The 144,179-nt window shown below is 35.0% G+C and overlaps 2 protein-coding genes and 2 long non-coding RNA genes across 6 annotated transcripts; 2 read left to right on the plus strand and 2 right to left on the minus strand.

The window, feature by feature from the left end:
* Positions 1-29,314: 29,314 nt before the first annotated feature.
* Positions 29,315-60,510, plus strand: LOC126822277 (son of sevenless homolog 1). The gene is made up of 24 exons (XM_050551063.2): positions 29,315-29,759; positions 30,763-31,035; positions 31,946-32,029; positions 32,404-32,484; positions 32,789-32,986; positions 34,143-34,283; positions 36,467-36,577; positions 37,170-37,268; positions 38,015-38,142; positions 38,626-38,756; positions 39,147-39,332; positions 41,097-41,214; positions 42,371-42,454; positions 42,795-43,007; positions 43,652-43,780; positions 44,205-44,361; positions 44,546-44,647; positions 46,415-46,570; positions 47,760-47,942; positions 48,117-48,234; positions 48,858-49,030; positions 52,087-52,203; positions 52,862-53,171; positions 54,063-60,510. Exons 1-24 carry the CDS (start codon positions 29,640-29,642, stop codon positions 54,485-54,487), a joined length of 3,837 nt encoding a protein of 1,278 aa, XP_050407020.1. The 5' UTR covers positions 29,315-29,639; the 3' UTR covers positions 54,488-60,510.
* Positions 60,511-68,490: 7,980 nt separating this feature from the next.
* Positions 68,491-86,031, minus strand: LOC126821517 (tRNA pseudouridine synthase Pus10). Its single transcript, XM_056100787.1, has 19 exons — positions 85,804-86,031; positions 84,674-84,814; positions 84,176-84,280; positions 83,749-83,835; positions 83,593-83,627; positions 82,967-83,078; positions 80,903-80,964; positions 80,695-80,734; positions 80,144-80,217; positions 77,227-77,309; positions 76,840-76,962; positions 75,668-75,724; positions 75,386-75,459; positions 74,809-74,864; positions 74,244-74,361; positions 70,459-70,502; positions 70,018-70,116; positions 69,385-69,484; positions 68,491-68,945 (listed from the first exon to the last, which is right to left on the minus strand). The coding sequence occupies exons 1-19, from the start codon at positions 85,831-85,833 to the stop codon at positions 68,892-68,894; spliced, it is 1,494 nt and encodes a 497-aa protein (XP_055956762.1). The 5' UTR covers positions 85,834-86,031; the 3' UTR covers positions 68,491-68,891.
* A 109-nt stretch (positions 86,032-86,140) lies between these two features.
* On the plus strand, positions 86,141-89,133 carry LOC130012825 (uncharacterized). Its single transcript, XR_008788059.1, has 2 exons — positions 86,141-88,612; positions 88,794-89,133. It is a non-coding gene; the product is annotated as an uncharacterized LOC130012825 (long non-coding RNA).
* Positions 89,134-90,018: 885 nt separating this feature from the next.
* On the minus strand, positions 90,019-97,022 carry LOC130012824 (uncharacterized). Of its 3 annotated transcripts, none has more exons than XR_008788058.1 (5): positions 96,995-97,022; positions 95,655-95,842; positions 93,671-94,896; positions 92,747-92,876; positions 90,019-90,701 (listed from the first exon to the last, which is right to left on the minus strand). It is a non-coding gene; the product is annotated as an uncharacterized LOC130012824 (long non-coding RNA). The 3 variants fall into 3 exon arrangements; XR_008788057.1 differs by lacking the exon at positions 96,995-97,022 and adding an exon at positions 96,735-96,977; XR_008788056.1 differs by lacking the exon at positions 96,995-97,022 and having other exon boundaries at positions 95,655-96,528.
* Positions 97,023-144,179: the final 47,157 nt, after the last annotated feature.

Raw genomic sequence — 144,179 nt, forward strand, 5'->3', positions numbered from 1 at the left:
TTCTCTTTAAGCATTTTAAAGTTATCAGAAAATCAAGAACAGTCGATTTGTTTGTTTAGTTCTAGTAAAGATGTGAACATCGCGTCCATGGGTTCATTATTGTTTTAGATAAATAGTAAAATATCTACAGTTGAATGACTTTAATTATTGGTCTATATGAGTTATTTAAGGTTTGCCCAAAGTCCAAGTGGTAACCTTCATCTTTGTATCTATTTAGTTAATTATTTATCTATGTGATTTATTTACAGTCTGCCCAAAGCCCATGTTCGGGTGGCAGCCTTCATCTGTGTATCTAGATGAATGAATTTAATTATTTACCTATGTGATTTATTTAAGGTTTGCCCAAAACCCACATTCGGGTGGTAACCTTCATCTACTTTGTATCTACTTTAAAACAATTTTATCTGAAGTATATCAGATCTATTTCAACTATCAATTTAACTTAATAGAATATCTTTATTAATGTATTGTTATTTTAATTCATAGCTAACAATAGTTATTCAGACCGAGCCGCGTAGCCAAATTACGCCATTTTTTTTATAAATTGAATATGTGTTCAGAGTTTTCTGCGATAATGATAATATCTTGTGTCAATCCCTATTTTTGGCGAACAAACACAAACAATTATTTATTGAATAGGTTTAACAAAAGTAACCAAGAAAAGACGCCTAACAGCATGCTAGGATAGCTGTTAGAATTTAGTAGGCGACGTATGCCGTACGCTTTTGACCCTTTCAATATTTTTATGCTGTTTTCCCATATTTTTGTTACATAACCCCAGGCTGATTATCTGAACTATGTTTATTCGTTCTACTAAAATTACTTAATCTTATCAATAGCCTCAATCAGAAAGCAAACATTATGAAATGACCTACGTCCTACAGTTCTGCTCCGACTAGGCTAATGAAGATATTATGGCATACACTATGAGGGAAATTTTGCCCGGACAGCGGCGCTACGGCGTACTCTTATATCGAATTCCAACTGCGAAGGGTTCTTTAAGGTGCACGTTGTCCATTGTCAAGCCCTCAGTCCAACACCACTGACAAGGGGGGACCACGCCGGAAAATTCCGATAAATTTTCTCGGGCAACAACAAGATCGAACACGCTACGGCTGGCTAGCGAGCCAACGTCTTACTCAATGAGCCACCGTGACTAGACAACATTTTTTTGGGATTCAAACTGATAGCAGTAAGCAAAATTTGTTTAAATCTAGTCTTTCATAAATAAAATGCAAGCTATATATAGCATTATCCTTACGAAGACAACACCCTTTAAAACGTGTAATTCGAGACGTCACCTCAGATTACTTTACAGTTACTAATATGTAATTTAAGGTCATTGCTTAAAGAAAATTCCCGTTTTCACTTCTATGGTATGCTATATGGTCTGTTGATCGGTTATAAATACGTTTCTTCTCGCATGTTCAATATAACGTGACTCACGTTCCCCTGCAGGTAGGGGCGTATACATATCGATTGCGTTTGGTGGGATGTTTAGCAAAAATGGGACCGATGCAGAAGCCCCTAATACGAGTGACACAGCCATGAGCTGAGCTCCGCAGCGGGGGACTGATGGCATACTCCCCGGAGAAATGTTTGAATGCCATTTCCTGGACTTCGGGGGAAGATTTTGCAGAATTCTGAAACTTATAACATGAGTAAAATTGATTACTACGCATGAGAATTCATGTTATTTATTAAAGACTTTTGGCGAGCGGAATGTGTATCGTCTGATACGTTGCGTCAATGTAGTTTTAGAGTTTTGGCTTTGGCGGATTATCACGCCGCGTACGTGTAGCTGAGCTGAGCTTAGTTCTATTACAGCATGATGGCAGTTATCTATCAAGATCACCATCAGTACTAGTCAAGTGCTTAGCCTGCAAATTCCTGGAGGGAGTAAAGTCCCACTTTCCCAAGCATGTACGTATGTAGATCAACCAACATGCAGACAGACAGGGAAAATATGGAAATTCCGAGAAAATCTTATAAAAAAATTATGATTAAATTCCAGTCTTTATCATGGTTAAAATCACATCAAATATACTACTTCGTGTTCTAAGGTACACACAGATTCATAAAAGCGCCATGGCATAACATTTCGGCGTCTAAAAGTAGCACAAAAGACGTACGGTAAAAGGACTACAATATACGGACTAGTATCATAGAACTGTTGTCGTGAATGTGTGCCGTATCACGTATAAGAAATACACACGCATTGATGACGTCATACGTATGAGTAATACAAACGCGTTGATGACCTAACACGCAAAATCGACAAATAATGGCGTATAAAAATAGATAATGAAAAGGAAATATGTCGATAATGTCAGTCAAATTACTTCACTATAAGCCTAGTTATCGGCGAATCAATTACAGTCTAGCCTCGGTTGTCATTTTTATCGTTATCACGATAATAAACAAAGTCTCGATTATCAATTTTACGGTAACCGCATCAACCGCATAACGTATTTAAATCTACTTAATATCGCAGCCATTCCATGGCATCGAGAGTTGATTATGGTCTTGGTAAGTTAATGTCTAATTAATAATTTATATAACATTTGGGGGGTTGGATGGCCGAATGGTTAGCGCGTGCGGGTTGAATCAAAAGGTCTGTCATTGAGTCAACTGGCGTGGTTTTGATTCCCCAGTTATACGTGACAAGGAGTAGGGTCGCCTGTCCAACCTCGTGGGTTTTCTGTGGGTCCTCCAGTTTCCTCCCACTTGTAAAGACCCCTACGCGCCAGCGAATTATTGAAATAAAATTGAACCATATGTCAGTCCCGAAATTACCTAGTTTGTGTCGAGTGGACGTTAAACCCCATCTCTCTCTCTCTCTCTCTTAATTTTGAGGGGATCACGTGGCTAAGTGGGTAAGACACTGACTCGCTAGCCTGGAGGTTGGGTGTTCGATCCCTGCATTGGCCGAGAAAGTTCATCCAGGTTTTCCGGATGAGACGAAAAACCGAGGTCCCGTGTATACATTGGAATGCACGTAAAAGATCCCTTGGCAGTTGGAATTCGATATAAGAGTAGGCGATAGTGCCGCTGCCCGGGCAAAATTTTCCTCATAGCACACTGTATGGCGTATGCCCGTATTCATTAGCCCAGTTTAGGAGCAGAACAGTAGGGCGTTAAACCCCCATTTCATTTCATTTTCTCTTAATTTTTGTGGATATGGCTGTCCATATTTTGGTGGATATGATTATTCATATTTTGGTGCATACGTTTACCAATATGTTGGTGGATGCGACTCTACACACAACAAAAGCTAAACCAGGCACTTTCTTCTACTTATGTAAAGGAGATGTTCACAGTACATTTTCAATACCATATAGGGGAATGTGACATATTATGCAAATATTATGCCTTTGTCAAACGACTCAATATTTTGAACTGAAAATTCCAGGTGAGTATTAAAAAACTCGATCTTCACATTAATTTGTAGTTGGTATGTAAAAGACAAAAGACAACAACGCATCCAGACTATTGGATGTAAAAGACAAAAGACAACAACGCATCCAGACTAATATTCGTAAGTGCAGCGACTGTACTGCCCCCCCCCCCCCCCCATACATACACATTTACGTGTCTGCTCGCAGGCTTTATAAAGGCAACATTCACCAAACGTTGAAGTGTTTGACTATATCTATAGACTATCTAGCTAAACAAAAATGAATAACAAATACCTGTCTCATAGCGTGAATGACTTTTCTGCAGCTAATGAAGACGGGCGTACTCCTTGCCGTGCAAACCTCGGTCCCATCCGAACGACTAGATGTTGTTCCGTAACAGTACCCCGGCCCTGTACCACTGACAAGGGGAACCCCCAATGAAAAATACCGGGAACTTTCTCGGACAACACCGGGATCACTGAGTCACCTGACTTCTATTTATTTCTCTGGTATTCGATCTATCAGATTATTTTACTTTCTATGACTAAATGATAACGCGAACCTATATTATACATCATTAAAGCCTTTCAAAAATATATCTCAGCCTAGGCCAATTTTTAAGGCCAAAGTACCCCCCTATAGTGAAGCTAAAATCTATAAAGTGTGGGTGCATGATTGGTAGGTCATTTTGAGGGTCAAAATTTCAAAATTTTCGCGGGGGAGAATCTACTGACCCCCAGCAAACCCAGGGGTGGAGACCTCCACCCTCTTATCTTGCCCCCGCAGTTGCAAAGCCTTAACAAAAATGGCCTGTCTCAGCCAAACGAACTGGATAATGATGGCGATCTCGCGAGTTAAAAATTCCAAGGCTATACAGTGTATATTGGAAGCGTGGGTAATAAATTTTATACGTATAAATGTTTTCAATAAAATCAGAATTTACGAAAAACTTTGTTGCTTGGATGTTTTCACACTGCATAGTTTGCGAACTAAACCAGGGCCGTATAAAGATTGCATGGGGCCCCTGATTGAAAATATCACGGAACAGTGCATCAACAGTGAAAAGGGGGCATATTCTGGTCATTGTACGCCACATTCCCATAAATGCAATTTGTATAGTATGGTAGATACAAAAATTTAGTTGGCACAATTATGCTTTATATAAAATCATTTTAGAACTATTTTGGTGGCCCCTTTAATATTGGGACCTCTGTCTGCAGTCGAGTCAGCCCCACTCCGGCCCCTTCACTAAAGATCAGGAAATCATTATCCCTCATATGATATACACTTACTTAAAGCCCAGCCGTCTGTTCTAGAGCAGCCACTGGTTCCTTCTTGGTTTCCACAAATTCTCCATATTCCATATCCCGCATATATATCAGCATTATTATTGGTGTAACGTTTACCCCATTCAGTTGTACAAAATGCGATCCAGTTAAAGAAGTTGGCCACCAGAAGCAGAATGAATGCTATTTTACCAAGCAGACTGATTCCTGTAAATTCCTCCTTAATCCCCATCTCGCTGTAAACTGTGCCGAAGACTGCGATTGTATTCGTCAACTTAATAATAGATGGTTGTCAAAATAATTCACTATGTTTACGGTTACTATGCTACAATTTAAAACACATCACATATCTGATTACACTTCTTGGGTGCGGTAGCTATATTAATACCACGTATTATTGGTTTATTAAAACCTTTAATTTATTGTTCCAGTTCAACAGCAGTGGTCTTTTACGTAATTAGTTAGAAAATAAGAAAGAAATAGCAATCCATAAACCCTGAAAGCGTTTTCGTGTTCACATGTAGCAATCGATCCTGTATGCTCCAGAAAGTTGTAATTCCCTGTTGATCCGAAAATTAATTCATCCATCACAATTGTTACATAATGGCGGGAAGGGGTAGTCTACAAAATAATATATAATAGTAATGATTCGTGTGTTTTATTGGCCATTTACAACTCCATAACATCAAGATTAAATATGAATTCAATCTTTAATAGGTTACTACCGTTGTGCACAAGGCGGATAAGCATGTACGGCATCAAAAGAGGGCCAGATTGCGACTTTTTACCAATAGCTATAAAGGACAGCCTACCTGTACTGTTTACTTATAATCACAGGTTAAAGATAAAGTAATTCTATCCTTCTCAATATACAGCTATAAGGATCACAATTACATAAACTCAGCCCCTAAATCTACACCGCGTACTCCCAAAATGTGTGGTTTGAAACATGGCATATCATCGAAAATAATGGTATAAATTAATAAAACAAGTACACTGTTATTTGGTCATAAAGTTGAAGAAAACCGGTGAATTTTCTGAATGTGGGTATCTAGTGTCGTGAGTAGGATTGGAATCTGATTCCTATGGCAGCCTATAACTACCGTTCATAATTTCTACTTTTCGCCCCTTCAAAACACGAAAGTCGAAAAGTAGAAGTTACGACAAAATGTGAGACGACAACACTCTATACAAGCCAAAATCGATTCGAAAATAGCAAATTAAAAAATAATACACTACGATAATAGCGTCCCTCTTTTTTTCTAATTTCTTATTTTCGTCTTGTCGAATTTCGACTTAATTATTGATGCCAGTAAGAAGGCACCAACACGCATACCGAGCCATAATGCAACTCGAAAAGTAGAAATTAGGAAATAAACACATCGCGCTATTAGCGACCTATCATTTTGGCTTGCTGTCGTACTGTCGATTTTTCAAGTTTCGCCTCGGAAGTTGGTGTAGTCTCTATACATTCCAGGTCACATTTGAATACATGCAATTCGCGTTAACAAAATAGTTTGTATGATAAAGTCTAGTATTGATGGCGATATTAATGACCTATGATTTTTGCTTGCTTTCGACTTTTCGCCTAGGAAGTTGATATAGTCTTTCCTTTCAAGGTCACATTTGAATACGCGTATTGGTAATTGAATTTCATTTACTGTGGCTTCATACGGCATATAAAATATACAGGTTTTCCCGATTGGATATTATTATTTTATTATCATCATGCAGTAGGAAACGTAAGAACGAGTCGAATAGCCACCAAAATGCTCTAAAGAGAACGACGAGTGTGATTGTAAGCATGTCTTACAAATAAATTCAAATTCTGGATCATTACGGTACCTGCAATTAAGAATAGGCATATTGTACATGTGATTCAATAACTATTTCAATAATTCGGTTGTGATTTAATAATGGCTGTACGTGACAAGGGATTATAGGGTCGCCTGTCCAACCTTGTGGGTTTTCTCCTGGTACCCCAGTTTCTTCCATGCGTACAAGAGAGAGGGGGAGAAATGGAGTTTAACACCCACTCGACACAAAATAGATCATTTCGGGAATAACATATGGTTCAATTTTATTTCAATAATTCGCTTGTTCGTAGGGGTCTTTAGCAGTGGGAGAAAACTGGACCCGGAGAAAACCCACGGGGAATCGAAACCACGCCACTTGAATCAATGACAGATCTTGTGATTTCACGCACACGCATTAACCCACTAGATGACCCAACCCCCATGTAAAACGGATATTATAAGTTGTATATTGTATATATACCGGTACGGGATAATTGTTTTATAATAGGCCTACATCATAAATGAAATTGTTGTAGGGGTTTTTTGTTGTGTTTTTTTTTGTTGTTTTTTTTTTCATCTTTTATTAGACATTTGTGGCAGATAAAATATTCCAGTTGGCGGAGAATAATTTATTTAAATAAAAAAAAGATTATTCATTTTGGCTGAAAAAAATTAAAGCCAGTGTGAGCCCTGATTGCATGTATTCAAATGCGACCTGGTAAACTGAGACTACAACAACTTCCGTGGCGAAACTCGAAAAGTCGCGAGTACGACAGCAAGCCAAAATGATATGTCGCCAATAGCGCGATGTGTTAATTTCCTAATTTCTACTTTATGGCTTGGCGCTTTGTTACTGCCATAAATAAATACAAAAATATGACTTATTCGACAAGAAGGTACACAAGAAGTTAGGAAAAAAAAACGAGGGGAGCTATTATCGCAGTGTATTATTTCTTAATTTCCTATTTTGGAGTCGATTTTGGCTTGTATCTAGCGTGCTGTCGCCTCACAACTTCTGCTTTTCGACTTTTCGACTTATGTGTTTTTAAGGGCGAAAAGTAGAAATTACGAATGGTGGTTATAGGCTTCTATAGATTCTGGCAGTCAACCTTTTTTTTTAGGAAAATCAGTGAATTAAATACTATAAGCCACCTGTCCGTGCCTTCGCGCCGCGGAACCCCGGCCCGTCCTCGTTCCCCGTGAGGCTCTCGTCACTGTTAGGGTACCCGGATCCTCTTCCGTTTGAATCCAATTTTGGGTATTGAAAAAAATAAACAAATAGTTTATATGATGAAAAAAAAACTTTCTGATATTTTGGCTCCCGATGGTCACGGGATTTGTTTTTCCATTTGTTTGCTTGCTTAAAAATGTCCTGTCAAAATCGTGTACATCTGATTATTATTACATCAGTTAAACTAAAACATTTGGTATGCCATAATGTTGTTGTGTTAAATCTCAGTTTCTGTTTTTTTAGCAAAGTGACCGCCAGTTACCCCAGATATACGCCAAAATGACGCTAGAGACCATGTACCTTTCAATAATTTTAGGGCCCCTAGCCGAGTTACTAGTCCCCGGGCCCTCCAGTTCCTATATCTCGGGCCGTGTTGATAATCATGCCGGGCAGTATATTCGTTTCCTATAGCAACGCTATGTCAACATTTAAAGATATTTTCTTCTGAAAGTATAAAATATGTAATGAACTGCAAAATCAAATTAAAGATTCAAATTACTGGTCGACAAAATCAAATTACAGTGTGTCAACCACTGCTGCGCCCGTAGCTATCTCAGAACGTTCATTAAACATAAATTATGCTTAAATCTGCCTATTGCAGGTCTTTCTTTAGGCCTGAAATGTTATCTAAATTATTAATTAGACATTAATTAACTTATCCAGACCATAATCAACCCTCGATGTCATCGCTAACCTATGATTTTACTGGATTTGAATCCTATCTGCTACTCAACGCTCATTGATGATTAAATCTAAAAGTGGATAATCGAGACTATGTTTTTATCGTATCAACTTCAGTAATGACGATCGAGGCCTAAAATTCAATCGCTAACATCCGATGTTCAGAGTGGATCAATTTGACTGACATTTTCAGCAAATTTCCTTTACATTATCTAGTTTTTAACTATTATAGTGAAAAATGTCAGCTCTTTATCTATTCTCCCATAGTTAGGGTGACCCGTGCACTTTACAGAAAGTTGGTCTCGACACGGCTAAATGTGCACGCTTCAGTTGCGTGTCTCGAACTGATTTCTGACTACCCCGCACTCGCTTTGAGTCGATAAATAGCCATGGCACGTGCAATTCTCTACAAATATATCAACTATTACAGCCGTAAAAAATCTATTGTTGACGTTTTTGAATAGCAGTAAAATTTAGCTTCTTGGTTATTACAGCAGCTTTAGTAATTACGTTTGTTTTATTTTTTAAATTGCTTTATCATTAACTGTACCGTTAAGAGCGGCATCTTTTGGTTTAGTACAAATACTATCTCTGAATCACTTTCTTTAGCAGGAACATGATACTAGCAGTAGTTTCATTTTACTTTTACAAGTTTCTTAAAACAATTGTTGAGTTGTCTAAAGTGCTTATTTCTAAATTCAATTTCTTGTTCTAGCTTTCTGTTATGTTTCGTAAAAAAGTAGTCTTGATTATCCCGACCTGTCAATCAGACGTAGAATGGTCGATAGACTGGTTAAGCGAGACTAATTTCAAAACAAGGGCACGTAACCTATCTTTTACTCAAAAGTGTCTGGATGTTATGGACGCAACTTGGAACCAGTTTTCAGTATATTATTTATAGATGATTAATGGTCATAGCTCATTAAGTACAACATGATCGTTTATTTAGTGACTATAATTGTGTGAAATTGATTTGAGGCTTGGCATATATATAAATATTGTGGCGTAATTGTCGAGATATTTGGAGATATTTATTTATGGTGGGTCACCCTACTGAGTACCCCTTTAATATTACCAACTAACTGTTCTTTACGGCAAAGATCGCTTACTGTGCCACATAATGTCTGCGTCCCTTGCAGTGTCACGAAAAGTGTGATACATTTAGAATCACGATTGCATCGTACTTTTGTATTTTAAGTTGGTAAGATTGTTTCTAGGGGTAAAAGGAATATACTTTTGAGACTGACGTAAGATAAGATATACTATGTTGGGGGTCAGGATTGAGAGAGATAACGTGTATGGGTGTTTTTGGAGGTGTGTGTGTGGAGGGTGTGGGGTGGGTGGGTAATTGCGTCCTGGGACATAAGGTAGAACCCTATTACAAGTAATCTTTTAATTTGTTAGGCCTATGCGGGCATGCAGAATTTTCAGATCGCAAATAGATATGATTATATTTTTTTAATAATGTACCTACAAATTTCTTTTTAAGCTGCTCTTAACAGAGTTAAGCAGGCATTCTTCAAAACGAATAATAAATTTTTGTTATTTAAATATTTGCAAGCTTTTACCGGTTCTAATGTACATAGGTCGTTCCATAGAAATGGTGCCAATACTGGCTGGCAGTCTGAATTAGATCTAAGATTAAAAATAACTTCGTCAGATCATATAAACAATATTTGAAACACTATACGTTACCCATCAGGCAACCGATGTAAACATTTTAATACTGGGGTAATATCTTCTCTGTCGTGGGTTTTGTATACTTCTAGGCCTGGCCCTAGACCTGTGTTTATTCCTTTCGAATCTTTTTCCCAAATCAACTCTTAAACTCTCGTCAAGCATATTAATTTGTGTTATTAAATTATTTCCTCCTATCAAAAAGTGCATGAATTAGAGATTTTGGGTCGAATTTGATAAATTATTTTCTTCTTCCATTTGTTTGAACACATGGTGTTCCTTATAGAACATATTCTGTTATGTATACAGAACACCGTATGCAAAATTAATAATCATCTGACCTTGGGGTTTAACTTCCTACTTTTCTGCACCAACCGGGTCATGGCAGACGGAACAGATAAGTAAGGTATAAAAGACGCAATCGATTGTCCACATCTATGATTCTCAATACATGTATATCTAAAGTATTAAGCCATTTTTCGGTAGAATATTTTACGTTCAAATGATGACCTTGGTGGTGTCAACAACCTTATCTAAACAGGACCTACAGATCCTTGGGTTACCTCTAAAAAGATACATATGTAACTATTGTTTAACGATCAATCGAACAATACTGTATCGGTCGATTGATATTTGTTAAATATTTGGATACAAATGAGTTAGGTGTGTGGTTGCTAGGTGTTGGTTGTATACACGCGTCCCTCTGTTGTTATTGTCAATAAATTAAACAGAACTGGGTGGTGTGGAGTACCGTAATAAATGGGGGCAGCATTTAAGTTATTGAAATTTTAACTGACACTAATTGAAATTGTATCCACTGTGCGTTCAGCTTGAGCATTATAAAGATAATTGCCTGTATTTGTTATATATTTGAGTATTAGACACCTGGTTTCGTATGGAAGGATAACGTTGCCAGTATTATTTCAATGTTCACGGTGCAAAATACATAATTATGTCAGCAATTCAAAATACGTATTTTAGTTTTACAATTTGCAATTTCCATTGCTCCACAATACCATTGTCACAGTGTTAAAATACAAAATACACTTTTCAATAATAAAAGTACAGTATAATAGTTATTTTGCACATTACCATGTGAAGATGGCACATTACACTTCCGCGTTCTGCATTTTGCATAATAGACAAATGCATAATAGAACTTAGCATAGTAGAACATATACCTCATATGTATGGAAGGGGATCGACGCCACATTAAAAGACATGTAAACACGAGTAGAAGTTACTATGTCAGCATATGAAAGTGTTGTTTTGATGATTTTTCCATGTTCGATTTTACAAAATAGAAAAGTATTGTCCACTAACGAAAAAACACATGTACAAATGCGCCTTGTAACGTTTGTATTTTCTACATCTGATCTTTCAACTGTTGTTATTTCTGCTAGTGCATAATCGACATATGTAACTTCGACATCGGTATTTTCTTCCAATGTAATTTCTCCACATGTCACATCCATCAAGGCGTGGTTCCGATTTTAGCCGATGCTTGCGTCATAAAAACAAAACCTCCCTTCAAGTAGTCTCGGTCATCCAGACAATATGGCTCCTCCGCGATTGCTCCCTCGACTAACGGGCTTGGATGACCGAGGCTATCTCTAACAAACAAATGGCAAAGAATAGCACCTAGTCGTTTGGATGGGACGAAAAACCGAGGTCCAGTGTGCTGCATCAGGACAGGGCGCATGCTAAAAATCCCAGACAGTTGGAAATTGTTAGAGATACTGATAGTACTAGTAGTAGTAGGCCTAGTGATTCATTTCATAGACATAGTCTAGCTAGGGCTAGGCGAGTTATTGATGGATGTCCTGACAAAATTTCCCTCATTGCACCCTGCATGGTATATGCCAGTCTTCATTAGCCAATACAAAAAATACATCAAAATAGGACGTTAAACCCCATTTCATTGACCATGTGGTATCTACGGCGTCTACGCGTGAAACTATAACGACTCAACGACTGAACGAGTGTAGAACTGTAGTGTAGATAGTGCTACCATCTGACAACCAAAAAAAGAAGAAAGACCTGTGTCACTTATGTAGTATATTTGTACGCTTATGTGCTCTAAGAACAAGTTTTTTGTGAAAGATATTCAAACATAAATATACCTGATTATTATTGTCCATGGCTACGATTGAACGATGTCACCAATGTGGAGCAGACGACAGCGCCGACAGGGGCGGTTCTTTATTCGAAACTATAAGTATGCATTCAAAATTATGTTAACGACATGAACACCAGAAATGGTGAATTCAAGACACATAAAAATAACAAAGAAAGCAAACTATTAAAAGTTGTATTAAAATTTAGCATAAAACAATATGTTAGTGTTAACTTCCGTTAAAAATTATTGATGCTCCCCATGCAACTTTCTGGTAGTCGGAATGACTTTCCTCGAAGGGTAGCCTCGGTCATCCAAGCCCGTTAGTCGAGGGAGCTATCGCGGAGGAGCCATATTGTCTGGATGACCGAGACTACTTGAAGGGAGGTTTTGTTTTTATGACGCAAGCTTCGGCTAAAATCGGAACCACGCCTTGATGGATGTGACATGTGGAGAAATTACATTGGAAGAAAATACCGATGTCGAAGTTACATATGTCGATTATGCACTAGTAAAAATAACAACAGTTGAAAGATCAGATGTAGAAAATACAAACGTTACAAGGCGCATTTGTACATGTGTTTTTTCGTTAGTGGACAATACTTTTCTATTTTGTAAAATCGAACATGGAAAAATCATCAAAACAACACTTTCATATGCTGACATAGTAACTTCTACTCGTGTTTACATGTCTTTTAATGTGGCGTCGATCCCCTTCCATACATATGGGATCTACGACGAAGACCATTTGCATACGGAAAAAATTCCGGACTAGGACGGAAATTAATAATTTACGCGATCAATCTACAAGGTCTAGGTTAGTAGAAGGGGCGGTACTTATATTTACAGACCTTCGGAAAACGATCAATGAAATAAAATGAAATGGGGTTTAACTTCCTACTGTTCTGCTCTGACTGGGCTAATGAAAACGGACATACGCCATGCAGTGTGCTAATAGGGGAAACTTTGCCCGGACAGCGGCGCTATATGGTTTACAGTACTCTTGTATCGAATTCCAACTGCATAGGGATCTTTTACGTGCACGCTAATGTCTACACTGGACCTTGTTTTTTTGTCCCCTCCGAATGATTAGACATTTGTCCTTGTCAGGCCCTTAGTCCTGCATCACTGACAAGGGGAAAGAAAAACGGCCAAAGGCAGGTGGTACGAAACTCTATTTAATGACTGGGGTGGGATATTTAAAGTAAACATATATGTACCTGTCTTAATAGTACGAATTCTAGCGGCGCTATATGGTCTACAGTACTCTTGTATCGAATTCCAACTGCATAGGGATCTTTTACGTGCACGCTAATGTCTACACTGGACCGTGTTTTTTTTTGTCCCCTCCGAATGATTAGACAGTTGTCCTTGTCAGGCCCTTCGTCCTGCATCACTGGGGGATCACGTGGCTAAGTGGGTAAGGCGCTGGCTCGCTAGTGTCATATTGTGGTATATTCTATATCATTGTGGTCTGAAACCTTATGTTTAAGCAGACACAAGTTGTCTCCCTTATGTTGTAGTTCTTCTGCCTTTTAGAGTAATAAAGATAGAGATTGGAATTCTAACATGGAGAATGGTTGATTTTTATTTTCACCCACATATAAATGTGTAACACCCCTGGATCCAAGGATCCGAATACAACATGGTGGAGATGCAAAACATCCTAAACTTATTGTGCTTCATATTTTGTATGTTTTTCACCAAACTATGGATTTAATCAGATTTTTGTGACAGTTTAAGAGTACCATGTGCTTTTCATATCTGTGCCATGTGCTTTCCATGTGCTTTCTTAGAATGGACTAAGCAATACTGCTTGACTTTACTGTATATCTTGAACTCTACTGATATTAGTCAACTGATGGAACTTTAATCAATCTAGTATCATTCTAATTTTGAGAATTTTCATTGTGCAGAGAATTACATTTACAATTTACTAAATGAATCACAGATGAGATCAGATTGAGATAGCCCTACATTGCCTACAATTATCCAAAGTCTGAAATTATTTTGGAGAGCCTAGTCTTGAAGACAGAATAATTTAAACCATGTTTATGTTCAACTTACATCATCATTACCTAATTTTCAATTCATACTATGATTTCGATCCAGTTTCCAGTTTTATGTGACTGTGAATGTAGTAATATTATTTAGTATTCTTGAGCAAGCAGTGTGGTGTAGATAATCCCAGAGAAGACCAATTATTGTAGATGTAGTATAGGCCTACCGACTTTTAATTCTAGCCTTAAGACAGTCCAGTGACAATTATAACATAACATGCCAGTCTTTAGCTTCATACTGAATAGTATTTAATAGTAATAGTAACATTTTGAAATCTACAGTCTACAGTGATTTGATGCATATGCAGTTGCAGTGACATTTGTGTGATATTTTCCTACATAAATCATTTGTTCAATTATCGACATTCATTGAATATTATTGACTTGTGTATTTTTTACCTGCTTGGTTATCGTTGTTAGGATATTGTATGATTGTATTGTATGATTGTGTTGGGTGAATGTGTTATTGTGTACAGTACTTGAATTTCCATTTTGTTAATTTGATATATTGTTTAGTAATTAGTTTTCTAACATTTTGTAAGCTTGATACATGTATATATATTGTTTCATAATTAATTTTGTGGCATTTCATAAGTTCATTTTGTACAACTTTGAAATGACTCAAGGTAAGCCCTTTAATGCTGATAAATTTGATGGGTCTATCCTAAGTAGGGATCTTGCTACAGCACATTATTTGACTTTCGTGGATTATTTAGAACATCATAATCATGATCAGAACCCTGTCAATGTTGCAGGAATTAATGTGATGGTTGGTCTCTTCAGGCAAACATTAAAAAGCAAAGCACGTCTATGGATAGAAGGTAAAGTGTTCCGAAGCTTGGCAGATCTCCGCACTCAGTTTATTGAGAGATTTTCTGATAATCGGACGCCCTTTGGTTTGCATAAGGATTACGCTTCATTTTGTTATGACGAAACTAAACCGCCCTCTGAAAATTTAGAGGAACTTCAGAGATTAGGAAGACAGTTGGACATAGCTGATGCACAACTGCGATACAAGTTTGTTTCCATTTTGCCATCATTATGTCAACAAGCTGTGGCAATGTCAATTAATGACAGGACTTCTATTTCTGACATAGCTCTCAAAGCTCAGTATTACTTTGACATTCACAAGAGTGACAGTAAAACTAAGGAAGTAACCTTTTTCACGGCAGAAAATGACAAGGATACTGAGATAGCACACTTAAAACAAGATTTAGCTGATCTTAAGCTAGAGCTGGAACGCCCATCACGACAATTTGCTTCAGGTTTTTCTTCTCCTCGGAGACGGTCATCTTCTCATCATTCTTCTTCCAATGATAATCGACGCATCGATCACTCAATCAGTCCTAAGGCACGCCATACCAATGAATTTCGACCTCATAGCCCTAGACAAAATCGAAATTCTCATTTCTCAAGACATAACAACAGATCATATTATAACAGTCGATTTTCTTCAAGTCGTCAAGATTTTTCTCCAAATCACCGAGAATTTTCTCCAAGACGTCAAGATTTTTTTCAAAGTCATAGGAATCGTCAAATTGTCTGTGACTACTGTGGAAAGCCTAACCATACTTGGCGCTCTTGTTTCGTCCGCCAAAGGCACATGGCTGACAAATATAATCAGGATTTTTAATACAGGGAATTTGTTCCATTGCTCCGAATAAATTCCCGATGTCATCATCACAGACCAAACCTTTAAACATACAATTGTCAAAACGTAATTATTGTAAAGGTAATTTCCCTGATGGACATTCTGCTTTACTTTTGTTTGATAGTGGTGCTACTCGATCACTAATCTCATCATTTACTATTGAGTCATCTTCATATCTCAGTAGTTTACCACTTCATAAATTAGAACAATCCCTAAAATTTAGAATGGCTAATGGTCAACTAATAGTTTGTTCTCATTCGCTACAACTTGAGATAGTTATTCAAGGTCATACTTTAGTTTTTGAAGTGTACATTGCTTCCAATCTTGTTGGAATTGATTTGATCGTTGGTCAAGAGACATTGGCAAAGTTGGATGCCAACCTTAGTTTTAATAACAATGTTTTGCAGTGTCGATCTACCAACATTTCATTCTCAACATCTAATTCAGTCTATGTCAAACCCAATCAGCAACGTTATGTTACTGTTCATGGTAAAATTCCAGGTATTTTTCGCAATCGCGAGGTTTTAATGACATGTAATAGTAAGATTAAAAGTGCTTGTCCTTCAACATTTCTTATCAAGCTAAAAAGAAATAGTGCTGTGATTCCAATATGTAATACAACTTCCAAGACATTACATATTCCATCATCTAGACCTATATCCCATGTTTCACTACATGACATTTTCGTTTGTGACTCTATTAATATATCTACAGAATATGAGTCTAATTACACCAGTCATTCATCAGACTCTGTATTTCGCTCTACAATTGACCTTACCAAAAGTCTTCTTACAGCCAACCAGAAAGACAATTTCTACCAGCTTTTGACTAAACATAAAGAAGCATTCAGCTTGAATGGCGAAATCGGATTATGTCCCAATATCCAAGTTGATATTGACGTCACTGATGACAAACCTTTTTATATTAGGCCTTACCCTAAAACCGAAAAAGAAAAACGTATAGTTGATCAAGAGTTACAGAAATTAGTGAAGTTAGGAATACTTGCAGTTGGTAGTCAAGCCTACACATCACCTGTCTTGATTCTTCCAAAGAAGGGAACCAATGAAAAGCGAGTCGTTGTAGATTTCAGATATTTAAATTCGCGGATTAAGCGCTTAAATCATCCGTTTCCACTGTTGACAGACACTCTGAAGAGAATTGGTAACGCTTCACCTGCTGTTCTTAGTTGTTTAGATCTTAAGTCGGCCTTCTTTTCCCTTCCTTTATCGCCTAAAGCTCAACAGTACACAGGCATATCTTCATACTCTGGTGGAAAACATTACTATTTTAAGAGACTAACACAAGGATTATGTATATCTCCAGCGGTTTTTCAATCAACAGTTGATAATGTTTTAGCAACTATTCCAAGTAGTTACGATTTCTGTATCGCACACCATGATGATATAATTGTTTTTAGTCATGATACTGATTCTCATACACGACATTTAAATCTTCTTTTTAAGGCCCTTATTCAACATGGTTTAAAAATTTGTCCTCGTAAATGTGCATTTTTTCGTCAGGAAGTTACATATATGGGTCATAAAATACAACTTGGTTCAGAAGGCCTAGTGACTATTCAGCCTTTGTCAGATAGGTGTAAAGCCATTCAGAATCTTCCCAGGCCTAGGTCAACCAGAGATGTACGACGTTTTGTGGGCGCTGTCAATTATTTGTCAAACTTCTTGCCCAGTTTGCAATCCATATTGCAACCTCTACATAAGATATCCAATAAACGTTCGGTTTTCAAATGGTCAGAAGCTCAAGAAACAGCCTTCACTAAAGTAAAATCTTTGTTAGTAAAGCCACCCGTTCTATATATGCCTTCTGGCACCGGACGCTTAACCCTTTACAGCGATACATCTCGCTTTGCAACAGGATCTTACCTTACTCAAGTCATTCAAGGTCAAGAACGACTGTTAGGATATTACTCAAAACGCTTACCAAAAGCTTGTGAAAGATATTCCGTTACTGAATTAGAGTTATTCGGATTACTCATAAATATTTCCAATTTCCAGTATTTATTACGTGGAGTAGAATTTGATGCATACGTAGATCATGCAGCCATCATTCATCTATTTGATTCAAAACGTGCACCTTGTACAAATCGACTTCAGAAACTTTTAGTAAAACTCTCCCGTTTTTCCTTCAAGGTCGGGTGTTCGATCCCTGCATTGGCCGAGAAAGTTCATCTCGATTTTCCGGCGTGGTTTCCCCTTGTCAGTGATGCAGAACAGAGGGAAATTCTGCCAAGGCTGCGGCGCTATGGCTTACTCCTATATCGAATTCCAACTGACAAGGGATCTTTTACGTGTACGACAATGTATAAACGAGACCTCGGTTTTTCGTCACATCCGAAAGACTGGACAGCTGTCCTTGTCAGACCCTCTTTCCTGCACTGCACTGACATGGTGACACTACCTCGGAAAATCCCGATATACTTTCACGGCCAATGTAGGGATCGAACACGCGACCTACAGGCTTGCCCACTTAGCCACCCTGGCTCCTTACTTTCACAGAAGTCATGGTCATCCAGCAATTCCTTATTGCATGCTAGCGTGATTCGCTCTTGTAGCATGTAAGCCGATTTATTGTATGATGACTTATTGTATGTCAACTTGATCTCTGCCCATTGACCCAATCTGTTTTAAAGAGGATTACAAAAGTCTTCTAATATCTCTGTTAAAGATGACGGTCATCAACACGTGACGTCACATCACGCGGCGTCACTCATTGGCTCAATGGCGCGTGCATTGTTTATATATGACGTTACTGATTCGGACAAAACGGTGCCTTATACTCATTTTAATACCCATTTACACTAAGTAGAAAATAATTTGTACCTAAAAATACTTCAAACGTCTTTATTTATTTTTCTAATACATAAAAAAAAAATGTTTTAAAAAATTAATATTTGAGGCTCTTTAAGTCGCATCGATGTCACCCCTATCAGTGATTGTAGCGGCCTATCGAATATTCACTGCTGATCAGTGTGCCATTGACCAATACTGCACGCAGCGATCCATCTACGTCATACTTCGAAAATACATCACTGCCCTAAATGCCGTCCATTTAAAACGTTCACGTGATCATTTTGGGGCAGGACTTATCGACTGGCCTACTGCTTTGTACACCAGAAGAACGTGGTTTATGTAAACAAATGTCAAGTTAGTAAAATGTCGACTTCTGCCACTCCGGTAAAAGCGATATATAATAGGCCTATGTGCTAGTGGGTATTGCAATACAGTCTTTACCATTGTAAACTGTTTTTACAGTTTCAAAACAAGGTTAGATACTCCTAAATTTGTCTTCGCAAACAAAACCGCTTCTGTGAAATTATCTGTCATGGGCGCCGCCATATTGAATAATTAATGGACTATTTCGTGATTCCGCTCTGATCAATTTGACATCTTTCATACACACAACGGCTAAATAATCATATTTATTTTCATTCAATATGAAAATAGAAGAGAAATAAATACTTTTAAAAATTTCTAAACGCATACTCAGTGTTTTTGACTAAAATCGTCGATGTAGGAATTAAAATGTCGGTTAATCAGGTTAGGGCCTGTTCTCAGGCGGAGCTAGCTGTGTATAGGCAGCCTAAGTTTGGGATGTCATTGACCTTGTAGATTGATCGCGTAAATTATTAATTTCCGTTCTAGTCCGGAATTTTTTTCCGTATGCAAATGAGCTTCGTCGTAGATCCCATATAAGGTATATGTTCTACTATGCTAAGTTCTATTATGCATTTGTCTATTATGCAAAATGCAGAACGGAGAAGTGTAATGTGCAAAATAACTATTATACTGTATTTTTATTATTGAAAAGTGTATTTTGTATTTTAACACTGACAATGGCATTGTGGAGCAATAGAAATTGCAATTTGTAAAACTAAAATACGTATTTTGAACTGCTGATATATACAGTTTGTACAGTGAACATTGAAATAATATTGTCAACGTTATCTTTCCTCCGTATGGAGAAGAACATTTAGGTTTTTAAAGCCAGGAGTCAGTACCCTGTTTGGCTTAGTTCGTTATGAAATACGTTGTAGAAAGCTTGTCAGCAACCCAACTGTTTGTTATTAGTCTAAATCTTTGTTTGATGTTACGCTTCTTATTTATTTACATATTTTCTTTTCTACTTAATATTATTACTGCGTACGTCGAATCTCACGTATAGCTACCATTTTACTTGCAGGGACCGTACACAGATTGTTGTCGTGGAATTGTATGATTTTTATGATGTTTTTATCAAATTTCATGATATTTTTATAATGTTTTTATCACATTTCATCAAAGCAGGCCCGGATCCAGGATTTTGTCGAGGGGGGGGGGGATACATTGGAACAAAGGGTAATCATCAGAGTGCCTCATGCATTAGTGGTTTGCTGTAGTCCCCAGAGTCTTCGTCGCGGCCTCATTCCGAAAGCAATTGTATACGTTGCAACCTTAGGAATTGCTTGGGCGGAGACAATGCGAAAATCATGTTTATATCATCTATTAAAGAGCAGATATGTGAACTACAACAGTAACAAAGCAAACGAAAAAGAAAATCCACTATGTCACATATCAATAGTTGATATTATTGTCAGTTATGTCATCATTCGAGTATGTATTTTTTTTGCATAGGAGCATACATGATCGTTGATCAACAAACAGTTGATATGGATTAGTCAGTGGGGGGGGGGGACGCCCTCCTGCCCCCCCCCCCCGCCCCCCTGGATCCGCGCCTGCATAGCACATTGACATTGTATGGCGTATGCCCGTCAGGCGTCTTCATTAGCCCAGTCGGAGCAGAACAGTAGGACGTAAAACCCAAATTTCATTTCGTATATATATACCACCATAACATTAAAGATACATTATGTAAGATTTTAATAAAGAGCTGACCATTCTTGCTATAATAGCTCAAAAATAGATATTGTAAAATGAAAATATTGAAAATTCCATTCAAATTACTTCATTCTGAGCTAAGTTATCGCTGTTTGTAATTTTTACAAGATGTGTGCATTGTGGTAACCAGGGCACTGGTATATTCGAGACTTAGACACGTTTCCTCTGGATCCGCGCCTGCATAGCACATTGTATGGAGTATGCCCGTCAGGCGTCTTCATTAGCCCAGTCGGAGCAGAACAGTAGGACGTAAAACCCAAATTTCATTTCGTATATATATACCACCATAACATTAAAGATACATTATGTAAGATTTTGATAAAGAGCTGACCAATCTTGTTATAATAGCTCAAAAATAGATATTGTAAAATGAAAGTATTGAAAATTCTATTCAAATTACTTCATTCTGAGCTAAGTTATCGCTGTTTGTAGTTTTTACAAGATGTGTGCATTGTGGTAACCAGGGCACTGGTATATTCAAGACTTAGACACGTTTTCCCATTTTTATATTAATTTTTTTAATGGCGAACCTTTCTAATCTAGTTAAAATCTCGAGTATCCGATGCCATCGAGAGTTGATTATGGTCTTGTTTTGTTAAATAGTTTATTTAATATTTCATGCCTAATGAAAGACTTACAATAGGCAGATTTAGCTCTTGCATAATGTATGTTTAATTGAACATAAATGAAAGAGAGCAACAAGATGGTGGTCATAAAATATGACAGGATTTCTTCGTATAGAAATTTATTTTGGGGGAGTAGCGATTTATGGTTAATTTTTCGTCTCATTTTATATTAGAAATGATGAAATTTTATATTTTTTATATTTTTCGATCTTATGATAATTACAAAATTTTATGAAAATATAAATGTACTTGCAAAACTGTCATGGTTTAGGTCGATAGGCAAATAATCTTTGACAATTCCATTAATAGATACAAAAGCGCAAAAGACGTTTGTTCACTGTGTGAAACCAAATAAGATGTGGTATGCATGGGAAAAGATTCAGTTAAAAACATCTACATTGTGACGTGTCTTCCATATCTTAAATACTTCGGCAGGGGGTCGCTATACGAGGCTGGGTGGAACAAATTATCAAGGCGTCGTAATATTCGTCGCCTCTTGCGCACAGACCGTCAATTTTATTGGTTGACATAATGTCCAAGTTTATTGTAACTACAGTAGAATCTGCATTAAGCAGCAACCCAAGGGAATTTTCACAACTGACCGCTTAACGGGAGTGGCCTCTTAATAAAATCTCATTGCTTTTTGTGCTGACATAAATATTAAATTAAATATTACGCTTGGAAGCGGTAAATTTGGCCGTCGCTGAATCTTGCGCCGAACGAAAATTCTTTACTCAAATCTCGGACATAACTTAACGGGAGTGGCCTTTTAATAAAATCTTGGTGCTTTTTGTGCTGACATAAATTAAATATTACGCTTGAATGCATTGGAAGCATAATCATAACTAGGAACAATTTGTACAACAAATCAGTTTTTTCCTTCGAATAAACTGATTGTAACTCGTTGGACACAACTTTAAGAAACGTCGAAGATTCAAAAGAATTAAGATCAGTACTTAATACGAAATACAAAAACTATCATTTGAAAATCACTTTGATTCACACTATAATATATAGACTTCATCATCGATGCAGTGGGTTAACTCAACATCTTTAATCTTTATAGTGTAAAATGTTAATGTGGCTGTGACGACTTTTATTTAAAAAATTAAGACTCGATTTTCTAACTATAGAAAGTATTAATGAGTATTGCAAAAGGTCGCGGACTTTGATAGACAAATCTCATCAAAACAAGGGCCAAAGCTTTTTTAGTCCTTCTCCCCTTTCTCTTTTCCCCCTTTTGCATGGCGATCTTTGTTGACTTTTTGGTGTAGAATTGAAGAAAAAGGTTTGAATATACATGTTCTGCTAGGTTTTGGTGAATATTCATGATTTTGGGGCGGAAGGATACAAGAGTTAAGAGGTTGGTAAGATTGAAATGTAGAGCGGAAAATTGCATGTTTGATGTCTCTTCTTCCAGCTTGCGTGGCTCAAGTTTTTCATGATGAACCTCATACATGCTTTTGGGCAAGAGGTTGTCACTAATCTTGTTGTTCCATCTGTGGTAGAAAGCGTTCTAGCCAACGAAAATTTGGGGAAAAGTTAGAGCCGGTCTAAGAGACGAGAATTAACATTAAAGTCAATGGGGGAATTATTGGTGATCTGTGGCCTGATAGAGAATCGGTTTCAGACGAGTTATTTGCCCCTGAATTTGATAATCTTGATTACGAACGACTATAGTCTCGGTCACCCAGACAGAGGGTCTCAATCTGATTAAAATCTATATTTCGTTTCGTTTTTTATACTTGTAAAGGAAGGTCACGTCAGGGGTCATACGAGCGGCTTTTGACCCTATGACGTCAGACATTGATTAATCTAGTGATTTACACACAGTTCCGTGCACAGCATTCCAGGAACTCGCCGTAATAGACCGTTTTATTGGCTAATTGCTCACATCAACCAGAAAGCCTGTTATATAACAACTCGTCTAGCTCTTAGTGTAGTTATGACAAGTAAAACGAAATTTTGAGCTATAAAGAACGAAATAGGATCTGTGTTTTAATCGTATTGGGAGGGTATGGGACCGTTGTCAATATTTGATGAAAAATTCCATTGCCCGTGCGTAACCGGGAGTTTGTTTTATGATGTGGTTGATTATCCATTATCTTAATAAAATTTACTACCTTTGTAATTTTGTTTGTACGTGTTCAATTTCTATCATTTTTATTATTCTGTTATCCCAAAACTTAGGATAAATGGCATTTCCATCGCCCGTATTTTATTTTAGTTGAGGCGGGGGTTCACTATTTTATTTATGTATGTTATTTGATATGAGTATGCCACTTACTTTTTTGGAGCTTGATGTAAATATGTAGAACTTACGTAATGTACCGTTCAATTGATCTGGTTTGACTATCCAATACGTCTTAGTCTTATCTATTGACTTAAAAGACTGATTCGTAGAAGATGTTATGGTTTAGATGTATTTTTATGTGGAATACTTGGTACGTGTTTATATCTGACGATGTTGTGATTAAAGTGAATTATTGTAGAAATTGTTATTTCCATGCATTCTTAGAGGGTCTCGTTCCGCATTAACCGAATTGCTGCTGGCTAATCTCCTACCAAATGAATATTTAATATTCACAATATAATTTCTTAAGAATGACGGTGTGCGGGTAACAATGCATTTCTGGTAAGATATGTAATGGTAAAAAAATGTAATGGTACATTTTCATTTTAGATTATGAAAATAAAAATATATTGCATTGTGTATAATATAGTTTTAAATGTTAAGAGCGCGTCCACGAGAGCACCATGCAGAAGATGCTAAGGCTTCAATCACAGATTTTACCAAATTTGATTTATAAGTTGGGATAGTCCCAGAAGACATAAATGTGCAATATCAGATAAATCTTTCAATTCCTGGTAGAGAAAATTGAAAAAAACATTTTTCATATAGTGACATTGCCAAAATCCGTCTTTTCTCAAATACCATCTTCCATTGGATTATCGACGGGCTCAATGAAACGATCTTAACAAAACATATCCGTTACTCTCAATGGACATTTAAATTAAATAACTCAAAGAAAAATGAAAAATTCACCTAAAAGTCAGAATCCTACCACCAACCGCATGATTGACGGTTAAATTGCCATACTTTCGCAGATGATAGTCTGGTGCTTTTGAGTATTCGAATTGAAATACACTAAAATTTCTGAACAAACCATTTGTTTAGATTAATATAATATATAATTTAATGTTATATTATACACGAGAGAACCAAAACAACAAGTAATATCCATAGCAATACAATCAATTTAAAACGCATTTATTTAATCAGGCTTTTAACTGACTCTGTATACAATCGTTAACATGTCCATAATCTTGTCGTTTATTTATGATTACATTGTTACTTTGTAAAGTGTCCCTAAACATGTTATATGAAAGAGCGCGCTATAAATATGCTGTAATAATAATAATAATAATAATAATGTAGCGATATGGCAACAACAACTAATCGCAGCTTTCAGAATATCAGTCTGCAAAAAGCTAAGAAAAAAATCTTAACGTATCGACTAATTTATAAGATATATTCATCAACATCTGAAATAATTCTAAGGCGTACAGTGCAGGATTCACCTATAGGATTGGCAGTCTAAAGCCTAGGATCTCAAGATATATGCATACTCCTCGCAGTGTTTCGTTTGATTAGAGCTAATCCCACTTAACACTGCTGTAATGGAAGCAAATTTCTGTTCCAAATTATGATTGGTCAATAGTCCGATTAACAATCAATAATCAATAGCCAACTGTGAAACAATATCATTATGCTTTAAACAGAGTACCAAATTGGACCAAATATGTTTACATAATGTTATATAATGACTCACGATTATATTATGCCCAATTAACCAGTGCATAGCAGAATATTGCAGAAAATCTAATTGCGTGACAAACGAGACTATCAACACGAATACAATGTAAACAATACGGTTTGGAGACGAACAATACATTCACGTTATTAATACCTTAAATCATTGTCCAAAGTTTTAGGGAAGACCCCAGATTAAACGAAGGGCTGTCATGTTGCTGTACTTGGGATAGATATGATTGAAGGGGAAGAATAGACACACTCCCTCTTAAGCTCAGGTATCAAAAACCAATCCAGCAATGGCCAGAGAGGGATTCTTGGGCCATTGCTTTAGGAATATGGATCTTGGGGGCCTCCCTCCGGCTAAGGTGTATAATATTTTTGACAATCATAATAAAGCCTCTATTACATGCACTCGTTCTTAAATGGTGTCATGATCCGCAACTTTGCTCAATTGTGCTTAAGGGAGGACAGCTGGAACACATGTCCAGGGGCCCAGGGCCTAGAGAGGTCCGGAGGTGTGTCGCGTAATGTTTTTAAAAAAATTGTTGGTCAAAATTAATAAAAATAAAACTGTTACTTGATCGTAAAGTAGAAGACAATCGGTGACTTTTCTGAATGTGGGTAGGATTAGAATGAGATTCTGTTAGTCAGGAGGGGGGGGGGGGTAAAAACTATAAGCCCGGGCCTTCGCTCCGTTGAGAGCCAGTCCTTTCTCGTTCTGCTTGAGGCTCTCATCGCTAGGGTACCAGTTCAACATGATTTTGGGTATTAAACACATAAACAAATAGTTTATGTGATGATATTTTGGCGTCGGATGGTCACTGTTTTCGATTTTCCATTTGATGCTTGCTTAAAATTTCCTGTCAAAATAGTATATATCGGATTATATTTACCTCAGTAAAACTAAAACGTATATCTAGTACATGTATTTGGTATGTCATATGTTGTGTTAAATATCAGTTTCTGTGTTTTAGCAAAATGTCCTCCAGTTACCCAGATATACGCCAAAATGACGCTAGTCGAGACCATGTATCTTCACAAATTTTTGAGCGCTGGGCGAGAGAACCCCCAACCCACCCTCTCGCTGAGTTGCCTGTCCCAGGGTCCCGAGGACCATGTCGCGGGCCCTGTTCATCTTCCTCTCGTCGTGAGGGTGGGGGGTTGCCTAGGTCCTCTCTTATTCTGAATCCTAACCTGAAGGTGTAGCAGACGGCGCCCGAGAGCCGTAGCCACCATGCTACTGTTCAACGTCGGCCACTTCGACACAAGACTGCGTTACAATTTAAGCTTCCACATTTCTGTACTATAGAAATAAGTGGATGTTTGTCAAAATGAATAGTGGAAATATGCTCTGAAATTGAGCATTTTATAGCCATTTTCGGTGACATGTTTGAAAATAAAACCTTAAAGGGACCATACAACAAATATGTTAAAGAGAGAGAGAGAGAGAGAGAGAGAGAGAGAGAGAGAGAGATGTGGTTTAACGTCCGCTCGACACAAACTAGGTCATTTCGGGACTAACATATGGATTAATTTTATTTCAATAATTCGCTTGCGCGTAGGGGTCTTTAGCAGTGGGAGGAAACCGGAGGACCTGGAGAAAACCCACGAGGTTGGACAGGCGACCCAACTCATATGTTAAAGGGACAATACGACAAATACCAAATATACAATAAATAGAAATATTCACAAATATATAATGGTACAAATGACAGCTATGGAAACGATGAAAACGTATCATAGCCAAAACAATTATTTTTATAATTCAATTTGAAAACAATATATCGGAAAGGCTTATTTTGAGAACTTGTCAATAAGCTGTATATTTTAAGTATGTTACATTCCGGTCATTTTTTTTTTACACCGATTGATACTATGTGCTTAGCACTTCAAGACCATCTCACGAAATTCTTTTTGCGACCATGAAAGTGTGTCTTTTTCTGTACTATGGGGAATATGGTGCGCTAAAACAAGTCCACAAAAAATATGTATGTTCTGATTTTTTTAAAAAAAAAAATAGTGCTTGGGTGGAAGTCGGCCACCCGTTTTATCAGACAGGGCCAAAACCAGCCGGATGCTATTGCACCATAAAATACAATCTGTGCTTAAAAGGGTGATAAAATATATGTACATACATGAAAACCAAAATTTTATCCATAAAATGACTATTTCCAGTACAGTCCTTTATAGCGACGTCAGGTTGGAAGCCCTTCGGCGTGTCACGTTTTGCCCCTAGGGGCTGTCATGCCGACCCCACCCCATCCCCATCTTAGCACTTTTTGCGTTTTTTGCCTGGTCTTCTCGCGGATTTTTTTTTATGTATTTTTGCACTATTACGAAAATCTTAGAATTGGTATTTTAACATTTTGTTTAAGTTGATTTAGATTATTTTAAAGAAGTGTTCTTGGGACAGAGTAGGCTGGACATATTAAAAAATAATGGTAATTAAAATTATTTTCGTATGGGCCCAGACTAGTAAAATCTCCCCATTGAAATCAATGTTAAATTCGTGACATGTCTTGGCCTATAACCTTATTTTAGAAATTCCGATGATCTTAATATTTATAACCACAAAGAGCACAATATGTCACAATCATCTGAAACAAATTATTGAAGGGTTGGCCACTTCGATTTTGGCTAGGCCTGGCCAAAAGAACCTCTGGGAAGTCCGTCATTTTAGTAGGCGATCATCCTATAATTGTCTGTTGACTTCCTGACCTTCCTCACCCAAATCATAAATAATCAGCAAAACCTGGCAGAAAATAAAAATTCAAAACCTCTTCTACGATTTTAGACAGAAAAGTCAACAAGAAATACCACGCCTATATAAGGTTGGTAAAGGGAGAAAGAGAGAATGGCTACATACATAGAGATCAACTGCATTCGTATTGACTAAAGCAACCATATACACCATTAGTTATTAGTGAATTACATATTTGTAATTTGCAATATTATAGGCCTATTTAGGCTACCATTTTCATAATTGCATAATATTTATTATTTGCATTCTTAGTATTTTCATAATTGCATAGGCTATTTTATTATTTCCATTATTATTAATTACTATTTTTATATTCATAAAGTATTAACTTACGTAAATATTGTATAGGCCTAAATCATTATTACCCCTTGAGACATTATAAAGACAGTGGGTGTGAACGGTATTGTAGGCTATAGGATAGGCCTATATATAGGCTAGCGATCATTCTCCAGGGAGCCTAGTATAGTATATTTATCAATATCTCAAAATTGATATTTTATTTACTTTCTGTAATGTTGAAAATTGTATTTATTTATTGTTGATTTGGTACAACTAAACCAAGTCAGCCAAAATCCTCAGAAACGGTTTATTATTTTCATGTTTGGGTTAGCCGCTTCTTGCTGTCGTCGCTGGACAACACGTTTAGCTTCAAGGATATGCTGTCAAATGTAATAGCCGCACGACGCTGCGCGTGCGTACGAAACTAATTACAGACACATACAAATTGTGTATTGTCAAATAAAACGAAATAAAAATACTTAAAGACGCAAAAAAAAATAATAAAAAAAATTGGAAAAAAAACAACAAATATTCAGCATTGTCTTGATCATCGTTCATGTCTTAAACATTCATTCCGTGTAAAGTTAGTAATATTATCAAATCGTCCGCTTATAGCCTGAATAATATTTATAAAATTGCAGCTGTTCGAACTTGTTTATCAATCATACGCACTTCCAGAATATATTATTCAATTGTTGGCATGTGTAGGTCTCAATAAATAATCAAATGTTTTGTTGTGCGCACAGGCATGGGCCTTATACTACATGGCACACACATTACAACCTTTACTAGCGATATACAGGTAACAATTCTATGGAATACAATTACTGCTTATTACTGAGCGATGTAAACATTTTAGGGATATTACCACGCGCTAGAAACTATTTCGTTTCAATTCCTTTTCGCCCGAAGCTTGATCTTTTAGGTTACCACTCAGATATATTTTGCAGGTAAAAATCGTCACCTTCCCAGACGAGGCTGCAGTAACTGGTTTCGTTTATATGACATGCGCACAGCATATTTTATTTAGTCGTTTCCGGTGGAAATGCGGAAATCTGTGACAGGAGAATTGTCAAATCTTCAATTTTACGTGTTCGTGTGTAAAGAAAATACGTTATGGCATGATTACTCATAACATTTGTCAAGGCCATGCCAATATACTGTATTACCAAATACTCTAATGTCATTACAATTAGGTTATATCAAGGAATGTTTTTTTGTGGCTGCTTGGGATTATCATGATTATGGCCCTTTGCCTTGCTCCCGTATTTGTAATAATAATAATAATATGTAATAATATGGCATTGCTAAAGAACAAACATTACATATAATAAAACCTGACAGTTTTGTTGAAAACCCCTCAAAATGTCTCAACGAAGTGGTATGTTTACAACCACAACAAGTCCTGACAGTGTCACATCAGTATTACTCTCTGATGAAAATGCAAAAAAGTGGAAAGGAATTTTCATTAAATTGCTGAAAATGGTAAGAAAAATTGTTTATGAAGAAAGACCCTAGGGAGTGTAAGAATAGTACTGCGGTTGATCAATACTTTTATGATTATCCACTCAATTACTATGGATGGACTATAGCTATAGACATGTATGATTCTAATTATATATGCCGAAATATTGCCTCTTCCTAGGCGACATAGCTACATTACGGCTACGAGTCTGATGTGTTTGTTTTTAGCTGTGATTGGAGCCCTTCAATTGTACCTTGAAAATTCATCTTGTTTATAAAAAAGTATTAGCTTAACCTCTCATATCAAAGATAAATTTAAACTATTATTATTAGTAATTTTTAACATACCCACCCTAATTTAGCGACAAAACAAAACATTTGCACAACTGAGCTTACCAGTTAGGTCAAATCAGTGTTTTTCACTATCACTTTACACTTTTGAAGTCAAGCATTTTGATTAGCTGTTGGTGTCTCCAGCAGGTTATTTATTCAACTGATCACTTGAAATAAAATAAACTGTTGACTACGATTCGACACAAAATTGGTTAGTTTTCAACATTGGCTCTCTCTGTCGACCTCAAGGTTTTAATGTATGGTAGACAGATACCCACTTTGTAAAAGAAAAATTAACTATCAAATTTGTTTAAATGAAGTTATGTTTTTTTTTTTTACTCAAATCAACTAGGTCATATCATTTCAAACCAAACCCTATATTTTAATAGCCTGTGATCCAGACTGACACTTGATTGAACACTAGCCATTTATTAGTGACTTCTTTTAGCAATCTCTATATATAAAGTGCTTCCAAACAGTTGGGACTAATGTGACCTCAACAGAACACTTTAAGATGTGTATGGTACTGTTGTAGTGAGATAGGATTTCATTAACGATGTGATTACTATATGCTTGAATTGACTGGTATTTATTAATATATTTTGAAATCAGTTATGTGGTCGGAATGTAGGATGTATCTATTTATGTAAATATGTTCATTATATTTCCATTAAATTATATTTTATTATAGGTTCAGCGTCAAGTTCACTCAGATCTGAGTGCTAAAGAAGATGCGTTAGATTATATTGAAGGACTACTGCTGCAATTACTCGTCTCTCTCTGTGCCTCTCAACCTCAAAAAGTACAAGATGTTGAGGACAGAATACAGAAAACTTTCCCGGACCCCATTGATAAATGGGCAATAAAAGATGCGAAAGAAGCCCTAGAACGGGCTCCTGGCGTTAAAGCGAAGAAAAATAGCAATCAAAATCTACCTGTTGATAAAGTTCATCCTTTATTAAAAGTGAGTTATGGCATTTGTTTTCACTGATATCTTCATTTGCAAAATTTGTTTGTAGCTGTATGTAGGTTGATAGAACATAATGGAGTGAATATGTGTGTTAATGGAGTGAATATATTATGAGTGAATATGTATGTTAATGGAGTGAATATGTATGTCGATTAGTAGAAGTTCTACTAGAGCATGATTGGCTAATTAGAGACTGATAAAACATAAAATGGGTGGCTAAGTAGTTTGGTGGAATATAAAGGTGTGGCTAAGTAGTTTGTTGGAGTGTAAAGGTGTGGCTAAGTAGTTTTGTGGAGTGTAAAGGTGTGGCTATATAGTAGCTTGTTGGAATATAAAGGTGTGGCTAAGTAGTTTGTTGGAGTGTAAGGTGTGGCTAAGTAGTTTTTTGGAGTGTAAAGGGTTGGCTAAGTAGTTTTGTGGATAGTAAAGGTGTGGCTAAGTTGCTTTTTGAAATATAAAGAGGTGACTAGGTAGTTGGGTGATGTGTAAAGGTGTGGCTAACGGAATATAAAGACAAAGGGGTGGCTAAGTAGTTTGGAATGTAAAGGTGTGGCTTACTAATTTGGTGGAATATAAGGAGTGACTATGTAGATTGGTAAAAATGTAAAAAATTGGTTGTGTAGATTGGTAGAAAAGAAGTGGTTTCTTGTTTGGTAGAATTTAAAGTAGTGGCTATGCAGATTGACTTCAGAATCTTATTGCCAATGCACACAATGAAAACATGGTGGTGAAAATGTTATGGAAACTGCTTATATATACTTGTAGTGCATATGACATGATAATTTACAATTTGTCTCCTCGGTTGGACTAAGTGTGTGTAGACTGCAAATCAGTGTTAACATAATAAAATTAAATTATCTTGTTTAAATTTGATCATACATAACGATGTTGAATGTATTTGTAGGAGTTGCTTGGTTATAGAGTAGATTATAGTGTAGCAGTATATATGGTAGCAGTATTGGAATATATCGCAGCAGATATACTCAAGGTATGTAATATTATGTTCTACTTAACCTTTTTTTTTAAGTTATATGATAGATAGATAAAAACTATCAGACACAGCTCTTGTCTAATAATAAAGAATTAAGATTCATGTATCAGATACTATACATCAATAGTCTGATTTCTGTCTTTGTTCTATGTCTTTGAGTATACTTTGAATGTTATTATAAGGGAAGATTATACTTTGTAGTAAGCAAATTTTCCATTCTTCGATAGTTATCAAATTTACAATAATCAAATTTCAAAAACATTCTTCATCCTTTTTTTATGTTTCCTTTTAAAATTAAGTTAGTCAGATGACCAATTAACAATCACTCACACAAGGTGTTTATCTCTAGTTTTCTTTTTTCTACATAACAGTTTACTGGAACATATGTGAAAAATATTCGACATGGTGAAATAACATGTCAAGACGTAAAAGTGGCAATATGTGCTGACCAGGTAAGTCTTACATGTATTTTAACATGGAAATTCTTGTTCCTTTGGTTCATTATAACCATATTAGTGGATTGATCTGATGTGCTATTTCAATTGATGATGGTGCAAGCTCTGTACTATTAAGTATTTGTTTTCCGTGGACGTAAAATTTTCAACGAATACAGATTTCATCTCATAAAACAAATTAGAAAATAAAATCCAATGCAATCAACGGTTGTTTTTGTACGCATATCAGAAAGCTTTACTAGTCATTTTAACATTAGAAGTTTATTTTGTTAACCAATTTTATTAATTATCTTTTCTTTAGGTATTAATTGACATGTTTTCACAAGAAGAAGAAATGTCCATGTCCATGGTAGAGAATGAACCAATACATCGTGATTCCCTGAAATATGAAGATATTGTTAAAGATTTTATTTTAGAAGAAACCCAGTATTTGAGAGATCTAAATCTAATCATTAAAGTATTTAGAGTTCCCTTTGCAAAGTTATTTCCACGAAGCAAGGTAATTATTGTATTTTTTTGATAATTTAATAGTATCAAAAAATTCTTTGTTACTATCAAACTGGCCTACTTAAAGTGTTGATAGCTCATTGAACCCAATTCAGATCTCTCCACTTCTGTATCCGTATATGTAAGAATTGTAAACCCCCTATCAATCATTGAATCTAAGGATGCAACGATACATACAAAAATAAACCTAGTGAATGTTATCCGTAAAACTGTCTGTTTATTATATATCACTTTCACTAAATGCCTTTCAAAGATAAAAATAATTGTGATTGATCATGATTATTGCAAAATGAATAATCACAATATCTTGGATTATCGTAATGAGATCATTTATCATGATAATTCAAATAATCGTGCTTGAACTGAAGGATTCATTATCGTAATTATTATTACAAGTTTTCTTGTTTGACAGTCTTGGTTTCTAACTGAAATAAAAGAAATATTATCCAGACACATAACTTGTACATATCATAGTTGTCAGGAATCGGACCAGTGGAGTTAGTTTCTATGACAACGGTGCAGTATTCAACACAATGAGCAGCGGCGTACTAGAAGCTTTTTACACAAGATATTTTATTATCCTACTGTTATTTTGACGAGAATTTGGCCAAAATGATACGAAATACTTTCCAAATTTTATAAATTTGATTCTCTGAAATCATAATTGCAATTATTTTTAAAATAATTGTGATATATCGTGATACAGCAATTATTGAGATAGGTGGCAATTAATCGCAATCACGGGGTATTACTGCATCCTTAATTGAATCCAAACTTCAAACGCTGTTGGATTTATACCAGCGAAATTTTGAATGACAACCTAGAAAATGTGAAAAACCACGTGATCCCAATTGAGTATTCACTGGCATCTACTGATAAGTTCATATCTGTGTTTTTCTTTATTTAGTTTGAGTCATTCTATGTGTCTATAACTAGTCTCTGTCTACGGTTGTATTCCGTCTGACTTGCCATGTTTTTATTTTGCAAAATTCAAATATTTTTCATATATATTTAGCCAGGTGTGCAGCGATTTTTTCATGTGTACCAAGGTGTGTCGTTGGGAAAAAATGGTTGAGAACCACTTATTTATACTATGGAATTCTGCTGAAAGATTTGATATTCATGGAAAAATAATTTATTCTTTGCAGGACTTAGATGTTATATTTAGTAATATATTGGATATATATGATCTTACAACTAAATTACTTAGTCTAGTAGAAGACCAAGTAGAAATTACAGATGAAAGGGAAACGCCTTTAGTTGGAACGTGTTTTGAAGATATTGCTGAGGTATGTATGTTTTGCTACTTTTGGAAATTTGATTATTCTTTGTGATAAAGAAACAAAAATATCCATAAATATTTATATATATTTTTAAAAAAAACAGGTTGGTAAGATTCTGTAGAGGATACTTGATTGTAGAGCTGGGCGATATTTCGGTTTTTTGATATAAAACCTTCACAGAAATAAAAACCGTCAAAAATACCGTCTTCAGAAAAATATAAAAAAAACTAACATACTGCGGTATATCGTGGTTTTGATTATGGATGATATTTAACATGAAAATTGAAAAAATGCCTTCTTTTTTTTATGTTATTTACGATATTTTATTGCTTAATTAAGAATAAATAGCAATAAATACTGTTATAAACTCCCAAGTGTTCATTCCACGAAGTTAGCTAATGCCGATAAAGAGCTTTGTTTACGTCACATGACTTCTCGCTCACTTTTCCACCCGACCAATACTTTTATAATTATTTCTGCTTCTATTCATTTTTTGGACGAATTGTTTATACAGATGTTTATACAGATCATTGATTTTCAGATTGAATTAAATTTTAATAAAGCTGAAATATAAATAATTCCAACTATATTGAGAGTTCCAGTAGACTGATCATCATTCAGCGTCAGACGTGTCATGGCGTTTCGTGATCCGGAAAAATGTAATTGACTAAATCAATGGACACTTTTTGACATTTACTTAAGTTTTATAGTATAATTTTTGCATTGCATAATGCATTTTCAAGAAGGTATGCGCTTGAATGAGAAAAAATGAGTTTGCTTGGGTAAATGAATAGAATCCAATCGTACCCGTAGTTATAAAAAACATTCACGGCCGACAGAATACAAACTTTTTTTAAATGTTTTTTTTTGTGCCTCATTCATGTAAATATTCTTAATTTAAGTAAAATATCATAATTAATTATACTGGAAATTAAAATTGTAATAAACAACATAGACCAATATATTTAGCAAGTCTTCATGGCTTAAGATAGATCTGTGTTTGAACCAGCTCATTAAGTTTTGTTTGTAAATTCAGTACTGTATTTATGCTAAAAACTTTTAATAATATTGACTAGAAAGTCTCAAATAATTACTCGGGGGTATTTCCAACTTTTTATGCATGTTTTTTTTTTTTTTTACATATAAAATATGATAAACTGAAATAATTGACATTTTATAAAATATCGCGATATAGTGAATATATCCTGATATCTGATTTCAGGGATATCGCCCAGTTCTACTCGATTTGGCGTTTTGGAATTGAATTTTCTCAATACTTCAAAATGTGTCAGTTTAGTAAACACAAGAATTTGCGGCAACAATCCATGTGCCTACTAACTATGATATTATCTCGACCAATTACTTGTTCAATTATGTCAGGCGTGTGCTCAAACCACATCTTTCTTTTAGGCATACTGCACACAGCGACCCATCTACGTCATACTTCCCAGAATGTTACACTGCACTGATTATCCGCCATTTAAAACGATCATGTGAATCGTGATCATTTTGGGGCGGGACTTATCGATTCGACACCGCTTTGTTTAGACAACAAAATAAAAATAACCCACGCACGTGTGTTTTATGTAAACACGGCATGTCGCTGACACTCGCGTAAAAGCGATATATAATATGTGCTATGGGTAATATTGCAATAAACTCTTTACCATTGTAAACTGTCTTTAGAGTTTCAATCTGTTTATCTTTCAAAACAAGGTTAGATACTCCTAAATTTGTTTTCGCAAACAAAACCGCCTCTGTGAAATTATGTTTCATGGGCGCCGCCATATTGAATAATTAGAGGACTATTTTGTGATTCTGCTTTGATTAGTTTGACATCTTTCATACACACAGCGGCTAAATAAACATATTTAATTTCATTCAATATGACAATAGAAGAGAAATAAATACTTTTAAAATTTTCTAAAACCATACTCAGTGTTTTCGACTAAAATCGTCGATGTAGGAATTTAAATGTCGGTTAATTAGCTTAGGGCCTATTCTCAGCCGGAGCTAGCTGTAGATAGGCAGCCTAAGTTTGGGACGTCTTTTAGGTTGACATAATCTTCATACCAGGAAGATAACTCTTACCTATTATCTCCCCTTAGACCACAAGTCCAATAATGGTCAATATTGTGAAATAATACATAATTTGCATAGTTTTACCCTTTATTTAATAAATTTAACAGGGTGAAGAATTTAATGTATATGAGAAATATGTAGATGATATGATGGCACCTAGAGGTAAAGAAAGACTATATACTTTATTACAAAGAGAAGATGTTAGTCAGTATATGCAGGTAAGTAGTCAGCTATAAATCTTGTAATTCTTTTTTTTTATTATTACACAAGATTACAATGCTTAAAGGTATATTGTCCTTTGAAATATAGGCTTGAAAATTAAATTATGTATTTTGTATAAAATTGATATCACTTTGATTTAAGATCATGCCAGTATGCTATTATATGCAAAAATCTTTCTAAGAGGATAGATAAATATATAAACTGTTTAAGGTGTTTGAAAGAGAACTTGTGAAAATAAGCCACATGAGCAATAATAGATTATTGAAAACAAAGAGTCGACTCCGTATGCAATTAAGTTTTCAGGCTGTATTTCTTGATTAGACAACATTTTAAGTAGAAATATGCTCATGAATCTAAAACACAATATACCTTCAAATTTATTAAATTATTTAGTAAATATCTATTATGCATAGGATTTCACCGAGAAAAAAATGAATAAGTTGTCATTTAAAAATGGAGGAAAGGATTGTGTCCTTTAAATGGTAAATTGTAGAAATTTGATTGTTTAACATTGTAGAGAATTTTTGTTATCCTGTTATTTTTATTAATGAAAGATGTACAATAAGTTTGTAATGTGTTCTATTTCAGTCTGCTGGTCATGGTTTTAAAGGAGCTGTCAAATATGTTTTACCTAAATTACTACTTGGACCTGTCTATCATTGTTTACATTATTTTGAAGTCATTGATGTAAGTATGTCTAAATAAGTTCATTTCTTTACCGAATAAAGAAAAAATTATTATTATGGTAATATGTTACAATACTTATCACATTTTACAATATTTATCACTACAAGGAAATCTAGGCAGAGAGAGAAATTAAGCCACTTGAGTGATATAGCAGCTTATATAAAATGAGGGAGATTTTCACTTCCACGTCAAAGCTATTGATGACATTATGTGAACTCAAAACTAGTTTGGTAGTAGTTCATTGACCTCAAACCACGTATGGAGCTTTTGTAGTTGAGCGGTCTTGGTTTCTGGACTTTACAATCTCAGATTTGACTCCAATTGTATACACATTGGCATGCCCATAAAAGAACCCTTAACAGTTGGAAATTGAAGAAAATTAGGCGGAAACACTGCTGTCCTGATAAAAATTCTTCTTTCTAGTTTTGCACACATAATCATATAGAAAAAAAAAATACATATGTTAGTCTCAATCACCAAACTGTCAAAGACACGTTAAACCCCCATCCCTGTGTTTGTCAATACAGAAATGGCTTGTATACGATAGTTCTATATCTACAGCCACACAAGGGCAACTTTGACTTCCCTCTAGGGTGTCTTAGGCCGAGAGTCATCAACATCAATGGTTGGCCAACTGTTTCACCCACTTTGCCCGCTAGGTTGAGTCCTGATCTCATTAATTTATTTCCAAGACCATAAGCTGTATCTTCTGTAAGGAAAAACAAAGGTGTTATTTGTATCTACAGATATTGATAGAAAGTAGTAAAAATGAAGAAGATCAAGAATGTTTAGAACAAGCTAACAGTTTACTTCAAGCTCTTAAAGCATCCATGGAAAGAAAGTTTGGTGGAGCTATTCCTAAACGTAAACCATGGTAAGTAAAAAACATTTTTATATTTTAAAAACTTCATTGATTATATTTACTATAGAATGTGATAAAAACTTGTCCAGTTTTGTTTCATGTTTTTTTATAGTTCAATTTAGTTTTAGTTGTCGTCAAAAGGGTAGGATCTTAAAGTTTTTTTTTATTTACATAAACCATGTTCTGTATAATGAAAGCGATTAGTCAGTGAAATGGTCTGTTTAGTCAGGTTTTACATGATATTCACATAGAATTCTTGGAGATACTGTTTGAATGGTTTCTAAGGCGAAGAGTTCACCTACATGAACGCTTTATATGTAGTGGAGGCCATGAAAAGCATTAAATAAAACGAAATTTGTTTTTAATCAAAATTAACGATTTGTTATCTGCATTGAATCCACTAAAAGTCGCCTACTTATTTTGAAAAATGAGTTGCGTTTAATTTATGGGTTTTTATGTATTATTAATTTATTCATTGATTTTTTTTTTTTATAGGGAAATATCTCTACGGTTACAAGGTAGATTTGGCAGACCAGAAATTCTGGAGAAAATGAATGAAATACAAAAAAGTATTGATGGTTGGGAGGGTAAAACAATAGGACAGAGTTGTAGTGAGTTTATAATGGGTAAGTAGATGGGTAAAGCTATGTTATATTTCTTACTTTGCCTTCAAGCCTGATATAATCAAATTTGATCTTATTAATAAAATGTAAATTCTACAGTAGAATCGCAATAAACAAAATTATAAATGGGATATATTCAGGCCTGGAACTTCACCAGTATCTGCAATCCAGTGCTGTTTTTATACCGAATACTGTACTCACAATTTCTAGATATTTAAAATTGATCATTTGAAATGGATCGGATATTTTAATAGGTCATGAGGTATGTGAGCATATTGACAAAAATCTGATTCTGAGATTTCTTAGTCTGATGTTTTATTTCTTCTTTTGTGTTTATTTTCTAACAGAAGCATTGTATTCAATTAATTTTATTCATTGCCTTTATTTTTGTAGATGGAGAGTTAATTAAGCATACAGGTCGACGTCCATCTGATAGACATGTATTTTTGTTTGATAATTTGATTGTATTATGTAAACACAATAGACGATCATCAGTGACTGGTTCTATATCCGAATATAAACTAAAAGAGAAATATTATGTACGTAAGGTTGAAATAAAAGACAGAGAAGATACAGACGGTAAGTTATGTAGTCAGTCTTACTAAATTATATCTATATTTCGTCTTCTGTAGGGCTAACAAAGAAAGTGTGCCTTCTTAATATACTATTCAAAAAAAGTAGGGGATATTTGATTTTTAAGTGTTATTAAAGTCACCTAATGAAACTGACGAAGAAACAAATGACAAAATGAAATGAAGTTCACATTCATCGATTTATTCCAAATGATCGTTAGACTAAGTAAGGCACAGACTGACCATTATAAGGGTAAAATGATACCCGGGGTCAAACAGCAAAGTTACCACAGCATCACAACCAAGTCAGTAACGGGTAAATCCTCCTCTGTTTGCCAAACAAGCATTGATCCGACGTGGCATACTCCTAATGAGACGTCTAAGGTCATTTTGGTCCAGATTGTCCCATTCCTGTTGCAACGCAGCAGCAAGTTCTTGGACATTGGCAGGACGTTGTTGACGTTGACGTAACCTCTGTCCAAGCATGTCCCAGACATGCTCGATGGGGGAGAGGTCGGGACTCAGTGGACGACGGGCGCGAAGGTGACCCCTATGCAGTCGATTCCGAATCGTCTGGCCACTCACTCTCACACCAGTGTCTGTTTGAAGACGAGCGCTGATCTGATTTGATGTGATGACACGATTTCTCATGGCCAAGGTACGGATAAATCGATCCTGGGCTTGAGTTGTCGCCCTTGGTCGACCTGAGCGTGGTCTGTCCTGTACAGATTGTGTATCACGGTATCTGGACCATAGCCTGCTTATGACAGACTGAGAAACATTTATCGTCCGCGCCACAACCGCCTGTGTTGTGCCGATCTGTAGCATGCCAAGGGCACGTAACCTTTCATTTTGGGTAAGCCGACGCATATCAAAATTTGTTTTCTGGTCACTAAAACAATTAAACTGATGTTTCCACCCTGGAATTCAATGCCACAATGACTGTAACATTCAAAGTCAGAGTCGTGCAAATCTTGGGTTGGACCCCCATGATGATCCCAAGCATCACCTGCATTCCATGCGGTAGCTATTGGTGCGTTTGGGCGTCACATGTGACTGGAAATGTTTCTTCTGTTAGGTTCTGTAGTGACTTTTTTCGTAGTCATTTGCATATTTTAGTATTATGCCCCCAAAATCAAATATCCCCTACTTTTTTTGAATAGTATATATATTATTGCACAATAAATATACAAAGGGATTGGTAAAAACTTCCAAAAAGTTACCAGTAACCTCTTGTTAGGAAAGGACAAAAATCAAGGTCCACCTATGTAAAAATTGGTGTGCACAGAAAAGACCTTGACAGTTGGTAATCTATGCAGAGAAGCCAGAAACATCACTCTCTGAATAAAATTCTCTTACTTGAACATATCATGGAACATGTGACCACAGAAAAAAATAACTTTTTTTAGTCTCAAAATGACCCTAATGTGTTCAACTCCATTCCATTTCTATTCTATTATTTCATTTTGTCTTTTTGTTTCTAATTTACACTTACAGATAAGATCTGCCATGTGTTCAGAATTAGTTAGCTATTTTATGTTCATTCTGGTATTAATTTTAAATGAACCGTCTTAAGTACCCACACCCTCATCATGCCCAATTGATAATATCTTAAGTGACAAGAGTGTATCGTTGCCATTGGTACACTGATATTTCAGAGAAATATTTAAGAATTCTCTCACTTTTTAAGAGGATAAATTTCAAACACCATTTTCTCAAAACGACCTAATCTTTCTTGTGTATACATTGAAAATAATGTTTATTTTTGTAGATTTAAAACATGTAATTGAGTTACATCCACGTGATCATCCTGGTGTAATATTGACAGCTAAAAATGCTGAAGATAAAGCTAACTGGATGGCAGCTTTAATATCATTACAGACCAGAAGGTATTCTGTCATAGCCACATTTTACTGTACTTTATTCCTTTGCTCTACTGTTGTTCAGATTTCAGTGTTTTAGTATCATTCAAAATTTATGCTATTGGTCTGTTAAACAATCTGATTAAAACACAGGCCCTATTTTGTTTTCATTTGTATGGTTAAAATTTTGTTTTATTAGTCTTTTTGACAGTAGGAAAACCTTTTTTTTTTAGATAAAGTGTTCGCTTTAATGTAAAAAATTAGCCAATAAAATGATCTAATTAGTCGAGCTTCAGGTTAGGTATACACAGAACTGTGAGAGACATCTATGAAGCAGCAGAGAGCAAAACAAAAGTTAAATATAACTAGAACTGCGATGCAGTAATAACAGGTTTCACTGATGCCACGTTACCCTTGAACTGACCTGACTTCCCATACCAATGGAAACGTTAAACAGATTTCCACTTGAGCATTGCACCTGTGTAATAAAATAGATGCAGAATTAGCCAATAAATCCAGTAATATCAGTTCCAGTTATGGAACGAAGACTTGACATAATGACATCACTTACGTTATCAAAAAAATATTTAAATTGGATTACAGAAATAACCACTTCGATTGTCCTTTGCATGACAGAAAATTGATTTAAATTTCAACAGTATTAACACTTTATGAAGCTTTTTAAATTGTGTAAGACTTTGAAATCAGGTAAAATGTCAATGACAAACGATAAATTGAGTCATTTGGTGCATATTCTGAAAGTTTTATCAAAATCAGTTTATAAACAAGGTTCTGTATATTGATTTTCAATGATTTTTAATAACTTGAACAGCTAAATCCATGATATTAAATGATTTGGATACTAAACGTTAGCATGGGCCAAACAAATTCTAATGATTTTCTGATAATTATTTAATGAGTTGTTACTCTTAATCAGATTTTATTTTATTATAAATGTTTCATTACTGACAAAAGTAAAAATATGCGACAACTCTTGTTGACTGCCCGAACAATTTAGCTGCTGTGGGCGTATGTTTCATTGCCTGGCAACCTATCTTTATATTTTAATATCTGATTTTAATTTAAATGGGATATATAATATATTGCATAAATGTTTATGTGGTGATGGTAGGAATTCTAAACAACTTTGTCCTAGATTTGTAATATTTTGATTATATTTCAGTATGTTAGAAAGAGCTCTAGATGGTAAATTGAGAGAAGAAGAAAAACAACATCCATTGTGTCTTCCTACACCACAACAATATAGGTTAGTTCAAATTAATGTTCAACAGAGGTAAATTGATAATGTAAAGCGCTGGTACCAGTGAAGCTGACCAGTGTATGCAAAGCTTTGTTGGTTTATATTACGTGTGAAAATATTCAGACATTTTAGCATTTAATGGAATTTTTCCATAAATAATATATTTATAACACAAACCAACAATAATGTATTTGATCAGTTTTTCTTAGCTACAGTTTTCTAATGATACATTATTGGTAGTTTATGATAAGCGTACATAACTACATATGACATTTAAATACAATAAGGTGATCAACAAACCTCAGGTTATGAAAAGTGGTCAGAATATGAATCTATATTTATACAGATTTGCTGAAGAGAACTCGGAAGAAAACATAGTATTTGAAGAGAACCAAGATCCATCAATAGAAAGTCCACTGATAAAAGGTGGACTACTAATTAAATTGATAGAACGTCTCACATATCATATGTATGCTGATCCTAAATTTGTGCGGACATTCCTTACTACTTATAGATCATTTTGTAGCCCACATGAACTACTTGATTTACTTATAGAACGGTAAGTCATCTATATTTTTTAACAATATTTACTCAATATCAAAATGTTATGGGATCTGAAAACATGCTAGAGTTTATGTAAATTCATCTATATTTATTATTGATTGTTTTATACAATGTAGTATATTTTCTAAATTTAGAACACTGACCCTCAGGTTGATAAACTGATTCATTTATTTATTCACTGTGACTGTCTCTTTAATAACAAGAAGTAACGAGATGTCCAGCTTTAAAATAAGATATTCCAACTACGACATTGAATATGCAAATTCACATTTGATTCAATCTCCTTTATTCCTGACATAGTTAAATCCACCATGTGTATAGGTTATGCCTCCCACATTCAAATACACCCTGTGCCACTTACTAATTTGTATTTATTTTATGATCACTATTTTACCTAAGTTTGAACTTGAAGAATATATTTGAATTGTAATCTAAATATTATTTGTGTATTATGTTAAAGAAAAATATTGATATCATTTTGATTTGATTATTATATTTTAATATTATAATATGTTTAGTAATTGCAATTTGAGTTAAACTTGAGATAAAAACAAAATAATATGGAGATGGGAGCTAGAAATGGTGAAATGTATTTATACTAAGAATATGATATATCTACTGTATATATTATTATTATAGGTTCGAGATACCAGATATAGTAGTACAGCAAGATGATATTGGTGTTGATCATCAGAAAGATCCAAGTCTAAAAACTAGAGATGACTTAAAACGATTTCGTAAAGAATATGTTAAACCCATTCAATTCAGGTTTGCATTTTTATTTGATCTTAATGAACTAATTTTCATTCCAGTTCAGATTGATTTGTGTTGAACTAGGCAGAGCATAAAAAGAAAAAACAATTCTGTAAACCAATTTGAATGCCAAAAGATTTCATGAAATTAACAATATATTTCCTTCACTGTTGTTATCCTAAATATATAAACACTGAATGAAATATATATCCAAGGTATAAAAAGATATATTTGATGTCAAAAACCTTAGACAACTACAAATATAATGAATGACATGTTACTCTGATTATAAGATAATGACTGGATAATGGATAAGGACTAGTGTTAGCATTGTCCCTATATTCATTATGCAACAGCATACACTGATATACAAATGGACACACGGTGGCAGTGTTTAACAATTAACTTAAAGATCATGAATATTATTTTATATTTGTAGAGTTGTGAATGTATTAAAACACTGGGTTGATCAACATTTCTATGATTTTGAGAGAGATGATGCACTTCTAACCAAGTTAGAGCGATTTCTCAGCACTATCAAGGGAAAGGCAATGAAGAAAATGGCAGAGTCGATCAACAAAGTTGTTAGTCGAAGGGTTAGTATAATATTTGTATTTTAGGAGAAGTAAATTGTCATTATCATTTTTATTAACAAATTTTCTTGAAGTTTTACAAATTTACTGTGCAGGTGGATTTTATGGAGTTTTGTTCATTTTGTATATCAATATTCAACCCCAAATTAAGGTTTGAAAATAAATATATATATATTTGGTATTACAGCAAGAAAGTTCTAATACAGAGAGAGAAATAACATATCAAACAGAATTACCAGCAATTGAATGGCATTTAACACAAAAACCTGAAGAATTTGACTTGATGAAGGTAAGAGATAATTCAATTCCATTAATACGTGATAACTTTGAATTCCAGAACTGCTCTCCCTGGACTTTAACTACATCAAATTCTATATATACAAAACCCATAGAAAAAGTGTTTTCTTTAAAAACTGAGCATTACAAATTGTGCAAACTCAGTCCTCAAAATCACAAGAGGTAATACTTTTGCACGAACTCAGAATTTTTGAAAATTGAAAAGAATTGAGAAAATTAAAGAATGAAAAACTATATTTTTGTAAGAACAAGCAAAGTAAAATGTATTCAAAACCATACTTGTATACACATTTGCTACATTGTTGTTCCTTGATATTCAATGATCTTTTTATTAGGACCCTCGAAAAACAAATCACATCCCATTCAGAGATATTTAGTGAGATACTTATATTTGGTCGTGTTCAGTGTTGCTATTTCAAAAAATTTCTTGTCAAACATATTTACCGAAAATAAAGACGCATAACCCTTATTGTTGTCAGACGGATTCTGACTACACTAAAAATTCACGTGTGAACAAAATAACATATATTAAAAATGGGTGCACCACACTGTTTTTCATATTTAATTCCCGTACAGTATTAAAATTTATGTCAGTAATATTCCTACAAAATTAGGTGTTTTCATATTTCGATAGAAAGAAAGCATGCCGACCTGTACCTGCTTCATATTCACGCCAAAACATTCCTCCAAAATTACGTGTCTTCATTTTTACGACAGAATATGAAGGCAATTGATCATGATGTCGAAACATCGTTTGTCTTTTTTACAAAATGATATTTTAAAATTTCATCCGGGTAGCATCAACACCCGTATTAATGCAGTCATGTTCACCATGTTATTGTTATTTGTCACATGACACATATTTTCCGCCAAAATGAAACATCCTAGTTAGGTTTGTAGAAAGCAATGCAAGCTCGCAGGAAGTGACATTTTAGTCGTGAAGTAGGTGGATAAACGGAGAAAAATTAAAATGGTGTGTATTATCTAATAACAAGTGCGCGCATCGGATGGATACATCTTTCATATGATAAGAGCCTACAGAATATTTTGTTGTCCAGTGAATCGAAAAGGATTAAAATATTGGGTGCCAGTTAGGAATGGGTGGTCAATTCCTACGAAGGGAAATGGTTACAGATAAAAATTGTATTGTGAATAATTATCGAGCTTACAGTATTTTCAAAATTACCGTTCTTACTAATTACAAAAATCGCGACCTGAATGACTGTTAAAGGTTAGCTTACAAGTTTATTGATTGATTTTTGACTACCTTAATCAAGGGGATTAAAATGTCCGACACAACACTATAAATGGGTTTATCAAGTAATTACCCAATCAATCCTGCCTATTGTCAACGATAATCAAGATGAGTAATAGTTAGTTACACATTCCGTACAGTCAATTAATTTTGGAATTTTGAATATTATTCACCATATCTTGATTTCCGATTCGGCATATTCCTAGTCGGCATACATGTACACGCAAAAGAGCATCAATGGTTGTATCTATTGATAAAGTCTTGCGCTAAAAGTGCTACAGATTTGTTGCCTGCATCAGAATACAAAAAGCAATCTGTATCATCTTATGCTTGATGGGAAGGTGATATAAATACAATATTTACAAACATAATTGTGTATTGTACTCCATGTGGTAGAGGCATGTTTTTGAGTTCTTGTGAATTTCAAGGGAACAAAAAAAGAAATCTAAAACTTTAATATTGTAAGATGACATTATAATGTGATTTGTAAATTATATTTTTCAGTTACATCCAATAGAAATAGCTCGCCAAGTAACGTTATTAGAGTTTGATCTATATAGAGCTGTACAACCTTCAGAATTAGTTGGTAGTGTATGGATCAAGAAAAATAAAGATAAAACCTCACCTAATCTACTAAAGATGATACATTTCTCTACTATGGTGTGTAATCTTCTTGACTACATTTCATGTCCAAATAATTAAAGGACATTATTGAAAAAGGACCAGTAATTTGCAAATGATTAGTGAAATAACTTTAATTTTAATTGTGGCTAATAGTTTTATACTGGATGAACTTTCTTAATGTGAAATGTCAGACCTAGTAGTCAATGATATATTATTTCTTGATAATCGTGATTCCAAATACTTAAACATTGATTGGAAAACACCCAAAATAACAGGGAAAATATATTTTTTTAACAAAAGCATATCTTTTGACATACTCAAAGAGATGTTTTTATACGCCCACATTTTCATGTGGACGTATATTGTTGCCGCCCCTGGACGTCAGTCTGTATGTCTGTCCATCCACAATATGTTTGTGGACACACTACAGGTCACAATTTTTATCCGATTTTGACAAAACTTGAAATAAAAGTCTATCTCCCAAAGATTTCGGTTCCCTTGGATATTGGCAAGTATCGGACCATAAATTCATGGATTATAGCCCCTGATTGTACGAAAAATTATGTTTTTAGATAGTGGACACTATAGAGGTCACAATTTTCATCTGATTTTGATGAAACTTGAAATGCATGTTTATAACCCAAAGATCTTGGTTCCTTTCGCTATTTTCGCATATCAGACCATAACTTCCTGGATTACGACGCCTGATTGTGGATTCTCTAGAGGTGACAATTTTTTATCCGATTTTTAAAAACGTTTAAATATATCACTATTCCACCATAATGATGGGGGAAATCAAAACGAACTGCCCAACAAAATGGCCGCTCTTTGTAAGCAAAGTGTGTAAAAGTATGTAATACAAAGGTTGTTGACCCTCTAGAGGTCATAATTTTTATCCGATTTTGGTGAAACTTAAAATATATCTTTATATCCGAAAGATCTCAGTCCCTTTCGATATTTGCGCATTTCAGACCATAACTTTCTAGATAATAACCCCTGATTGTACGAAAAATCGCTTTTGTTTTTAGCTAGTTCTCTATCCATCTCTTGCAAAATGTGGCGTATCTTGCCTGGCAACCGCTGGTTTAATATCAGCACCATGTATAGTACACTTTTAATATAAGAAAATGAAAAAACTAGCACTGGCGTTGCCAATCATTATGTGAGTCATTCTCAAAGATAGCAATGGCCGGCCCAAGTGATGATTTATTATAATTTATTACAGTTTACATTCTGGTTAGAGAAATGTATTATAGAAACAGATAATCTAGAGGAAAGGGTAGCTGTTATGTCCCGTATTCTAGAAATAATGTTGGTCTTTCAAGAACTCAACAATTTCAACGGTGTATTAGAGGTTGTTAGTGCTATGAACTCAGCACCAGTTTATAGACTTGAACACACATTTAAGGTAAGTAATGTCTTTATAAAATAATCAATTTTCAAAATATTCAGATTTGATCAGAATGTGTACATTACAAATGATGACAAATTTTATTCCTGAGGTTTCAGAAATTTCCATATAATTCACATATAAATATCATGTCAAGCAGATGATCTTTAATCGCATTCTTTTCTTTTACAGGAATTACCCCATAAACTCTACAAATCTTTTGATGAAGCCAAAGAATTAAATTCAGATCATTTCAAAAAATACACAGAAAAGCTCCGGTCAATAAACCCACCATGTGTTCCCTTTTTAGGTAAGTGTCACTCCCTTGGGTTTATGGAAATAGAATGTTAATTTAATATTTTATTTTATTGACCTGATTTACTTATTAAAGATTTTACAATTGAATAGTTTTTGTGTTTGACTATCCCTGTTCGAGGAGTTGGGATGTTAATGAGTCATCTTGTTTATATCTGTTTAACTTGGAATCTTTTGTGATGCTCTGCTTATTAAAGCCCCAACGTGCAGTATTAATATTAAAGATAGAGTTTAAGACCATACACAATTAAAAGTACTGTAAGGGAAAAACATTTTGGTACAAAGATTATTCAAAGCCATTGATTTATAGTCATTTTATGTTTACAAAAGTTTCTATTGATTTTAGAAAACCATCTTTATCCCTCATAGACAAATATAGTAATAATAAATTTATAGTTGTGAGATCTCTTTTTATACAAACCAGACCTTTCTACATCAAGTTACATAATAACAACAGTCTTCACATTAAATTGTACAATATTTGAAATATATTTGAATGATCTGGCTTTTTGTACCATATTTGATCTAAAAAGAAATATGGCTAGAAAAGAAGAGTAAATTTTTCTTATAAAAGAATATTTCAAACATCTTCCAATAATATTTACATTTTTTTAACAGGAATGTACCTGACCAATATTTTACTAACAGAGGAGGGCAATCCAGACTTTTTACCCAATCGACCAAAAGGTCTGATTAATTTTAGTAAAAGACGAAAAGTGGCAGAAATAACTGCAGAAATTCAGCAATATCAAAATCAGCCTTACTGTTTAAGTGTAGAGAATTCTATCAGAGTAAGTACATGTTATTACGTTACTTTTTAAATACATGTTTAATGTGAATGTATATTGTTTGTCTCCGTTGGCCATTCACAATTTCTTGTGTCCCGAATCCCTGTTTATGCTTCACCTGGTCATAAGGATGAACCCTGCCTCTCTATTACAGTTCAGACTTATGAAATGATGTATTCTGATACAGGATTCTTAGTAGAATTTTTTTTTTAGACTCTTGTGTGATTTTTAAATGCCCACATGGAAATGTGGTCGTATATTGCCGTCGCCCCCGTCCGTCAGTCCGTCCTTCCATCGTCCACAATTTCTTGTGAACACTCTACAGACTACATTTATCATCTGATTGTTTTGAAATTGATATATGTTGTTTGCATTAGGGAGATGAAGAATCCTATTTAATTTTAATAACTTCCGTTAATTTCTTCTGGAGTTATGGCCCTTGTTTCACTTTGTTGCACCTTTGTAATACTTTTAGTAGAATTTTTGCTCGAGAAATAACATATTCGCATAATATGTGATATGTACTTAAAATACTTAAGTCAACTTAGTCTGTAATTGACAGTTGACACATAAAAAAGAGCGATTTATCGAAAACATATGTCACTCATTTACCACCGAATTACACGTGAGTGGAATTATTCTAATTGCATCATTTAGCTTAAAGTAACCAATCATTTTGTTAATTACACAAGTTCAGGGCCATGATCACGCTTTATGGTGCATGATATTTATATACCTTTAAAAGAAACCGGGGAACCCTGTAAGTCAGACTTGCATTAGATTCCAGAGATCGAGGGTACATCTGAGTTCCTAGACAGCCGAGAGGCTGGATAGGGTGGAGAAGTGGTTTTAGCTATATAGTATTGTAATTTGTGCTATGCTTGTATACCTGTATTCAGCTATATATATATATATATATAAAATATGTAGAAGCAAACTGTCGCATTGTTATTCCTGGTAAGACAGACGTCTTAAGAAACTGTGAGAAGTAAATACACAACGTGAAGCAGAAGTAAAGACAGCTAGAGACAAATTCTAGACGATCACAAGGCTACAGAAATATGTAGTAAGAAAAGATGCATGGGTTCTACGTAGGATGTGGCGACCGGTTTCCCATAGACGCTCTCCACGTCAGACTGAAAGACTCATGGTGCTACATATTGTGAACGCTTTAACGACAAAAGTTATCAACCGATCTGTATGAAATTTACATGCATCATTTAAATTAGTAAAACAAAGAAGCCTATTGAATTTCAGCAATTTCCGTTAATTACATCTAGAGTTATGGCCCTTGTTTCACTTTGTTGTGAACGCTCTGTTTGAAATTGATATGCATCATTTAAATTAGTGAAACGAAGAAGCCTATTGAATTTCAGCAATTTACGTTAATTACGCTGTGAGTTATGGCCCTTGTTTGACTTTGTTGTACCTTGTAAATGCTCTAACGACAAAAGTTATTATCCGATCTGTATGAAATTTATATGTATCATTTAAATTAGTAAAACGACCAAGCCTATTGAGTTCCAGTTATCACCTAAATTAGCGAAATGAAGACTAACAAGCTTATTGAATGTCAGCAATTTCCGTCAATTATGTCTAGAGTTATGGCCCTTGATTTACTTTGTTGAACTTTGTGAACTTACGAACGACAAAAGTTATCATCCGATCTGTATGAAATTTATATGTATTATTTGAATTAGTAAAACGAAAAAGCTTGTCGAATTTGAACAATTTCTGTATATGGCTTCCTGAGTTACAGCCCTTGTTTTAGTTTTTAGAACCTTGTGAACCTTCAAACAACGAAAATTATAATGTCATCTGTATGAAATTGTCTATTAAATTCCCCACAAAAGAATAAATATGTGACAACCCTTGTCGACTGCTCGGACGATTTAGCTGCTGTGGGCGTATGTTTTGTTGCCTGGCAACCTATCTTTCATTAAGGATATAAATAAGGAAGAAATCTATCAATTTTCAAATTGCAATTTCAAGCGCATTTGCAGGGTTATTTTTCTGTGGTAAAGCTCTGGACAGAGTTCTTTTTAGTGGATTTTTGTCAAACTTTCTTTGCAAGATTTGTTTACAGTGATTTTAAAGCTCACATGGGCTAGAATGTTGCTTGTGGGCATTTGTAATGTTAGTTACCCCAATCCGAACGAAGTTAGTGAAGAATATTCCAGAGTGTGTCATAAAAAAACGTTCATTACAATCTTTCTGTACTTTGTACGCACATTAACCTGTTAGTTGTGCCTTTTTTTTTCCTAATTAGAAATTTCTCAGCCTTAATAGTTTATTTTTTATACACTCACATTTTCATGTGGACATATTATGCCGTCTGTCCATAATTTGTTTGTGGACACTCTACAGGTGTTCTTATTTGATTTTGACGAAACTTGAAATATAGGTTTATCTCCAAAAGACTTTGGATCCTTTTGATATTGGCATGTATCGGATCAAAACTTCATGGATTATGGCCCCTGACTGTACGCAAAAATCATTTTTTTAGCTTGTGAGCACTCAAGAGGTCACAATTTTCATCTGATTTTGATGAAACTTGAAATGCTTGTTTATAACCCAAAGATCTTGGTTCCTTTCGATATTAGTGCATATTGTCGGATCGTAACTTCCTGAATTATGGCCCTTGATTGTACAAAAAATCTTATTGGATTGATACATAGTCCGGCAAAGGAGAAACAATGACTTCCGTTTAGGATTGGATTGATGAATTGTCCGATAAAGGATTAAGTCAGCCAGTCAAAGCAGATTAACTAGTTAATCAAGGTAGGTGTATAGGCAGTATTAATTATGTAATTTTGAATATTATTCACTATATCTTGATGTCCGATTTGGCATATTCCTGGTCGGACAATTTAGAACATGTCCGGAATATACAGACGAAATCCCATGACTGTGTATGACTAATACAGATTGCTGTGGTTAGTTCATATCTGGAACACATTTCCCTCATTTTATTGTTCAGTCAGTATATTGATATTACGACTACCAGATTATAAAACTTTAAATTTAGTAGTAAACATGGATTATTTTGTATGTTTCAGGAATTTTTTGAAAAGTTGAATCCATTAGAAGATAGATGTGAAAAAGATTTCAATGATTATCTTTATGCAAAATCATTAGAAATAGAGCCACGGGGTTCAAAGCAGGCAGTAAAATATGTAAGTTTTTAATAGACAAAACAACAATAATTTCTATACACAACAGATGTCAATATTTAGAAAAAAAGGGTTAAATTATGCTTTAATATGAAATATTGCTTTAAATGTTTCATAAGCATTTAGTACTTGAACTGAAAATACACAAGACACAATTCTATGGAATATAATTACTGTTTGTTACTAAACAACATTTTGGCTAGAATTCTCTAGTTTTTATATTTCATAGAAACAGGTGGTTTTAATTTAACTCTTTTCCATACGTAATATATCCAAAAAATGACAAAAATTGTGTCAAATGAGAATCATATGTATGAGAAATAGGGTGCAAATAGCAATACACATTAAATTTATTGCGAGTTATTCTGTAAATTTAACAGATTTCTGGTATAAAAAAACTAAGATTTGACTGATACATTCGCATTACATGGCAACAGAATATTTAAATTCTGCTTACCTGCTTGCATTAGAATACATTACTCTAAGTTGTTGGGGTTTTCATTGTTAAAATTGTTGACCTGAATATGTATCCCAATTTGAATCATATCACAACACATGTATACATATAATAAAGTTATATCATTAATATTATATAAGTGACAGTTGTAAAGATTTTCTTGTATATAAACTGATCAATTGTAATGTTGTTTATATTTACCAGCCAAAGAAGTTCCTAGATTTCTCATTAAAATCACCAGGTGTGAAACCATTATCTGGTCATAGACAGAGTTCGGCCAGATCAAGCCAGCCAACCACTTTTCCTTTTAACGTACCAAAGAACTCAGAAGATGATGATTCCTCTTCACCATCTTGTGCCACCCCACCAACTCCGAGCACCCCCCTCACCCCTACACTTTTCAGTGGCAGTCATTTGGGTAGTATGAGTACTCTAGCTAGTAGTACTAGTACATTAATGGGCAGTACACATAGTGTTCTTACAAACTTTTCTAATGATACAAGTATCTTATCAGGTAAATTATTATCTTAAATATGATATCTTATAGAATACAGAACAGCAGTTGATAGTTTCTCAGTTACTGAATTTAATTGGTTTAAAGATGCATTATGTAAGATTTAGATAAAGAGCTAACCGTTCTTGCTATAATAGTTTAGAAATATATAATGAAAAATGAATACTTGAAAATTTCAATCAAATTAATTTATTCTGAGTGAAGTCATTAATTTATAAAATTTTGACATGACACAATGTAAATAGTCTTGATTGTCAGGTAAAATTGCTACAATAATAAATGTAGTTGCGATTTTCGATTTTATCGCCTAACAAAGATATTTGCAGACTTTTCTTAATCCACTGACCGGTAATATTGTGGCCATCTGATGGTGTAGAGAGTTAAGTATGGGCGATTCATGTGAATAAATGTCTAAATACTGTTTATAACATTTGAAACCAGAAAAAAGACCTGCAATAGGCAAATTTAGCTCTTACATAATGCATCTTTAACTATTTATATAATAAACATCAAAATGTGATAGTATAGCCTTTATACTTTGTCTAGTGAATTCATTCGGGAATTTGCTTAGCATGGTTATGTATTCATATAAGTTACTTAATTATGGTGACTATAACTTTGGCAAGTATTTCAAGTCATTTACACCCCATGGAGTTTGGGAACTTACGACTAACCCCATATGGACACTGAAAGTCTGTATTTCTTAAAATATTTCAGAGCTTCAGATAGTTGCACAGAACTGGAATAAAGGTTTAGAGGGTCTTTCACGCTGAATAAACAGTTTTATTCACTCAAATATATCTGGGACTACTGCTCCTTTAAATGTTAAAACATTGAATATTATTTTTTGGGGGTAGTTATTAAAGTTATATATTTTGAACTATATTTCAGAATTTGGATATGGTTTAGAGTTGGATAATGCTTTAGAGAAACATGTGTTAACACCACCACCACTTCCTCCCAGACGTAAACACAATGACTCTGAATGTTCTTTATCAGGATTATCCCTATCTGATAATCCACCCATTCCCCCTCCTCGTCACGATGAAGAAAGACCTCCACCTGTTCCCCCTAGGAGGGATTCTTTTAAGTCACGAGACTCTGTTTTTAGTACATTACCGAGATCACAAAGCATCTCTCATCAACCGCGACCTGTTATGCCACCGTCAACAAGCTCAACACTTCCACGTCACAATTCAGAACGAGGATATCCTTCTAATTTGATCTTTGATATCAATGGGGATGATCCCCCTGGACTTCCGGAAATTCCACCTCGAACTTACAAAATTGTTCATTCACGGAAACAGAGTAGCTAGAAGTGAGCCTTTTTTATAGTTGGCTTGGATGTGATATGTTAAGACAAATTGTGAATCAAATTATTTGTATGAAAAAGTAATGTACGAGAATTTCATTCCTTGTTTACAGTAATCACTACTGTATATATTGTATATGTAGAATGGAAGAGCGAGAAAGTGCCTAGGAGGAGAAGAAAAGAACAAGTTGTTTGTGTGAAGGTTTTTTTTTTCAATAAGTGGACGGAACATTATTGTGTATTGTTAATGATTACTAGTGAGTTTTTATGCTGTGTTTTTGTGTACATAGAGTATGTTATTTTTTGTGTAGTGTATGTTTGTATGTATGTGCTAAGTTTTTGTGTAGTGTATGTTTGTGTGAATGTGGCTTGTGAAATGTTGTAGAATTAAATAATGGACTATGTTATGTGTCTAGTCACTAATGTTGTGTGCTCTTAGTAAATATAATATATCAAGATGACATAGAAGACATTTTGGACACATCAGATGAAAGTATATGCATTGCAAATTTACTAACTTAATGTTTAATTATCAATTTTCCAGTAAACAATGATAAGGTCACCAAGACATCTGTTAGCAACATAATAATGTTGTGGAGCTTTCTACAATAAAATTTGGAAAATGCTATGTATGTCTGTAGCTTGGCTAAACTTGAGTGCCATTAAATAATTGACGTCCTGATGATAGAGAATATAGACTACAATTTTGTTGTTTAAATATGCATTGAAAGAGCTGTAGACCTTAAATACTGGCCCGTCACTCTAAACACTGATAATTTGGGTCCACTGATAATGCCCGGTGCCCTTTAACGGTAATAGATTGGGTCCACTGATTAAGACTAAATTAACAATACTGTTTAACCTATATATTAGACCAAAGGGCTTATTAATCCCCTACCATTGAATGATGGATTTTCTCTCCATTCCTCCTCCTGTCCTTTTTGTGTCCTGGAATTATTTTGATTTAGCTTGGTTGAAGCAAACCTACAGATCCAGTGGGAATCTTTTATATTTACTGAATTATGGTCCTTTAATGACTTAAAATTAACTTAAACATACCAGTATTTGATTAGGGTTACAGACCAATTCAGTGAAAATTTCGTTTTACTGATTTTATTCATCTATAGTATCTGGATTATATTTTCGCAGAAGTGTATTCATAATTTCAATCTCTTATAAATGCAGGAATTGTAAAATTTTTTGCAACTTGGTAGAGAAATGTGTTGCCTCAGCACTACTTTCAGAATGCTTGTTAACAGATGTCTTGGTTGCCTTCACAACATCCAAATAGTTTATTATAGCATTTATATTATGAAATTTGTTTGTGTAAGTGAAGAAGAATTCATGTAGCAATGTTCATGAGTCAAATACAGATCTCACAGTTTGTTTTTCATCCAAAGGCCACAAAATTGTATGAGTTTATGTTCAAGACAGATATAGTTATAGAGACAGATTTTTGTTCAAAATCTTTTAAACTTAATACATATTTATTTGATAAGCTTACTAATTTCGTATGTGTTAGCTCATACTGCTATATCAGAGCTTTATGTTGAAACTATCAAATGAATAACACCATAGTACGGTTTCATTTATGTTGCTTATTCTAGTAGGGTATGTTCTGAACACAAACAAATCCTTTGTAAAATTCTTTTTACCTGTTCCAACCTCGTAGGTTTTCTCCAGGTCCTCCGGTTTCCTCCCACTGCCAAAGACCCCTACGCGCAAGCGAATTATTGAAATAAAATTGAACCATGAGTTAGTCCTGAAATGACCTAGTTTGTGTCGAGTGGATGTTAAATATTGTGTAATTATTTGCAACTTAAGATCCTTGATTGCTTTGAGAAATCTTGTTATCTGATTGATTTGAAATTTATTTGTAATGATCAAGTTCATGAGATGTAGATGTCTGTTAATTTTCAATTTTCAACAATCTTTGATAATTACTTGCTTATTGCCTTTGAATGCCCAGAAAAATCTTGTTTACACTCTTGTATCCCATATTCTTGCATCTGAAAACCCCTCTATTAATAAAGAATTGAAATTCTGCACACTTTATGTGGACTGCTGGGACAACTTAGCTGCCGTGGGCATATGTTTGTTTCATTGCCTAGCAACCCATTCATATCTTCATAAATATTCACAGTATTACAGTATATTCTTTACAGTTATCGACTCAGGGGTGTAAAAATCCACTAGCCAGACACCTGGGCTACCAAAAATACCTTACGGGCTAGTGAACAATTTAGCTCCATTAGTCCTGGACTAGTGCCCTTTCACTCTAATTTTTTTTATAGTTTGTGAATTAAACTAGTTTTATAAAGAAATAGACTGTAAAATATCCCACATTTATTTTCTCCAATCCCAGCTAATACACACCAATTTAATTTTTTCTTCGTTTAACAAACAGCTTCGCGGCTAAAATGGCACTTGCATGCGAATTCTCGTTGCTTTCTACATCGTTAACTAGAATGGTTCTTTTTGGCGGGGAAAAACATGTCACGTGGGCAAAAAACAATAACATGGAGACCATACCTACATGTACCTGTATTGCTTACTTGTCTATGCCACGCCAAAGTAATTTTAAAATACCGTTCTATAAAGAAAACAAACAATGTTTCGACATCACGAACTATGCTTTCATTTTCTGCCGTATAAATGAAGACACGTAATTTTGGAGTAAAATTACTGACATGGATTTGAAGCTGGTACAGGTCGGTCAATTTCATTCTATGTGTTACAAAAACACATAATTTTGTAGAAATATTATTGATATACATTTGAATACCATACGGGAATTAAATGTGACAAATACCCAGGAGCACATACTTTTTTGTATTCAGAACATATGCTATATAATATAAAAATATTTGTAGTTGAAGTTGATTAGAGGGAATGGAAGCTTATTGACGTTATTTCCTGAAGCTGACAAATGACTTCTTGCGATCTAATTCTTGCCTCTATTAACCCCAACTAAAAATGCCTTGACGGGCAAAATTATAGCATCCCTGATGTTAATGTACTATGACTACTTGCATTGTGCAAGGAGGGAGAATTTTGTGCAGTCTTCAGCATTCCCACCTACTCTTCTTCAGTTATTCCATTTATCAAGTTTTATTTTACATGCAGACTAATATTAAAGCTTATAACTAGTACAACTACGGACTAGTTAAAAAATTTTAATGCCGGGCTAGTGTCCGACAGTAGACCTGGCAGCTTAGCTCTGAGACTGATGACCCATGTATTGTGAGATAAAAAGTATGAACCTGTAACACTACTGAATCAAGTATTAAAACTGTATTTATTACCAGTTATTGCAGGTTTCATATCCATCCGTTTAATCAGTTTTTATATGTTCAATAAGAAATTATCTGTAGGATGCAACTATAATGGCTACTCTTAAAATTATTCTATGGGTTATATTTTCCCTTCTTTAAAAAGATTTAATTGTAATGGCTTTAACACACTAAGAACATATTACATTAACCAGTTATAAATAAATTAAGATGTATATATTTATGTTTTTGCTGTATATTACAGCTTGTAGGTTAATCTATTTCCTTTGAATCTATAATTAGATACAAGAAACAAATGTACAATAATGCATTGGTTTCCTTTGAAAATTGGTGAAATGCAGGTAAAAGCCAGATTTAATAAAGCTTTACTTTTGCATATTGAATTGTATTTCCACTGTAATATCTTTTCCTGAAATGAATATATGTCAGTATAGTTTAAAGGATTGCAGATTTTGAGTTATTAGTTCCCTGTCAGAAGTCAAGTGTGTTTAAAAGTTTTCCACTATTCTTCCCTTTCAAATGTAAAATTTCATCTGTAGATGTAGTATTAGTAGCTAACATAAACATATCTTGTTTGAGTTCCATTACTCTTAACCTACCAGGATACTTTTAGGGCAATTGTGGTCCTTAGGCTTAGAGGCAATATTACACACTTTTCCCCTTATGGTTCAAGATCTGATGTGTACCTTGTACAGCATTTAGTTCAGTCCTTCACTTATTAATAGTACATCATTTTAAGATTGTTTGTAGACCAGAAGTTGAAATGTATTGCTTTGGCCTGTGCAGTTGACAAGAAAACTGTACCCAGTCATCCAGATGGTACGAGGAACTGAACACATAAACGTGCCCTTAAAGGAACCCTTGACAATTGGAATTAAAAGAAGACTTGACAACAACACATACTACCTTCCACTGCACACTCTATCTTTGTCTCAATTTGACCGAAGTAATTAAACCTTATTATTAAATAAACTGTAAAATGGGAATCTTTCTACTAATGTTTGCCCTTTTGTAATATAATTTAGAAACAAGAATTCTTAAAGAACAATATATATACATTCTAAACCAGGGTTTATAAGTATGACTGTTGTATGTCATTATTTATCATAAGTTAAAATAAACAAATGCAATGGCTATTCCATTAATGTATATCTGTTTTAGTTATGTAAGTACTGGTAATCATGGAAAGAGTTTTTTTTTTAGGTAATACATTGGATGAGTGTGTTTAGTTAGAATATATTGCTATTCCATCTAAGGTGTAAACTGAAATTTGTTATTTTAAAGATATTTTAGCTGCATCTAAAATATTGATAAAACTGTTTGTATTTGTTGAATTTTTATGATTATTTAGGATAATGCGTTGAATTTGGTCAGGAAATTTTAGTGTAAATATATTCTAGATAACTTACTGAACATTACAAAAAAACATAAACTACCAATTTCTAATTATGGGTACTTAAAAAATATACATTTAATTTGTAAAATACAATAATATATTTTGTCATTCAGAGCGCATATCCTTTTTTTTAACAGTAAACCCACAAATTTTGGAACTAGAGGCTTAATTTTGAAAGAATTTAGATTTGGATTCAACAAGATTCACTTTGTCAAGTAAATATACCAAATATTTTGTTCATGTGTAGAAAATTAGTTACAAGAACATTGGGGATTGGTCAAGTGATTATGGATGTTGTTGTAAATGGCAATCATCATTAAATGTTTTCATTCATTTGAAATAAAGGTAAAAACAACTAAAGGTTTATAGTGGTACCCACACTTTGATTATACTCTAAGCACCAATTGTTCTTGAGACACATTTCGTGAATTAAAGCCGTACTTCTTACATGGGGATGAAATACTGTTACAGTATCCAAATTTCTAAAGAAAATCAGAGAATTTGCCACAATAATTTTGTCGAAAGCCATTATCATCTATGATGATAGATTTTACCTGATAATGAAATTTACCTGTATCTTTATTGTATATTATATTCTGACAAAGCGAAGTAAAATGCTGTCTTCTTTGAACTGCATACTTATACAAAATGTCATTTGTTTTCGGGTGGGTATACATATGGATAATGTGTATGTATAGTGTTTATTAAGAAAGGAAGGGTTTAAGCCCATGCTCATGAAAAGTGCAATAGAAATATTGTTGTGGATAAAATTGTATAATTTTCGATATACATGTTACCCTTTTATTGTTTATGCTTGATGGAACAAGTTTTGGAGAGATTGTTTTATTAATGCTTTGTTGATATTACAGACATTGTTTATGTAGTACATAGGTCAGACAATCGATTATATAAAATAAAATTTAATAGGCGGTGAATGTTTATTTGTCTCATTTGTAGTTATATGTGAAATAGAACGCTTGTGTATTTTGTAAATTTGGTTCTAAATGTAAATAAGTAGAAGTGATAATATGTTCATTGGGAGTGTTGTTATTGTATATGTAATAGGCTGTATATAGATATATGTTTACTGCCTGTATTATTTAAAAAGTACAGTACTAATTATATTATACATACATATTACATACCATATACATGTAGTTAATAGGCATTTGTCATATACATTATTTGATGATTGAGATATTGTACATTATATATTTGAAGATATTGTGTTATTGTATGAAATAATACAAGAGTTTAAAGTGCTATATGTACCTACTAAAACAATATGTGAACCTGTGTTATCTCATGGTACCTATATTAAACATGTTAAACAAAGCATTATCTTAGTTTTTATATGCCCCTGTCTTCATTAGCCCAGTTGGAGCAGAACAGTAGGACATTAAAACCCATTTCATTTTAAATGTCCACATTAACTTAGTTTTTATTATTAAAAGTTGAAATGCAAACTCTAGTACATATATCCATTTTTTATCATTTTGTGTCAACTGATGACCAATTCTAAATTTGGTCAATGGATTCTATTTGTCTTACTGTATAATGGATTACCAAATTCTTATATCAACCAAAGAGATCTCACTGAGATTGGCATATACATGATTTGCATTTAAAATTTATTATATATCTATATGTTATTAATTTTCCTGTATTTTTTGTTACTATGGTTCACAAGGCAGAGAGACATCATGGTCCATAGATTTATATATTTTAACAATAGATCCAGAATAGTGTCCACTAAATCATTTCACACGTACAGTTTTTTGTCGTGTGCCTATATATATTCGATTAAGAAGATTCTAATCTGTCAAATTCATCAAAAAAGACGAAAAAAAAATAATCATATTTAACATCTATACTACAATGACCATTCACTAACTTTCAGGCGTTAACATGGGCCCTATAATACCGACCAAGGTGTAAATAACGCAACGGCAATCGGCAATTTTATTATTTTTTTCAGAAAATATTCTCAAGTGTCAGTTTTGTCAGCCATCTTTGAACCATCCCGACCGTGCTTTATCGCATGGTACGGCTGGTCACGACCACTGGCAATCTGAACGACAGACTCACCCTACCTGCAGAGAAGTGACTCTGACACAGTGAATAGCCATGATATCCATATGACGTTATCTAAACGTCACAGGTCATGAGGTCACATCAACAAACAAATGTAAACACCATCATTATGATCATTATCAACATTACAAGACACAATGTTACATTGTAAACAATAGCCTTCTTGCAGCCTTTAGGACTGTATAATCCGTACAGAACGTCTTATCGCTTCTTCCAATGATTTTTCACAAAAATAACATCATCTACAACTCTAGATTTGACGTCGGCTTATTGGCACTATTTTGTGCTTCGGTCGTGTCTATTTCAGATATACACAATCAATTCTGTTAAAGGCTCAATACCACTCTTGTTGTAACTGAATAATATGTCCCAATCTTTATTCTGGTCAACAAATTGTACTATTTTAGAATATTTCAATTAATTGATGATACAAATTTCATCTTAACACACCTTATTTAAAATTTTTTGAAAAATTCAACATAATGGTTTGAAATGTCTAACGTAAACCTTTTCAAATGAAAGTTCGATTTAAAAATATTTTCGAACCCTCTGGACAAGTAAAATAGGATGTAATGGATAATTTACACAACAGGTAGGACACTTAAACATCTAGTACTTAGATAGAGATATTATTTATTTTCTGGAGCTTTCAAGCCAGCAAAAGTGTTATAATCCCTTTAATGTTTTTAGTGTGGGGATTGACTAAAAGATAATTTATTTCATTTCTAAACAAAAATTTAAAACTTTAACGCAATTTTAAAAAAATAGCCAAATTCTGGCTGGGATTACTGAGCAAAATGGCCATTCACTGTATTCGTGCGAAAAAAAAGCCAGCTACCATTTAATTTTCGTACGTTAGTTACGTACGGACCACTGGTTGAACTAAATGCCATTCGCATGCAGATGGTTCGACTATAGTGCGAAAATCCGTGCAACCGAAGGTCGCCCTGGCAAGTAAAGCGTCTTCGTTAGTCGTTTGGAAGGAGCCCAATGAAAAAACAAGGTCAAATGTACACACAGTTGAAATTCGAAGAATAAAAAGTGAAAAATCAGTGGCATTGAATGGCATTATGTCCGTCTTCATTACATTAGCCATCAGTGTAGAAAAGTGCTGCGAGAACTTAGCTAAAAACGTTGATGATATATACTATTATTTTTGTTTTTTGGCTACGATTGGATGCCATTAGTTTCACCTGGAAAATTTCTTTATTAATGCATGTAAAATCTTAAATAAGATACTTTTATACTATTAAGACTAAGTAAACACCAGACCCAATGTAATGATACAACTTTCCATTATCTGAAGATATTGTCAATAAAGTTAATCAAGTGGTGTTTTTAATAGAATTGGAACGGTCATTTACGTCGATTTTAAAATGTCTACGTCGCGTATTTTGAATGGATGTTGTACACGACATACATTTGGCCCTGCCTTTACGTCAAACCTGTTCCGTTTTAAAATGTGAGGAAAAGCCAGCTTTTAACGCCTCGATTGAATATAGATGTTTTGTACCTGTGTAAGGTAGGACTATATGCCTTTAAAATAAATGTTGTTGGATGTGACAGAACGTAATAAATAACAGTCATCTATCACAGTTTTGAAGAAAAAATTGGCAGTTTTGTTTACTGAATTCCGATGTAATTCATATATCGGATTCTGCTAGAAGGAACTTACTAGTACACACAGAGTCGAGAGATTCGGTTTTTTTTTTATCTATTAAACCCCATTTTCTTTCTTTTGGAACCTTCTGTTTAATCCTTATAATATGTTTAGGATGTCACTGGCAATAACAGAACTAGTAAGTGCCCACGCTGATTCTCATAAAACATTGAAATTTTCCAGCTGGAGGACTGCATCCTAATGGAGCTGGTGGGGTTAATGCTATGACATCAATAAACATCTTAACTCAATATTAGAAACGCGAATTAGAATTTATTCAATTTATTGGTCCATTTCAATCAATCTTGTGAAAATATAGGATTACCTAATATCCAATATATATAAGACATAATAACCATTTTATAATCAATACACGATCGAGTCTGTGTATTCTACGGTTTCTGGCATCATTAGTTAGATTACATGTAGATAATATTTTTATTTTTATTGTATCCAAACACCCCATTAGAGGCAGCATACAAATAGGCCTACGAACAAAACATTAAATACATACTGAATATAATAACAATTGCTAATACAAGAAACAATAATAAAAAAGACAGTAATAATACTAATAACTTGGCTCAGTAATTTGAATGTAATTTTGAGCATATTCATTTTGCACTATTATGAACAAAGACAAACATATCCTATGGCTATGGGCGCAAGTAATTAATGGCTGATTCACAAACGACAAAATAATAATAAACGTGTAGAATGGACCATGATAAGGTCCATGAATGGACTAACCAGGCGTAAACGTCTGTCGTTCAATTTGATCTATTCACGTATTTCACTGAACATAATTGATTAGAAATTACAATGCTTTTTTTCCAAATTAAATATAATCACTTTATATACATTCATATACATTACAGGAGCCAAGTCACCAACTCAAAATTTTCCATAATATTCGAAATTAAAAACACGAATTAGAATTCAATATTGATCAACTCAATCAATATTGATGTCGTTATCTTGCCGTGAAGCTATAGGAGCCTATTATCCAATATTTAAGACACAATTAACATATTATAATCAGTACACGAGTCGTGTACCTTATGGTTTTCGGTGCCATTTTGTAATGAACAAATAAAAACATATACAACACAATATATAAGTAATTAGTAAAGGCTGGTTCATAAGCGACAAAATAATATGTTTTTTAAAAAAAAAAAACGTATAGAATGCACAAAGCAGTCGTAATTGACTGCCGTTCAATTTGAACTCTTCACGTATTTCATCGACCATAATTGATTAGAAATTACAATATTTTTTTTTCTCAAAAATTGAATATAATATGTGCTTCTAGAACCATTTTTGTCTATTTCAAGGTTCCAAAAAATAGCCTAGAGCCATACGCCCTTTTATGTGCTTTTTAAACCACATTTTAGTCTATATTGTAAGGTTCCAAAGAATAGAGCCATGCGCCCATTAATTTAAACGTAACACTTGAACTATAGGGTGCCCAGAAATTCTCAAAGAGGAGATTGCTCATCATTACCTAAGTTACAGTAAATAACTATAGTAGGACCATCTCCTGTTTCCAAGTGCTAGTCTCTTAACATAACAGAAAATACAGTATCTTTGGCAGTTACAAAATAACAACCAAAACACCTAAATATATATATTATTCAAGAGCTAAGTCTGCCTATAGCAAGTCTTTCTTTAGGCATTAAATGTTATATAATCTCAACTCTCTTTGTCAACGAATGTCTCCGATTTTAAGTAGATTAGAACGATTTGGCCATTTAATGATTTAATTTAAAATGGAGAAGCGAGACTAAGTCTCGAATATACCAGTACCGTGCAGGTTACGATAATAAACAATCAATGCACATATATTCATTTTGCATTATCTATTTTTGCACTGTTATAGCAAAAACGGTCAGCTACTTATCTAAATCTTACATAATGTATCTTTAATTATGTTCTGAAGCAATCTAAAAGCTCGAAAAAGACAAATGAATGAAAGATTTCACAAAGCAGTTATGTTTTGAGATAAACTAGATTACAAGTTTTTCGGATATCATGTTTACAATGATTCAGAGTATAAAATCACCACAAAATCTATTAACAGAAAAATAAAATTATCCTTTTTTCCAGAAAAACAAAATACGTTTTTACACAAATATGTTGATCCGTTCTTCAGATTGATGTATGGAATGCATAATTATTTATAACAACATTACCGGTAATATTTTCAAGTGTTTCACACTAACTTCCGGATGGTAAACTGGTAGAGTTAGTTATTTTAGGCTTTCCATCTTCCAGACGAATAGCATTATTTCCATCTATTGTGGCCATCATCTTTCTTCTTCTCAGATAGTTTATACGTAAAATAAAAGTATCTTGTGTATACCGGCCGTTTTTTTTGTAATTAGTTCGAACAAAAGATGGTAGTCCACCAACTAAAGATTCAAAATCTAGACGTTGAAATAAAAAAGGTTTTGATTGAGCAGGTTCTGCATACTTATAATCACTTTCATAAACTTGATATTCCAGACTTTCGTCAAAATTTGAATCACAATCATCCTCAGGCTCATTTATATTCTTTGATTCCATCTTTTTCATAAAAATAAAATATGAATTTATAGATCCTCAGATATCCATACTTAGTCTATATAATACCCAGATGATTTCATTTCACTGTTGACCTGTATTGATTATTAGGGTTTGTGATTAATATTGGTCTTTTATATCTACCGATATGTCTATAATGATATTTACTTAAAGCCTTTGTCAATATAGGTGAAAAATGTTCTAACTAATAAAAGATAGAGTAGATAAGATAATAGCCATAGGTTTGTCAATCGGTGGGGTTCTTTTTCCTAGGTTATCATCAAGTAGTTTATATATACTCTTTATGCTTTTATTCAATACACCATTCAAAATCTAGCAATTAGCATTGCATTAGGCTATATAGACCTTATATTAAACTGTGACGCATTCTTTGAAGACAGATTTTACTTAGAGGTGTCATGTGTAGGCCTACTAACAAAATATGAAGTCAATATAAATAACAAATCCCAAAATATCACAACTTTGCGATTATTTAAAATCTTAAGTTATGGAATATGCTTGCACTACTGAATAAGACAATTTTTTAAAATGTTTTGTATTCCATTTCTTGGGCTAGGAAGTGGTCTCTAACCGCCACTCACCCTGTTCTTCTTGTTCTTGGGGTGACCCTCTTCGAAAAAGCCCAAGACTCAGTCAATTCTAGTCTGATTGACATGCTTTATCATTGAACAATTCTGCATCGATGTGGTGAATTAGATTTTGAATTTTATCCTTAAAACAAAGTTATGACGCCATAACAGTTAATGTGTCAGCTTTCGATAAAGAAAGTTTTTCGAATTCTGTGTTTACAGAGTGAGTATACATATGCAGAGAATAATACCTGAAAACGGCTGCTTTGAATGAATAAGGAAATTTGTAAAACTATTTGTAAAACTATACGTATACCCATATATTAGACTTTTGAATTCCATCCCCAGAAAAAAGTTATGACGTCACAACTGTGTCAGCCTTCATTAAAGGGCGCATATTAAAGTAGCTAAGTTGCTTAACTCAATATCACCCAAAGTCTTACACGTTGAAAACACGAATTATTTGTCAATTTAAATCAACATTGATGTTGTGATCCTACCAGGAAAAGATGGGCTTCTGATATCCAATATTTAAGACAAAATAAACATTTTACCATCATGTACCATGATGCATTTCAGCGCAATTTGTAACAAGGGACTCGAAGAAAGAGGCTAGATATATTCCACAAATCATGTCAAACGGTGACATTATATTCTTCTCTGGAGAGCATACGCAAATAAATAATATCATTGTAGATTGGAGTAACAAGACGCTAGATATTGCCATTCGATTTAGACTTCTGGCGTATTTCGCAGAACATAACTAATTACAGTAAAAACAGAAACGATTGAATGTAAATCAGTTTATATACATTCATATAAAATTATTATATGTGTTGAGACCCATATTGTGTTCATTTCTAGGTCCCAAATATTAGCCATACATTATATAAGATTTAGATAGATAAAGAGTTGTACTTTCTTGATCAAAAAAAGATAATGTGAAATGAAAATTTCAAATTAAATTTTTAAATGGCGAACCGTTCTAATCTAGTTAAAATCTTGAGTATCCGATGCCATCAAGAGTTGATTATGATCTTGTTTTGTTAATAAATGTCTAATTAATAGTTTATATATATAGAGAGGGAGAAATGGGGTTTAACGTCCACTCGACACAAACTAGGTCATTTTGGGACTAACATATGGTTTAATTTTATTTCAATAATTCGCTTGCGCATAGGGGTCTTTAGCAGTGGGAAGAAACAGGAGGACCCGGAGAAAACCCAAGAGGTTGGACAGGCGACCCTACTCCTTGTCACGTACAACCGGGGATTCGAAAATAGTTTATATAACATTTTAGGCCTGAAGAAAGACATGCAATAGGCAGATTTAGCTCTTGCATAATGTATGTTTAATGTAATATGAGTGTATATAAAGTGATTTATATACAATTTTTTAAAAAAAAAATTGTAATTTTTAATCATTTATGCTCGGTGAAATACGCGAACAGTCCAAACTGAACGACAATCGTTTACACCAAATTAGCCCATTCTTCACGTTTTTTTGTTTTTTTTTATTATTTTATCATTTGTGAATCGGCTATTACTGTTTACTTTCGTATTGTAATTTAGAATATGTTTTTCTTTGTTCATGGTACACAACTTGTGTTTCAGATGTTTTGGTTATCATTTTAATTTGTCTGCCAGCGATATTTCTGTTTTCCCTCAGAATTTAAGGGGGGGGGGGTAAAAATGATAAAAACAGATGATGCATGGTCAGTGTTTACAAATGAAATCAGTTTATGGGTGCGTCTTGTCAAAAAACAAAGAAATATATGCCCACCAACAGGTTTGTTGTCTTGGCTGTAATGAAAGGCTGTTTACTTCATGACATTAGTGACATAACAGTAATAAATTCATCAATACTGCCCTCAGATACTGGGTATTACCGGGAAGCATACTCAAGTCCTTTGTAAACCCTTCAATTTTGTGGAGATTTTTGTCATTCAAAAGGCAAAGTTCTGCCTCAGATGCATTGCCATGGCCTCATCGTAAAACAAAACACAATGGTTTAAAACTACTGGTACCATACTACCAGAATGTTCTAACTCCTCTCAAATTTCTGGAAATTCTTGCCAGAACATTTCAGTGAATAAATCTGGATAATTCTGTACGAAAGGCTATTAGAACTATTTATTCAAGCAACTGTCTGAAGCTCTGTGATACCTTTTCAAAGAAATACCAAGGAGCAACAGGCTGTTGTTAGATGTCAGGTTTCTCAGTGTCCTCCTGTTTCCTCCCAATGGTAAAGATCCCTACGTGCAAGAAAATTATTGAAATAAAAAATTGAACCACGTGTTAATACCGAAATAACCTAGTTTGTGTTGAGCAGACATTAAACCCCATTTATCTCTCTCTCATTTTATTTAGAAACATTTTATGTTTATAAATTAAATAGAAAGAAACAAGATAGTTTAATTTATTATTTAATAACAAAAACTGATTATTAAAAGGACATCAGGTACATAACACCAAAAAACCTTTTAGATTTTGTCAATTAATTACATGGCTTGAGAATTAACTTGTTCAATAGGAATAACTTTTTGTATAGCACTACAACACCTCTATGGGGTTATTCTCACATATAAGGAGAAATCTAGACATCAAAGACATTTGATGAATCAGGTTTCTTAATACATTTTTTTTTATATTGATCAACAGAATAGGGATTATGACCTCATTTTGTTAGTGATCATTTCAAAGCAACTAACAGAGCTACTGTTTACATCAATTTTAATAAAACAAATATTGAATCATATTTTTGTCAACATTCAAATAACGTATTTCTTTTTACAATAATATAATATTGGTCTATTATTCTGCATCCATATCGTTGTCAAGTTGTGGTGGCCATTTTAACTCTACACCCTGTGAAAGTAAAATTACATTATTAATATTTAATGCCTACAGAATAATTATATGAATTTAAATATAATACTTTAACTTATGTTGACTCACTACATCAAGAAATAGGAGGGGACGGAACTTCAGGGAAGTGTGTGTGTATGTGTGTGTGTGTGTGGGGGGGGCTCTGTTCTTAATTAACTCCCTAAACATACATTATGCAAGAGCTAAATCTGTCTATTGCAGGTCTTTCTTTAGGCCTGAATTGTTATCAAAATTAGTAATGATGATCGAGGCTAGGCGGAAATTTCAATCGCTTAGTTCTCGGTTCATAGTGGATCAATTTGAATGAAATTTTTAGCAAATTCCTTTTATATTATCTAGTTTTTAACTATTATAGTGAGAACTGTCAACTCGTTATCGAATCTCCCATAATGTTCCTTTAATAAAACTACATACATACCTGTACATCCAATGTTAATATATCACAATCAACATTTAGTAAACTAGATAGATTAGGTACAGTTCTACCAAAATCACCATGAACAAATTCTTTTATATATCTTATAGTGTTAAGGAAAAATTATATTGTGTATTTATAATGTTTAGTCAACATGATTACAGATCTACTTTTATAATCTACAACATGAAACGAATGAATGAAAGAGAAACAGGGTTTAACATCGACACAAACTAAGTCACTTCAGGACTAACATATGGTACCATTTTTGTTTCAATAATTTACTTGCGCATAGGTGTCTTCACTAAAGATTCTTCAAAGGAAGTCACACCGGACTAAAACAAGAGATTAAGCAGGTGACCCAACTCCTTATACATACAAGTGTGGGATTGAAACAATGCCACTTGACTCATTGACAGACACGTTAGACCATTCCCCCCCCCCCCCCCCCACAAAATGAAACAATCAAAGTATAAAATCATTATTATCCATCAAGTACGCTGCTGAGACCATCATTTTGTGGTTCAGGTCAGTCCACATCACCCTATATTCACAGTATTAATAAAATAACTGCAATTTCAAACATTAATCTTAGGTGGTCAATAATCACATATCAATTGTTTAATGTAAGGATACGTTCCTGCTTGTGTAGAAATATAGAGTTTAAAATAATTCTCTTTGGTTTCTTTAATAGATATATCATAGATCATTCTAGATCTTACAGCTTGTGATCGTCTGAAACACAGAAATAAAATCTATAATACACACTGTGTCAATTCTAATTGGTTGAATAGTCAACACCCACAGCATTCATCATGAATAACCAAACAAGATTAGCATTTACCTTTTCAAAATTTATTTTGGTGAACTATGGCCAGGTGAGCTTGCAAAAGTCTTTGCAAAAATAATCAATAACCCCTCAAATTTATATTCACATAACCCTTATTTCCTAAGGCTTCTTCCTTCTTCGTCATAGCAAGATGTAAAATAGTATTTTAAAAGTTTTGGGTCTCTAGAGTATACACAAGAATGTGCACATAACATTAATAATACACAATCACATTATTTTACACTTACCTATGTAAAACTCTGAGAGGAGTCTTTTGTTGTATTTCTATTGTCTGAAATTTTAAAAGATAGGTTGCCAGGCAAAGAAACATACGCTCACAGCAACTAAGTTGTCTGAGCAGTCAACAAGAGTTGTCGCATATTTTTTCTATTGTCGGTAATGAAACATTTATAATAAACTAACAACTCATTAAGTAATTAACAGAATTTGTTTGGCTTTTAGTTCTGCCCCATGCTAACATTAGTATACAAAAAATTTAACATCATGAATTTTGATAACTTGAACAGCTAAATTCATGATGTTAAATGTTTCGTATACTAAACGTTAGCATGGGGTAGAACTAAAAGCCAAACAAATTCTAATGATTTTCTGATAATTACTTAATGAGTTGTTACTCTTAATCACATTTTAGTGTATTATAAACTTTGGTCTCTAAAGCATCCCCAAGATTTTTCAAAGTGATCAAGGGCCATAACTCTGGTAGTAATTATCGGAAAATCAATAGGCTTCTTCGTCTCATGACCAGAAATACTGTGTATAAATCTAAGGTCAATCGGATATTAACTTTAGCCACTAGAGCATACACAAGCAGTTGTGGACACCGGCCGGCCGGGGGCTACGACAATATACGACCACATTTCAATGTGGGCGTGTAAAAAAACAAGCCAATAGTGAACTTATTGTTCCTTGTCTTCACCCCAAAGAAGATGAATGACACTCACGAATTACTTGCACATTCACCTTTTAAAAAAGCACTGACTAAAGCTTACACCAAGTTTCATCACACTCACTCAACATCGACAGATCCAATTGCTTATCTCTGCTTAAGGACAATATTGTTGTTAGTCATTATCACATATGTGATAGAACTTGTTATATGAGACTGTGAGTGGATATCTGACAATTCAAAACAGAAATTAACTGTCACTAGAAAAGAGAAAACGAAAAAATATAGAAAAAGTCTGTGCATTACCATGTTTTTATTAACTATAGTATGAACAACAAGCCAACAGTGAGGCTGATGTCCCCCGCCGAAATAGGAAAATAATTAGAGAGTTATTGTGTTCCAAAGTCTCAGCAAATCAAATTGCTTATCGCTCTGCTTAATCTGAGCAGAAAATGCTCATTATCGATCTTAGTCAAGGTATTACTGTAATGAAACTATACACCAAGTTTCATCACTCTCACTTAATTAGAACTAAAGTTATAGTGTCCCAAAGCATCAACCAATCAAATTGTTTATCTCTGCTTACCCTAAGCGGAACGGACAGACAAACAGACAGACGGACGAACCCATTTTAATAGTTCCCTGCTTTCTTCGAAAGGCGGGGGACAATAAGCATGAACATTTACTCAATTCGAAGATCAACCAATCAAATTGTTTATCTCTGCTTACCATAAGCGGAACGGACAGACAGACAAACAGACAGACGGACGAACCCATTTTAATAGTTCCCTGCTTTCTTCGAAAGGCGGGGGACAATCAAAGTAGGAGAGTTATTGTTTTCCAAAGTCTCGACCAATCAAATTGCGTATCGCTCTGCTTACCCTGAGCAGAAAATGCTCATTATCAAACTTAGTCAAGGTATTACTGTAATGAAACTATACACCAAGTTTCATCAATCTCACTTAATTAGAACTAAAGTTATCGTGTCCCAAAGCATCAACCAATCAAATTGCTTATCTCTGCTTACCCTAAGCTGAAAATGCTCATCTTCGAACTCCATCAAGGCATTGACCTAATCAACACATACACCAAGTTTGAACATTCTAGCTCAATTAGGAAGAGAGTTATCGTGCCCCAAAGTATCAACCAATCAAATTGCTTATCTCTGCTTACCCTAAGCGGAAAATGCTCATCTTCGAACTCCATCAAGGCATTGACCTAATAAACACATACACCAAGTTTGAACATTCTAGCTCAATTAAAAGTTATCGTGTCCCAAAGCATCAACCAATCAAATTGCTTATCTCTGCTTACCCTAAGCGGAAAATGCTCATCTTCGAACTCCATCAAGGCATTGACCTAATCAACACATACACCAAGTTTGAACATTCTAGCCCAATTAGGAAGAGAGTTATCGTGTCCCAAAGCATCAACCAATCAAATTGCTTATCTCTGCTTACCCTAAGCGGAAAATGCTCATCTTCGAACTCCATCAAGGCACTGACCTAATAAACACATACACCAAGTTTGAACATTCTAGCTCAATTAGGAAGAGAGTTATTGTGTCCCAAAAAGTGTGACGGACAGACAGACGGACAGACAGAAGGACAGACAGACGGACAGACAGACAGACAGACAGACGGACGAACCCATTTTAATAGTCCCCTGCTTTCTTCGAAAGGCGGGGGACAAAAACAAGAGAATGTACAGACTATTTCTATTTTTCTCGTGTTCTCTTATTTAGTGACATTCAATTACTTTTTTGAATTGTCAGATATCCTCTCAACTTTTGGTCTCCGAAGGAATTGTTAGTGAGCAGAAATTCGTCCGTGTATCTGTTATTACTTGTCACTTCAGTCAGTTATATAGAAGGATAACTCGTGTTTTCCTTTTACATTCGTAACTTCCGTTTGTTGAAACCGTGATTACGCATCTGTTGAAGCAATGATCTATGTGTTAAAATTATATTTGGAACGTGTTTAACCAGTTCTATCACATATGTGATAATGACTGACACCAATATTGTCATTTAGCCTAAGTAGAAAATGTTAATTATTGACTTAATGAACATCTACACCAAATCTGGACACTCTACTCTAGAAGTAGAATAACTGTGTTTTAAAGCATTGATCAATCAAATTGCTTATATATGTGTTTATCTTTGCAAACTTCAAAAGTCAAAATGTGAAATGAAACTTAACTCCACAAAAGGTGTTTGAAACTTATCTTATGCCCAATGAAAAATACTGTCAAATGTTTTAACATTTCATCAAGAAGTCTGCCCTGAATGTTGGTCACACAATTTCATAAGTCTGATCATAAAATAGGGAGATAACACTGAAATTTGTGATCAGAAAATTTTGAATTGACTTATTCCTTAAGACCACATGAAACATCCCTGCTAATTTGCTAAGAAATTTGACCTGCACAGTGGTCACATAATATTGTCATGGATGCCAGACACTGATGATGACAATGTATGTCCAAATTAAATCGGGGCATATAATAGATAAAAAACTTTAAAATATTATTAAACTTTATCACCCAATAATGCATTCTACAGTAGATATCGCTTGTGTGATATATTTCATAATCTCCTTAGGAAATATCGCTTTACATGAATTTGATTGGTCAGTTGAAAAGGAACTACGTTTTTTTTATTTTCAAAGAACGGTTCATTTCTTATTAAAAGTAACTTTTTTTTTATTAAAAATGAACTATTGTTATTCAATTGACCTTGATGGAAACACTGGGTCAATAAAGGACTTTGCAATGGTTGAATTGCTGTCAAAAAATGATGTATCACTACGCCGTAATCTTCAGTAAAAGTGAAATCTACAGCAAAGAATTATATTTATCTATTTGTGCATGTAAGAAAGGATTGGGTGATAAATAAAATCTCCTACTCGTCTTTTTTGATATCAAAAAATATCAACTTGTGTTGATATTTTTTAATATCAAAAAAGACTGGTAGGAGATTCTCTATATATCAATGATGACTTTATAAATGTTATCTACATGAAGAGTTTACGAAATTTAACATTGTGTTGTATAGTATATAAATGACTGCCTTTCAAATATATAGGTATAAAGACTAGTTGAAATTCAATATGTAGATGTTTATACCTTTAGTTGATTAATAAGTTGTATATTTTCTGGAGTAAGTGTTGAAGAAGACCAACATAATGCCATATAACATTTACTCTTCTCTAATTCACCTTCTTTTAGATTATGTATGTCCTCTCTAAAAATATATATCATAACAAACAATAATGTATTCAATCTTCTCTGCAACCAAATATATATTGTAAACAAATTTACAATTATACAAACTTCATATATTTATAGCTTGGTCTGTATACTTAAAAAAAATGAAGTAGTAGATAGGAACCCCTTCCCTGGTTGTTATCCGCCAAAATAAAAACCTAAGGGAAGAGAGTACAGGTTTTACTTTGAATAACAACCGTCTTCTTCAACATAGACACAAAGTCCAAATTATCCAATATCAACTGCTTACCTTGTGAACGTGAAATTCAAAGTATGTGCACTGGCTTATTAGGGTTTATTCAATATCAACACCAAATGCTTTGACAAAAGGTTGATACGGGGAATAGCTACCTTAAAACGTCAATAGTTGCTATGGGAGATATAATCTGGAGGTGTATGCTGATATATATTATATAAAATTTACCTTGTTATAAGTTGTAAATCTCTAACTTTTACTACATCTGATGTTTTGTTTATCAACTACAAAAATAATAATGATAATATACATGTACTGTCATATATATTGATTTGGAATTTAAAAAAACACAATCCATAATCACATGATATTTAACAGATATAGGTTTATAGATGTACTGACTATTTTGATTAGTCTACAAGTAAAGTTGGTAGACCAATGGAACAAATCACTCATAACTATAGTTAGTGATATAATATGTTTCAGGAATATGCTAATAAACACACATCCATCATTTCACCATCTGAATAATTCAACTTGATTTTATCTGCCTGTTCCCCTGCAGCACTTCAACTTTACATCCCTTTATGACACCATACACTGCAATTTCTCTTGCAAACAGAATTTCCTGAATAAAGTGTGGAATGGCATCATTTGATTGACTAAATGTGTTCATATTAGAAGATCAATTTTTACTAAAAGTAGTGAGCAAATGGATACTTCTTCCATCTTGTATGGTAAATAATTTGTGATGGAACTTATTTAATGATGTATTGACCTATGTAAATTGCACATATTAACAAACCTTTTGTACTGTAGATATTTCATTAACAGCATGACAACGGTGAGCATCAAGTATTTCTACTATAAATGGTCTACCTGTAGAAATACAAACTTTGTCAATGAATAAGTAGAAAGGGCAACACATTTAATCATTTTACAGAAGAAAAGAGGTAAGGTGTTTCATCAGAACAGGTTATACAGGAAAGATAATAAATAAGCCGACCTGGCAAAGGGAAAGAACTCTGGATATTAACTTGTATTTTATAATTGCATCTATACTGACAAATTGTTTTAAAATACTGACCATTTCCCAGCATCCTAACATCTACATCTTCTCTACCCGATGATGAAAATTTGAAATCTGAAACAAATATATGTTCAAAGTAACCAGATTATTGTATGCAATCATAGGTAATGATTTTAATGGTAAACACTGTTTAGTTTTCTGTATTTAAAATGACTTGTAGATTTTTGACATATGGCATGTATTGCACTGAGAACTGCAGAGCGGTGGGTCTAAACCATGAGATATCTATTTTCCTTGAACACCTGACAAATTCAGTCTGCACCTAATGCGCAGAAAGACATGGTAATGCATTGAGTTGTACAATAAGTCAACCCTAATAATAATATATCAATATATTCCCAAATTTATGTTTCTAAGCTAACAAGACTTTCTAATTGGTACAATTGAGTGGAATTAAAGGGACAATAACACTCTTGCTGGCTTGAAAGCTCCAGAAAATAAATAATATCTCTATCTAAGTACTAGATGTTTAAGTGTCCTACCTGTTGTGTAAACTATCCATTACATCCTATTTTACTTGTGCAGAGGGTTCGAAAATATTTTTAAATCGAAGTTTTATTTGAAAAGGTTTACGTTAGACGTTTCAAACCATTATGTTGAATTTTTCAAAAATTTTAAATAAGGTGTGTTAAGATGAAATTTGGATCATCAATTAATTGAAATATTCTAAAATAGTACAATTTGTTGACCAGAATAAAGATTGGGACATATTATTCAGTTACAACAAGAGTGGTATTGAGCCTTTAAGGTTCTTAGTTTTAATATGATAAACAACATTAATTTCAGAAAAAAATGTAAATAACTGCTGACAAAAAATTTATTTAGTAAATGAGGGTAATAACTAATAAAATGATGAAAATCAACAGGCTTCTTCCTTACAACAAGATAAACAACTGTATCAAAATCATATGAATTATTGTAACCTATATTGTGCTAACTAAAAATGTGAATGGTGAACGGATGAGCAATATATGACTACAATAAATTAAACAATATTAAAACACAGTTTATATGGAAAACAATCACCAAGTTTATCTCACATGACGTTTCAACAAGTTCCTCTTGGCGTTCTCAAGTAAATGTTTTAATATTATATATTCAATTACTTAAATGCCATATAAGGATTTCAATAAATTATACCAGTAAGCAAAAACCAAAATTAGACTTACCTGTAGCTTGAAATATAGACATGGCACTGCATATTTCTTCTTCTACAGATGATTTAGTTTTTCTAACACCATCAATAATCCATGGTGTCTGACTCAATGTTCGGCTAAACTTTAAATATCTTCCTAAAAACAAAAAGTCAAATAAATATTTTTTAACATCAATCACGGGTCAAGTTAAATCAATGTTCATAAAAAAAAGTTTACATACAAATTACAGACCTCTAGTTTTCATAAATCTTGAAATATTTCACCCTTTAAGATGTTTTAACAGATTAATATTACAGTATTGATGACTGATTAGTGATAGTATTATATACGTATACAATATTTCTTAAGTCAAAATAATAAAAAGATTGTTTAGAAGATTAGGCAGCTACATGTACATACCAGCAATAAATATAGCATCAAAGTTACATGATATATCACAGTCTATAGTTTTCACAGGAGTCAAACATGGAGTTTGATAATTTCTGTAAAGATAAAATTAGTAGCCTTTATTTATAGTCACAAACCAGTGAGACTGATGTCCCCCACCTTAATCCAAAAAAAAATGGATGACACTCATTAATCACTTGCACATTTATATTTTTATAAAGCCATCCATCGAGCAACCAGGGCAGAAAATATTCATTCTGAAACTTGGTGACAGTATTAAGGTAATGAAATTATACAAAGAGTTTCAACAACCTCACTGAATTTACAATCAAAGCGAGTTTGAAGTTTCTACCCCAATTAGAAGCATAGGGAAAAAAATAAATAGCAAAATTACTTAGCCTTGGCAGAAAATACTCATCATCAAACCACCTTATGACCATCTACACCAAGTTTGAACATTCTAGCTTAAACATTATGCAAGAGCTAAATCTGCCTATTGCAGGTCTTTTTTTAGGCCTGAAATCTTATCTAAATTATTAATTAGACATTAATTAACTTATCCAGACCATAATCAACTCTTGATGGCATCGCTAGGCTGCGATGTTTATTGGATTAGGTTCAGATTTGCTGTTCGACTTCCATTCATAATCAAATCATGAAATGGATAATCGAGACTATGTTTTTTATCCTACAGACTTTAGTAATGATGATCAAGGCTAGGCCAAAAATTCAATCACTAAAATCTTGGTTCATAGTGGATCAATTTGACTGAAATTTTCAGCAAATTTCCTTTATATTATCTAGTTTTTAATTATTATAGTGAGAACTGCCAGCTCTTTATCTAATCTCCCATAATGTATCTTTAATTAGTACCAAAGTGATTGTGTCCCCAAATAAAATCACAGACAAACTCATTTTATCAGTACCTTGCTCTCTTCAAAAGGTGGGCGACAAAAAGCTAAGAATTGCAAGAATGACACTGTTCGATTCTCAGATGTTCTTAACAACATAAATAAAAGCATAAATTTGAAAACATATGCCAATTTAATCCACGGAAGTTTGTCTTATAGAAGTAACATTGGGTCAGTTCAAGTCATGGGTTAAGGTGTTGTAGGGTTTAACTCCAGATAGATCAGTGTATCACTGGTGTAATTTTATGCTAACTCAACCTCAGACCCACTCTGTATTTCAAATGAATCCAAGTTAAGGTCTGTGGTGTTGAGGTTGTGTTAACCATGGATACCCAAACACTAACTTATACCTGAGCCCCTCAGTTTGTCTATATTTCCAATACCAATTTCCCAATTTACGAAAACAAATTTATATGAAAAAATAATTTGACAAGGAGCTTTGTGCAATATTATTTCTAATTACATAAAAACTTATTAGATAATAACAGCTTGATAAAAGTAATTATCTTGTTAAAAATAACTCTAACACTAACCCCTAGGGGTTAAAAAAAATCTCAGCTCAAGTCAAATAGGGATTTTTTTTAAAAAGCTTTCAGAATTAAAGATGGGTTCCCGGAAAAGTATTTATCGGGTGGTTATTTCCAATAAAAGTATGGCAATTTTGGTATATATGGAAAGTAGAGATATCCAATTTTACTAGAAAAATACTGGATTCCCTAAAAAACACTCATGGAGTGTATACAGGACAAAAATGTAAGGGTTCCCCTAATCAACAGCCCGACGATTAGGAACTTCTGCACTCGTGATGTCAAAGGTCACAAGCGAACATTGAGCGCTTGATGTACAAGTTGATAAACTTTATGAAGAGTTAGACGTACAATACTTTCTGAGATGAAAATGACGGAAAAAGACGCGGGTAATGGATAATCCGAGAATTAAATTAGGATTCGATATTTGTAATAATTAGTAAGCGATTAAAGACATCGTCTTATGTATGCAATGAATTCTCTTCTGACTCCCAAGATGTGATGTAAACATGACCTTGTTTGATCGAATTTTAATATCCAATCCAGTTGAAAGATGCCAGAAATATGTTTGCAGTACTGTACATTGATTGTATGATTGTTAAAATACAACGCCCATCTCATGCTGGAGATGCCTTCTTTTTTGGCCGAAGTTGTAAACTGCGTAATGCACCAAAAGTTCAATATATGAGTGGTAAGACATATCATAAGTGGTATCCCCAGCACTGCACATGACAAACCTGCTCAGTCTGTGATGTATTTAAACAATATGCATCCTAATGATGCAGTATTGGGGGGAAGAGAGAGAGAGAGAGAGAGAGAGAGAGAGAGAGTTTAACATCCACTTAACACAAACTAGGTCATTTTGCGACTAACATACACAAACTAGGTCATTTTGCGACTAACATATGGTTCAATTTATTCCAATTGCTTGCACGTAGGAGTCTTTAGCAGGGGAAGGAAACCAGAGGATCGGAGAAAACCCATGAGGTTGGACAGACGACCCTACTCCTTGTCACGTACAAGCGGGGAATCAAAACTGCACCACTGGACTCAATGACAGACTTTATGATGCAACGCACACGCGTTAACCATTCAGCCACCCAACCATCTGTAGTATTGGGAGATGCAGCTTATAGAGGACTTCATGTCTAATCTATATGCATCAACTTTACTGGTTTGGGTCTGTACGCAATTAATAATCTTATCAAGCTTCCATTCGTTTGCATCTTCGATGATGGTGATCAGAAAAGAATTTAATGCATTAAGACAGGAGACAAAAACGAAAGTGGAGCATTTAAAAATAACACTAGCGTTTCTTATTTTCCACCAGAGTTAACACTGGTATTAAACTAATATAAACACTAGTGTTAAATTAAGAGGTTTGCATTAAGGCATAACAAAGAAGTCCAGTTATAAACCACTACAACACAACAGTAACGCAAGCATAACTCAGGACTTGAATTGACCCATTGTATTTGAAATAAATCTTACTTTTTAAAAACATCATCTGGTAATGTTGTTACAGCTTTAAAAACAGCAGCTCGGGTAAAAATATCAAATGGTGACTATAAATAAAAACATACATCCATGAGATCAAACCCTACAGTACTAGTCCTTACCACATACATCCATGAGATCAAACCTACAGTCCTTGCCACATACATCCATGAGATCAAACCTACAGTCCTTACCACATACATCCATGAGATCAAACCTACAGTCCTTACCACATACATCCATGAGATCAAACCTACAGTCCTTGCCACATACATCCATGAGACCAAACCCTAGGTTAACATGCAATTTTCACAATACTTTGATGCATGAAAAAATTCCATAAATTTACAATAAATAATATTTTCAAACTGAAAAAATAAATGAAAGATAAAGTTGATTAGAAAAAAAAAGGATCATTGTTTTTCATAATTCCATAAATTTACAAAAAATAATATTTTTAAACTGAAAACATAAATTAAAGAAAAACTTGATTAGAAAAAAAAGATCACTGTTTTTCAGACACTTGATAAAATGTTATAACTTACTTTTTTCCTTCTCTGAAATTCATTAGGATTTGTTTCTAATCTGAAAAAAATCATTATTTTTTTCTAAATTTCAATAATGATTTAATATTGATGATTCCATTATTGTTTTTTACTGATGTAACATGCAATCAGTTAAATAATAATGAATAGACAGTTAGATATTTCTTAAAATCACAAAACTTAAAACAATAACATCAGCTGTACTCACAAAAAGTAACACTCTTTTTCAGAATCTTCATATTTAAATATCAAGGAAATTTCAAAGGGGCTCTGAAAGAACAAAAGAACAGCATTTGCTTATAATAAAACAAGCCAACAGTGAGGCTGATGTCCCCCGCCGAAATCCCAAAATAAATAGATGACACATATTAATTAATCGCACATTTATTTTTTTCAAAAGTATCAAGCAATCAAACCGATTATCAAGTATGCACCAAGTTTCATTACTCTCTATCAGATAGAATCAAAGTTATCTGGTCTCAAAGCATCAACCAATAAAATTGCTTAGCACTGTTTAGCTTTAGCTTGAAATGTTAATCATTGAATTCAGTCAAGACATTCACCTAATGAACATCAACATCAAGTTTAAACATTCTACCTCAATTAAAAGCAGAGTTGTTATGTTCCAAAGTCTTGAACAATCAAATTGCTTATCGATCCTTAGCCTAAGCAGAAAATTCTCATCATCAAACTTAGTCAAGTTAATGATATAATTAATCTATACTCTGAGTTTTATCACTCTCACTTAATTAAAACTAAAGTTATTGGCCCCAAAGCATCAACCAATCAGATTGCTTATCTCTGCTTACCATAAGCAGACAATGTTTATCATCGAACTCCATCAAGGCATTCACCTAATGAACGCTTACACCAAGTTTGAACATTCCACCTCAACTAGAAGGAGAGTTATTGTGTTCCAAAGTCTCGACCAATTAAATTGCTTATCGCTCTGCTTACCCTAAGCAGAAAATGCTTATTATGGAACTTAGTCAAGATATTGATGTTATAAAACTATACACCAAGTTTCATCACTCTCACTTAATTAGAACTAAAGTTATTGGGTCCCAAAGCATCAACCAATCAAATTGCTTATCTCTGCTTACCCTAAGAAGAAAATTCTCATCTTCTAACTCCGAACTCCATCAAGGCATTCACCTAATAAACACCTACGCCAAGTTTGAACATTCTAGCTCAATTAGAAGGAAAGTTATTGTGTTCCAAAGTCTCGACCAATCAAATTGCTCATCTCTGCTTACCCTAAGCAGAAAATGCTCATCTTCGAACTCCATCAAGTCATTGACCTAATAAACAACTACACCAAGTTTGAACATTCTAGCTCAATTAGAAAGAGAGTTATTGTGTCTCAAAAAGTGTGATGGACAGACAGACAGACGGACGGACCCATTTTAATTGCATTCACCACAAGCCTACTTCTTGAAGAATTTATCATGTAACTGATTCTTTTAGATGCTGTGCCAAAGTTTATTCTTCTTTACTACAAAAGGAAAGTTGGGATTAGATAAAGAAGGACTAAGCTAATGTATCAATTCTAAATGTTTATTGTATATCTTTATTCTGGTTTTAAAGAAATCTATTTGAAATACCATACTATTTCTCTGCTAAGAGCTTTAAAGATGGGTTCCCGCATACAAACTGGGTGATTTAAAGGTATATATGGACCAAAAACATATTCAAACTAATTAATTTGTCATAATTATGCTTCAAATCCTTCTCAAACATTGTAATTGCGAAGGAATGCCCTGCTATTAAAATTCGATCAAACCAGGTCATGTTTACGTCACGTCTTGGGAGTCAGAGGAGAAATCATTGCATACATAAGACGATGTTGTCTTTAATCGCTTACTATTTATTACAAATATCGAATCCTAATTAAATTGTCGGATTATCCACTACCCGCGTCTTTTTCCGTCATTTTTATCTCAGAAAGTATTGTACGTCTAACTCTTCATAAAGTTTATCAACTTGTACTTCAAGCGCTCAATGTTCGCTTGTGACCTTTGACATCGTGCGTGCAGAAGGTCATAATCGTCGGGCTGTTGATATGGGGAACCTTTACATTTTTGTCCTGTATACGCTCCATGAGTGTTTTTTGGGGAATCCAGTATTTTTCTAGTAAGATTGGATATCTCTACTTTCCATATATACCAAAATTGCCATACTTTTATTGGAAATAACCACCCGATAAATACTGTTCTGGGAAGCCATCTTTAACATTCACAGAAATATTTGAAAAATGACTGCAAGATAATACCTTTTGTTTAAACTCTGAGTTTAATTGTTTTGATAATGATGGACCACAAAACCATTTCCATACATCTTTAATAGATGATATTTCTTCTTCTGGTATTTTACAATATACAGAACTAAAGAAATAAAGGTGGGTTTATTAAAATTAAAAGATAAATCCTCTTCGACACCCAACATCAGCCAAGTCTAAAATCAAAGTCCAAATTAAGAAATTGTTTACATCATATTTTTAAATAAAAAACTCGGAATTCTGTCCCAATCTTTAACTATGAAAATGTGAACAGAAATATAACTCCACAAAATTCGTTCGAAATTTACAAGTTGAAAATTTGAAAAGCATTAGTATTTTAAAATGTTCTGTTAAGAACTCTGACCTGTATCGCATAAATTAAAAAAATCGTAATCAAGGACAGGTGCTAGCTATGACAATATACGTCCAGACTAAATATGGGAATATAAAAGAAAACAAATGCCACCGTTGGTGATTAACTTTTCAAAATCCTGTTGTCAAATTTCTGAATATCTAGTTAAAAAAAGACCCGAGACCTGTTAACCCATAAATCAACAAAGAATATTTCAAATAAAATATAGACTTTGTTCTTTTTTCAAACACAATTTATGGATACTCACCCATGCTTTTCTTGTAAAAATAGGTAAATAGAATGCTGAAAAAAAAGAAAATCGAAAGAAATATGCAATATTAATAAAACACTACGAAATTAACTGTATTAGTACCTGTGTCTCCAAATATTTTATATCATTGTGTATGTTAGTTATATTACATACCTGTCTAAGTATAGTACATACTGGTACAATTAATGAACACTGATAATCTATAAACTCATAATCTTCTTTCTTTACAACACCATTTATCTACAAAAAATACAAACATTTATCTTACAAGATTACAACACCATTTATCTACAAAAATACAAACATCTATCTTACTATCTTTCTATACCAGACCTATAGATCTTACTCATAGAATGGAAGAACTATAGAAAACTCACAACGTTTTTCCAATGTTTAACCATTGATCAAGCATACTGGATCTTTTTATTTGTCCATTAGAGGAAACAACATTTTTTAAGGATAGCCTAATTCTTCAAGAGCTAATATCTTATGGACAACAAGAACTGATGTATCCTACATTAGCTTTAGTATTGGTAATCTCATCTATTTAATATTTTATGATAAATGGAGAACTACCCACCTCTTGTAGAAAATCAGACGTATTATATTTGTGCAATATTCCTAAACAACCTGGACATATAACACAATCAACAGTATCATCTTTAGCATTTAACAATTGTCTCAGCTGAAAAAGATAGAAAGAATTTAGTTGCCAGACAACAAAACATTCAGCAACTTCTTCTTCCTCAATAATAAAATAATCACAGTATCTGCGCAAAAATGACATACAGAACTTGTAAAGTAAGCATGGATATTAGTGTCACTCCAATGACTATATAGAAGCATTATGGATAGATTTACTTATAATATTATACAAAAGGACTGTTGGGTTGTGGGCAATGCTGTAACGCCATATACAGACACCCCCCATCTGAAAACACACAGAAAACCAATGAGGTTATTCCTTGTCAAGTATTAGCATGGGATTGAAACCACAACACTTGACCCAATGAAAGCTCCAATGAATTATTCCAACATGATTTACACATTACAAGCTTTTGCCATAGAAAAATTATACCTCATTGACTGTTTCATTTACATACATACAGGGTCTTTTCTCACCAAGAAACCTTAAAATACACCATGTACAGCAGTTAATAGAAACCAAGGCTTGAGAAATTTCTAAAGCCAGTTCATCAGATGTTGTGAAAAATTCAAACTGAAAAATACAATTAAAAAATAATAAACTGAAATTGAAATATCTATGACCAAGATCATTACTGTCCTGATATCAGTAAAATGCTTAAAAATTTAAATAAGGCATATAACTTGTGACACAATATTTATTCAGATGTCATTAACAGAGCAAAACAATCAAACAGTTGTCATTTTAAAAGAGCTAAATTGCTATTCTTTGGCACCTAGAAATGGAGCGATTTAGCTCCTTTTAAAGTAGCCAAGTCTACAACTTAGTATCATCCAAAGGCTTACACGTTGAAAACACGAATTAATTGTCAATTCAAATCAACATTGGTGTTGTGATCTTACCAGGAAAAGGTAGGCTTCTGATATCCAATATTTAAGACAAAATAAACATTTTACCATTTGTACACGAATCGTGTACCATTGTGCGTTTCAGCGTCATTTGTAACAAGTGACCAGGAAGAACAAGGCTAGACATATTCCACAACTCATGTCAAACAGTGCACAATATCTTATCTGGAGAGCATGCACAATAGACTGGAATAACCAGACGCTAGGAATTGTCATTCGGTTGAGACTCATGCCATATTTCGCTGGACATAAACGGAGTCAAAATGGAAACAACTGAATGTAGATCCGTTTATACAATCAGATTACATTATTAATAATATTATTATTATCAATATTATATGGTTGCGACCCATTTGAGTCAATTTCTAGGTCCCAAATATTAGCGATTTAGCTCCTTTAAATTGAACAATAAGTTGTGTTTGCAATGTCGAAGATTGTGGATCATATAGAGTTAGCGACTTGCCTCCTTTAATGTTGGTTATGAGGTTTGAATTTATCAAGATTTTGATGATAAAAATCCTTTCTTTCCACTTCGGTGTAGTACATTCCACAATTTTTATTAGCCGCACATGTTTATCAAAGATACCACGAACAATCATAATATATTAATGACAATATATTTATATATGTATGAAAGACTGTCAAACTACCAACCTGCATTTTGGACAGATTTAACTCGGCCATGATTCGCTATACAGTTGTGCAAGTGTCAAGTATTAGATTTTTGCAATTTCCCTCCTTCTATGATTATTTACTGGATATTCAAAAAATTAACTGTAGAATAAATACGAATCGAAGAATACGTGAAATCAATTAAATATTGGGTTTAACCTTTTGCGAAATAATAAGTGCTTATCAAAACAATTTTTGAAGAAACTGATTATTTATTTGTATGTAAAAGTGAGAAATATAAGTTTTTATCGACAGGTTTCGTTCGGAATTTGGAATTGAGCAGTGCGCATGCGTGGTTATTTTTAGGAACGTGGAGGGGCACAATACTGGATCTTCAATGAGTTACTTTCTATTTTTCACTCGGCAACCGGCTGCAGATTTCACTCGGCCAACTTCGGTTACTCCTCTACACCAAACCATGTTTCCAAACAGAATTATCTTTCCGTGACCCGCAAATTATATTTTTAACTGGTTTGCTTTTGGCGCAATATTCTGATGTTTAGGCTAACACTGTTTTTAACGGCGTCAGCTTCTTATATTTATTGGGCTACAAACACTAAACAGTTGTCTTTTATTTTCTGAGGAGATTTTCTGACCTGGGTAATGTAAATGAAGTTTGTTACTTTATAGTAGGCTAGTATTTGACTAAAACTGCATAAATCAAATCTTAATCATAGATGTACCGATTGTAAATAATTTTTTTTGCTGACGAAGTCTTTTCTAACTTTTGGGGTAAGACTACTAACTAAGTAGCCTACATTGAAATTAGTGCTAGTACAGTAGAAGTGGTCTTGGCGTCGGGTAATCGATATGAAAACAAGTCTACATTATAATTAGGCCTAGATATCTACCTAGTCCGACTTCATTTCAAGCATTTTATTTATACCCCTTAAGTTGTAGTAGTGACAGTTTAACTACAAGTAAGTACAACAGCAACCAACAGGGGGTCACAGTATCGTGACTCATGGACTTGTCAGGAGTATAACTTGAGCCTGAGAATGATCAATGAGATACACACAAATGGATAAGTCTGATAATCAGTTAATAAATCAGATGTAACTTGTAAATAAAGGCACTGTATGACAGTGTATGTAGGCCTACATATGATATATATTCTAAATACTAATAAATAGGCCTAGTAGTATTGTTTTATTAATATTACCTATTTATTAATTAATAGGGTTTCAGGTCAAACTCAAAGTTTCAAATGATCAAAACGCTCTATATACCAGTCAATGCGTGGGATGGCACCAAAATAAGTGCTTTTCTGTCATATTTGAGTGACGTCATGAGTCATAAGCGGTATTTTCCCTTCAGAATCGCTATACTGGCTAGGCTCTATATAGTACCAATTTTAAAACTGAATGAAATCCGCACGTTATTGTCAGCTAAGATTTATTAAAATCATAATTATATATTATAGATCTAATTTCAAATATTATACTTAACTAATAGAATCAATTAAGCTTTTACTATCTAATATGGTCGAAGCTCAGGTCCTAAAAACGCCTTTAATTTATGGTTTCTGTTATTCTTAAATAGATATTGTTAGGGACCTCATGCTGGAGGTTCGGTCGCATGATCATTTAATGTTCGAATTCTATACAAAATTGTAAAGTCTGAAGTTAGTATCAATGTAATTTGCTTATCTGGTCAACAAAGGTCCATTTACATTGATTTTGATGGAAAATTAGATCTGAATTACATATTACATATTTAAAGTTTATATTTCTTGATTATAAAGGTAGAATTTGAAATTATTTTCTCAGTGTTTTAAATGGGTTGGTTTTTTTTTTTGATGGCTTTGACCATTAAATTGAAAAAAATCAATGAAATGGACCTTTGTTGTGGTGTGGATAGGCTTGGGTGTAGGGGTGCCGGGAGCCCAAGTAGTGTCGTTAAAAAAGTATTAACATTAGTGTTACTTTACTCTTATTTTATGAAAGTTTTTTTCGCAAGTTGATTTCCTTTATTTTTTTAATGTAGAATGGTAATGAACTGCTTTTTTCCTTTTCTTTGCTTTATTTGTTCCGTTTGAATTTGATTTATCTGTTTAGTTTTTGATTGTTTAATTATTGTTTTTGTTAATTAAGTTGATTCTTTTAAACTTTGTTTTTATTTTTATACGTCCGTCGTCCACAATTTCTTGTGAACGCTATAGAGACTAAAGTTAATATCTGATATTTACTGCCAGAGTTATAGCCCTTGATCACTTTGATAAATCTTGTGAACGCTCTAGAGGCTAAAGTTAATATCCAATGGACTCCAAATTGTTACACAGTGTGTAAGGTCATGAGACGAAGAAGCCTAATGATTTTCAGCGATATCCGATAATTACTACCAGAGTTATGGCCCTTGATCACTTTGAAAAATCTTGTGAACACTCTAGAGGCTAAAGTTAAAATCCAATTGACTTTAAATTTATACACAGTGTTTAAGGTCATGAGACAAGACGCCTATTGATTTTCAGCGAGATCTGATGATTACTGCAAGAGTTATGGCATTGATATGTGAGAGACATCAGTTTAAAGTCGATTCTGGTTATTATAATCTAATGTATGAACTTTGTGTTGATTTTACCAGCCTGTAATTGTGGTATCATAATTAATTGTGATTTTAACATTTTTTTTAGTTAACTATATTAAATGAATTCCAAATGTACGTGTTGGCGAGGGGGTACATTAATAATTATATGTTTTTGTAGTACATGTTCCTTGTTTTATAATAAAACTACGCCCTTTCATTTTTCAGAAGAAAAGTATAGAAAATATTTCCAATTATCTATCTTGAGGTAAATCAGTTTATTATTTTCATTAACAGTTCTTATTTTTGTAAATTTTTATGTAAATCAACTACTTGTCATTGGAGTGCATCTCAAAATTCACTTTCCTTATCTACATAAAGTTTATGTAATAAGTTATAGTGTGTAAATTTGAAGTAAGTTCATATGTTTTTTTATTAATTATTTACAGATCACAGAGATTGAATGCTGCAGGTCTTGTGTTTAGTGTATAGACTAATTGGTGGATGTTATTAACATTAACCTTTTAGCAAAGGTTAGCTTGATGATGTTACTGCAGTGTAGTGGAAGATGTTAACCTAACTTTGGTAGACAACAAGCCTAACCCTGAAGTCAACGATGTACAATATGTCAGTGTCACGGTTCCACTACCAAACGTAACGCGAATATAAACAATACTTACGGGTACATGTATTTACTTTGATTGAAATGAGGTCAACTTAAAAATTTGTGTAGATGTGTTATTTGTTGTAACAGTTATATCCATAAAAGTTATATCCATAAAATGTAAATTGTATTTTCTCTATATTAGTATAACAGATTAAACGAAATAAGATTATTTCACTCATGACTCGTAGTCACCCACCATCGTAGAAGTGTCAACATATCGAGACCACGCATTCATGAACCATGATTAGTTGGGACAAATTAATAATGAGGAATACTGTTTTCAAAGGCCTTAAGACAGGAAAGTGGTTATTGGTCACAACATTCATGTGTCACTGCAGGGGAGGGGGTGGAGTCAAATGATAATGCATTCGTGTTGGATAATAAGGTCTGTCATTTAGTGAAGAGGCTTAGCTTCGTTTCCAAGAGTAGGGTCGACTGCATTCCCACTGTTAAGATTTCGAGAAACAGGGCCCAGATTCTCACATCAGATACTTGAACCACAGAAAAGGTTACCTTTCAGAAAATTGGCTCTGTAGCCTAAAACTGAATCACCTATATCTCGGTTCAGAGCAAAGCAATCTGACTGAAATTTCAGCATTTTCTGTTTCTATTATTTATTGTTGAACTATTATAGCGAGAACTGTCAGCTCTTATCTAATCTTACCCAATGGCACCAATGCCCCTTTAAAATGCCCCTTATAAATCTAGTTTAAAATCCAAATATTTGTCTAAACTTTAGACAGACCTTATGATCTACTAGTATTCTCCAGTTGGTCAATTTCACTGCAAGTCAGTCAAAACGGCCAAACATGACTTGCGAAAATAAGCCAAATAAGGTTGGAAGTACCTTCAAAACAAACCATGGCACTTGAATCAATGACAGACCTTATGATCTAAAGCATACATCAGACCACTCAACCACACAACTGGTAAAGACTTTAGACAAATATTTGGATTTTAAATTAGAAACAAAACCATACTGTTGAAGATGTAATTGAGACAAGACATTAGACTAGCACTTATATTTATTAGCAAAAAAAAGCCAACAATTTGATTGGTTTTAGTGCTTAGCCAATCAAAATTGAAATTTCTACTAAAATTTGGATTTGATCTTACTTAAAATTTCCCTACTTTTAAGTTCTGGTAAAATGTCCTTATGTGTCGGAAGTTCTGATTTGTCGACTAAACGAAAGCGACCAGACTGTCCACCGTTGGCTTTGAGAAATGCGACAATTTTGATCGGTGACATACTTTGCGTTACAATGGTGTACATCTGATTTCTAGTGGAATGATTTATAAAGCGAACTGGAACGGGGAGGTTATACAGTAAGCCGTTAATCTGGCGTGTGATATGATGAGGGAAAGCAGGTCCAAACAGTAGATCTTTTAGCATTTTAACTTTTATGAATTCGTCTAGGCGTGCCTGGGCAGCTTTTAAAATAAATCTATCAGCATGACGGTAATGTGGTTTTCTAGGATATTTCTTCTTAGCCTGTGAATCTGTTACTTCTTCCTTCATTTCAACATCTGTGTCACTGGTCTCAGTTTCTGAATCAGTTCCCTCAGCTGTAGTAGCTGTAACGTTTTCTCCTGCATCCTCGGCAGCTTTCTTCAACACCTCCGCTTCTTTAAGCAACGTATCAAAACTGACAGATTCTATCGCTTGATCAGGTTTAGTGTAAGCAGAAACCTGGAATGAAAAACGATTTACTAAGACATGATATCTAGGTTAACTTTAAATAATGGCATTCATCAATTAAAGGTCAAATCTGTGCCTAGCCAGGAAGGCATTTTTATGTGCAATACAAGAGCAGAACGAAAACCAAAGTGGCTCAGTACATGAGGTGCCAGCTCTGTGGATAAGCCATCGGCTCAGGGGTTAAGCCACCAGCTCAGTTGGTAAGACAATGTCTCAGTGGGTAAAGACCCACCTCTGTGGGTAAACCGCTGGCTCGGTGGGTTCTGACTCGGTGTGTAGGACACTGGCTCATTGATAAGAATCTGTTTTTAATCTGGCCAATGAAGTTCCTCAGGTTTTTCCAGCCTTTTTTCGTCTTGTTGCAAGGGCAAGATGGACTGGACAAGAAAAAAGGTCCCTTGTATAGCCATTGGCAGCATGTTGACGGAACGGGAAAAAAATGCACGATACTGGACATGAGATTCTACTCCTTGTCACATACAAGCTTGGCTCAAATTGATTCAAGGACATATGAAGAAGCCTATTTAATTTCAATAACTTCTGTTTATTACGTCTAGAGTTATGGCCCTTGTTTCACTTTGTTGAACCTTGTGAACGCTCTAATGCCAAAAGTTAACATACGATCTTTGTGAAATTTATATGCAATATTTATGTTAGTGAAACGAAGAAGCCTATTGAATTTCAACAATTTCTGTTTATTACGTCTAGAGTTATGGCCCTTGTTTCACTTTATTGAACCTTGTGAACGCTCTAACTCCAAAAGTTATCATCCGATCTTTCTGAAATTTACATGCATTATTTAAATTAGTGAAACGAAGAAGCCTATTGAATTTCAGCGATTTCCGTTTTTTTACGTCTAGAGTTATGGCTCTTGTTTCACTTTATTGAACCTTGTGAACGCTCTAACTCCAACAGTTATCATCCGATCTTTCTGAAATTTACATGCATTATTTAAATTAGTGAAACGAAGAAGCCTATTGAATTTCAGCAATTTCCGTTTATTACGTCTAGAGTTATGGCCCTTGTTTCATGTTATTGAACCTTGTGAACGCCCAAACGACAAAAGTTATCAACCGATCTGTATGAAATTTATATGCATCATTTAAATTAGTAAAACAAAGAAGCCTATTGAATTTCAGCAATTTCCGTTAATCATCTAGAGTTATGGCCCTTGTTTCACTTTGTTGAATCTTGTGAATGCTCTAATGACAACAGTTATCATCCGATCTGTTTGAAATTGATATGCATGATTTAAATTAGTGAAACGAAGAATCCTATTGAAGTTCAGCAATTTCCTTTAATTACGCCATGAGTTATGGTCCTTGTTTCACTTTGTTGTACCTTGTGGTTGCTTTAACGACAAAAGTTATTATACTATCTGTATGAAATTTAAAGGTATCGTTTAAATTAGTAAAACGAACAAGCCTATTGAGTTTCAGCAAATTTCCGTTAATTACATCTAGAGTTATGGCCCTTGTTTCACATTGTTGAATCTTGTGAACGCTTGAACGACAAAAGTTATCACCCAATCTGTATGAAATTCATATGCATCATTTAAATTAGTGAAATGAAGAAGCCTATTGAATGTCAGCAATTTCTGTCAATTACTTCTAGAGTTATGGCCCTTGTTCTACTTTGTTGAATCTTGTGAACGTTCGAACGACAAAAGTTATCATCCGATCTGTATGAAATTGATATGTATTATTTGAATTAGTAAAACGAAAAAGTCTGTCGAATTTCAATAATTTCTGTAGATTACTTCCTGAGTTACAGCCCTTGTTTTAGTTTTTAGAACCTTGTGAACCCTCAAACGACGAAAATTATAATGTCATCTGTATGAAGTTGTCTATTAAATGCCCCCTAATTACCTACAAAAGAACAAATATACGACAACTCTTGTCGACCGCTCGGACGATTTAGCTGCTGTGGGCGTATGTTTAGTTGCCTGGCAACCTATCTTTATATAATGTAGGCCCTATTTAGCTCAGGAATCCATAGCCCTAAAGCTAATTCAAGTATTCAATAGAATAACTTACCTCTATGACTGGTTGTGTTTCGTAGAGCTTAAACAAGATATCAGCTGCTGCAAAATTTCTAGAGCCTATCTTACTAAGAGACACTGCAGGTTCGGTTCCAACATCTTCCTTCTGTATCTTCATCTGACATCTTAAAGTAAAAAAAGAGAGAAATGGGGATTAACACTCACACAAAACAAACCAACATTTTTGGACTGACACCCAGGAGGTTTGACTCAATGAAAGATCTTATGAGCTTGGACCACTCAACCACCCCTAAAAACAAAAGAAGAGTAACAAGCAAACTGAACATTTCAAAATTTTGATCAATGGGACAAGACTAGATCTTAAAGCTACAATTTCATATTTGTTAAGTTATATTTTTAAAATTTATTAAAATAAAGCCTTAAAATAGATGGTATCCATACACAGTCCTACCTTGTTAAAGAATAATCCTATTAATCCTATAATTCACTATTGCCAGCTGCGAAATTGGCAAAATTATCATTTTCGAATTCCAACATTTGAAGATAGCTAATGCATGGAGGCAATAGGAAAACAAGGGAGGTAATTGTGTTATTATTTCCTGTGTCAATGATTTTTAAGGGTGGGAAATAATGCCCATAGTCGTATAATAGTGAGTTGATAACCTATTGAGCAAAAGACATAGAAATAATTATGTTTTGACTTTCATAGAAAATATGAAATTCTGGCTTGAAGGCTAAGGCCAGGAAACACAGCCTAGGTCTTACAGTTAAGGCCCGAAGACGCAAGACTACAGTAGGTCTTAAGAGATTCAAGACTAGGTCTTAAGAGACACAAGACTAGGCCTTACAGTTGAGGCCAGAAGATACAAGACTAAGCCTTACAGTTGAGACCGGAAGACACAAGACTAGGCCTTAAGATTATGGCCGGGAGACCAGACTAGGCCTTAAGGCAACTTACCTGAATACACGATCATCATTGTCAAAAAACTCCCATTCCAACAACATATTGTTGACAAAACATGAATGTTGTAAAATATAGAAACCTTGAACTTTACGATCTACTATCCAACTGACGTCCTCAAAGACAACGATATCCTTGGCTGGTAGTGTTGATATAGGTTTTCGGGTCCATTGTAAGCGATGAAGATTCGAACAGTTATCTTCCAAAATGCAGTTGCCCTTGACACGAAAGTCGATAACATCTGTTGCTGCTTGGTCGTGTGGTTGAAGTTTACTGTGTTGGGGGAGGATGAACTCGGGGTCACAGTTCGTGAAACTTATCGGGCTTTAGAGTAAGCGTCTGCTTGGGCATCTGTTCGGTTCTCTGCTTCACCAATCATGATGAGATGACCAGCTAGATAGAGGTTACAGAAAATTTTCTCCTTTTCTATTTCTGTGTTCATGCTACGACGGTACAGACAAATGGGCGTCAATTTTACATCGTTGAAAATTCCATCCAAGACAGTAATGATGGATGCAGGATGCGTGGCACTGCTAAGTTCGTTCATTTTGACAAACTGTTCACGGAGATCAAATGCCCTAGGATTTGGTGCTGCCTTTACCAAAGTGCTCTGAACCTGTGCTTCTGCTTCTGTTATGACAGACTGTTCGACACCATCTAAGATGTTGCCATGTTCAACATTCATGGTGGTCAGTCGTTCAACCACCATATTATAACACAATGACTTAGCAGTTTTTTTGGAAACTGAAACACCTGCACCTTGTAGTATGTTGTCAATAAAGTACATTCCCTTATGATAAACTTTCCCTGATTCAGCTTTACAACTCTCTACATCATATCGACAACGGACTCGACATTTAGCCACAGAGGCCGCCAACTCCATTTTGCTGACTGAATTGGTTGAAGCATATTTAGGATTGGTTAGAATATCTTGGATCTGTTTCAAAATAGATGGTGGGGGTAACTCTGCAATTGTTTCTTTCTCCATCTTAGCAACGGTCGAGTTAAAATTCTCCAGTTTCTCCTTGATAACTTTTGGGGTCATATCATCCTGGTTCAAAATTTCAGTGACAGGAAGGGTACGATAAAGTTCCACCGCCTTCTTGAAACATGACAGTTTGATTTCTTTCTTGTTGATGCCGATAGCTCTGGCTAGGAACACACCACATCAAAAAATCTGGTCTAATTCCAACTTTACAACTCATCAGAGAATTCTCAAACAACTAAAATGAAAATAAAATAGGATTTAATGGGAAAGAGAGGAAAATGGGCTTTATTGTTCACTCGACACTAGGTCATTTCGGGACTAACATATAGTTCATTTTATTTCATTAGGGGTCTTTAGCAGTGGAAGGAAACCCTGAGGACATGGAGAAAACGCACGAGGTTGAACAGACGACCCTACTCCTTGTCACGTACAAGCGGGTAATGACGCATTAACGCTTCGACCACCCAAACTCGACCAACTGGTCTTATGTAGATGGGCAAATAAAAGAATTTTATACGTAATACATGCTTGAATAAAAATAAAAATAAAAATAAAGCAGAATCTGTGTTTTTAATGAGATTATTGTGAAAAATATTAAACATGCATTATGCAAGAGCTAAACCTGTCAATTTCAGGTCTTTCTTTAGGCCTGAAATCTTATCTAAATTATTAATTAGACATTAATTAACTTATCCTGACCATAATAAACTCCCGATGTCAAGGCTAGCCTTCGATGTCGACTGGATTACAATTCTATATGCTGCTATCGCTCATTGATAATTAAATCACAACAATAGACAATCGAGACTATTAGTTTCGAGGCTAGGCGAAACTTTCATCCGCTTAGTTTTCGGTTCATAGTGGACCAATTTGACTGACATTTTTAGCAAATTCCCTTTACATTATGTAGTTTTTAACTATTATAGTGAGAACTGCTAACTCGTTATCTTATCTCCATCTCCCATAATGTATCTTTAATAAATAAAACCTCACCATAATTTCATTGATTACTTTTTTTTCACTTCGTAAAAACATTGAAAGTCGTCGAATTTTTTCTGCTAGCGGCAATTTTGTGGCATCGATTGGTTCTGGGTTGGGTGTTTTGTGTACAGCGGCAGCAGGCAGACCTTTGTTATCAATGGGGCGTGTCTGGCAGTCTGGTAATGTTTCCCATTTCTTCTCTGTAAATAAACCATTAAAAAATGTAGTTTGTTAAAGCTGCATTTAGTAACTGTATTGAATAAACCATGACTAATATACCGGTGTATTAAATACAAGTTTTTTCACAGTTCATTTCTGACGACGTCTTGAAAAGTGTTCTCTTGTATTTATCAAGCCACAAACAAAATAAACTTCTAAATAACTTGTATTCTGAATATTGTTTAGTGCCCAGGTTCACTTTGCTCATTTCTGTTGATCAGCGGCTGGGGAGGGGGGGGGGAATAGGTTTTACATTTAGATTCAGAACGAACATGATTCTTCTACAGCCATCCTTTTTACAGTGGTTACAACTTAAACATACAGGTTTCAAGTTTAACTGACTACCATGACTAGAGAATAGAATAACGTGATTTATCAACGAATTAACAGAATTTTAAAACAAAATTAAAAGCTTTTGAGCAGTAGTACGGTAAAAATTATGTGTGTCAAAAAGATAAGCACCACCGTTTAAAATGAGGTCTGTTTGATATTTAACCATCAACAATAAACTCAGATGGTTTTTATTTGGAACCATGTAATATCCATCACAAAATACTTCCAGCATAAGTCTTGCCACTCCAAGAAGAATAGTGTCAGGTTCCTTTGGTACCATGGTACTAATCAAACAAGAGGTGTTGAGGACGTGATCCAAGTGAGAGAGGGGGGGGGGGTTGGATGGCTGAATGGTTAGCGTGCGCGCGCTGTATCATAAAGTCTGTCATTGAGTCAACTGGCGTGGTTTCGAATCCCCGGTTGTACGTGACAAGGAGTAGGGTCGCCTGTCCAACCTCGTGGGTTTCCTCCGGGTCCTCCGGTTTCCTCCCACAGCTAAAGATCCCTACGCGCAAGCGAATTATGGAAATAAAATTGAACCATATGTTAGTCGAGTGGACGTTAAACCCCATTTCTCTCTCTCTCTCCAAGTGAGAGAGGGATACACATGACGATGGTTATCACTACTCTTGTCTGTAATCCTCATCCTTTTCCTGACCAGATCATCTAATGGACTCCTATATTTTTCGAAATCCTCAATTAAAAAATATCTATTACTTAAATGACCAAATATTCCTGTCTTGTTTTACTTTAAGGTGGTCCTTAACCTTTTGTCAGTTGTATTTATTTTTATAACTTACTTGCACCACCGGCAAAATATAATTTGCGGGTCACGGAAAGATAACTCTGTTTGGAAACATGGTTTGGTGTAGAGGAGTAACCGAAGTTGGCCGAGTGAAATCTGCAGCCGGTTGCCGAGTGAAAAATAGAAAGTAACTCATTGAAGATCCAGTATTGTGCCGTGGAGGGAGTCGAGGAGGAACTGAGGACTGTTTGGATGCTACTGAAACGGAATTTTCAATTATTTCTATAAAAATACTTTATAGACCTAACAATGACATATTTGAAAACGTGGGAAGAATTTTCGAAAGCAGTTGAAAGATTATATATCAACGATCCAATCAAGGTATAGTATCGACAGCGTAAAAAAGTGAATCCAGCTGTGAGTGACCATTCAATCTTTCTTTGCTTTGATGGTTCCTAATCTTAATCTAATTCAACAATCTACCAAAAAATTGGTGATTGAAAGGTCTTACTAAAAACAAAATCGTTTTGGTCAACTGGTATCTTTTTGGGGCTTTATTATTTAGAATAACTATCATAATGACGGTGATGCACATATATATGATTTGGTATCACGTCATTTGGGACTCACGTCATTTGGGACTCAACATAAACGACATTTGGGACTCAGTTGACGACGTTTGGGACTTGATTGGCGTCAATTGGGAGTCAACACAAACGACATTTGGGACTCAATATAAACGACAGTTGGGACTATTTATTTATGAGATACATAGTAACAGCTATCTTAGTTGTCTTTCGTTTTATTTAGTTGACTTGATCAGCGATTGTTGAGACCGCGATTAACACTGCTAGTTCTCCTTTGTTTTGTTTTATCTTATCTGCGAGTATAAAACTTGACAATAATATATTGTTGAAAATTTGTGTATATTTAGTAATACTTCGTTGTTTCTCTTTTATCAAATAGTAAACGAGCTTGATTGACCGACCACTGCTAATGTTTTTTCGTGAAACGGTATAACTGCAATCAACACACGGCCACCATTCTCGATGATTGACAACTCACATTTTTCCTCATCCACCAAAGAACCGTTAGGTTTCTTTGAACATACTGCAATAACATCGAGATTATCAGTTAATCAGCGTTTATTATCCCGCTTTGATCGTTGCCATTTCTTATCGTTTGGTTGAGCCTTTTACTAACCACGTGTTTCATGTTAATAAATATTTTCTTTCGTGTTTTGAATTGGCCTATTTCTAAAAAATTATCCCGAGTCCCAAACGTCGTATACCCGAGTCCCAAACGACGTATACCAAAGTTCCAAACGACGTATACCCGAGTCCCAAATGTCGTGGTCATATTTTTTTGAGTACCAAATGACGCGAGTCCCAAATGACATGTAATCTATGATTTTGGGTAGAACTGAGGAAATCATGTTTATCTATCAACAATATCATTGTATTTGTAGGCTATACTATTACTTACTATCATACTCATAGATAACACCGATCGTCCCCAAAAATGTCCAGATCCATAAAGTGTTAGCTAAATTTTGAAACCTCATGTAGTTCACGTAAATCTTTATTTTGGATAGATCTAAGGCCTAATCGATTTCTTCTTTGATTGGCATTTAGTAATAATTGAACATATTAACACAAGGTACAATTTTATGGATACACTCACAATTACTGAGTTTAATCCTAAGCGACATTTCAACAAGGATACTCTCGTCTTTATCAAGCAAATAATACAGGTATGTGAATAGTAGGCAAAGAATATGCAACAAAAAAAACAAGCAAATACAATTAAAACTTAACACTTTTGATTAGGGGGCAATGGCACTATCTCTTCATCGTATTAAAAATGTCAAATTGTTGTAAAATCTAATATACTTGCCCTCTGATTTCACAATCTTGTTCATTAGTCTAATAGCGGAGAGAGAGAGAAATGGGATTTAAGTCCACTCGACACAAACTAGGTCATTTCGGGACTAACATGGTTTAATTTTATTTCAATAATTCGCTTGCGCGTAGGGGTCTTTAGCAGTGGGAGGACCCAGAGAAAACCCACAAGGTTGTCAATTATATATACACCTCTATGAGCCTACCTCTCTCCAATTCAGAACAAATGCTGTATTGTGTACAATAATATACACAGACATTGCAATTATTAATTAATTTTCTTTTTTTTCTTCTTCTTTTCAGTGTCGTTTTGTAATGAAATATAGAAATGTTGATGGCCAGTTAGTGTTAAAAGTAACAGATAATCGTGTTGTAAGTGTTCCAAACACCTTAAATTATAAAAGCTAATCATAGGAACAGTATGAATTGTACACATTATTCACAGGATGGAATAGAGTTAGTTAGCACAATTTACTCCAAAAAATCCATTCTCATTGATTTTCATAAAAAAATATCTACAGATCTGTATTTTAACATTTATTTAAAAATGTTTGAGATAGAAAAATAATCGTGTGATTAGTAAAAAGTTATAAACCCTTAGTACTTGAGCCCTAGTATGTACTTCTCTCTTCATGGCAGCTTAGGGAGATTGTTTCTTACTTCAAATTTAATTGAAAGATTTGAGCAATCTTTCATCAGATGTCAATTGACTTTCTTTTGATTGTTGGTGTAGCCTACAACATGTATTGACATCTGACATATTTTTATACACCCACATTTCAGTCTGTCTGTCAACATCGATTTACAGCATTCCATGACCGTTTGTTCCACTGTCCCATTTTCCAAAAAACGTGTGAACACGATAGAGGCTGTAGGTTTAAATAGACTCTTTTCAAATTTGGTGTGAAATGTTGTGGTCATGAGAGGATGAACCTTAACTATATTCAGTGTTCTATGACATTCTGTTATTCCCACTTTGCCTATCTTTAATAGCCCGGTAGGAGCAGAACAGTAGGACGTTAAACCCCATTTCTTTATTCCCAGTTTGCTGAAAACATTCTAAATACGATAGAGGCTGTAGTTTTCGATGTATTCTTTTCAAATTTGGTGTGAAGCATTGTGGTCATACAAGAACGAACTCTGTTTTATATTCAGCTTTCCATGACTTTCTGTTCCGAAAACCTTGTGAACAGCATATACATGTAAGCTACAGTTATTAACATGAGAAGATGAACCCTTTCGATATTCAGCATTCTGCTACTTTCCGTTTCAGAGTTATCCCCCTTTCATTGAAAATCTTGTGAATACGATAACGACTACAGTTTTTGACGGATTTGTTCAAATTTGGTGTGAAGCATTGTGGTCATAAGAGGACAAACACTATCGATATTCAGTGTACCATGAGTTATGCTGAACACCTTATTAACACGACAGAGACTGTCGTTTTTAGCTCATGTTTTTTCAGATTTGGTGCCTAGCAATGGTGGTTCATGAGTTATTCCAGAGTTATCTCCCCCCCCCCCCCTTCCTTGCCAAAAACGATGTATTGGCTACAGATTCTTTTCAAATTTGGTTTGAAGTATTGTGGTTCTACGACTCTATGTTCCGGAAATATTCCCCTTTCATTCAGCTTTCCACGCTTGATGTTCCGGAGTTAATTCCTCTTTGTCAAAAATATTGTGAACGCAAAATAAACAACAGTTATTAAAAGTTCTTTTCAAATTTGGTTGAAGCATTGGGATCATGAGAAGATGAATCCTATCGATATCATTCTGTGACTTTCTGTTGCAGACTTTTCCCCCTTTGACGATAACCCTTTGGACGCATTAGAGGCTACAGTTTTTGACAGTTTTTATCAAATTTGGTGTGAAGCAAACCCAACCAATATTCAGTGTACCGGGACTTTTCATTCAGGAGTTATCAGGGAGCCAAGGTAGTCGCGAAAGTTCATCAGGATTTTCCGACGTGGTTTTCCCTTTCCATTGGTGAAGGGTGGAGGGCCTGGCAAGGACAATGTCTAATCGTTCAGATGGGACCCAAAAATGTGGTCCTGTGTACACATTGACGGTTGGAATTCAGTATAAGAGTAGGCCGTAGCGCAACTGTCCAGGCAAAATTTCTCTCATAGCACATTGTATGGCATATGCCTGTCTTCATTAGCCCAGTCGGAGCAGGACGTTAAACCCCATTTCATTTCATTTCCATTCTGGATTTATCCCCCTTTGTGGAAAACGCAATAGGAGATGTTGTTTTTAATGCGTTTTAACATGAAAGAGGCTGTAGTTTTGAATGCACATTTTTTTAAAATTTGGTGTGAAGCATTGGGGTCATGAGAGGATGAATCTTATTGATATTCAGCATTCTGCTCTGGAGTTACACCCCATTTTTCAAAAAACCTTGTGAACACGATAAAGATTATAGTTTTTAATTAATCATTTTCATATTTGGCTTGATCACTATTGATATACATAATCTGCAGTCTTCTGTTCCTTATCCCCCTTTCTCGAAAACCTTGTGAATGTGATAGAGGCTATAGGTTTTAACAGGTGTTTTTTCATATTTGGCTGAAAGCAATGGGGTCATTTGAAGAAGCTGCAGTTGAGACAGCTGCTGTGTAGGTGTATTCCACATTTGCGTGTTTATTTTCTTTAAAGACAGTGCTCATTGGCCAATTCAATTATCTGTCTGTAGTACTCTGTACTGGTATATAGGGCATAGTCTTTTTGTGAATTATATGAATCTTGAAACTCGGGTTGAGCTGTAGTACCATTAAGCCGCCCACCAAGGACAGATTTTAAGATCCAACTGCCAAAATCTGTGCGTTTGGGTGCTACATACATGTATATGCAGGGCAAAATAAGCTTGATAACGATAAGAGGATGATTGTTTTCGATAATTCTGTTATTGAGTGAATAGACTCAATATAAATAACACCAAAAAATAGGTTGATGTTAAATTTAGAAATTAACCCAAAATCTTACTATTTCATTTATAAACTCTATTATGAATATTTGATTAATCTCCTCAACTTTTTATTTTTCAGTGTGTACAGTATAAGACAGAGCATAATCAAGATGTTAAAAAAATGGAAAAATTGATTGGACAATTAATACGACACATGGCTTCTAAAGAGAAATAATTTAATGTCAATTTTTATAAATTAAAAATCAAGGAAAAATGCTGTTGTAAATTTCAAACATTATGTACATGTATGGATATGGATAAGGTCAGAAGATACTGAAGTTCTAGAATTATTGATGCCTGTAAAAAATGTGAATAAGGGATTTATAAAAAAAAAAAGGTGCCGGTTTTGATGTCACGTCTTCTATGTATATATTTGTGACTGTTGTTTGTTCAGGGTTGCCACTGGAATACGGCTGCCCCAAGGCTGAAATCTGGGGAATAAGGGCTGCTTGAGTCGGGAAGTCTGGCAAGATATGTGCATTGATTGTTTATTATCATAACCATGATGCTGGTTATTCGAGGCCTAGCCTCGCTTCTCTGTTTTTAAATTAAACCATTAAATCTACTTCAAATTGAGAGTTGATTATGTTCTTGTCATGTTAATAAATGTCTAATTAATAATTTATATAACATTTAAGGCCTGAAGAAAGACCTGCCCTTTAATTGTATGTGTGTAAGTCAGTCCGTGTTTCAGAGTAGGATGTTCTGAAATATATATAATATGATTATATTTTAATAAAATGTTTAAAAAACATAATGTATTTGTATCTCCCAGAACTCGGCAGTATTGTTGTATTTGTTGACTGTGGTCTTAGACAATTCCTGTGGCTATAGCCACAATGATCAACTTCTGACTCGTGTGTAGGCTGCCCCACCATAAATAAATATCTCCGAATATCTCGACAATTATACCACAATACTTATATATATACTAAGCTTTAAATCAGTTTCGCACAATTATAGTCACTAAATAAACGGTTATGTTGTACTTAATAAGATATGACCATTTAACCATTTATAAATAATACACTGAAAAATGGTTCGGAGTGTCGTCCATGACATCCAGACACTTTTGAGCAAAAAATAGGTTACGTGCCCTTGTTTTGAAATTAGTCTCACTTAACCAGTCTACCGACCATTCTCCGTCTGATTGACAGGCCGGGATAATCAAGACTACTTTTTTACGAAACATGACAGAAAGCTAGAACAAGAAATTGAATTTACAAATAACGCCCGGTGGTCGACACAACAATTGTTTTAAGAACCTTGTAAAAGTAAAATGAAACTACTGCTAGTATCATTTTCCTGCCCAATCCGCGTTATTCAGAGATATTATTTGTACTAAACCAAAAGATGCCACTCCTTACGGTCTAGTTAATGATAAAGCAATTTAAAAAATAAAACGAGCGTAATTTCTAAAGCTGCAGTAATAACCAAAAAGCTAAATATTACTGCTATTCAGAATCGTCAACAATAGATTTTTTACGTCTGTAATAGTTATTACAAGTGTTGAGAATTTCACGTGCTGTGGCTATTTATAGACACAAAGAGAGCCCGAGACACGTCTGAAATCAATTAGAGTTACGTCACTGAAGCGTGCACATTCAACGTGTCGAGTACAACTTTTAGTAGGGAAAAGTTTCGGCCACGGGGCACCCTATCATGTGATATGTTTCTGCACTGACCATTATCTCTAGAAGTCAATTGTGTTAAAGGATCAAAATCTATATCTGTGACATTGGCTGATACATGTTGTGTCAAAAGTTATAGAATGACTATGTGTTCATGTAATTAGAATACCAGAAATCCCGTTATTATCCAGGGATTGTAATTTAAAAAAGGGTATTGAACTAATAAAGTATTTAGACCTGTCTTAGACATTTAGTTCAATTTACAAAATTAAACTTGTTTTTAGTACACTTTAAAAATTTTCTCAGATGTCCATCAATTTCACTCCAACATGCCTACAGTACAAAATATGAATAAAAACTGTAAAAGATTTACATGTATGCTTTGCAGATTGGGATCCTCAAGATATATCGGGCATCCGACCAAGGTGTAATACTGTATTTTTCACCTAAGCGTTTCTTTATTACATGCAACGTAGTCTTAAAACGGCAATATTCTCGGCTAGGGGCCTCTCTTATAAATCCGGTCCTGCATGTAAATTTAACACCTAAACAATCCAAGCTGATGGTTATGAGAAGACATTTTCTTTCAAGATGTCTCTTCCCCGCCCCAGTGCTATACACCACCTTCGTTACAACAAATCCAAATAACCGTTGACTAAAACAGAACCCGAACGCCCAGCTGTATGAGCTGTTCCTAATCAATTCATAGTCTAGATCTGGGCAGTTGGATCTTCGAATCCTTCCTTATTGCACGACTTGATAGTTCAACAGCTCAGTCCTTCGGCTGGAGCCAATTCCAACCATAAAAATATACCAGAATTCAGAGTGCACTCGGCGTGCTTTTGTATTTTAAGACCAGCCAGCGGTTGCCAGGCAAGATACGCCCACATTTTGCAATTGATGGATAGAAAGGAAATGAAATGAGGGTTTAACGTCCTACTGTTGTGCTCCAAACTGGGCTAATGAAGACGGGCATACGCCATACAGTGTCCTATGAGGGAAATTTTGCCCTGACTAGATGGATAGAGAACAAGCTAAAAAAAAAGCGGTGTTTCATACAATCAGGGGCCATAATCCAGGAGGTTATGATCTGAAATGCTCGAATATCTAAATGGACTGAGATATTTGGGATATAAAGATATATTTCAAGTTTCATCAAAATTGGATACAAATTGTGACTTCTAGAGGGTCCACAACCTTGGTATTACATACGGGGGTACATTTTAAAGTTGTTTAAAATCGGATAAAAATTGTGACATCTAGACCGTCCACAACATAAAACGCGATTTCTCGTACAATCAGGGGCCATAATCCAGGAAGTTACGGTCCGATATGCGCGAATATCGAAAGGAACCAAGATCTTTGGGTTATAAACATTTCATCAAAATTGTGACCTCTACAAGGTCCACAGCCTTGATATACTATATTTTTTCACTATTGGCGTAAGAGGGGCGGTCATTTTGTCTGTCAGTTTTGGCCCTACTTTCACGAAATTCGAACTCAACCGACATTACGGGGTAACGGTGATATATTCGAACGAGTTTTATTTTTAAAAAATCGGACAATGATTGTGATCTCTAGAGGGACCACAAGCTAAAAGCGCGATTTTTCGTACAATCAATTACCATAATTTAGGAAGTTACAATCCGAGATCGAAAGGAACAAAGATCTTTGGGTTATAAACATGCCTTTCAAGTTTCATCAAAATCAGATGAAAAGAGTGTCCACCAGCTAAAAACGTGATTTTTCGTACAATCAAGGGCCATAATCGATGCAGTTTCGATCCGATACATGCCAATAACGAAAGGAACCGAGATCATTTGGAGATAAACCTATATTGCAAGTTTCGTCAAACTCGGGTAAGAATTGTGACCTGTAGAGTGTCCACAACCGGCTGACTTCCAGACGGACAGATGTTCACTCCTTTATCCTAACGAACCCCATAGAATGATCTTCAGAGAATGATCAAATACTTATTCCCGCGCACTTATGTTGGATGGTATTTGATTTTCTTTTCTCTAAATTGTCTTTTTCTTAATTTTTGGTAAGTTTTCGATTATTATATATCTTTGCTAGTGTTTAGTCTGAAAGATATATTACAGATCAAGGTGTGCTTATAAATATAAACTTGGTCCAGATATTTTGTGTATACTTTTGACGTTTGGTTAGTTCCCATATTAAATGAGATATTTCTGTTTTCTAGCGTAAAAGTTATTTCTCATTTACTATATTTCTAGTGGTAGAATTCTTTGTAGGTATTTCATTGTAAATATTCCCGTTTTTAACAGATGTAATATGGTAGAGTGGTGTATGATTTATGCGATATGGTCCTCTGGCTATCAAAAAACTTGTACCATTTACAGTTTTTGCATAAACTGTTTCGCAAAGTTAATATTAAGAAACCCAATTTAGCGGTATTCAAAGTCAATAAGGTTCTGAATCGTTCGACCATGACAGTGTAGTAACCTAGATAAAACAGTGATCATAGCTGTTTTTCTTCTGTCATGAAACAACCCTACTGAAGAAGATAGCCCTAATAGTTGTCACCATAAATCATTGCGAAGTCCCCCCCCCCCCCCGACAATAGATCAAGCTTCAGGGTCCCACAGGGCCCATAATTAATGTAGATCCACCACTTTACCCCAAAGTGAACAAATTCTTTTGGGGCACGATAAACAAAGTTGTATAGATCATATTTAACATCAACTGGCAAACTTTCTTGAAAGTTTTATGTATAAACCAAAGTGTGCCTTTAAATAAAATAATCCAATTAAATATAATTCTGTCAAAATCAAATAAATGTATAATAAATTTCCTTTGTATGTTTTTCAATTAAAATCCATGGTGGGGTTTTTTGTCATTCAAAATAATAGGTTATCAATGATTCTAAATCTTAAAAGTCGACGTCGGTTATAGTGATATATTATTTTATTAAAAGCAATTCGATATCTTAAATACATAAGCTACCAAGATGAACATACCTTAATGCTGACCTCTCAACTGGAAATTTACTTTACAAAGGGCTTGGTAAAATAATACATCCTTTATATAAACACAAGAGAACAGACCTTGATTTGTTTTATGTCATTGTTTCCAGTAAGCCGGGGTCTATATTTATCTACCTACTTTACCTACACATGTAGATAATACTTTATCTAAACAATAATATACTACCAGTAATTGAACGCACAAAGACATTTAATCACGAGAAGTAATTGACGGTGAGCAGTGTAAGCAGTAATACATTTTCTAGGGATAGGTATATTAATTTGGAAAATGTGTGTTAAGATCCGTCATGATTTTAAAATTGCCCGTCTGCAGGAAGTCGTGAAAGGATAAGACAAACAAAATTCCAGAGTTAATAGAGACATTTTAAGGATAGGTGTCATATAAAGCAAGAGGTCTTTGAACATAATCAACCTATCCATTTTATCGTGATGGAACAGCACGTTCTGCTGCCTAAACTGAATAACCCGCGTCTTAAAGATGTCGTAAGACAACAAACCCTATCCAGAAAGAGACTGACCATTACGAATAATAAGTTAAAGAAAACACACCTTCGATTAAACTGCAGTTTACAGAGAGAAGCGCAAGAACAGAACTATCAGAACTGGCAACAGTCTGTGGCTTACAAAAAGTCGTTGGTGGAACACAAAGGATTACAAGTGTGTTTGAGACGCAAACGCGAGTACACCAAGTCGTTGCCTACATTTCAAAATGGCGTTTATAATGGTTTAAAATTGGACGCCATGAAATCGGAAGTGAAACGTGTGATCTGGGAACAACACCCTAGAACACGACGGATGCGAGAAGTTGAAAAAACGAAGCAGTTGTGGAAAAAGAATGGCAATATAGTAGATTACAATAAAACGCTACAGTCATTGGATGCCATTATAAAGAGACAGAGGGAAGTGCTGCCATCGATAATCGTTCAAAGACCTACGCCAAATCCAAGAATTTCTGTTGTATCTCAGAAAAGTGGTTCACGGTCAATTGAAAATAGACAATTGTTGGTGTTGCCTTCAATATATACCATTAGATCGGTGACTTAGCGAAATAATGTTATGGTATATGAACAATTTGCTGTGAGAATTGTGGTATATCAAACTTCATTTCGAAACTAGATCTATTCAAGGTTACGTGTTATCGTCACAGACTTCAGGAAAACAGAAAACGTTAAAATGCACGGGTAGTCTAAAATTTGAGGCGATATATATACACATGTATGTGGAGAAAAGTCTTGGTGGCATTCTATACTGAAAACACACAGCTGATTTTTGACTGAAGTGTTGTCAAGACATAATGTGGCTAAAATGTGATTTTTGGCGTATTGTTAGCTGGAAATTTACCGACGCAAGAAAATCAACTTTACTTTAAAATGAAACGTAGGCATAGGCGATGAAAGTCAAAAAGTCAGTACGGGCGTTAAGTCAGATTGCTAAAAAGTAAAGTTGCCTGGCATGCAATCCGACAGCACTGTGGATCCCTCACAGTAACATCTGCACGGAAAGCTGGCAGCGTACGCTCATGCATATGTTGCCGGATAATGTGTCTGTCTTGTCGAGGCGTTGTCACGCATTGGCGTTCAGGTCTGTTAGAAACAAACGCCCAGTCTCAGAATGACTGTGCGGTTATAGCATCCAAACCCTCGAACGACGGCTCTGGTACGCAATCAACGCATCGGCGTACAGGAGTCATCCTTGGCATACCGTTACTGCTTTCACAAAACGCTAGTTGTATACTGACTCTAGCCTTTTGAAAGTCACATTTTATGCCCCTTTTCTGCACTGTAAAATCTGTCGAATTCAATTGTTTGTATTTGAGAGAATTGTTCAGAGGTGCGTTTGAGCGCTCGTGAAGACATCATACTGACATGTTATCTTCGTGATCTGATATTGATAATTCAGAATTGCATTATGAAAGTCTATCTCCCAAACGAGATTTAGTACAATCATCCATTTATAAAGTGGTGCTTTTTGAGACAGAAAAACCGGAAGGGTAGATTTTGACTAATGTCAGCTTCAAGTGAGGTTTGTTTAAATCCTTATTTTCAACTTGACTGTTATCCTAAAAAATAGTATTTGATATCCTTCATTTGAAATGTATTATATGGTTATTTATGCAAGCAATTTGTGACATAGTGTATTTTAACGTTTAACGTACTCGTATTACATGTGGATATAATATATTGATATTCTAAACCCCGCTTAGATAAAAGAGATTAATTTTATATTGTATTTCTATTCTGAAGGTATTGACAACGCGTATATATTAATCCTTAGTACGCTATGCATACCACCGTATCTTATTTCTATAATAATAATGTCAAATTGTTTATTGTAATGGGATGAAGAAAACTAATCTTGTACGAATTTCAGCGAAAAGGTTTGGGTTTGCAACTTTTTCTCTCATCATGACAAAGATATCCACGCACGTTCAGCAGTAAACTAAAAAGTCTGAATTTTCACCTTTATGTGAGGTATTTACCCAATCTGGTTAAAACACAGATCCTATTTCGTTTCGTTTTTATAGTTCAAAATTTCGTTTTACTTGTCTTTACACACTTGGGTCTGGAAGAGTTGTTATTTAACTCGTGTTCTGAATGGTGTCAGGGATAAGCCAATGAAACGGTCTGTTACGGCGAGCTTTAGGCGTGTTTTCACGGAACTGTGGGTAATCCACTAGTAACATCAAAGCTGATTGGTTAATCAAATGTCTGACGTCATAGGGTCACAATTCGGTCTTTTGCCCCCTGACGTGACCTATCGCTATAACTTGTCAGATCTTCATGTAGTGTTGGCCATCCAGGGCCGGATTCACCATGAGGCACAGGCCCCAGGGCCCCCCACATTAGAGGCCCCCCCCCCCCCACAAAAATCTCAGTTGCGTCCAGCCCCCTCCTCTAGAAATGCCATCATTTCATAGCACTAGCATGGATTGGTCCACTGAAATAACGCCAGAATGCGCTAATTTTGTGGCAGAATTTTATTTTTTTCTGGGGGAGGTACTTCTAAATGGCTCCACACAAGTGGCTGAATTGCCAGGAAATCACGTTTCCGGCCTCCAATTTCTGAAAATTTTCGGGGGGTGGGGGTGTCCCATGGTTAATCCGACACTGAGGCCATCGAAAGTATAAAAAAAATGTAACGAAATATAGATCTGTATTTTAATCAGATTGGGTATTTACCTTAAAACCGTAATGAATCGAGAAAAGTTGAGGGGCTTTTATTAAGGGCTTTGGCTAGATATGCTGGATTTCGGTGAATGCACTATACGAATATTATTTTAGTCTCAAAATGTCGGACTTTTGCGTTAACCAAAAACAATGAATTAGTTTTAAAGGATGGTTTATATGCATTTTCTATTATTGTGGCCTATATAAGTGTCGGCTGTGGATTCCACTAGAGTCCCCAATAATAATAATAATATATATTTAAATATTAGTTTTGCCCGTCCCCAGTTTCTGGACAATCCTCTTCGGACAAAAACAAATTAACATTTTTTTAGTCTGTACAACCACACGTCAAGCTGTTGCTCTGTGAATCCCGATGCAATACCAACATATATATTTATGAAATTATGCGGGTCCCTATCAGGCCCGTAGCCAGCTTGCTGGCTGCGGAGGGGCAGTGAAGTTTTTTAGGGGGGGGGGAGACCCGGCACAGTCTACAGTAGGTATTTTGGTCGGCAAATTCTTTTTCGGGGGGGGGGGGGCAAAACATTTTTTCAGGGGGCCACTTCTGGATTGGCTACTGATACTTAAGCTTCTGAGGGAGTGTGTGTATTCTTCCCTTTCAATCAGATCAAGAGTGTGTGTAGCAGGGCTTCTCACTCACTGTGGCGTATAGGGCGAATCCGGCATTTGTTAGACCAGGCCAGTACTGAGAAATTGGTGCATGGCTTTGTGACATCAAAACTGGATTACTGTAACAGTCTTTTTTATGGTCTCCCGAAATACAAGTTAAAGAAATTACAACATGTTCAGAATTCCGCTGCTCGACTGGTGATCCGAAGGAAGCTGGAGCGTCACGCAGAGATGACGCCCATTCTTCGGGAACTACACTGGCTCTCAGTTGAGAAGCGGATTCATTTCAAACTGTCATGTATAATTTTCAAGTTAATACGCCATAGTGAGTCAGCGCCTTGCTACCTCACTAATATCATTAGTATTCAAGTTCCATCCTATCGGACTAGAAGCAGTGATGGGGTGAAGTTGCGACGCTTTTCCCACAAAACACATGGAAAACAAACCAGTGAGTTGTATGGCGATCGCGCCTTCAGTCGTGCCGCGCCTACTCTCTGGAATGAGCTGCCACTAAGACTTAGATCACTCACCAAATTCAGCTTGTTTAAATCCAACCTCAAAACATATTTATTCAATTAGGCAATAACTACTAGTCAATCTAATGTTTTTATAGGCATACATTTGTATATCTTGAATTGAGATTTTTTATGAGTTATTGATAGTGTTTATTCATTTATTATTATGTATATACTATGTGTAGTACGCCCATGTAAAGACGGTTGAGACAATTTGTGTGTAACGGTCTATAAACAATATATATTATTATTATTATTAAGTACAGCAACATGACAGCCCTTCGTTTAATCTGGGGTCTTCCCTAAAACTTTGGACAGTGATTTAAGGTATTAAAAACGGTGAACGTATTCTTCGTATCCAAACAGTATTGTTTACATTGTAGCCGTGCTATGCACTGGTTAATTGGGCGTTATAAATTTCGTGAGTCATGACGTAATGTAATGTAACCATATTTGGTCCAATTTGGAGCTCCGTTTAAAGCCGAATGATATTAGTACGCTGTTAGTTATTGGTTGTTAATCGGACTATTGACCAAAAATTTGCTTCCATGACAGCAGTGAGCAGTCAGTGTTAAGTGGGATTAGGTTTAATCAAACGAAACACTGCGAGGGGTATGCAATAATACATCCTTTATGGTTACTGCCGCTGATCGAAAATCACCCGCCAACCCCTACTGACAGTGACACTACAATCGATGCTCTTCAAAACTTAAAGCCCTTCTAAACACTGACCTGCCCCAGGAATCAAGAGTCCGTATGTCACTACATCAGTGGAAATGAGATGAATTGGGGTTTAACGTACTAGCCTATTTTTCTGCACCAACCTAGATAATTGAAGCCGGGCATACGCTAAAGGGGGGGGGGGGGATTTTCCCCAACAGTGACGTTTCCGCCTACTCTTCCCTTATTACCACTTCCGTCATTTAAAATGAACATTATTGAAAATGTCAATTGTAAAAAAATCTCGAGTGATTTATGGCAAAAAAGTGACTTAGAATTTTTTTTAAAATTTGAAATATGTGTTTTTATCGAAAGGAACCGAGTGGTTGATTTGTAAGGCAAGACAATTTTACTCACGATTATGAATTAAATAGCGACAGGGGTATAGCCTACCTCACGGAGAAAAAAATGTCAACAGAAAAGTGTCTTACCTTTCTCTTTTATTAGATACATCAGAGGGTATAATTTTTTTTTATATACGAACATGTTTGATAGTAAATATTATATGATTTAGAACCAAATAGGAAGAAAATAAAGAAGATTAAAATTTTTGAAGAATATGAAGAAAGAAAAAAACATAATCAAAAATTTTGAAAATATGACATAGGTAAGAAGGGCGTTCCTATCCTCATGGCTCATGTGCCTGTGCCTATCATGCGTACCAGTTACATTTACATTATTTCTGTCGCGATGCATATAAGTCACGTGGGTGCTGTTGATATCCCGGCTCCTCATGTTTATATTTTTTTATAATATAATTAATGTAAAGGCTTTAGGTAAAGCGCAGTTGCCTCCCTTATATCACATCTGCAACTCGAAGAAGACCCAAATAATTTTAAAATTGTACCCATAGATGTATACTTTAAGATCTATAAAAAGTAGAAAATAAATGGGACAGATGAACCGACAGTTCTTCCTGTTAAAGGGGTGACACCTTTTCATAATTAATTCAATTGCTTTTTTTTTCTTTTTTTTTTTTCATTCATAATTTTTTGCATATTTTGAACTTAGGTTAAGATAATAAGCTACAAATCTCTCGCATTCAATTTGTCGTAGCGTTTGAATTTGTTTATAAATACAGAAATTCCGTTTAATCCATTTTTATATACCTTGGTTGATAAATTTCCAACAATTTTAAAACAATTAATGCAGTCGACCCCGATGGTAAGACTTCAATTCCTTTATTATAAGTTAACCCCTCATTTTTGTTAAACAATAAGACGCAGTTGGAAAGTATTAAGAATTTGCGGTATACGATATGCCGATGGATGCGACAATGATCCCCCGAGAAGAAATAATTTCTTGCGCACATGTTTTTATTTAATGCATGACGACTTTCAACATGAACTCCGTAGGTAGCTTTATTCATAGACAAAGCTGGCATAGGACGTTACAGCGACTGTGCATTTTTTTAAGAAGAAAAAAGATAACCCCTGTTGCTGGACGTACGTTTCATTCATTCGTTTTGGCTTCTCTTCTAATTAAATGGCAGGCACCTAATTAGTGCCAATGATAATAATTACTCGCATTGACAAGTCGCTTCAGACCAGTTAAGTGACTTGCATTATGACGAACAAAGAATGAACGAAGATTTAGAAAATCATGTTGAAAGAAAACATAAATCACAACAAAATAATGTTTGAGAGCATTAGCTTTTGGGTGTTTTTGTTGCAATCATGATAATGCCAATGCAAGATTTAGAAGACCTTGGAGAACACAACTACATGTTTCATTTAACTTAAGTTGTCAATAGGGATTTCTTGTTAAAGTGTTTTAATCTTTTCCTTTAAACGAGTGTAAAATTTGTGGTCTTTTGTATCGGTGCTGGCGAAAATGGGTGAACATATCTGAGATTAGATTGAGATGAAACCTTTCTTTATGGGATCTTTTCTCGTTTATTTTGGCGTTTTTTGAGGAGAAGATGAACACCATTAAAATAAATGGAAACCATAATGTTGTTTAAAACAAATATTTCAAAATGCGTTAGTCTAATCTGTGGTTTAAAAGAGTTTTTCTTCTGCTTTATTTCCTCATTAATTGTGAATTTTGATCATCTCCTTTGCCCCGGTCGCGTGACTTGAATCAAATACATGGAGGGTTATTAATTACATACATTACATCCCTGGGAAGAGTTACTACTTCAAGGTAAATAAATGAAAGGCATTCAGAAAATTGTCGATACAGGTTCACGTTGTCAAACACTTATATTAAAACTAGCCCGGTGAGTGCAGCGTTCACACTTCGACAGTTACTCGTTCAGACTGTCATCATAAGCCATCTTTTTAAAAAAAAGCCTCCTCGAAGGCAGTTAGAGAGCTGGGTTTTTATAAACGTAAGGGTCAAATGTACTTGTATTACCGTTTGTTTATGAATGCACTTTGGATCAAAGACGTTTGCAAGTACAGCGGCTGGACATCTCCTCTTAAAGAACTCCATCTTAAGATGAAATACTAGATATATTTCAGTGGAAAAACCTTAGTACCATGAACGTCTGCGATACATTTGAAACGAAATACCAATACCAAATTGAAATTCTTAACCGTAGTCTATAATCCAACTATATTCGTTTAAAGTTGTTTTCCAGTGCGTAATAGAATATGCAAGTTATTGCCGCATTTTAATTTCCGCGGGGCAAAGTTTACAGACGAGTGGTCACATTAATTATCAGGACACGAAATGAAAAATTGGAGGCGAGCCTCTAAAAGAGTTACGTTATCCTTATAAACTGTTTTGGGGATCGTTTTTAAATTCTTTAACTCGAGTTCTTCTCCTTTTTCCAATGCTTGTTACCTATACTAGACCACTCTCTTTAATAAAGATTTCAATTTATAGTTTTCCATCTATCCGTGATGTACCAATCGTCTAACGCTTTTTTAAGATTTAAAATGAGTAGGGTAATGATAGAATGATATATTTAGTTAATTTTACTTAAAGGGTCATTATGGGAGATTAGATAAAGAGTTGACAGTTCTCTCTATAATAGTTACCGTAAATAGAATATGCTGAACATTTCAAATTGCTCCACTCTTAAAGATACATTATGGGGGATTAGATAAAGAGATGGCAGTTCTCACTATAATAGTTAAAAACTAGATAATATAAAGGGAATTTGCTGAAAATTTCAGTCAAATTGATCCACTCTGAACCGAGAATTTAGCGATTGAATTTTGGGCCTAGTCGTGATCATTATTACTAAAGTCGGTACGATAAAAAAAAACATAGTCTCGTTTATCCACTTTTTTGATTTAATCATCAACGAACATTGAGCAGCAGATCGGATTATAATCCAGTAAATACCGCAGGCTAGCGATGACATCGATAATTGATTATGGTCTGGATAAGTAACATTTCTGGCCTAAAGAAAGGTCTGCAAGTGGCAGATTTAGCTCTTGCATAATGTATGTTTAACCGAGATATGAGCTTTTGAATTTTAGGCTAGCCTCGATCATCATTACTAAAGTCGGCACGATAAAAAAAACCAAAGTTTTGTTTATCCATTTTTACGTTTAATTATTTTTAAAAAATGTATTCCAAGCCGCTAAATATCACAGGCCAGCTATGGCATCAAGAGTTGATTATGGTCTGGATAAGTTAATTAATGTCTAATTAATAATTTAGATAACATTTCAGGCCTCAAGAAATTCCTGCAATAGGCAGGGTTAGCTTTTACATAATGTATGTTTAACTTATCATAAAAGGCCTTAAATGTTATATAAATTAGGCATTAACATGACAAGATCACAATAACTCTCCATTCCATCGGATACTCGACATTTTAACTAGATAAGAACTGTTCGGCCTTTTAATGATTTAATTTAAAAATGGGGAAGCTAGGCTAAGCCTGTGATATACCAGTACCGTGGTTACGATAATACACACGTCTTGTGAAAACTACAAACAGTGATAACTTGGCTCAGAATAAAGTAATTTGAATGAAATTTTCACTATATTCATTTTGCATTATCTATTTTTGAACTATTATAGCAAGAACGGTCAGCGCTTTATCTAAATCTTACATAATGTATCTTTAAGAAACACTAAACTTAATTCCATGTTTTATATTTAAACCTTCAAGCCATGTGGATTCTCAATAGAGAAGTGAAACGTACAAGATATCTGTCTATAATCTAATCAATCCGAATACCACTTCACTGAGAGATACATCCATCATCAGATATATCTAATATCAAACCAATATTGGGCCAAAAGAATATCAGACGTATATTTTTTATCATATTTCTTGTCAAGCATGTGTTAACGTACCATGGTAAATATTTACGCCCTGGTAACGAAGGATGGCTTGTGATGTTTGGAGGGGGTGAGGCTATGTAGTATAGAGTGGCCCAGGGCTAATATAAATATGTAGATTTAACTTCGAACAGGTGTATATGTAATAATAATCTATATATACTGGTTGTTAACACGTCTTAAACATATGGTCTTATGTACTGAGTATGATTCAGCCTGGATCCAGGATATCTTGAGCACACTCTTGAATTCAAAGAAGACAATTGCAATGTATACCATTTCTTTCATTTTTATTATCTCTGTTTACTGATGACATTATAATAAAAAATATATTATATCTCTCTTATTCAACATTTATATAATAGCAAGTCGCAATATACACATAAAACTTAGAAGACGAGTATATTTAATGAAAGATGAGGCGCTCAATCACGGCGAATCAAAATATAGGTTCCCAAACAACAAAGTGTATGCCCATAGCAGCTAATTCGTCCGCGCAGTCCACAGGGCGAAATATTTAGACGATATTATCATTACTGAAATTCAATGGGCTTCTTCGTTTCATTAATTTGAATAAAGTTCATAAATTTGATTCAGATCTGCTGATAGATTTTGTTATATACTAGAGCGTTCATAAGATTCTATAAGTGAAACAAGGGCAGTAATTAACGGAAAGTGTTGAAATTTAACAGGATTCTTGTGCCTTTAATGTAGAGAATATAGCGAGTGACGAGTGGTACTCCGATACTAATACATCAATTCATGATTTATACAATATGAAATATTTATGCATAAAAAGGTTGATTTATATATTATTGTGAATTAAAGTCGGCGAGATAAATCAATACCATAGAGCTACAAAATTCATAACTGATTGTCATTTTTGAAATTCATTAAGTTAGACCATCTCCCGAGGTTCTTACAATTAAAGGCATTGTCAATTTCTTATTTTTATCATAAGGCCGAAATTGCCAAAAACCCAAATATTGAAAATTAAGAAAACAAAAACTGTAAAGAACAAATATCTTTTTTGAGATGAGGTACATTAGAATTGTCCATCGTAAAATTCATCTGATAAGCTAAACGAGCTGCACGTCACTGCATGTCTAATAAAAAGTCATTAAAGCGTGTTGCCGTAGATGATGTAACGCCACCATCAAATCTTCAACACCGCCACTGACAGCCTGCCATTCTGTAGGCTCATAATGAAACCAGTGATGCGTAAAATGGTTTCGGATTTTTTTTAAAAGTTTTAATTATCATGTTGATACGGACCAATCGTCATACTAACCCTGAACACCATGCAATCCCGAGGACAATGGCTGGTGCTTTGAGATGTACGGAGATGAAGCGATCTTAAAGTCGTCACAATGATCATAAAAACACAATACAGTAATATTTTATGCATGTGTGTCGTAAATGTCGTAATGACAAACCGTGTGTAAATCACAAAGCCTCAAGCCTGTCATTTTAAGCAAACCCAAGTGCAAAATACACGTTTAGATTGTGTAATTTCTCATTAACGTTCACCCGATCTCAGAAATCAGATTCAGCCAACATAATTACGACAAACATAAATTGGCAAGTGGCGCATCATCGGGGGTAGTTCTCTAACCCATAGATTGAACTAAGAATATATAGGAAAGGGACATTTTGAGCGACTGTAATTATTATAGATCGAATATCGATTTTCGGGTTCCCAGATTAGAGAACAAAACAAGAATACAAGAAGCGAAAAGGGGTTTAACGTCCTGCTGTTCTGCACAGACTGGGCCAACGTAGAGGGTCGTACGCTACAGCATACAGTGTGCTATGGGGGAAATTTTGCCCGAACAGCGAAAAGGGTTCGTTTACGTGCACGTCAGTATGTAGGCCTACGCCGGACCTTGGTTATCCGTCCCATCAGAACGACTAGACTCTGTCCTTGCCAGATCGCCTGACCTGCACTAATGACAAAGGAAACCCACACAGGAAAATCCTAGTGAACTTTCTCGTCAATCACAAGAACCTTAAAGGGTTATTAAAACGGTTAAACATGAATAAACTAAATTAAATTTATTTTTAAAAAATCTGACACAAACCCGACTAAAGATAAGTTTTCCTCTAAATTGTTTTTTTTTTTCAATAATGGAAAAGAAATAACTTTGACAAACTATTTTATTCCCTTAGCTTCACGTGTTTCCTCCCGTAATTTTTTAAAACGTGCTAATTTCCCAGCGCTCGGGTAACACGCTCACAGAGCTCTTACATGGCTTGGAATCATGCAAGATTGATAAGAACTGACTTCAATGTGTTTTCTGATTTATTTTTAACTGGCATCATGCTGAGTACAATGTTCTCGTGTGGAGTAAGGATATAAGTAAATACATACATTTCAGCACATCTGTTGTCTAACGTTGAGTGAGTTGAGATAAAGTTTTAGGTAAACGCTTGATATCAAACTTAGAATCTAACATTATCTACCCCTCTTTCACTGCCTTATTAAATCAAGCACCGCTTACAGGCTACTAGATTTGTGAAAGAAAAAGATGTGATATAGTTTAAAGTTGAATACATGACAATATCAGCAAGGCATACATAGATGTTATTTTCCCTTGATGATCGACCTCCTATTTACATAACCACCACAAAGAGACTAAATCCACATATACTTGCCACTGAAATCAATACATCTTACGGGGTATGAATGGAAAAGGTAAATTGTTAGAATGAAGGTGCAATACTAGCGTGTAGAATTTGGACTGGACAGCTGAATTTCTACCTTCTCTTCATCTTTTACGTTTTACATCTGAACGACTAGGCAGCACCCCATGACAAATAGTAAACTTGAAAATCCTCACGGTTTTTCGCGACCCACTCTGCGATTCTAACCCGTGACATTCAATCTAATTGATAGTCGAGTACCCGTGTCACAAATGTGACACGTTAATTAAATATGAAATAATAAGAGTTAAACTAGTTTTTAATTTGGAAACTTACTACATTTTTATGGTATACCATTATTATTTCAAGAATGTAATATAATAACTTTTATCAGTAGTGAATGGTTCAGAACTCGTGAATGACTCATCTGAAAGAATGTGCTAAAACACCGTTTGTAGAATTCCGCACAAAAAATATCGTCAGAGGGATGTTTTTAACTATACTCAAATTGCATTTGGGACAACCTATACGTAATTTATAGTATATTTCTTATACTTTTTTTTACTGTATTGCTCCACATATGTTCATCAAACAGACCAAAATATGATAAATGTTCAACAACTGCCTTCTTGCGCTGTTGCTCGTGCCACGAGATGTTTTAGTCGCGTGGCTGCCATTTGCAAAAATGAGGCCGACAGCTTCAACACATTGCCAAGAAATCATCAAGCACCTTGCTTCCACCCTTCTCATAGAATGATTAATCGCCCAGGAAATGTCTGAAGTTTTGGCACTTTCCAATCAAGAAATGGTCCTGGTATTGTTCTATAGAAATGCAGGTCGACCATTGCAAGACTAAACTCCTTAACGAGGAAAATGTGGAACAATGCCATTTTGGAAGAACGTAAAGCTCCACATAAAAGATGGTTTTCACATGTCAATAGAATTCTATCAGACTGGATAAGGATATAATACCAAATGACACTTGCATCTTTCCAGCATTAGTTTATTAATGAGGGTATAATTTTCACAAGTTAAGTCAACAAGTAGCATTAAGAAGGAGCAGAATGATTGATGGGAGGCTCACGTTTTGTTGGCTAAGACTAGAATATGACGAATGAAGGTTGGTTAGTAAACACTTTGTCACATCAACATTCAAATCAGCTGACACCAGCCGTTCTTCACATTGATTTCACAATATTATTCACAAATGTCCTTTGTTGATGACTTCGATTAGATTCTCCAAGAGAAGTAAAGACGATTCAATGACCCTTTTAGTGCCATTGTTGAAAAACCGTCAAATAATGGACTGGAAATTCCGTTACTCCATTAAGATCGTCACTGATACTTGTTGGTCTTAATTTTGAAGTTTTGGGGGAAAAGTATAATTATTTTATTATATATACATGTATTTGAATATTTTGTAATACGGGCATTTGTTTTTAAGCGATTCTGTATAATTAGATTTATAAAGCCATCTGGTTTAATGTCTGAAAATAGTGAAGTCTAAGGACCTCCAAGCAGTGAAATGAAATGAAATTGAGCTTAACGTCCCACTTATTTTTCACCAAACGGGCTAATGAATATGGGCAAACCCCATGCAGCGATGCTTCGGCCTACTCTTATTTCGAATTCCAACTGTCAAGGTTTCTTTTACGTCAATGCCAACGTGTACACGGGGCCTCGATCCCGGTGTTGGCCGAGAAAGTTCCTCGGATTTTCCGGCATGGTTTCCCGTTAACATTGAAATAATGAATGGAAGTGTGTTTAACGTCTCTCCGACACTTTACGTAGGCCTTTTGAGATTGGGGGGTTGGGTGGCTGAATGTTAGCACGTGCGCGCTGTACCATAAAGTCTGTCATTGAGTCAACTGGCGTGGTTTCGAATCCCCGGTTGTACCTGGCAAGGAGTAGGGTCGCCTGTCCAACCTCGTGGGTTTTCTCCGGGTCCTCCGGTTTCCTCCCACTGCTAAAGACCCCTACGCGCAAGCGAATTATTGAAATAAAATTAAACCATGTGTTAGTCCCGAAATGACCTAGTTTGTGTCGAGTGGACGTTAAACCCATCTCTCTCTCTCTCCCCTTTTAAGATTACTAGTATAATGTAATTAGATTCTCTATGGTTGCGTGCGCTACCTCGGTTTCCATTCATTTATGTTTTTGACATATTTTCAAACATATTCTAAAAACGTCTACATTTTATTATGAGGCATCCGCACGTGGTGTAGCAGACGCAATGCAACTAGATCCGTAGTTTCTTAGTTCCCTATCGTGGAAACCCTATCCTTTATTGCACTGCAAGGTATACCATTGTTATACCAATCTACAAACATACTTATATATACTAGAATCTGTCAAACACGTGTGACAGGTAGAGATATGTGGTGTTCATTTATTTTATTGTGGGGTAAAATATGTAAAGAATTATGATAAGTGTGTTGTTAATTGGTGCAGGTTTATTATGAAAGCCGTAGTGATAAAAGCAAGAAAATGACGTTCTGGTGTCTTTTATTATATATCATACAGCCTTTTTACAACCATGTTTATTATGATAACAGTCTTACTAGCTGTATAACTCATCCTATGTTTATCTTTTTTACAAACACCCGAAATTCTGCACGTGCAGTTGTCTACCATTTTATTAGGAATTGATGTAAACATGTAATAAAGCAGACGATTCTAACTGCTGTAAGATTTATATACCAATTCCTTACATATAATCTTGACTTAAATAATGGATAGAGAGTGAAAAATGTGGTTTAACGTCCACTCAACACAATCTAGATCATTTCGGGACTAACATATGGTTCAGTTATACTTCAATAATTCGTTTGTTGGAGTATATAGCAATGGGAGGAAACCGGTTGACCCGGAGAAAACCCACGAGGTTGGACAAGCGATTATACTCCTTGACACGTACAAGCGGGGAACCGAAGCCACGTCACTTGACTCAATGAAAGACCTTATGATTTCACGCACACGCGTTACCCCCCCCCCCCCCCAACCACCACCACCAATAATAGACAGACTAATGGTTTACCGACAAAAAATGGGTGATCAAAAGCAGCATATGGCACAGTCAACAATTGCTGTAGGAAAGCTTATGGCCCCGTCTTCATTAACCGAGTTGGTGCAGTGGGACGTTAAACCCCATTTTATTTCATTTATATTATGACCATATTCAGGGCAGTGATAGGTATTTAATTTGTTCAGAAAATAAATATATCATTGGCAATTACGATACAAAATCAGTATCACCATCAATACACGCCGAAAATCGAGAATAATCATTATTGTATTTCTTTACGACTTATGCATGCATGTCCCCTCCCTCGTATGAATAGGTGTTCTGCTAATCACCGGCAAGGATCGGTTCAACTTCTGCATCCTTTACAATTCTCCAGTCTTTGTGCTACATCTTTCTGAAACCCTTTAGTCAAGATTTATGAACTTTTCCTCAATTCTCTATTAATTCGTCTTGTGATAAACAGTGGCCGGTACCAATGGACAGGCAATCTTTCAGCTTCACCAATCCCCGCCCCTAACAGCCGAAATTATAAAAAAAAGTTAATTGAAGCCGTTGATCTGAGAAGAAAAAGTAGCTCATTATCGATAAAAAATGACTATAATAGTAAATTTAGTATTAAACGCCTAACCTGCTAGATGAGATGAGACCATCTGTTGTATTAGTGACACCCACCCTTCATTTTAGTAATTGCGTAAAGATGAGTCAATTAATGACTCGATTGTACTAGTCTTTAATTCATTATAGTCATTCCATCAAGATGCAAGTCTGGATATGGTCGGCTCGATTTCCCGCCATTTCTGTCTTAAGTGATAAACTAATGAAGTTGAGATTGGTGTGTAGAATGACACTAAGTGTGTCTCTTACAGATTGATCTGGATCTATAGTTCTCTCCGTCCCTGACAATACCCCCTAGAAGCCGACTTGCCCCTGGAGAGAGGTCATTACATCGTACATTATCAGAGCTATTGGACCAAACGTCCAGTTCGATCGTTTGCTGAGCTGCAAGAAATGGCGCGAACCAATTAACGCTTGATGAACTATAGGATGTGTTCCGAGCAAGCCGATAAAAATGAAACGACGACTTATTAGAGGAAACAGATTGAAAAGAATTGATTTAACCATGTCATAATATTTGAAACCCGATACTGCCTTTCCTGGACGGTTTGGTTACTAACACAGATTGGTATGGTTAAAAGTTTATGGTACATGAGGGACTATAGTTTGTCAATCTTAACGCCATACTTTCTCTTGAGTCGTGAAATTGATTTTGTTAAAAGAAGTCACCGGGGAGAAAATCAGAATAAGAACCACTTGTCCTAAGGGTGAAATATAAACCTTAAACAACAAATACAGTAGTGTAGTGCTATAATTAACTCAATAATTTGTTCTAAAATAGTTTTGAACCCACTTCATTTTGTAACCTTTGAAGTGACCGGAAAGTTGTTTAAATTGAAACGTGCACTAGCTACCGTACTGATTATATATTTCCAGCATGGTAAAAATCCGATCATTTATATACTAGTCAAAAAAAGTAGGGGATATTTGATTTTTAAGTGTTATTAAAGTCACCTAATGAAACTGACGAAGAAACAAATGACAAAATGAAATGAAGTTTACATTCATCGATTAACTCCAAATGATCGTTAGACTAAGTAAGGCACAGACTGACCATTATAAGGGTAAAATGATACCCGGGGTCAAACAGCAAAGTTACCACAGCATCACAACCAAGTCAGTAACGGGTAAATCCTCCTCTGTTTGCCAAACAAGCATTGATCCGACGTGGCATACTCCTAATGAGACGTCTAAGGTCATTTTGGTCCAGATTGTCCCATTCCTGTTGCAACGCAGCAGCAAGTTCTTGGACATTGGCAGGACGTTGTTGACGTTGACGTAACCTCTGTCCAAGCATGTCCCAGACATGCTCGATGGGGGAGAGGTCGGGACTCAGTGCTGGCCAAGGTAATGTGGTGATGTTCTGTTGTTGGAGGTAACCTGTAACGATCCTGGCCCTGTGACATCTTGCGTTGTCATCCTGGAAGATGAAACGGCGGCCATGACGTCGTGCGAACGGCACAACATGGACTGCCAAGATGTTGTCCCGGTAGTACTGGCCTGTAACACGCCCTGCAACAACATGTAAAGCCGTTCTTCCAGCAACAGTGATGCCTCCCCACACCATAACAGAACCACCCCCAAATCGATCATGTCTGATGACGTTAACGTCTTGGAAGCGCTCGTTTCGACGACGCCACACCCTCCTACGTCTGTCCAAAAAATCAACAGTGAACCTTGACTCATCTGAAAACATCACATTGCTCCAGCGTCGATTATCCCAGTGTTGACGATCCCTACACCAACGACGTCTTGCCTGAATGTGATGATCTCTCAAACAAGGGATCACGCGAGGACGTCGGGCGCGAAGGTGACCCCTATGCAGTCGATTCCGAATCGTCTGGCCACTCACTCTCACACCAGTGTCTGTTTGAAGACGAGCGCTGATCTGATTTGCTGTGATGACACGATTTCTCAAGGCCAAGGTACGGATAAATCGATCCTGGGCTTGAGTTGTCGCCCTTGGTCGACCTGGGCGTGGTCTGTCCTGTACAGATTGTGTATCACGGTATCTGGACCATAGCCTGCTTATGACAGACTGAGAAACATTCATCGTCCGCGCCACAACCGCCTGTGTTGTGCCGATCTGTAGCATGCCAAGGGCACGTAACCTTTCATTTTGGGTAAGCCGACGCATATCAAAATTTGTTTTCTGGTCACTAAAACAATTAAACTGATGTTTCCACCCTGGAATTCAATGCCACAATGACTGTAACATTCAAAGTCAGAGTCGTGCAAATCTTGGGTTGGACCCCCATGATGATCCCAAGCATCACCTGCATTCCATGCGGTAGCTATTGGTGCGTTTGGGCGTCACGTGTAACTGGAAATGTTTCTTCTGTAAGGTTCTATAGTGACTTTTTTCGTAGTCATTTGCATATTTTAGTATTATGCCCCCAAAATCAAATATCCCCTACTTTTTTTGAATAATATATATGAATTAAAATTTTGTTTCTAGTAATTGGCCCCTCGAAGTCTCTGAAATTAAAGACGTTAAGTCTTACTTTTCTGCTTCACCCCCGGGATCAGGGGCCCGTAACTAAAGGGGGGGGGAACCCCCATGCACAAATTTTTACCCCCCCCCCCCATGAAAAAAATTTCGATCATAAAAAAATTGATATACATTGTCCGTCAATTTTACAGCACCCCTGAGAACACTTCTCGCCCCCGGGTTGCTCTGAGCTAGTTACGGCCCAGACCGGGATAACGGAGACGGGCATACGCCACACAGTGTGTTATGTGGGAAATTTTGCCCGGACAACAGTTGAATTCCAATTGTCAAGGCTTCTTTTATTTGAACGCCAAGATGTACAAAGGACCTAGATTTTTTTCACGACCTTCCGTCCAGCAAGGGTACACCGAAGAACTTTCTCGGTTAACACTGGGACAGAACTCGGTACCTCTAGCTTAGCTCCCGAGGTCATTATTGTCCCAAGGACGATATAGATCTGAAATTGTAGTTGTGGTTATCACTTGAATATAAATTATTGATCCACAATTTATCGATTGTTTTACGTAATGACTTATTCACTAACCCAATATTAATGGATTACAATAGTATTACATAGTATTAGATATACAGTTTCAAATTCCGCGTAAGGATATTCTTAGGCATAAAATATCGTCAGACATTTTAAGGGCGAATTATAATAAATTATCAGTGGCAAGTCCAATTTGGAAAGAGTTTTATAACATACCGTATTATGGTATCCATATTGTAAACGCCAGGATATTGTGCTTTCTTGGGTACCATAACCTATTGCAATTCCTATCATAAATGGAACATTAGTCTTTTAGCATTTCAATTGATCTTTTTTGTTAATTTGTATATTGTGCCGTAGATTGTGATGCATATTTTACATGGTATATTATAAACTGTATTGAGCGGAAACATAAGAAAAATATCACTGCACCCTTATTACTTACATACATAAGCAAATGTCATTATATACATAAAGTATATTATTTATTAACTTTATACTCTGCATATGTACACTAAATATAAACATTTATTATATATAATATACTCTATAAACAAACTTTACTTACCTAGTTTTGACATTTACTTTAGATATTTTGTATAAATATTCAGGTGAGTTATTCAGATCATCTTTGAATTCGCAAGATGAGATACAGATGTTTTCATGTTTATTTAATATGAACTAGATAAAATTATTTATATACGCGTGTATTTTGTCGTATATATGTCAAAACCGAACTATAAATTTATATTTCTATCTCAGAATGTTGATATCAAACATCTTCACACCAAATATTGTTTTTTTTTATGCCAACACAATATCTTGCTCAGTTTGATCAAAGCACATATAAAATACAACAACACAGTGAATGGATTGAACATGGCCACATCGTATTAATAAATGACAAGGTACAAAATTATAAAAATATGATTATAATGAAATTTAAATTAAAATAAACATATATAATAACAATACAAATAATTGTCTAATACTGTATTGATCAAAGATGGGGATAAAAAAACCCAAAATAACAAAAAACTATCACCATATTGCTGTAGAGAGAGAGAGAGAGAGAGAGAGAGAGAGAGAGAGAGAGAGAGAGAATGGGGTTTAACGTCCACTCGATACAAACTAGGTCATTTCGGGACTAACGTATGGTTTAATTTTATTTCAATAATTCGCTTGCGTGTAGGGGTCTTTAGCAGTGGGAGGAAACCGGAGGACCCGGAGAAAACCCACGAGATTGGACAGGCGACCCTACTCCTTGTCACGTACAGCCGGGGAATCCAAACCACGCCAGTTGACTCAATGACAGACTTTATGATACAGCGCGCACACGCTAACCATTCAGCCATTCACCCCCCCCCCCCAAATATTGCTGTAACAAGGTGCAAGCAATACATTCCATTATAACTCTGTTCAGTTTTCCCCTATACAATTTTAAGAGGCATAGGAGTGCTGGTACTTTAGGTCCCGTGTATATATTAGGGTGCGCGTAAAAGATCCCTTGGCAGTTGGTATTCGATATAAGAGTAGGCCGTAACACGGCTGCCGGGGTAAAATTTCACACATAGCACACTGTATGGCGTATGCCCGTCTTCATTAACCCAGTCGGAGCAGACACTCATCACCATTTCATTTCATTTCGTTTATTTCTTCCCCGGATTTGAAGGTCAGTACAGGTTACTTATCTTTGAAACACACCATATGGCCTTCATTTTAATGTTATCAAATAAATACATTACATGGAGCACAAATATGAAATATGGGAAGGGACAGGAAATAGTTTATCGTACATACTTAAAGTACCGGTATATGTACATGTATATTAAGTCAGGTTTTGATTAAAGTCGAAGTCCCAAATGTTACAGTGGGCCCGTTGATAAAAGAGCGTTTAAGTATACCTACAGTAATAACCCTAATACTGTAGATTGTCTGAAATTTTCAGCTACAAATATTGAGACGTTCGGAAGTCATCTGTAGATTTGTTTAACGGGGTTAAGTAAGGAATTTATTTTTCGATTCTATTGGTGCCTTGGTAATCACGACGATCAATTTCCACAACTCAAAGTATGTAGACATGATTATCCAGACCCTTATGGATAGTTTGGAATTTTCGGAGTTACCACCAACCACTCGATATGGAAACTAAAAGATTGATGTTCTTGCGAAAAAGTACTATGTAGCTTCAGATATAGTTGCACACGACTAGGATAATTGTTTCGAAGAGTCTTCCGCCAAAAAATTAACCCGTTCGATCAATTAAAAGATGTTTGGCCCCTACTTCTTCAACATTCAATTATCAATATTTACTATGCCAAGAAGGGTCAAATTGTCGGAACGTGTCTTTCTGGCTTACTCCTTGTCAAAGACAGTCGTTGATTTGTCGCCCAGCCCCCTCCCATTTTACCGGCCCAGCCTGTAGATAAAGATTACTACGACATCCCGACCATTTATCCACAGTATAACTAACAGATAAAAAGGAATGTGAAAGTAATTATATACTTGATGAAATTGTAAACTCAGCACTTATGTATGGAATATGGCATATTTTTCTACCTTAAGATGAAATTGATCTGCAATAACTGTTGATAAGATTATGATGGTCGTTTTACGGTCAGATTTTGCACTGAAGAATCCCAGAAAACCAATGACTGTTTACCTAGTTACATCGGTTAAAGCAGTTTCCAGCCTATCGTTCGTTAATTCGAAAGAAAGTTGGAAAGTATAAACTAAATAAGCCAGTTATCTTCGGTTTGCGAAATCCGAGTCGCGGGTCGCGGAATAGAATAAAACTATTGGGAACGTCAAAGTCTTGTATGTATTTAATTTGTTCTTTGACCGATTGCTGATGTATGACTAATGCAAATACAATATTCTAACACGTATAATTGAGCTGATAGCTGCATAATTCAACATAATGGACGGGCTATAAAATGAATCAACCTACATATAAAGCTGTGACCATTAAATGCACACAACCGTCTTTTCCCTTCTAACTTATTTCAAGTAAACCCTAACTTTTTGAAATAAAGGCTCTCAACCTTTTGACCCCCCCCCCCCCAGCCTTCCTTTGTGCGAGATAAATCTGAAATTTACCGAGAAAATGTCGACTGAAATACTTGTTTATATAGACATCGATTTTGAACTCATTTCAAGCAAATCCGTATATTCGCTAGTTGAAATTTAAGGTGTTTTTTTTAAGTAGGCCTCATTACGTGAATATTATCCAGTCCTAAATATTAATGGAAAAAATAACTTCTCCTGCTTTGTGGATTAAAACTTCGCCATGATACCCAAGATGAATTCCAATTAACCGGAAATTACTGAGATATGCCAATTGCTAATGGAATGTCTATATTCTGTTAAAAAGACCGGCTTTATAGTACAACTGAAATTACCTTGTATGCCATTTGTCTAGATTTCGTACGATGTTTCGTAATATAATAAATAGAAGAAGATATTTATTGATAAAAATCGTAGGTTCGCGTTAATGTGCTTACCAATCCCAAGCAAGTTATAGCTGTATTTATTAGATTTTTGATTAGACAACTAGTTATAATGTCTTCGATAGCGTTTGATCCTATAGGGTTGATACTTTTACAGATGGCTAATAAACTCTTCTTTACTTCTCTTGGATGTCTGGAAATCGTGAAAATATAATTTCAACACTCACCTGTGCTTAACAGAAACCGAACGACCTATAAAAGTAAAGCCAATATTCAAAGCTTGGTTAATAAAAAAGAACCGCTTCTGGCGTTTCTTCTAGCTTTTATTTTCCCACGTCTGTTCGCTTGATAAAAAAGTTATTTTCTATTCCTCAATATTCTAGACTTTTGACATTTTAAAAATTAATAAGCTGCGTGCTTGTTTTCTTTTGAATTGTGACTTTACCATTATGTTGAAACCTGTTTATTGTACAATTATGTTTCATTTATCAAGACAGCCTTCATTATATTCTCAGAATCTGTGTGACACACAGGATTAATATAGAAAATATACCACGAGAATTTAAATGTTGTTCACGACAACCCACATCTTTAATTCGTAATAGTTCCTTAATGTGTCCTGGTATGTGTAAAGGTATACATGCAAAGTACATACGAACACGATTATTGGGTGACCTTTTAATACTAATGATACCAGGGGTGTACAGTACCTCCTGTGTCATATAAAACAAAATGAAATGAAATGGGGTTTAACGTCCAATCTGATTAAAATACAGATCTATATTTCGTTTCGTTTTTTATACTTTCGATGGACTACACTACATGAAGATCTGACCGGTTGTAGCGATAGGTCGCGTCAGAGGTCATACGACCAACTTTTGACCTATGATGCCAGACATTTGATGTTACTAGTGGATTACCCTCAGTTCCGTGCAAAACACGCCTAAAGCTCGCCGTAACAGGCCATTTCATTGGCTAATACCTCACACCATCCAGAACACGTCAATGATAACAACAAGTAAAACGAAATTTTGAACTATAAAAAAAGAAAAGAAGTAGGATCTGTGTATTAATCAGATTGGTTTAACGTCCTACTGTTCTGCTCCGAACTGGGCTAATGAAGACGGGCATATGCCATACAGTGTGCTATGAGGGAAATTTTGCCCGGGCAGCGGTACTACGGCCTATACTCTTATATCGAATTCCAACTGTCGAGGGATGGGATCTTCTACGTGCACGCCAATCTGTACACGGGAAACCGGTTTTCCCTCCCATCCGAACAACTAGACAGCTGTCCTTGTCAGACCCTCTGTCCTGCATCACTGACAAGGGAGAACCACGTCGGTCATATAAAACAAGCTTAGACATAAAAAGTGAAAGGGTTGGTAAAGTTATCTCGGTTATCCAGACGTTGGGCATTACATCGATAATCGATTGGTGAAAAAAAAGAATTAAAAATATTCATCTGTCATGAGCTCGCGATATTAACTTTTTTCCATCTGCAAATTAAATTCTAAAGTATTAAAAAAATTAATAAAGGTGTTTGAAGTATATCTAGATAAAAAAATATTTCCTATTTAGTGTAAATGGGTATATAAAATGAGTAAAATCCACCATTCTGACCAGTTGACGCAACATCGTCTTACGTAAACAATGCACACGCCATGGAGCAAATGATGGTCACCCCGTGATGTGACGCCACCTGTAGAAAGCATACTTGAACTTATAAAGGTCAATCATATAAATACAGAGGTTGAAACAGATTGCGGCGTTCTAATATTGGTACATTGGCAACCCATGTTTTCAGCTTGTGTATCCTTGGCAAATTACATCGTGAAGAAGAGCACTCCCCTCCCCCTTTTCGAGCACAATACAGGCTTATTGGACAGAGGCCAAGAATGTTGTTTAAATCTTTGTTTTTAAAGATAGCGTTGACGATTTTGCTAGTAATATAATTGGCGTCTATAGCCTAGCTCACAATCCTCCGTACGTGCTATAACTACGGGTAGTCTACGGGGAAAATTTTTAGTAAACCCGTGCGTGATACTTAGGCGTCACTTGCGTGTGCTTGGCACTGCCCATACAAAATCTTCACCCGGTTTCTTGCCCCTGGTGCGAGCTATACCAAACCCTACCACGCTTTAGGTAGCTGAAAAGACCAAGTATAGATTTTTTAAAGAGTTTATTGGGGGGTTTCTACCAGAGATGTATATAGTATACATGATTTACAGATGATTTGATATTTAAATATAGGTGTTTTGTAAACTTGTCCGTGATTGTCGTGTAAAACGAGAATAAAATCATAGACATAATTATCATGTCCACTTAATAAATAATCATATTCTTCTATCAAATGTTATCCAGCCTCTGAATCCGTTTTAATAATACAGTAAAAACTCAAACATACGCCCTATATTCTTTTTTATTTGTATACGTCTGCCTTTTTTCTTATTTACGGAGCATATTGTCTAGGTAATTGTGTGGTGAGGTATACAGACGAACATTTTTTTTCTTATATACATATTGTATGTACGGGAAATTCAAGAAGCCAATACCACTTGGCTAGTGACTCAGTTGTTGCCAGTGTCCCATGATTATACGGACACAGATACAAATCATGCTATAAGGGTTCCGTAAGTTTCCGCATTCTTAAGTTGACAATATGAGACATTTCTGGCATTTTGAAATTATTACTTATTTATATGTACAGTTGATTCACGTGTGCATCTTTGAACCTAAACATATGTTCGGTACAAAAATATTGATAGAACGCTCACAATTTCAAAGGCGAGTGTTTTTTCAGGAAAACTGGCATTCGCAAAGCTTCGTATTAAAGGCATCTATTTCCGCAGATGTGAACGTGCATGTTTTTGATATATTTTTATCACTCATAAATCTAAAATGTGTATGACACATGAGCTTTGAATCTACTCAGGAACTCATATCCCTATTACCAAGCTGGTGTTTGTTTAGGGGTTAAGTTCGGGTCATGGTATATTTCATACTTCCTGGTGTTACAGTCAATATATCAACGTTTGTTGTCGTTATATCTACTGAATGCTTTCATCTATTTATTTTTATTGTTTGTAGATTGATTTATATACGTCAATTTCTTATTAACAGACAGAAATAAGATTAAACAAGTTCCCCTCCTTGTTTAGTAAATAGGAGTTCACACAACCCCTTGACATCACAACACAATAGTAATGATATTGTTCCAGGTTCAGATAATCATATATATTATTTAAATATAATGAAATTGCAACAGCTGGGCCAATGAAGACGAGTATACACCATGCAGTTTGCTGTCAGGTCAAAATTCCTTTTAAGGCACCAAAAATGAAAAACGTTAAACCCGATTTTATTTCTAAATTATTTAAAGCTAACCGTACAGTTGGCTTTTAGACATACTATCAAATAAATTAAATTATTAATTATTATCAATCAGTAATGGAAATAAACAGTATTTTTTCAAACGGTTCCACCCTCGTAGAATGCTTAGTGATTATCCCGGCAGTAATAAGCTATCCAGCTTTGTTGGATAACAGTTTCCGGAGATGTGGTTACAAATGATGTAGTGTCCAATCGTTTCTAAAAACATAAGGCTGTAATATTGTAATGATTACATACATTTATTTTTACTGTGTGTATAAATATTATTGTAACATAGGGATATATTTCTGTTTCTTCTGACATTCTTTATTATATATATTTAGTAGTAAACACGACAGAGATTAATGTACTAGCCATTACCAGACTTTCATACATAAAGAAAGAATGTACTAACAAGGTTCGTTAGTTCAAGTAATATATACTAAAAGCCACATAAATATAGGTTGGAATATAGGAAGAACATTAAAAACGCCAAATCCCTTACCTCATATACCTCCGAAAGAGCTACTTTTTAAATGTAAAGATTTGTTATCCTACATTTAAATAATTATACACATCCTTCATAGAAAATGGGCTAGCGTGTACAAAAAGATCGCAGATGGTGGCGTTGAATCAATAGAAACTGTAATTCGCCACAAATGATAGATCTGAATAATTTTGGGGACCAGAATTATTAAAAATAAGACTTTAACCACATAACGGAAATGGGTGGAGTTCAATTTATTTCCAAAGTACTACTTCGGTCATTTTGAGTCAAAATGGTATATTTTCATAAATGCGAGGTTGGCCAATTTTCCCGGAAAGCGGCGTTTCCGTCTATTACTTCATCATATTTAAATGCCGCAGGTTCTTTTACAAACGGGGGGTCGGATGGCCGAATGGTTAGCACTTGCGCGCTGTGTCATAAGGCCTGTCATTGAGTTAACTGACGTGGTTTCGAATCCCCGGTTGTACGTGACAAGGAGTAGGGTCGCCTGCCCAACCTCGTGGGTTTACTCCGGGTCCCCCGGTTTCCTCCCACTGCTAAAGACCCCTACTCGCAACCGAATTGTTGAAATAAAATTAAACCATATGGTAGTCCCGAAATGACCTAGTTTGTGTCGAGTGGACGTTAAACCCCATCTCTCTCTCTCTCTCTCTCTCTCTCTCTCTCTCTTTTACAAACTTAATTACACATTGGCGTTATTGTTAAGTTCAAGTTATGGATTTGCCAATGTCATTATTTTTTACAACTTTCTGCTGATATTCTGGATGGGGTTAGGAATTTTATAATAGGTCTTATTTAAGCACCCAAAAGCTGCACATTCAGGTATGTCATCCAAAAAGCTAGTGTACTCTGACGTCAGAAATTAGTCGACGTAACTATTAATCTTAGTTCTGATTGGTTGATAATTATGGATGGCCCGGAACATGGCGACGTCCATTGTAGTAACATTAAAATTTTAGTTGAATAAGTAAGTCTATTTGGTCTATACATTTTTTTTTTAATTTTTCAAAACATAGATAATTTTTACTAGTTTATTTATTATGATTAAGTAAAATATCCAGCTCGGGTGAACTTTCCCTTAAATGGATCTTTTTCATATTTGACTTGAATCATTTGGGTCATCGATCCCTAACGATATTTATTTTCCGCAGCCTACCGTTCCTGAGTTACCCCCCCCCCCCTTTTCTGAAAATCTTGTGAATGCGATAGAGGCTATACGTTTTTCAAAATTGGTAGTAAGCAATGGAGTCATAAGAGGATGAACCCTACAGATTGGATTTCTTCAAGGATCCAGATCGTTATCAAATTCGTCCAACATCCAAATATTCCTTTTCGATACGCTGCAGTTGTGACAAAGCTGCTGTGTGGGGGTATTCCACGCTTTGCGTGGCAATCTTCTAAATATTTCATTTATCTTAATCTTAATCTCAATCTTTATATTTACAAAGAGCCTAATATGTCACAATTATCTGAAATGAAAAAAAAAATAATTTTACAGAGGACGGTCTTTGTGATGTCTATTTAACCCCGCATACTTTCGCAAAATGGGGGTAAATCTTTACCAATAATTATTACCAAATGCGAAATCTTTCTCTGTAGACTAGACAGAAAATGCTCTGTTACAGTCGACAATAGGGTAGGCACATTGGTAAAACATGTTTTGCTAAAACTTTAAATCTTTTAACAGCATATTTTCTAAGATGAAATAATTGTCAGTAAAGGGGGGAACATAAACAACTAACAGTACTTTCTTTCACCATATTGTTCTAAAATGTGAAACGTTTATGTGAAACATTCTAACGGTAAATGTTTAAGAAGTAGTAAATGTTAGAAAGACTAGAACCATGCGCTGTGTCTATTGTGTGAGTAATATAAACCAGCTATTACCTTCTATTCTCCTACTACCGGGAATGCAGCAGATATTTACACTATGAACATATGCTCGACGTGTTCACCACCTAGTATTGATGAGTCTTGTAGGAATTAACCTTTTTCCTTATTCCAAACTTTACATTGTCTTTCATTATATTAGAATTAAAAAGTATAGTTTATTCAATGGAGAGTTAATTAGGGTTATGTTCTTTATCCAGAAATGCTACTGTTTATCTTATTAGTCGAAACCTCCAAAAATCAAAAGCGGGGCTGAGTGGTCGAATGGTCTAATGCAACGCGTTCGTCATTTGGCGTGTAGGCCTACGTGGCAAGGTGTAGAGTCGCCTCTCTAACCTTCAGTTCCCTCCCATTCTTTGAATGTAATAATACGAAATAAATTAATTTTCTTTATATACGGTTTCCAACAATTGAACAAAATATTTCGGTATCCATATCAGTTTATTTAAAAGAGCTAAATCGCTATTCTCTGGCACCTAGAAATGGACATAAATGAGTCGCAACGCATATAATAATATATTATGAATGTATATAACTGATTTACATTCAATTGTTTCTGTTTTACTGTAATTTCTAATCCGTTATGTTCGGCGAAATACGCGAATGGCAGTCATGATGCTCGAAAGCATTTTGGCACGCGATTCTTGTGCTAATTTTAAAATTTTCATTTTGTCTTATATATTGGATATCGGGAGCCCATCTTTTCACGGTAAGATAACACCAATGCTGATTTAAATTGACCAATAAGTCGTTCTTGCACTGTCGGAGACTGTGGATGATATTGAGTTAGCGACTTGCCTCCTTTAATATTTCCACAAATTGTTATATAACCATTTTATCAAATTATATCAGGTTAACCTGTAGTTTTTGTTCAGTTTGTTATCCCAGGTGGAATTTATTCTTTATAAGCCAACCTAATATGTTTAATTCATATCACTTACAGAAGGAATAAGGAATTGATTATTCTTTAATTGAATTTCCGATAGTACGATGCAAGCTGCAAAGAGGCGATCGTTACGAACACAACTTTTATGTTATAGAATTTCTTTGAATTACACAAAAAAATACTGAAGATCTGATAAAACCACAGAAGAACTAATACAAAGTAATTCGATATTTTATTTGACATGCGCTGTAACATGTAGTAACATGTACAAACAGTGGATAGAAATTAATAGTTACCCAATTATATCAGCTGCTGACATATAATTAAGATTTATCGACTAGGTATTGTTAGGTTATTTGATTCAAAAAAGCGATTCTCAGAAATCGATCTTCTTTTCTTTTTTTTTTTTACTAGAATTGAAAATACAAGTGATCAAGCAAATAAGTTATAAAGTAATCTTCTATAGTGTAGTAGAAATGTGAAGATGTAACGTTATATCGATATTTAAAATTGCATTTGTATTTTGTATCAAGATCAGTGAAAAGGAAATGCTGCTGATGAGTTCGGGTTTCTTTTAGTTTAAATTTCTACAATGTATTTATGAATATAGACATATCACATTAGCGTGTATGTAGTAACAAGTAGTATAGGGTCGCTTGTATATTCTTAAGGATCCCCGGTTTCAACCCACTGCAAAAGACCCTTGAGCGCATTCAATCATTGAAAGAAAATATACTATATGTTAGAACCGAACTGATCTGGTTTGTGGTGGCTGAACCACCATATTTCTCACTAAAGTCGCATAGTGTTTTTCTCGTCCGTTAATTTGACAACTGATACATGACTATTGGTTCTGAAGGAACTTATGCCGATGACCGCGATGAATATTGGTCCTGGAACAGCTATTGGTTCTGGGACAACTATTACTGATGACCACTGGAGCCACCATTACTGATGGATATTGGTCCCGCAACAACTATCGGTTCTTGAACAACTACTATTGATGACCACTGTAACCATTCCCACTGGAAACTGGTTCGGGTGAGAAGGTGCGGGTGTGTGTGTGTGTGGGGGGGGGGGGGTATAATTATGATGTTTGAATCATCTGAAACTATAACCAATATACGCCTTAAAATATTTCCGAAGAGATATCATTCGTATTGTCCAAATCTAATATAAGTAAAACGTGGGGATACTGAAAGGACCCCCCCCCCCCGAAAAAAACCAAAAAAAACCCCCAGCTATTAACATACGTACTGTCTATAATAATTAAAGATGCATTCTGTAAGAGCTAAATCTACATATTGCTGATCTTTGGCCTCAAATGTTATATCAATCATTATTTACACGACAAGCTCATAATGAACCCTCTACATCATCGGATGGTTGTGATTTTCAACGGATTTAAACATGATCTACAGTTAAGAATTTAATTTAAAAATTTATAATCGAGACTTTGTTTATCATCGGAAGAACGGTATCAATGACAATCGAAACCAGGCTATTCTGCAAACGGTTATAACTTCGCTCAAAATAAAGTAATTTGCCTGAAATTTTCAATATATTGCCTTTTCATTATCTATTTTTCAACTACACTACTATAGCGAGAACCGCCAGCTTTTTATCTAAATCTTACATAATGCATCTTTAATTGTTTGAGATCATCCATCAATTAGTAATTATTAACATCTACTTTATTTAGACAGAGTTAATCACACAGAATGGTAGAAATAATATACATCACATATGTTGTTTTTTAAACTTCAGACTATATAACGTGTACACTGTACAGTTATGTTTTCCACGTAAACCATCTCTTTTCCCCATTTATTTTACAATTTCAAAGCCATCTGTACATATAGCACAGAATCTAGAAAGGTTTAAATTCAATACTTTTCATATTGAGTGTTTTTGAAACTGTAGTACACATAAGCAATTCCAGGTGTGGAGCTGGAGGCATCGACCAACAAAACTTTCTAAAGACTGAAGGTAGTTTCTGATTATCCTTTATGAGCTAGGAAAGAAACCGTGCAGATGCATACGTATTCTAAAGCTTTTAACTTTTTCCATTAATAAGACGTGGCATTTGTTCTAACTTCTTCAATATATACATTAGACAATACGTGTTTACTGTAATTGGGATCTGACAGTAATATAATTAATTAGCTTTTAGTCTTCTGTCTAACATAATTGTATTCATTGTGGTTTTGTCAACAATACACGTTTTATTATAATTCATTTTCAGCCCCCCGTTGCTATTGGGAAGTTCGACGCGACCTGGACGTCATGGGTGTTATTTAGTTGTCCGAATCTTAATTAAAAGTAATATTTTCTCAAATTTAACTAATAGAATCTTAAATTAAAGTGATATTTTATAATATTTAGCTAATAGTATCATAAATTTAAACATACATTATGCAAGACCTAAATCTGCCTATTGCAGGTCTTTTTTAGGCCTGAAATGTTATCTAAATTATTAATTAGACATTAATTAATTTATCCAGACCATAATCAACTCTCGATGTCATCGCTAGCCTGCTATATTTACTAGATCGGAATCCGATCTGCTACTCAAAGCTCATTGATGATTAAATCAAAAAATGGATAACTATGTTTTTATCGTACCTACTTTAGTAATGATTATCGAGGCTAGGCCTAAAATAGAATCGCTAAATTCTCGGTTCAGAGTGGATCAATTTGACTGGAATTTTCATCAAATTCCCTTTACATTATCTAGTTTTTAACTAGTGAGAACTGCCAGTTCTTTATCTAATCTCCTATAATGTATCTTTAAGTGATATTTTCTAATATTTGGCTAATAGTTTCATAAGTTAAAGGGGTATTTTCTAGTACTTAGCTAATAATGGTAACAGAATCATAAATTAAAGTGATATTTTCGAGTAGTTAGCTTACAGAATGTTAAATTAAAGTGATATTTTCAAATTCAAACTATATTTAAGTATATCTTTGTTAAATGCCCATTATTCCTGACGAAAATATAAAATAGCAAAAGCGGTTCATAACATTGAGCATATTGATACGAAAATTATTCAAATCCATCAGAAGTTCTCATTACTTTCTATTGATTTCATCTTTTCTGTTTCGCTTAGATCATTAGATATCGGCTAAACGATAATTAGGTCCGCGAACATCGAGGCCAAATATTCGCCTGTATTACAATCTATAGAGCACTTTTAAATAAGAAACATGGTCATTGTCCTTCTGGCGGAGGGAGGCTTAAAATTATAATAAATATATAAAATGCTTTATAATTTTTGACTAAAGAACCGTTCATGCAATTTTATGTAAGCTGTTCAATGATGAAGTGACCAAGAATCGTCCAATATGTACAGTTCTATTTAAGCTGTTTAACGATGAAGTAAAATCAAGAACTATCAAATAACAATTTATTTTGTCAAAGACTTCTTTTTTCTCAATAAACTTTTCTCTTACACGAATCTAAAAGGAAATGAATTTCGCATCATTTATTAAGAGATTTACGATAAAGAATTCGTTGTCTAGGTTATTGACAAGGTATCCAAGATATTCTGACATAATTCCTGAACTTTGTCTATAAATAACCCATAAATATAAGATAAAGTACCTTTGACCGGTAGCTTTGTGGTAATTACCGAGAAAAGCGAAGATTATTATCAGGAAGACCTTTCTATACCAGACAGTGTCTTAAAATATACTCATGTCGGTATAAATACACCTATTACAATTTCGAAAGCGGTCAGTTAGAAAATGGAGCGTAAAGTTTTAAGCTATGAAAAGGAAGCGTACTATTAAGGAATATAAGAACTGTAAGACTAACGTAGGTAGGTCAAATGGATATTGTGGAGTGTAACGTCCTTCTGCCCTACACCGACGGGGCTAAATAAGGCAAACATATGCGGTATAATGTGCTGTGAGAGATATTTTGCAAGGAGAGCAGCGCTACAGTCTAATCCTCTTATTTTGAATACCAACTGTCAAGGGTTCTTTTACATACACGCTAATATGAACACGGGACCTCTGTTTTTCATCCCATCCGAACGACTAGATACTGTCCTTGTCCTACACCACCGACAACGGGAAACCACGCTTGAAAATCCAAGGAAACTTTCGCGACCAACATCGGGATCGAACCCACTGGTTAACGAGCCTGTGCCTTACTCAGTAAGCCTTCGTGGCTCGCAAAGGAATATAACTGTAACAAAAATATAAAAACGTCAAAGGAATATAAGATATCATTTCGAATGAGTCGTGACAGAATTCAGACAAAATCCAGATAAAAACCACGTCTGCTATATATTTAAATTGCAGACAAATTAAGCGCCATTTCTGCAATCGTTTGCTGATAACTAAGCAGGTGTATCCGCCATTAAATATCCATCATTATCTAGGTCTTCTTTAAATCTAATGATAAATAATTGTATACGTCTGCATTTGTAATCATGGTGCACGCAGACCTTACCATAACTAATCACATCTTAAAATTAAACACACACCTTGAAATCTACAGGAAGTTTATACCTTTACCACCTGACAAATTGCCGGCAGTTATATTTAAGAAGCTGGTCCACATGTTTGAATTAAATGTGCTAAAATTTTAGATCATAATATCGTTTCTGAAGGGCTTACAATATGCAAACGTAACTAAATAAACATTAAGGAAAGGTAAATTTGTATAAATGCAATTATAGTTAAGCTATTGAAGGAATTAGGGTTCTGTTTTGAGGACGCGGTATAGGGGTATCAACAGGAGAATAAAGCAATTTAATGTTCTCTGTATACACAGGCTTGCTGTTTGGGAATTCCAATCTAGTTGGGCGGCATTCATATTAAATCTTATTTAGTCTTTAATGCCAAATTTTCTTTTTGTTTCTAGGAATTTGAACAACCCTTTAAAATTATACACTCATATCAGTAATTAAAACACAGGGGACTGATGTAAGAGATCAATATTGTTTTGCCGGCTATCGTATCAGTGGTCATAAATAAACTCGATAGTAATATTCTCCGTAAGATAACACGGCATAACTGACCCATGGTTGTTTATATTAACATTATGTTTACGGTATTGAAATATACATTTAAAGGTCAGCTCTAGCCTTTAACCCACTGAATGGACAAACCATTAGCAATATTAAATATGGTCATCGCTGATAAACAATTACTTTCTCCCCAGAGAAAATGAGGTAAGTGATATCTATGAGCTGTTAGTATTATGTGGAGTATTTTGCCGTTGGTAAGTAACTTTCTACCAGCATTTACCTTTTGGTAGAAGATTACATACCGTTGTCAAGATATTCATCGACATTTCTACATCTGTAAGTAGCTCTCACTATTGTAGGTGAGTGGTAACATGGCCGCCACACCCCTCTTCCAAATTGTCTATGATCCCAGAGTGGCAATCATTTTAAAATCCCATTCATCTTGATCTTTATAACCACAAGAGCCCAACATGTAACAGCAATCTGATAAAAATATTGAAAAATGGTTGACCTTTCCGATTTTTTACAAGTCCTAATCAAAGGCAGTGACGTAATTGTTTCGTGTACTGTGGGAGGAAGGCGGATATGTACCAGACAGATGTATTTGCGAACTCTTCTTTAAATTCCATCTGTGAAGGGCTATTCTTTTACGTGAATGACTAGTCACACCTTCTTTGTCATTTCCACGGTTACCCTGACTTTTAAAAATCCGGAATTTAATGAAATAGCATAATATTACTGCATAATATTATTACATAATATTACTACATGCCGATGAGAAAATGTTGCTTATTGTAGGTACAAATATTGATAGAACCTAACAGGGTGTTATTCTACTAGATCTGATAATGACTACCTACAGATGTAAACAGACGGGTAAAATAATATTTATTTCTTAAGTCAATCTGTTTAAATCATTACAGTACATTATAAATAAATTTTACCATGTGCCGTATTGCAGTCCGTCCAAAATTATACCCGTTCCCGTAATCTCTGTATTCACAAATGCTTACGCCACACTGTCACATTGACACCAGATGGCCATACGATTATGGAATTTTGAATTTCATGCGAAGATGGTCCCGAACTTAGTCACCAGCCATCAACATCCCAAGCAAGTACGATGCCTACAGAAGGTCACACGATGGCACCCGGATCACACGCGAAGGTATCACGAAGATCGGAATTTGTATAGTAGTTTATACCCGCAGCACACTCGGCAAACCTCTGCAGATTCCGTTATTCTACATCTAGCCTCGGCTGTATGACGGTAAGTGATATGTACCGTCTGGCATGTACCTACGCCTATACAATTGCGATGGGGCACCGGTTTACTTATTAGGAAAACTTGCCGCTTTTAAAAAGAAGTTATCAAAATTGCGTCGTTAAAAGCGTGTGTAGAATTTTGAGTGCAAAGTTGACCTTGTTTGAAGAAAATCGGATAAACTTGAAAGAAAAACAGCTTCAGACTTTGAAATATTTGTATGATAAAACATTCTTCAAAGGTGTCGTCATGGGCAACGCCGTTGTTAATCCGGGAACTTGAAAGTAGTTCCAATGGCCATACATTCAGGTAAAAATAAGTTAGAGGGGGCGAACAATGGCCCAGTATAAAATTACAGTTACTCATTTAATCCTTTTGTGAAATCTTTGGAATAATGTATGCGTAATGTCGATTCCATTTATGAAATTTCAATGACAATAGTGCCAAATTTGATGACAACGTGTTCTTATTTATAACCTGGGGGCATAAAAAATTGTGGAACTTTGGAACTTGTTAAGCACCAGTACGGTAGAGAGCGATTCGCCTGAAAACATTGATGCCTCTCTAATTAAATTTCATAGCTAAAGAGATGAGGTATTACTAGATAGTTTCACGCCTCATTTAAGTTGTCGTCTGTCCGAATAATTCAAACATCGACTCGTCTGCTTTAATTTAGCCATCTTATAATTCTTCATGTATCAATTGTTCTGATTCGCTGCACGCGAAATTACGTCAGCGAAATTAATAGCCTCATTTGCATTTATGCGCGGATCGAATCATGTATGGAACCATGTCTACTCTGGCGATCGCCAAGACAGGAAGTTGGGAGCTGCGAATGTTGATAAGTCGAAGAGTAGAGGTTAACATAACTGGCAAAAATAAATGTGAATTGAATTGGCCAATGATTGATTTGTTATTGCTAGGAAATGAATGAGAATTAATAAGAAGTCGGTTTATTATTTCTCTTTTGAAATGTTGGCTGGGGGTATGTTTCCTCGGGTTTTACGAGGTTAATTCATTTTCTGTTCACTTCAAACGACTTTATTCACCAATCTCTAAAGAAACACAGTCGACGTAGAAAACATCTTTCTTTCATTACATCGCCTGTGTTGTAAATTCCCCCATTCCGCTCTGTTAAAGAGGAACTTTTGTGGAATCTGAGTGTTTCATTAAGAAGCAATTCAGCTCACGTAACTAGAAGGGTATAAAAAAGCCAAATACATAGAACACCATTAACAGCTTGAGTTTATCACTTGACTTTGTGTGGGAATGTTGAACAAGAGACATATTGTTATGTACGTTTCCATTCCATGCGATTGTTTATATTGTTTAACAAATGACCATATTTATGTTTTAAGAGACAGATAGTGCATTTGTTGTTATCCAGACGGTATCATCAAGGTATCCACGAAATAAATATTAATCATTACTTCAATACATCTATATTTTACCTGCTTCTATGACAACAGAAGGGGGAGTGGTCGAGTGGTCCAATGCGTGCGCTTTAGATCATAAGATCTGTCACTCAGTCAAATGGCGCAGTTTCGATCTCAAACGTGTTTCTGGCAAAGAGTAGGGTCGTCTGCCTAATCTTGTGTGGTTTCTCCGGTTTCCCTCTACTGCTAAAGACCCCTACGCGCCAGCGAATTATTGAAATAAAATTGAACCATTATGAAATGACCATTACATTGATTTACTTTGAACTCACGAAAAACACGTTTTTTTTTAAAAAAAAAAAAAAAAAGAAGAAAATCTGAAACGAAAAACCGTTGTATTATTAACGGCCATCAGGCTAAAGCCCCCCCCCCCCCACACACACACACACACACCAATAATTTGGCCGCAAGTACTCTTTTTTCCGGGTTATTGCGCGCATGTAATTATACCGTTAGGTACAACGAGGTCTGGTTTTAACATAGAAGTGAGACTTCTAGAACGTAGACTTTTAGAAGAAAACCATGCTATGCTCTATATTGATCCCTGGGTTTAGAGACCCCAATTGCAAGGGTCACTATTCGTTAACAGTCGATTTTTATTTCAACCCCATCTCACTTCCGTTGGATCTATAACATATTAGGTAAAAAGAAAACCGACGGGATAGAGTTTTTCTCACACTCTTTCCCAATCTGAACGCCAGACTCGCCCTACCTACAGGGCCTAAATTTGAGTATAAAAATACTAAAAAGCAGGGGCTATAGGTAAGGTCGAACACATCCAAGAACTTTTGATCTTTAGCACATAGCTTAAGTTTCATCCCATGAATCGGACAAAAATTGTAAAAGGCAGGGGGTCAATGCGAACCAAAATTGAACTCATTCAAGATTTAGTGATACTCGTTTTAAGTTCATCTAAATCGGATAAAAAATTCTGATCTCTAGATGGTCCACAACCTTGGCATTACATGCTTTTATACTATTTGCGTAAAAGGGTGTGGCCATTTGACTGAAAGTTTCGATCCGATCTTTAGGAAATTCGGACTCAACCATTATAATTATGATGTAACGGTGTTATATTTGACCGGTTTTGAAAATAAGATATAAATACATGTAGTGACCTCTAAAGTGTCTACAAGCTAAAAAAGTGATATTTCGTACAATCAGGGGTCATAATCCAGAAAGTTACTCGCCAATATCGAAAGGACCCAGACCTTTGGGATATCAAAACTGGATGAAAATTCGAACCTCTGGATGACCCACAACCTGCTTTTAAGGATAGCGGCCATTTTTTCGCACTGTTTCGACCAGATTTTCACGAAATGTGAACGGTTTTGATAATCAAATAAAAACTGTGAGGTCTAGAGGATCCACGAGTTAATAATGTCGAGATCTGTCGGTTATAAACATA

Source organism: Patella vulgata, chromosome 5 (genome assembly GCF_932274485.2).
Source record: "Patella vulgata chromosome 5, xgPatVulg1.2, whole genome shotgun sequence".
NCBI lineage: Eukaryota > Metazoa > Mollusca > Gastropoda > Patellidae > Patella > Patella vulgata.

Bases quoted from the DNA above. Each gene is read 5' to 3' on its own strand.
- LOC126822277 (XM_050551063.2), top strand. From the start codon at position 29,640: ATGTCTCAACGAAGTGGTATGTTTACAACCACAACAAGTCCTGACAGT. The intron at 36,578-37,169 runs GTAAGTAGTCAG...GTTCTATTTCAG, and splicing joins ATGTTAGTCAGTATATGCAG to TCTGCTGGTCATGGTTTTAA. The intron at 52,204-52,861 runs GTAAGTTTTTAA...TATATTTACCAG, and splicing joins CAAAGCAGGCAGTAAAATAT to CCAAAGAAGTTCCTAGATTT.
- LOC126821517 (XM_056100787.1), bottom strand. From the start codon at position 85,833: ATGGCCGAGTTAAATCTGTCCAAAATGCAG. The intron at 83,079-83,592 runs GTGAGTATCCAT...TTATTTCTTTAG, and splicing joins TTTTTACAAGAAAAGCATGG to TTCTGTATATTGTAAAATAC. The intron at 75,460-75,667 runs GTCAGTATTTTA...GTATTTCTACAG, and splicing joins TGTTAGGATGCTGGGAAATG to GTAGACCATTTATAGTAGAA.